The sequence below is a fragment of the Lacerta agilis genome, chromosome 5 (genome assembly GCF_009819535.1).
Source record: "Lacerta agilis isolate rLacAgi1 chromosome 5, rLacAgi1.pri, whole genome shotgun sequence".
Classification (NCBI taxonomy): Eukaryota; Metazoa; Chordata; class Lepidosauria; order Squamata; family Lacertidae; genus Lacerta; species Lacerta agilis.
Genome location: NC_046316.1, coordinates 78,846,166 through 78,990,344, shown reverse-complemented (window position 1 = coordinate 78,990,344; position 144,179 = coordinate 78,846,166). Strand labels below are relative to the sequence as shown.

Genomic DNA, 144,179 nt, shown 5'->3' with positions numbered 1-144,179 from the left:
TGAATCGCTAAGGATGGAGGTTCTTTCACAGGCAGCTCAGCAGCTGGGAAACTGCTGTTAGGTGCCACATTCCTTCTGTATCTGCCTAGATGCAGGCAAAGTCAAAAGGACTTAAATGTGCATAAGCACAGAATGGAAGCCATGAGGTTGGTGTGTACAGGACTTCATGGACCAGCCTTCCTGGTGACTTCGGTAGTGATGGGTTCTGACAGCTACTACAGCCAAACATGAAGAACCACCTCCCAGCCTTTTCCGTGTCACTTTGACTTGCATCTTGCTCTTTCTTGCTACAAGAAGATGGGAAATGCTGCCCGAGGCAGCTGACAGCACTGAAGGAGGGCTGGGAGAAGGCTCTTAGCATGAGAATGTGGCAGCTCTTAGAACCCCAGCTCTTTCCTTCACCTCTTGACTTCATGGCGGCACATTCCCAGACTTCTCTTTAAAGAGACCCATAGATTAAACATTTAATCTATGAATACCTTGCATAGTCTGAACCTACTATTTCTTGCAGTATTAACAATGGATAGGGTGAATAATCCCGTTCAGTCTCCAATTTCAAATGCTTTTATTAAACAATGGAAACTGTTTCATTGTCATCCAAAGAAGAATGGCAAATCAAGTTGATGGACTATGTAGAAATGGCAAAGTTAACTGGGAAGCTCTGGAACCAAGAAAACAAGAAATTTAAAAAAGAATGGGAAATGTTTATGATGTATATACAAAATCATTGCAAACAGGTCAAAACATTAGCGGGATTCTAAATACAGTTGTAATGTAAAAGTACAGATAATTTAGGAAGATGAAAAATTGGAGAAGTATTGATATGCAGTTGGAAATATAATTAAGAGGACCCATAGGTGGGATGGGGGGGGGGGGAAGTCAGGAGATTCAGAACAATCTCGATATGTGGAATTTGTATGATATTTTGATGTAACTTTATTCTTCTTCTCTTTTGTTCTTTTTCTTTCTTTTCTTTTGAGTGTGTGTGTGTGTGTTTGTGTGTGTGTGAAACTGTTTCATTGGTGCCACCCTGGAAAATTGGTTAAGAATCTGTTCTCATCTCAATTTCTCCAACCCCAGCCAGAATGTTAACAGCCATTCCTTGTACGAACTCTCCACCCTATATATTGTTAGAAGTTTGTGGCTGCCAGACATTTCTAATCCAGGAATCCACCAAATCTTAGCATTTAATCAAGCCAGGCTAGCTTCCTCAACCCCTGGATCCAGCAAGTGTTAAAATATAAGCCAGGCTTGTTTTTGATGAGGTGATCACCTGGGTGATGGGCTATTAAGGGGCTCAGGGCAAGACAGCAAATGGGCTGGCACCTACTCCCTCAACAGAAAAACCCCCCAGAGTTTACAGTAGAGAGTTTAGGAAGGAGTGGTGTGACTTGGAAGAAAAGCAGCGAGCAGGGAGAGAGCACCTTGCCTGATCTCTGCTTGAATCCAAGGCTGTGGCTATGGGAGAAGTAAGACTCTTCTGGAGTTTTAATGCTGTGAACCCCTCCATTTTAGGCTCGGGTTGTATATATGTGTAAATAAACCATATATCATAAAGACACCACAGTCTCTGCTGTGCCTCATTTCCCCAAGGAAACACAAACCCTGAGTAAGCGGCTGGAATCTCAAACTACTCAGAGATTGGGATGGCATGCAACAATATTTTATCTCCTTTCTCTCTCTCCTTTATGCCATTATCTTGTTGCTTTCAATATTATTCTTAGGCGAAGGGTCATAGCTCAGTCATAGAACATCTGTCTTGCAAGCAGAAGGTCCTGGATAAAATCCCTGGCATCTTCAGGTAGGGCTGGGAACATATCCTAACTTAAGCCCTGGAGAGCCATTGCTCGTTAGTATAGACCAGGGTTTCCCAAACTTGAGTCTCCAGCTGTTTTTTGGACTACAACTACCATCATCCCTAGCTAGCAGACCAGTGGTCAGGGATGATGGGAATTGTAGTCCAAAAACAGCTGGAGACGTAAGTTTGGGAAACCCTGGTTAACTAAGTTAAATGGACCAATGGGTCTTACTCAGTATAAGGCAGGTTCCTATGTTTATGTAGACCTGGAAATTGTCCCCTAGTGACCCTCTGACAATCTGTAGAGATAATCCTGAGCTAGCTGGACCAATGGTCTGTTTGATTCTGTATAAGACAGATTTCTATGTTCACATAGGCATGGGAATGCACCCTGCCTGAAACCCTGCAAAGTTGTCAGTGTAAACAATACTGAACTGGATTGACCAAGAGGTCCTACTCAGAATAAGGTAGCTTCCGTTGTTGTTGTTGTTGTTGTTCTTCTTCTTCTTCTTCTTCTTCTTCTTCTTCTTCTTCTTCTTCTTCTTCTTCTTCTTCTTCTTCTTCAGCACACAATGAATGCAACTCTACAATACTGGCATTCATAAAGTCTGGATAAGATATTAGGCAAAAGATTACCAATCCGCTGAGAAGATGCTGCGAAAGGCTATGTACAAAGGCAAGTAAACAAACATGGCTTCATTACACAGTTCACTACACCTTGCAAGCAATAGGCAGTCTTTTGTCCCTCGCCACATACAATATTTCATCCGCACCGCAACCCAGAAAAGCCAATAAAACATGAATGAGCGTTGCCAAGGCAAAGTTTTAAGACTTATGATTTTGAATTTTCTATTAGGGATAAGGTTAAATTTATGGATGATATACTGATTTAGAAATGTGTTTAGACAGGAACGTGGCATTTCCTATCCCACCCGCACCCCCTTCCCCTTCAGGCTGGAATCAGAAAGCTTGGTGGAAAGAAGATTGTTAAAGGTTCGGCAGTACATAAAATAAATTCAGCTTATACTTTCAGAGAGCCCTCTGGCTGTATAAAAAGATGATGACAGTGACAGTGGGGGGGGAAATTGCTTATATCTACAATTCTCCATTATTTTCTCATTAGCCTGAGTTTTAAAGGGAATCATATTAGTGCCTCCAGAGGACGAACTATATAAACAAGAACTACAGATTTATCTGTGCATTAAAAGAAATGCTATGGTAACAGGTTTGATTGCCTCCACTGCAGTTTAGAATCCTAAAGGATGAATTATCCTGAGATAATCTCACCCCTGTACCCTTTTCTATATTCTATTTCATACCTTTAATCCTCCAAGGCTATGGCTATCTAATAATACCCCTTCTGCCTTTCTTCCTGCTTTCCATGCGGCAGCTAAAAGTATTTCCTTACCATTTAACTAAAACACATCAGTTAAGTTGATTTTCCTTTGATTGCCGGGAATGCGATGAGTTTATGGAGATTAATTTGCAGTGTTAGATGAGGAAATGCTGTTCCACTGACACCCTTAGTCAAAAGTATTCTTCAAAGTAGGCTGTTGCAGGGCACTGTGGGTCTTTGCTGTGAGGAATGATCATTCTCTTGGTTATAAGTGTTTCTGAAACAAAAGAAGAAAGAATAGTGATATGATGTACAGAAGCTGATGGCTAATAGAGGAAGTTCTAAACAAATTCATGGGGTTTTGGATATTGAGGACCTCTAGTCTTAAGGGTCAGTAAAAGCAGAAGGTTTAAATTAGTTGTTAGCATGAAGTGGGAAACAGAAGGAAGTCATGTGTAATTTGAACTTCCACATGTCACTAGCTATTTAGGCAAAGCAATTTAGGCAACAATCACTTCGTGGCTTAACCCTTTTAGCGACTTACTTTGGATCAAGTGCTTCTGAATTCTCTTACACCACCCTTTCATCGTAGGGGAAACCAAAATGCAGCAGAAATTTAAAACAACAACAATCACCTCACTTTAATATGTTTGGCTCTGGCAAGGGAGAGGATGGGGACAAAAGTTACAAGTTTAGAGATAAGAATCCTTTTTTAAAAAGCATCTGCAGTGGAACCTTGGTTCTCAAACAGCTTAGTTGACGAACAAATGGGCTCCCGAACACTGAAAACCCAGAAGTAAGTGTTCTGTTTTTTGGAAGCTGAACTTCCGACGTGGCTATCGGCTATTGTTTCCAGGGCACCTGTGCCAATCGGAAGCTGTGCCTTGGCTTTCAAACGTTTCAGGAGTCAAATGGACTTCCGGAACAGATTAAGTTCAAAAACCAAGGGACCACTGTATTTTGTCTTCCTGTATCAGGTCCTAACCCTATATTTAAAGCACTCTTATGCTACTTTCTCAGTGATTGTTGTTCTTGTTGTTTAGTCATTTAGTTGTGTTCGACTCTTCATGACCCCATGGACCAGAGCACGGCAGGCACTCCTGTCTTCCACTGCCTCCCGCAGTTGATAGTTTCTCCCAAAGAATCCTGGGAACAGTTGTTTGTTAAGAGTGCTGATAACTGTTAGGGGACACTTCACAACACTACTCTTCCTAATAACTTTAACAAACTACAGTTCCCATAATATTTTTTTTTGGGGGGGGAGTAATGACTGTTGAATAGGAGTGCTTCAAATGTATGATTTGAATGTGACCTTGGTTACCTTTTCTCGAACCACAAGGAGATAGACTATTTCTTTGTTTTTTTATTTGCATCCCAACTTCTCTTCAAGAAATTTATCTCACCTCTCCATTCTATTGCCATAACAGCCCTGTAAGGCAGGTTAAGAGATAGGGACTGACTGAAAGTTACTCAGCGAACTTCATGACTGAATGGGGATCTGAACCTGGGTCTCTCCAGTCTTAGTTCAGTAGTTTAACCTTTATGCCACTGTGGCTTGCCACAAAAAAAGAGAGCATATCCACCTGGCCTCAGGAAATCTGCTTAAAAGGTGCCATGTCTAGTAGAAGTGGAAGGAATTCTCTTCAAGTTGGGGGATATGTTTCAGCCTTGTCCTTTTGATTCTTGGATCTTCCAATTGCAAACCAGTGTGACGTAATTGTTAGAGTGCTAGAAGAAGACCTAGGAGAGTAATGTTATGTTCGCTACTCAACCAAGACTCTCACTGGGTGACCTGGCCCTATTCACAGTCTCTCAGCCTAACCTGCCTCACAGGGTTGTTGTGTGGATAAAATGGACAGGGGAGAACTACATGTATACCACCTTGAACTCCTTGGAGGAAAGGTGGGATAGAAGAGGAGGAGGAGGAGGAGGAGTTTGGACTTGATATCCCACCTTTCACTCACCTGAAGGAGTCTCAAAGTGGCTAACAATCTTCTTTCCCTTCCTCCCCCACAACAAACACTCTGTGAGGTGAGTGAGGCTGAGAGACTTCAGAGAAGTGTGACTAGCCCAAGGTCACCCAGCAGCTGCATGTGGAGGAGCAGGGAAGCGAACCCGGTTCACCAGATTACGAGTCCACTGCTCTCAATATCTGCAAAAGCACTGTCCTAAAAGGTGTGACCCAGGTCATATGACTGTACATTAATCTTTCATTTTTGATGCCAACTCAAAACCCATCACCACCTACTCAGAGCTCATGGATCAAATTATTCCCCCTCGGGCTTCTTTTCTCCATGGGGCCAAGACAGAGGTTGCCAGTTCTTTCGTCTGGGGAACGCGAATAACGAATTGAAAAAATGTTTAAGAAAACTTTTGTTTTTAAAAAGAGGCCTTTTATTAGGAATAACAGGTGAAGACTTACCAAGAAATGTTAAAAGGCTATTTATGTATGCAACCAGAGCAGCAAGGATGCTATTTGCTCAAAATGGAAGGAAAATAAAGTTCCACCAAAGGAAGAATGGATAACAAAGATGATAGACTATGCTGAAATGTCAAAGATGACCAGGAAGATCTGCAACCAAGATGAAGAAAAGTTTGTACAAGGACTTCCGGCGAGGACGCCATCGCGGGCGGTCGTGGGTTGCCTCGGCAGCGAGGCGACCCAGTCCAGCCCGGGGGTTGGAGCCCCGCTACCGCTAAGCGGGGCTCCGGTGAGGCGCGGGAAGGGCGTCCCACGCCTCGGGCTCCCCGGCAGGCCCGCTAGGCTCCGTACCCTTCCCTCGTTCCCCCTGTAAAGGGGGAGTGGGGGTGAAGGGACTGCGGAGCTGGGCCATTAGGGGACATGCCCCAACCGGGCGGAGAAGCAGCGGCCGCCGCCCGCGATGAGCAACATCGTTCTCCCTTTAAAAGATGAAAGGAAAAGAAGCCCGGTGGCTGTGAGTACTTGACTGGATTAACTTGTGGAATTTAACGATCCGGGAGGCTCCAGGGAAAGGAATCCTGCCTATCTCCCTTCGGTGGCAAGAAAATAACGGTTCTTGATAGACTGCTGTTACAATGATGATACAACGTTTTGATCTTTTGACAAGTGAGACTATGCAGATCTCCCTTTGGGGAGGAAGATAATGGAGAATATCTCTTTTTAAAGTTATGGTCTTTGCACCCTGGTTTCAGGGAAAATGGCTGCGAAAGTCTGAGTTGGAGTGGAAAACTACTGGCATTAAGATGGAAAAACACTGAAATAGAAACTGAAATTTGACACCTATGCCCGCTTCTACCATGTTGGGCTTTGTTTTTGAGCTTGTTTTGAACTCTGGATTAACTGATGAACAAAGGATTACCTTTTTGAGACTGGAACTGCTTAACCAGAAACTGATGGTCTTGAACTGGGACATGAAGAAAAATGTGCTTCCCACAGAGGAGACCTTTCAGGTTATTGATACAATGGAAGAGAGCCTTGGCAGAGAGCTGAAGGGGATGATTGAAGAACAGAGTGAAATGGCTTGGCGACTCCGGCAAAAAGAAACGTCCTTTGGGGGTGGCAGACCCGGGACGGTGAAGATTATTATATCCAACCCTCGAGGTGAGAGCTCGGGAGTGATGGGCAAAGAATTAAGATGCTTACAAACAAAAGAAGAATGCAACATTGAACCGGAGAAGCTGGAAGAAGAAGATGAACTGTGTACCCTGATGCTCGATGCAAGGACTGTTGTGAACTTTGGCTGGATCTGTGGACTTATAAGAAAAGAGGACAATTTGAGGAGCGGTTCCAGAGTAAGGTGGAGAAGGACAATGGCTAGAGGGGGGATAGGGTGAATTGTATTAAGGGTAAAATATAAATGGTTTGTTATGGTACCCTGAAATCGGTGTGTCAAGATATTAAGTCTTTTTAAACAAGAAAAGGGATATTTCGATTTTTTTTTCGTTATTAGCAGCAGTTTAAGGGAAAGAAGAGGGTTGTTTTGACTTGATATAAGAATAATATGTTAAGAAATGAAGTTTTGTTATCAATTATTATGAAGTTACAATATGATTTGATTCTATCCAAGATAAAAGTGAGATATTATTGTAAACTAAAAAATAAGAATTTAGGAAGATTGCTTAGATTTGAATTTTTTAAATGAATTTAATTTTTAGAGAGGTGAAGTTATTAAAGTAGAATTTGGATTTGAAACCGAAGGAGAGAAGGCAGGGGAAGTCAACCGTAAAGATTCGGAACAAGAATTTTTTTTTGTGTGTGTGTATTTAAATAAGAAAAAGAATCTTTGGTATGTTTGTATTTGTTTTGTCATAACTGTGGGTGGGTAATTGTCTGGGTTAATGTTGGTGTAGGTGTAGGATTATTCTTTGTTTTGGAAAAAACCAATAAATTCTTTATTAAAAAAAAAAGAAAAGTTTGTACAAGACTGGATTTTTTTAATAGAATACCTTAAAGTTCATTGTAAAGAGTTAAAAACATTAGCGGGATTGATATAGCATCTATGAAGTCCCATGTCTTAAGGTTATTAATGGATTTGAGATTGAATGGAAAAGATAAGATGTTTAAGGAAACAAAGGGGAGATATTGGAAACCAGGGTGGGTGGGTGGAAGTTCAGAAGGCGTATGTAATTAATTATTTTTAATTTGTGTTATGTTGAAAATTTCAAATAAAAAATATTTAAAAAGAAAAAAAGAAAAATTAGTTTCCTATTAGTAAGTGTAGCAATATTCTTCAGCAATTGAAATGTTCGGCATTTTTTTTCCAGAGAGCCAAGTGATTTTATGATAGAAATGACACAATTCAGAAATAAAAGAGTAACTGAATGGATTATAAACTGAGGCAGAGAAGCCCTATTAAGGGGCAATGGCCTCTGTGTGGTTCAGGCAAATCCTAGTGCAGTATAAGCCTCATCAAGACCTGCCACATTCGGGAAAGGGTCTATTTTTGTCTGTTTCTCTGGGTCTAAATTGGCTGTGTGCACACCCCCACCTGTCAGTAATGAGCAGCTATTTCCAGGTGTCACAAACTCCCATCTCTGGAGGACGAGCCCTGAATGGATCGCTGTAATTATCTCCCCAACCAACACAGAACATAACAATTGAAACTTATCAGCGACAATGGGAAGCAATTGTAGGTAGGCAAAGGGATTTCCAGCTGGTGCATATGCACAAATGACCATTTTCATATTGAAAATGGCAGGTTCCAGACAGGCACAAACAGACACATAGACACACACATGGTTATTACAGGGATGGTAACGAGAATCTTTTTGAAACTCCATTTCCAAGTGTCTCTGAAAACGCAGCACAGTGGAATTCTAGGCTTGTTTCATATAAATTGTCTGCAGTTGAACCTGGAATTTAAGTTACAGGTAGGTAGCCGTGTTGGTCTGCCATAGTCAAAACAAAATAAAAAATATTTTTTTGTTTGTTTGTTCTTAGTTGATCTCTAAGGTGCTACCTGAAGGAATTTTTTAAATTTTTTTTATTTTGTTCTGGAATTTAAGGGCAGAGCCAAAGATCATGAATTGTAGCTGTTTGTCCTGCTCAGACTACACCCATTGAAATTAACAAACATGGCTAACTAAGGCCCATTGATTTTGATGCATTGATTTTAATGGGAACAGTATCCTTCATCAATCTGTAACTTTGCGCACTGCTGTATGTCCTGACAGCATTACACTGCATGATGATGATGATAATAATAATAATAATAATAATAATAATAATAATAATAATAATAATACAGTGGTACCTTGATTCTCAAACTTAATCCATTCCAGACTTTTAAAAACAACCCCTAAAACAGCAATTTAACATGAATGTTACTATCTAACGAGACCATTGATCCATAAAATGAAAGTAATAATCAATGTACTGTACTATAAAATAAATAAGACATTATTTTGTTATTCTTACCTGCACTGATGATAGTCATTGTTTGGATGGGGGGCTTTTATCCATTTCCGCAGTCACACAACCAATCAATCAGTAGCTGACTGGGTTCCACACAGCCACAAAAACAAATTAACCGAAAAAGCCTCAAAAACAAAAACGCAAAATAAATAGCAAAAACAAAAGCGCCAAACTTAAACCGTTCCAGAAGTCCATTTGACTTCCAAAATGTTCAAAAACCAAGGTGCAGCTTCTGATTGGTGCAGGCGCCCCAGAAACAATAGCCGACAGCCACATTGGACATTTGCCTTCCGAAAAACATTTGAAAACTGGAACACTTACTTCTGGGTTTTTGGCATTTGGGAAGCAAGGGATTTGAGTACCAAGGTACCACTGTAATAATAATAATGATAACAAACAACAACAACAACAACAACAACAACAACAACAACAACAATTATAATAATACCTCAGCCACTCTGGGTGGCTTCCAAAATATATAAAAACATAATTAAACACTAAAAAAAACTTCCCTATACAGGGCTGACTTCAGATGGCTCAGGGGTTGGATAACTCCATACTGTCCAACATTTCTCCAATGAAAACAGGAGCATCCCAAGGAAAAGCGGGACATTCCGGGATCAAATCAGAAACCGGGACACCTTCTGTAAATCCGGAACTGCCCCTCCCTGGAAAATAGGGACACTTGGAGGATCTGAATTAGATACAGTATATTTATCTATGATTAAGAGTAAGAATCATGCTTGCTTGCCTGCTTTTTATTAACAACTATTAAAGAGGGTGCTTACATAAAGTATTAATGCCATGCTATGGATAGAAGTATTCCTGCATACAACTAACATGGTATGGCAGTTCCTATAGCAACTAAATGTTTCAGAGTGGACACCACAGTAAATGCCAATCTGTGAATATCTGGAATATGTTGCAGTACATTTGTGGCCTCATTTATTTATTTATTTTAAAATCTTTTGTCATCAGGTTGACTTTAAAGTGCTGTTGTTGAATTATTCAAATTATTCCATTTGAATCATATTAGAAAAAAGATGAAATTATGTCCATTTGAAATCTAAACAGGACTTAAATAATAATTTGCCTCTCTGTGGGAGTAAAATCTCAAGAATAGCTTGCCATCTGCTCCCACTATTTCTGTTTATCCAAGATTGAATGAATGAATTTATTTTTACGGTCACAGACCAACTCACTAAATCAACAATACAAAAGTGATACATTAAAATTTGCACAGCAAATACCATACACGTATATGCACGTATACAGCAGCATCTAAAATATATAGATTAGAATCGGGGCATTTAAAATATTGCCTAAAAATTGCCATTTAGGGTTCTGTTCATAGCGATAACACCGCTCGTTCTCTGAGCCTCATGGCTGCTACGCAGTATTTCACTACTTTCAGGGTAATCTCAGGGTCCCTGTCCTCCACAAGGCATTTAAGGCATAGGAATTCATTTAAAGGATTTTGCATGACTGGGGAAATAAAAACACGGCGTATGTCATTGTAAAAGCGGCAACGTAATAAAACATGAGTAACAGATTCTACCTCCGGCAGGCCACAGGGGCAGAGTCGTTCCGCATATGGTTTACCTGCAAATCTTCCCTGCAGTAAGGCAGATGGTAATACATTAAATCTAGCAAGGGTAAACGCCCGTCTATATTTGGGTATTTGTAATTTTGCCAAATACCTCGCTGGAGAAAATCCTCTCCCATTGTCCCCTATAGCTAGATGTTTGCTCATCTCACTCGTATGACGTTGGAGTTCCACATCCCAGACTCGTTGGCGAATGGTTGCTCTTGCTTTCTCGTATCCCGCAGCCAACAAGACCTGAGGCGAGAATCCCAAGTCTCTTAGCTTTCCATACAGAGTGACTTTCCATTTGGATTGGAAAGCATCCAAAAGAGTTAAGGGTGCCAATCCAACAGGAAAGAAAATAAGTTTCAGCCAGTAATGAATCTTCAGAATCCATATGCGGGCGCTGACAGGAATTTGCCCTACCTCCAAGCGAACCGCTATATTGGACACACAAGAAGGGATCCCTAGCAAACAGCGGTAGAACTTAGTTTGAAATGATTCCAGGGGATCATAGTTTGAAAAGCTGCAAATCTGTGAGCCAAAGGTCAGTTGTGCTAATATTTTTGCAGCAAACACCTGAGAGGCTGCTGGAATATATTGTCCTCCTCTCCCATAGAAAAATCTTATGGTAGCTTTAGTAGATCTTTGGACATTTGCAATGGTGTTTTTAACATGATAAATCCATGACCCCCTTTCCTGGAAGGTTATACCCAGGTATTTGAAAGTTCCTACTTGTTCAATAGGGTGATTGTCAATTCTCCATCTGTGTCTCTTTCTTTTCTTAGAGAACACCATAATTTTAGACTTAGTGTAATTAACTGTTAGTTGTTCAGCTTTACAGTAGGCAGTAAGTGCTCTCAAGAGTTTCTTTAGGCCTACCCCGGAGAAGGAAATTAAAACAGCATCGTCTGCGTATAGAAGAACTGGAAGAGGTCTATCAGCCAACTTTGGGGGATGGGCGTTTTCTCTTTCCATCTTTTCTACTAGGGAGTTGATATAATAGTTAAATAAAATGGGCGCAAGGACACATCCTTGTTTAACACCATGGTGGATTTGAATTTCCCTGGATAGGTGACCCTGCCGGTCGCACCTTACTCGGGCACGGGTATTTTCATATAATCTATGGATGAGGCACAGCAGGCGCCTGTCTATATTAGAGGCGCCAAGTTTTTCCCAAAGCCTATCTCGTGATATTAGGTCAAATGCTGATTTAAAATCTATAAAGGCTGCATAAAGAGATCCTCCTTTTCTTGACGAATATTTTTCAACAAGGTGCTGAAGCACTAGACCTTGGTCTAAAATTGACCGTTTCGCTCTAAAACCTGCTTGTGCCTCCGAGAGAACATGCTCACGCTCCAGCCAGCTCTCGAATTTATTACGTAAGTGGGCAGCGTATAGTTTGCTGATGATACTTAAAAGGCTGATTGGTCTGTAGTTAGCAGGGTCTGATCTGCTCCCTTTCTTGTGTATTGGAATAATAATAGCCAGACCCCAGTCCTCTGGGATGATGGCCGATTTGTCTATGCTGGTAAACAAGGCTGCAAGGACTGGGGCCCACCACTCCACATTGGCTTTGAGTATCTCGGGAGATATGTTATCGACTCCAGGAGCTTTGCCATATTTAAGAGATTGAATGAGCCTGTGGACCTCTTCAGTAGACACTGGCGGCCACTCATCCCCAACATCACTCATTGTTGAGGGCAAGGCCTGTCGCTGTTGATTGGTTAAATACAGAGATTGGAAATATGTCTCCCATACCCCAGCAGAGATGTTATATTCCACTTCAAGGGGGGAGTCTTGCCATCCTTTAGCGACTATCTTCCAGAAGGTGGCTGAGTCCCTCCTTCGAGAGGCCTCAATTAGACATTGCCACTCTTCCCTCTGGGTCTGAAGTTTCTTCTTTCTAATCAGAGCTTTATAGCTTTTTTTAGCTTCGAACCAATCTGGGGGGAGTGAAGGTAAATTGTCCAATTTGTACTTTCTGTATTTCCCAAGCAGAGAGCGCTTCATAGCAAGGCACTCCTGGTCGAACCAGGTCTTAGATTTATTTGAATACCATGGCCGACACTTTTCTTTTTGAGGGGTCAGGGTAGTTTGTAAAAGTAGAATCAGGTCTTGAAACAGATTTATTCTGGTACTGGGGCATGGGGAATTTAAAAGGCTATCCCTCTTTTTAAGAAATGTATCTGAGCATAACCTCCCTGAAACTTCCTTATCCCGACCGGCTGTCCATCTTATACGAGAGAATCTCAGCTCCACATCAGTGGGCCTGGAAGATTCAAGTTTATCAAGGCAGAGTGGGGCCTCTCTCACATCAAGAAGAAGGTAGAGCGGTAAATGATCACTGTCCATACGCTCCTCTACCTTACATTCAATGGCTCTATTCATTAGATTGTAAGACACCATGATATAATCGATTGTAGAGGCTCCAACGCTGGATATAAACGTAAATTCCCCAACACTCTCCCCTTTAGAGCGGCCATTTAATATGATCAGATCCAACTTGTTTGATAGATGCATCAGGCACAGCCCAGGGAAATTGCAGCCTTTGTCCTTTGAATACCTAGTTGGAATGAAGTGGGATTCATCTAGGACAGGCGGCAATTCATGGAAGTGGGCATATAGGGCATCATCAGAGTGGCCGATTCTGGCATTTAGATCACCGGCCACTATTACCGAGGCCGCAGGAAATTGGGTCATCAGTTTGTCGATATATAGTTCCAAGCATGCCCAGGTGTTTTTGATCATCTGTTTTCCTTTTTGAGGGGGGAGATATACATTTATCAATAATAAACTGGAGGATCTACATCTCATCAGCAGAGCCAGAGCCAGGTGGTTCAATGGCTCCAGCTTTGTTAAGGTGACCCTCAACCTGGTTGAAACTAGGATACCGAGGCCACCTTTAATTCTCCCACCTTTGCTGCTTGGTGTTCCTGGAAGGGAAAACGAGGAGAAACCATTGGCAGCTATTTCACTAGAACTCCAAGTTTCCTGTAGGAGAACAATATCGTAGCCTTGTATAAATTTTACAAAAGATGGATCACATGTCTTTTTGGGCCAGCCTGCAATGTTCCATGTTACAAAGGAGAGCTTCTCCAACGTGGTGAGTTCAGGTGGAGTGGGTGAAGTATGGTAAGGAGAAGAAACATCACCTAAAGGAAGGACTGGATTGAGGTGCCTACTTTGTCCATCACAACCTCCACCCATTGAATCTGTCCATCAGACTTCCTCTTGGATAGCCTCTAGGGTGCCGAATTTGTCTACAAAAATTGCGCCATTTCCAGACATTGGAAGTGCAATTTCAGCTTTATGCGTTATCAGTTTAGGTGTTAACGGGGGTGCTGGCGGGCCCATTTCTTCTGGTGTCAAATATTGGCATGCAATCCATTCTTCGTTGGTTAGAGGTTTTATTTTACAGTTGGCATAATTGTATTCCATAGGGGCAGGTGGAAATGCAAGTAATATGCATTTCCTTATAGCCGAGAGTTTATCAATTAATGCGTCTTGAGATTTCTGAATTAACTCTAAGTTGGCCATCAGGCACTGCCCGTTTTTAAATGTGGTGTCATTTTCTGCCTTTTCTGGAGGTATTTGAATTTCCGGGTATTGGTTTCCCTGAGTACAGGTTTTGGCAGTGTCCAGCTGGGTTGGCTTGGGGATTTCTGCCTCACTGTGCTTTGTGAATCTAAATTTGCATCTGTCCGTCTTGCATTTCTCTAGAAGTGGAGGGGGGGTTCCAATGTTTTCAAAGAGGCGAAATGTCCGTAGCCCAGTTCTCCACAGTTTGTCTTTATTTGCCAGTACTTGCTTTACTGCCCTCCAGTCCTTAAAGGTCACCACCACCCTGTTGTATATCTTGTCATATGGGAGAAATGTTATATTGCTGATGTTTTCTGCTCGTACGAGGTCTCAAATAGCGTGGTCAATTTTCATCCGAATATTGCCTTCCCTTTGTCTCTGCCTTGAATGGTATCCGTAATTATCAAAGGTTATAAAAACCAGTTTGTATTTATTTAAAGTTAGATTCCATCCATTCTGCAGAGATTTAGCGGGCGTCTTTTTGGATTGTATAGAATATTCACTAAATCCCACAGCCCTCTTGTGTAAAGTTGACCGCTTGGGCACCAAGAGATCCTTTCGCTTTTCCGGGGCTTTGCTTGGCGTTAACGTACATTCTGTCATATTTTGGAGCACTGAGGGAGTCTTTAGCTTTTCCGCGGCTTCATTTGGAGGCAGTATGAGTTCTGCTGTATTTTGGGACACAGCCGCAGATTGATTTATTGGGGTACTTGGTTTTTGGATTTTTTCCTTTATTATTGTGGAAGAATTCTTTGTCATGGAGTCCTCCAGCAATTTGAAGAGTTTTGAGAAGTTCATTTTCCTGCACTGAGAGTACAGATTGCCAGAGCGGCGGCCCATTTTAATGTTTTTGGTCTTTTTCTTTTTTTGTGTTTGACGTTTCCTCCTTAAGAATGATTTCCTGGCTACGTGGGTACTTTTCGTCTGACCTGTTATGGGGAGATTTAATTCCCTAAATTCAGTGTCTGGTTGTAACTTATCGCTGTTAGGGGCATTGCTGCTTGTTTCATGAGGTAGAAACATTTCTTGACTCTTAATTAGTTCGACTAAGGTGGAGAGGATGCCCAGGCTCTCTGACAGAAAGTCTTTGACTGACTCAAGGTCTTTGCTTATCTGTGCAGAGTAGTTGCTGAGCAAATCTTCAAACATCCCAACTATGATATAACGAAGATTGTCCATAAATTGTAACCCGGTGCTGCCTTGTCGTTCTTCTGAATCAGACGAATGAAAACCCCTTAAGTTCTCTCCAGAAGGGGGGGGGGGTATAATGGCTGTGTTTGACTCATTTTCGGAGCTCCCAAGTGGCAATCCCTGCTCCTGGGCTGGATCTTGATCTGAGCAGGCAGCTTGATCCTCGTACCCCTTGTTAGCCAGCTCCGCTTGTTGCAACTCAGTTGCCAGGTCTATTGCAGCCCCTCTATCATCTATTTTGTCCTCTCTCCTATCCCAGAGGTGGTCTACAGACCATTCGTGTGGGTGGGGGAGGGGATTTTCTAAATTTCCACATCCTTTTTTTTCCAACTGGAAAAAAGAGGGGATCTTGGTCTGCTTTTTATTTGGAGGGATATCCTTGTCACATAAGGGTAATATGCCCAGTTCTTTATAGCATTGCCTTGTCAGAACCATGACTAATTTCAAGGTGGTCAGAGCGACTTTAACGAGTTCACGGTTAATCTGACGGGCTGCAAGGAGGGGGAAAGATTTAAAGTTCCTTCTAACAGCGTCCTCCTAGCAACTCCCGGAATTTTTGCTGATAAGACTGCTGGTTTGTAGTTATTATTTCTGAATTGAGACTCTTCTCAGTCTCTTTATCAGCGTATTATTGTTATAAACGCTCTTACTCACGCAGACAAAGCGGAGGGATAGCTTGCCTTGACGCCATTATCCCGGAAGCAACAACCTTTATCCAAGATTTTCCCAGCATCTATCTCTGGTGCATATCTGTCCCTGTTTTGCCTTTGAGAGATGCCTTCTTCAAATTATGTTAATGTGATCTGCTAGCATTTTCATTCCTAAGGGTTCAGCTACCTTCCCTGGGCCTTACGGGTGAGATCCTTTACAGGTAAACCTCTGTTGTTGTTGTTGCTGCTGCTGCTGCTGCTTCTGCTGCTGCTACTTCTACCCATCCTTCACCGACAAGTCCCAGGGAGAGTTTCAAAAGTTTCAAAATCCGGAACTAAAAACAGATAAAGCAGATTACAGTCAGAGGGATAGAGTAGGCCCTGAAAACACACACCTCAGGTGTCAAAGAGTAAGAGAAAGAGGTACATCTTCAGCATTTGTGGAAAGTTGCGTAATGAAGGTGCCAAACACATTTTCTGTAGACAGGGAGTTGCACAATTGAGAGGCTACCACAGATAATGTACTCTCCAGGGCACCACCACTTGAACTTCTGAGGGAGATAGAACAACCAAGAGGGCTGCCTCTGCAGATCTTAATACCTTAGGGCTTTAAACAGTAGCATGAATGCCTTAAATTTGGCACAGAAACTAACTGGAAACCAATGCAGCTGTTTCTGTGACTGAGTGTTGGTAATATACTTTGGGAAATATCTGACATTACTTTACCCAGATGAGGTTTGTATGAGTTCATGGGTGTAAAAACATGACATCCTTACCAAATGTGACATGCACGTATAAAATCCAATGTGTGTTTGCAAAAAATCACACAGTCAATTTTGACTATAAAAGTTAGAAATCAAACATGCTCCATTTTACACTTATTAGATTCCATATTCCTCTTCAAACCTAATAGTCCCAGGTTGATGCCCAGGGATTTCTGAGGCAGGTCTGGTGCACTCCTTGGGCAGGGAGGGCAAGTGCACCTGGAACATATCATGTTTCATGCACCTGGAACATATCAGATGTTGCATTGACTCATCTAGCCCAAGGATTTGCCAATGGGGTTTCTTACAGGTTATCAAATTTCTTCCATTTTCAAAGGCTAGTGAGAGTTGCAAGAGAGGGACTGATTCAATGAGCTTCTAAGATAACTTGTACAAAACAGTTGGGGGGGGGGATAAATATGATAGTGTTCTTAACTACCAGACTTACATTCCTTCTCAACCCTTTCATAGACTAAGGTTGCAATACTAACTCCAGTCACCTGGGAGTAAGCCCCACTGAATGCACCAAGACTTATTTCTGAACAGACATGGTTAGGATAGCACTGTAACTTCCATTCCTGACTTGAAATGGTTCTTTTGCTGTTCACATAGCAGATCAGCATTAAATGCTACCATTAAAGCATTATGAATGTTACCTTAATTAGAGGCTTCACAACAAATCAATGACTCTTTAAGTACTCAAAACAAGCTACACTTGCATCATTAACATATCATTGTTGTTTCCAGGAATTGTAATGTGCATCTACAAGGCAAGCAGATGCAGAGACAGAAAAACATGCTGGAGACTATTTGCGTATGATACCAATATGGAAAGTGATCTGCCCTTTCGCTCTCCCTTCATGTTACAGGGGGCAAAGAGGGCACCCCCAATGATACCTGAGGTGCAATTTAGCTCATCCATAATGGTTGCTGATTAATATCTCTTGGTTGTTGTTTTTTATTCTGGTACAGAGAGCATCTGTTTAGGGGGACTTGTTGTGTACACTGCCATTTCAGAAGTGTGCCATGAGAGTTTATCTTGCCGTCAGTACCCAGATTACAAATGTCATCTACAAAACAGATGACATTTTTGTGGGGAGGGGGGGTATCCTTTCTTTCCTTTTTTCCCCCTTTTTGCTATCTGCACATTACGCCATACCTTTCCCTTCTTAACTCAGACTGCAAAAGGAACTACAAGGTTTTAATCTGGCAGTTTATAGCTCTGTGGATAGTGCCCTGTTTGATGGGCCACCAGGACTTCATGCTGAAGCATCTCTCTAGCCAGATCAGTAAAGCAGTAGTAGCCAACAGGGACGCAGGGGGCGCTGTAGTCTAAACCACTGAGCCCCTTGGGCTTACCGATCAGAAGGTCGGCAGTTTGAATCCCTGCGACGGCGTGAGCTCCCATTGCTCTGTCCCAGCTCCTGCCAACCTAGCAGTTTGAAAGCATGCCAGTGCAAGTAGATAAACAGGTACCCCTGTGGTGGGAAGGTAAACGACGTTTCTGTGCGCTCTGGTTTCCATCACGGTGTTCCGTTGCGCCAGAAGCGGTTTAGTCATGCTGGCCACATGACCCAGAAAGCTGTCTGTGGACAAACGCGGGCTCCCTCGGCCTGAAGCGAAATGAGCGACACACCCCACAGTCGTCTTTGACTGGAACTAACCATCCAGGGGTAACCGTCCAGGCTACCTTTTTACCTTAGTAGCCAACAATGTGCTCTACAGATGATTTGGATTTCAACTCTAACCCCCCCTCCTGCCAAACTCAAACCAATATATTTTTCATCCCCACTCCAGAGATTCTGCGTATCTGAATAACTCTTGACTTTGCACTCATTTGCATTGCTCCTTCCTCTCTCTCCCTTCTTTTTCTATTTGCAATATTTCTTCATTTGCATGCTCTCCTCCACCTGCCCCAATTTCCCACATGACCAGAATGGCTGCCTTCCCTACACTGTGTCCCCACCTTATTACTTTCCCCATCTTCTTCTCTGTCTCTCATGCGCATGCACACAAAGATAAAAATGACTTCATTTGTATTCTGGTGATTGGCAACCCAATTTATCCTGCCTTGCCAGTTCATTTATAGTCTCTACATATGAAGTCATATAAGACAGCTGACTCCCTTAAAAGAGCATATTTAAATGCAGCCTGGCAAACATTCCTGCGGACCGGCAGCATCCACAAGTTCCTAAGTGACCTTTCCCTGCGTTTCCTATGCAACCGTACCAGAAGCAAAATCTTTGTTTTCCCCCACCAGATGTCTTAATTAAAAGGACACCGTAACAGCTATCTCCCAGAAATGAATGGAAGGCATCATTTAAAGGCTGCACATTCATTTTTCAACTGCTTGGCCAGCAAGAAAATATGTAACAAGCAAGCAACAATTGTGGAAGTTGCTACAACAGTTTCACTGCCTACCAGTCAATTTCCAGACACAATTCAAAGTGTTGGTTTGTGGCCTATAAAGCCCTCTATTCAGCTTAGGTACAAGGTATCTGAAATACCATATTCCCTCATATGGACCTGCCCAGATTCTGAGATCTTTGAAGAAGGCCCTTCTCTCAGTCCAACAACCCATCTCACAGGCACACTTGGTGCAGTGAATGGCCTTCTTGGTGGTTACTGCTACCAGGATGGATCTACGCTAATGGTTTTTAACGTTAAGGAAGGGTTAAGGAATGGTTTTGATAACATAAATCAGGGGTCAGCAAACTTTTTCAGCAGGGAGCTGGTCCACTGTCCCCCAAACCTTGTGGAGGGCTGGACTATATTTTTTTTGGGGGGGGAATAAAAATGAATGAATTACTATGCCCCACAAATAACCCAGAGATGCATTTTAAATAAAAGGACACATTCTACTCATGTAAAAACACACTGATTCCCGGGCCGTCCGTGGGCCGGATTTAGAAGGCGATTGGGCCAGATCCGGCCCCCCGGCCTTAGTTTGCCTACCCATGACATAGAAGGACACATGACGTCCTACTTTTTGCATTCACAATGCGTTATTACCTTGTCTTTTTTATCACTTATTTTTTATCATTCTATCTTGCTATATCAGTGAAACACGGCTCATATGTCCCTATGTAGCGTTCCCCTTCCCCTGCTATTTTTACTGCATTCAAACTCTGCCCCCCTTCCAATGGTATTGGAGGGACAATGGTCAGTTCAAGTAATAAGGACACAGAGGGAGGGAGGGGAATTTAAAACGTGACACCCAGAGGATGGAACAGAGCAACCAGTGACCACCACCAGCAGGGAAAGAAACAGCGTTTTGGGAAATGGTGTGGCCGGGTATTACTTACATTTGACCCCAAAAAAACAAGGTAAAAAAACTTTTTGATTAACAAGTATGCCCTGTGATGTTTCGGAATGACATATCTAATATCGTTCTAATAGGGGGAAATAACATTAAACAGATCAGTGTAGATCCAGCCTCTGACATCTTTGGTACTTCCTGCCAAGAGAAATTATACTTGGCTTCCTCCTTGCTGTCCTTCTGAAAGCAGTTGAAAACCTTCTTATTCCTGCAGGCCTCTAGGAAAAGGATGGTGCTGCAATGTTTCTTTATTGTTACTATTATTTGTATTTTAAATACAGTGGTGCCTCGCTAGACGAAAATAATTCGTTCTGCGAGTATTTTCGTCTAGCGATTTTTTCGTCTAGCAAAGCACCAATGCAAATCGCGGTTTTCACTAGATGAAAAAAAATTGTCTTGCGAGGCAGCCCCATTGATGAATTCGTCTTGCGGGGCAGCCTTCCGCTAGATGAATGCCTTCGTCTTGCGAGTTTTTCGTCTAGTGAGGCATTCGTCTAGCGGGGCACCACTGTATATCTTTATTATACATTGTTTTAATTCTGTTAGTGTTTAATTACTTTTTAATGTTTATTTATTCTATGTTTTTAGCCTTTTCTGTTTTTTTTCTTGTCTGTTTTTATTTTTTTTATTTTTTCCAGCCACTTTTAATCATCACCATCACCATCATTTATTATTCATAAAAATTTTGCCTCTGACTCCACACACCACTGTCGAAACAAAATAGAAAATTCTTTTCAGTAGCACCTTAGAGACCAACTGAGTTTGTTCTTGGTATGAGCTTTCGTGTGCATGCACACTTCTTCAGATACCACACACCCGAAAAGGCTGATCAGAAGAGAGTGCAGCCCTCAAGCTAAAAAACGCCCCAGTTTCTCTTAATATAAAAGTTTCTAGGAATGTGAAATGGATAGATATTTAGGTTATTTCATCTGCTTCTCGATAAGTGCTTGGAAGACCATTGGCAACGAAGTGTAGCCTTGTAAAAAGAAGCTCTCAGGTGAGATCTGGGCAAATTCACTCTTCTGAGTGTGGAATGAAGATATATAGAGCTTGGCATTATGACAACGTGTTATGGAATTAAAATTTGGACACAACTTTATTAAACTTTCAAATCTAGGAGAACCTTGGCTTAGGCATTGGGAGTGTAGCCGGGGGAACTGGGGCTCCTCAGGGTAAATGGGATATGGGGGTGATCTGCAAGATGTATGTATACGCAGGTAGCCCACTCCGTATCCGCACACACAGGGTAGTTCACTGACAACCTTTCAGTGTATGGCCCTTTAAGAGGGGACCCTGGAATCACCGCTGTGGAGGGGAGTCACCACTTCATGCCCCCCCCAATAGGGAAGAAAAGACAAATGATTCTGCCCAAGGCCTAAAACCGCCAAAGTTGTGACGAATTGCTACGGGGAAGACAAAACCTGCCAATACAGTCAAAAGACTGCAGCAGCGCCCGCTAAACAGGAATAAAAAGTTAACCTGCAAACAAGAAACATTAAACAAAGAGAGGGTGGGTGAAGCTCCTGAGCTGACTGCCTGGCTGCTGCCGGCTCCACCCCATATTTATACGACTGGCCCCACCTCCCAGCAGTGTAACTGAGGCTGGGCATGAGCCTCCAAATAATAACACTGAGAGGCAGGCCAGCCCATACAAACTGGTAAGTTCCCTGAGGTCCAAAGCACCGCGAGCGATCCCACAAAGGGCCCCCACAGTGTGAGTGCTCATTCTAAATCTGCTCTAAAGGAGAGCTTCCTCCATAGAGACCAATATATTTGAGTTCCGTAGTTTGCTGGCTGTAGCCCCTTTTCTATCTTGTTTCCCATGGTGTCATCTTATCTAATCACAGCTTAGTAAATGCTAACGCCATAAGAAGCCTTCAGCAGAAATGAGAGTTCATGCATCTGTCTCTTGCTGAGAATGCTTATGAATAATGGCATATGGCTGTTCTAGTCAGTTAGGAAGAGGTGAGCATCTCTTCCAGTGTCATTTGAATGGAGGGGGACTGCAATGGCTGTAGACTTTTATAATGGTGGTGGAAAGATTGACCTTAAAAATTACTGAGAGGACACAAGAGCCGGAGCTTCTGTTTTCTGCCCCAGTAGATGAAGACCATTCCCAACACATGATGCAGCTACCTTGCTGAATCCAAGAATGGGCAAACCAGTAACATTTTCACATGCATTCAGCCACGTGTCCATTCTGTTTCATCTCTACACTGACATCAACCATGTTCAGCTTGTGACAGGAGCAACATCACAGTCCTAGACCATGGAGACCATGGAGGAGAAAGTATGTAGAAAATTGTGTGTTGATTAATACTTCACAATTAACCTTTGTAGGAACCTTATGGTGAGAAGAGATTTTGACCTTATCAAAGGAGGAAGGGACTCACTTAATGGCATAGCATGAGGGGGTCACAGGGTTGGTTACCCGGGCGCAAAATCATTAGGGGTGCCAAATTTCAACACCCGGTACTGCCTCAGTGCAGCTGTGGGCTTCCCATGCTGGGCTCCATTGAAAACAGCTTCTCCATGTGAACCAGGAAGTGACTTCCCCAGACAATGGTAAGCCATGCTATGCCACTGGACTCACCAAGCTGCCTCTACAAATGTGATTAGATATGGCAGTCTGAAGGAATACACTGCTGCATCTTTCAAGGGCCGTCTTATTCTTATTCTTAGATTTAGGGGTGCCAACTTGAATAAAATATGGTGGAGCAGGTAAGCTCCATTCCACATAACACAGTGCACAAACACTTTTTGAATGGCAATGTCCATCACTTTTGGGGAAGGCAGGCCCCCCTCAAATATTTCATGGGGGGGGGGCTAAAGACCCCCTCAGGCCCTAGAAATTGGCTCCTGTGATTTGATTTATATCCTGCCTTTCCTCCCGAAGAGGCCCAGACAAAGACACTACCACTGTTGCTTGGGTGGACCCAAGCCTCGGGAGATGCACAGGTGAAACAGCCCAGGTATCAGTGCCAAGGGGCCGTGTGAGAGCATTGGTCTCCCAGCAGCTGCCCAAGGATATCAGGTGGTGTCATTGGCTCTATTTCAGTAAGAAGTTACACCTTTAGGTTGTACGGTGGGGGGGGGGGCTGAGCTTAAGCATGGAGATGAGACATTTGTTTCTTTTTCTCATGCTCATTCATCTTTAATACTTTTGTCCCCAATCATGTTTCCACTGAACACCATATCACAGATTCAGAGATGACATTTGTCTAAAGCAGAATTTCAGTCGCAATTAGAAGACTCCTTCATGAGCGAAACATCCAAAGGACTATAATGGCAGACAAGGGGGAGATGTTTATTTTTCTAGGTAGGACATTGCACACATCCCAACCGGGGACCCACAGAAAACAGGCTAAAAGTTGTTAGCCACTCCACGCCATCAGCATCTCTCCAGCTCTGGATTCTGGGACTGTGGAAGATGCATCTGAGAGATTCCAAGGGGTGAATAAAGGAGCTGTTAGAGGAGATTTTAGAAGAGTCCCAAACATTCCTAATTAATCTGACTGCTTTAGGCTTTGGCATTGTTCATTATTATTTTTAAAGAACAGGGAAAACATCTGTAATAATTTCATTGATAAGATTTCAAGTTATTAAAATATTGTGCTAGATCTTTAATTCCCAGCCAACCAAGTAAAATAAAAAAACCCAACCTTTTCTCTCTTTTTTCCAAAGTGACAATTCCTAGGACAGAATCAATAATTGATCACCTTTCTGACTTTTTTTAAAGTGTCGTTTTACCTGAAATTAAAGCCAAGCAATTTCACAAGTTCCACTGAGTGATTTCTATCAATATCATATAAGAGTTAAGAATCCAACCCAGTAATTTAATACTGTACCTTGTCTACTGCCTATTTAAGCTATTTTGCCTCCTTGTGTATTTTCACCCGCTTCACAGTCCTCTTCACAACTCTGTTTTTGTTTTTTTTTTTTTTTTTTTTTTTACAATATGGTTATACACAAACAATCTTATAAATGGAAATGTTTCTTGATGCAAAGAAGTGTCCCCCCCCTTGTTTTCATAATTCATGCCCTGCTTCATTCATCATGCTCCACGCTAGGGGTGGGTGAACTACAAGCTTGCAGAATCTACTTTGTGTTTCTTTTTAATAGAACCCCAAGGTCAACCAGCTGGTGCCAAGTGCAAAATAATGGCTTCTAAAGAGGGCTGGCATACTCTTAGAATTAAAGAACAGGGCACCACTGAGTGCATCTTAGCCCAGGAATTTGTTTTTCAGTCTCAGAAGTGAGCTCATGGACCTTCCATACAAAAATCCATTCTTGGTTTCTTTCAATAAAGCAATTGGAAGTCAGATCCTGGATGTTCTACTGCAAATCACCCACAAACCAGCAGATCCTGATCAAGCTTCTCTTGATTCCTACTCTACACTGTTGGTTGTGGGCAGCCTTCAGACATGTGGAATCTACTTCATTTTTAAAAAGTTACAGGTAGGTAGCCATGTTGGTCTGCCATAGTAAAAAAAAAAAAATCCTTCCAGTAGCACCTTAGAGACCAACTAAGTTTGTTCTTGGTATGAGCTTTCGTGTGCATGCACACTTCTTCATGCACACGAAAGCTCATACCAAGAACAAACCTAGTTGGTCTCTAAGGTGCTACTGGAAGGGCTGTCACATGGAGGAGGGAGCATGCTTGTTTTCTCCTGCTCTCTGGAGGGTAGAACTCGAACCAATGGCTTCAAGTTGCAAGAAAGGAGATTCCAACTAAACATCCAGAAAAACTTTTTGACAGTAAGAGCTGCTCAGCAGTGGAACAGACACCCACTAGAGGTGGTGGACTCTCCTTCCTTGGAGGTTTTTAAACAGAGGTTGGCTGGCCATTTGTCATGGATGCTTTAGCTGAGATTCCTGCACTGCAGGGGGTTGGACTAGATGACTCTTGGGGTCCCTTCCAACTCTAAGATTCTGTGACCTGAACCACACAAAGCCGGTTGAGAGAGGGGCAGAATGGGGATGTGAAGTAGTTCTGCCACAGCAGCTGAGCACAAGAAACACCACTGCATGAACCTCATGTCATCGGTGCAGTCCTGCTGGCTGCAGGAGTCTACTTCATTGGCATGTTTCCCTGCAGATAATGCATTAGTGAAGCAGCAAGCAGCTGGATTGAACCCTCTTGCTGTCTGCAGTTTGATCTGGAAGAAAGGATAGGAAGATGCATCATTTCCTTCCTCTGCCACTATTTGGACTGCATATGCTAAAAAAAATCTATAAATAAACATTAGCCCCACCCATTCTGGGCTGGCACCTGATCAGCTGATCCCTAGGTCAGGGTGGGGCCCTGGGTCAAGATGATGGTGGCTGTGCACACTCCTAAACTAACACTATCCATTTAAAAATCTTAGGATTCTTTGGTTTTTTAGGATTCTTAAAATTCCTGGGCAACTCCAGGCACTTTCAGTTAGTCATGTATAAACTGGGCATCATTTTTGCTTAGCTCACAAAGTAAAAGCAGAAATTGACTCATGTGTTCATGTTGCATCTCCTATTGGTCTTTAACCAGCTTCAAGAATCACTTTAAAAGGCGGGTTGCCATGACCATAAATTTCCTCTGCTGGACCTATGTGACTTAGAAGGCATCTCACAGAGAAACGTAAACAATGAAATGGAAACCCAAGCGATACATGTGTGTGCGTAAGAAAGGACACCTTATGTTCAGCACAAAATGAAAGCAGCAAGACCTTCTAAATACCCTGCCTGAGGCAATTCATTACTTTAACAGGTTTGCTCTTGGAACGCCACTTTGAGGCTCATTTTCTTATCAGTTTGCAAATGTCATAATTATTGAATAGGCATTTAGCGAGTGGGAAGTGTGATGGAACCGAACCTCAAGTGCCACCTCATAAATTAGTGCATATTGTGCGAAGTGATTTCAGAGCCATTCTTTCTCCTTGATGAACTTTGGAAGCTACAGCAAATGGTACTTTGCAGACAATAATGCATTTGCTGTGACAACAAATGTTTCCCTTTCTCGGTGTTGAAGAACACAAGAAGAGGCTTCACTGGATCAGACCAAAGGCCTATGTAGACCAGTGTCCTGCTCAGGGGTGTAGCAAGGGGGGGGCGGTCCGCCCCGGGTTCCATAATGGAGGGGGTGACAAATTATCAAGGAACAATTTGGGGGGGGGGGAATTGAAATTTTGTTTGAAGTTTTTTTGAATTTTTTTTTTTTTAAATGCCTGCTCCGAAGGTCTTATCTTACTATGCTAGGGATTATATAGCTATATATGAAATTTCATGCATATCGGTTAATATCTTGACCCTCCTCCACCAAAATAGCTGTTCACTTGGCTGTTTTCCTATGTCATGAAGGCTGAAATTTCAATTTGATTTTGAGATGTTTTTAGGAGGTAATTTAATTATTGTTTGATTTTATACCAATGTTATGTATCTGATGTTAGCCACCCTGAGCCCAACTTCAGCCGGGGAGGGTGGGATATAAATAAAAGTTTTTTATTATTATTACTTGTTATTATTCCTTTGTAAGAAAATATGAAATAACGTAAAACCATTTTTTTGGGGGGAAATCAATTGGGGTGGGGTGACAAGAAATTTTCCGCACCAGGTATCACCTGACCTTCCCATGCCTTGGGGGGGGGTGTGTGACAATTTTTTTTTATTTTTTTTGCCCCCGGGTACCAATTTACCTTGCTACACCCCTGGTCCTGCTCCCACAGTGGCCAGTCAGACACCCATGGGAAGCTGCAAGCAGGGTATGAGTGGGGTTGGGGGGGCATGTTTGCATCTATTTGTGAGTGGAGTAGGAATTTTGTTGTAGTGAAGCTAATAGGTGATGCAATTAATAACAAGACTTTTAAAAACTAGGGGAGACAAGAAATATTATTTAGTAGTCAGTCAGTGGGAGAAAACTCCAATGGGATAAAAGAATTCCAGTTTTGGAAAGAAAAAAAAAACCATACTCAGTTCCAGCCCTTGTAATGGCTGCCATTAGCCTGCCTGTACAAGTCCATACAATGTAAGTGCTTATAATGGGGAAGAGTCAAAGAAAAGCATATACTGAGCTTTTTATTTCTCTGTTGTGTTGCCTGCATTTTTAATAGTTGCATACAAACAGATGTTTGACAGATATCACCTTTCTTGGTATAAATATGTTATGGCAGGGGCATTCTAGTCCTCGCCTGTTGTGCAGTGTTTAATCCAACTATGGAAAACATGGAGTTAAGTGCCATAGCCTGGAATAATTTGTGTTTGGGATCTTAAACCAAGTATGCCCACCGAGTCATCCATCTAGGTGGGTTGGAAAGGATTTGTGGATGAGGACACAATTGTTGGGTGCTGAAAATTGCATACCTGTGCCTGCACAATTTTCAAATGTGTTTGGATAATTACTTGAGTTTGGTGCAAGCTGTATTGCACACATGGCTTACAACAAGCCATGAAACTAGATGATTACCATTTCTAAAACTCCTTGAAAATGGATACTTAGATTACGTACTTAGACAGTTAATGAGTGGGTTTGCCAGCTTCAACCGTTACAAAAGCTGCATTTAACATGCGCCTGAGATGGTTTAGAAGTGGTAGGTAAGTGTTGTAGAATTAAGGTGGGGGGGGGACAGAAATAACATGAAATGGAGAATAAAAATATGATTTATGCAGATCATCCATGGTACTTGCAAGCCCAGGCTGCATACACCCCCATCATCTGCTCAGATAAAATACCAGTAAAGACACAACACAGTTGAATGGGATCTAATCAGGCCTAAACTTTATTGACTACAGATGAAGAGGTTTGGCATAGGCAATGGGTAACCATTTATTTCTGGCCTAGCTGCCTGAAATGACACCAGTGGCAACCCGGCAGAGGGGAATCCTATGACTTACATCAAATGGGGGGGTCCCTGCAGGGATCACCGCCACTAGTAGCGGTGAGGCCCAAGCTCCCATATGGAAAGATGGACAGAAGCAACTCCTTCGTGGATCCCTTTAATGGGATATCCTGTTTCTGGAGGGGAAAGCGAGGGTACAACCCCCCCTCCAACCAAGACTAAGGTTACCCAATGCCTAAATTACCAAAGTTGTGATGATTCCTGTGAGGTACGCAAAACCCCCAATTCATAGCCAATTTAAAAATTCCTATCTGGCCCCTAAAATATGGCAACCACCACAGCCATAGAAAGACCATTGCAAAATTAAAGGAGTGGGTGGGTTGATCTGATGAAGAAGAGCTGGGTGCCGGGGGCTGACACAAGCTCTTTAAATTCCCCAGGAGTGGACCTGAGGGGAGACTGATTGTTCCCTCAAGCACACCCCCAAAGAGCCTTGCCCTCTGCACCAGCCTGCCATTGGCCAATTGGTGTAACCACCTCCCTAGCTGGCTTACTGCTTCTATTTTTATTTTATTTATTTTTTAAAGATTGCTCATCTTAGTATTTTTGCATGCTTGCTTGCTTGCTTTGCGTGGTCTCCTCATCTGGAAATTGTTTCTGAAGGAAGTCTTCTTGCCTCTAGTTTCCTTGGTTCTGCATGTTAACCATGCCAGCAACCTCTTGGCCTTGGTGGTACCTTCCCTGAACTGCTGCTTACAGTCTGTCTGAGCTTCTATTATTATGATTCTGAGCAACCCACAAGCATTCTGGAGAGCTTTGACCCTGTTCACTCCCCCCCTCACTTTTATCCCCCACCAAAAAACAACCCCCTCAGTGAAGTCTTGTCAGAAACAGTCCAGGCATCAGTTTGGGAGAAGGGCCACGGCTCAGTGGCAGAGCATCTCCTTTGATACCCAAGAATGCCCAGAGCCTAAAGTTCAGGTTGATATATCTACAGCATGCGTCAGAGGCTGCAGGGGGCAATGGAGAGAGATTCTTCCACAATCCACTGATTAAATAGCTATGGCCTGAGAGGGAAAGGGCTGTGTGCATGAGAATTTGCCAGCCGAAACCTTGTCTGCAGGCTCAAGTCTGTTTTACAGCACATTAGCAATGGCCAAATAATCCTGAGGTGCTGAATGAAGTGCCTGCACGGATCAATTATTTGCACCACTAAAGATGTGGGAATAGCTTGAAAATGCTTTCCTATCAGGTGGTATTACCATATTTTTCCATGCATAAGACTAGGTTTTTTTCACTTTAAAAAAATTGGGGGCATCTTATGCATGGATAGATCTTCCCCCATTTTCTTAAATCGGCGTCCCCCCCAAATAGGAGGCATCTTATACATGGGGGCATCTTATAGACGGAAAAATACGGTATGTTTATATTGCATATGCCACCCTGAATGTACAGGGTTGCATTGAATGTAGTGCCAAAGAGATTGTCCCTCCAGTGCAACCCTTTCTGCTTGCCTGATTGTCGGGGTTCGGGTGCTGGAGCTCCTCGTGCACAAACTTAAGCTGCCCATGCACCAGGTACCAGTAGCGGGGGAAAGCGGCCAGCGTTCCACGTCGTTACGAGCACGGGCGCCGGCCAAGTCTCACAATCTGAAGGAAGCTGAGTAAGACGGAAAATGACTCCGAAGGTGTGTGAGTTCTTGAATGCCTTCTAACTAAAATAATGCCTCGAAAACTAATGGATGCCTCGAAAACCAAAGGACGCCCTGAATCTGAACCATGTAAAGCAAACCAAGGACATTGCGTTGAAATTAAAATTCTTAAAACCTTTACCCCCTTTTCCCCAAATGACGACAGACACTGGATCTTTCTTTTTTGGCTTTGGCAAAACCCGCATAGGCTCGTCTTCTGGCCCTAAGCTAAGTTTCCCTGAGCTCTAAGTCCCTGCGCGCCAATTCTTCCGCAATACTAAATTAATCTAAATCTAAACCGAATATCTTCCGCAATTCTAACCCTAGACTAAACCTAAAAGTCTAACTAAAGCTAAACCGAATATCTTCTGCGAACTAAACCTAACTAAAAGCAAAAACCCATCCAACCCAACCAGCCCGCTCCCAAAATCCCTTAAACTAAACTTGACCTGAACTGAAAGAACTAAAGAAGAACGTGCCCAAGCGGGGAGCCTCAGCCTTTTATTTGGGAACAAATGTGACATCACGATTGACACTCCAACCAATAAAACCACTGTTGCTGCCCTCCAAAAAGGCGGGAAGCAGGTTTAACGTTCATTGACAACTTCAAACATTGCCGGAACTACAAAGAAAAGGCGGATTAATCTTATTGGTAAACCAACTATTCATTCTCACTTTCACTTTTGCTTTCACGCGTAAAGATACTAAAAGTAGTTCTCAAAAACCCATTATAGCAAATGAAACAACCGCGGATCTTTTGACGGATCCACGATCTGGCCCTGCCACCTTCACTGGGTTTTTTTTGGGGGGGAGGGGTTCCCCTGACCCTCAGGAACAGATTTAGGGAGGTCACAGGAGTGCACAAGGGAAGGAGAGTGGGGAAGTCCCATTGCAGTAGTGGGCATCACTGCACTGGTTTCTGCTAGTGCAACAGGTTTATTCGAATACAAAATAATAATAATAATAATAATAATAATAATAATAATAATAATAATAATAAAATTTATACCCCGCCCAACTGGCTGGATTTTCCCAGCCACTCTGGGTGGCTTCCAGCAAAAAAATAAAATATAATAATATATCAAATATTAAAAGCTTCCCTAAAAGGGCTGCCTTCAGATGTCTTCTAAAAGTCAATTAGTTGTTTATTTCCTTGACATCTGGTGGGAGGGCATTCCACATGGAGAGAGTCTGCCTGGTTCCCTGTAACTTCGCTTCTCGCAGTGAGGGAACTGCCAGAAGGCCCTCGGCGCTGGACCTCAGTGTCCAGGCAGAACGATAGGGGTGGAGACTCTCCTTCAGGTATACTGGGCTGAGGCCGTTTAGGGCTTTAAAGGTCAGCACCAACACTTTGAATTGTGCCCGGAAACGTACCAGGAGCCAATGTAGGTCTTTCAGGACCAGGGTTATATGGTCTTGGTGGCCGCTCCCAGTCACCAGTCTAGCTGCCACATTCTGGATTAGTTGTAGTTTCTGGCTCACCTTCAAAGGTAGCCCCATGTAGAGTGCATTTACACAACAGTAAATATAAATTGTATGAGAGTTTCACATGTAGTATAAGCTTGAAAACAGGACAAAGTATTGTCTGAGCTGATATTAACAGCTCCCAGGAACTTGGTGAGATCTGAACAGTTGAAAGAGACTCCGTAAGTCACCTTGTCCAAACTTTATTGAAAGTATAACCAAACTAGCAGAGAAGGGAACCTTGTCCCTGACTTTTCCTTGGAGATTTACACCAGGGGTAGGGAAGTTCAAGAAGTTGTTGGACTGCTACTTCCATCAGGGCTCATCCACGCTTTGCTTTTCCTGCACCTACAGACCCTCCAAGTGTCCCTATTTTCCAGGGACAGTCCTGGTTTTACAGAAGCCAACCCAGTTTCTGATTTGTTCTCAGAACATCCCACTTTTCCGTAGGATGCCCCTAGTTTCATTGCAAAAATGTTGCAGGGTATGTTGCAGTCGCGGACAACTCTGGGGTTGCGGTGCTCATCTCGCTTTACTCGCCGAGGGAGCCAGCCTACAGCTTCCGGGTCATGTGCCAGCATGACTAAGCCGCTTCTAGCATACCAGAGCAGCTCACGGAAATGCCGTTTACCTTCCCGCTGGAGCGGCACCTATTTATCTACTTGCACTTTGATGTGCTTTCGAACTGCTAGGTGGGAAGGAGCTGGGACCGAGCAAAAGGAGCTCACCCCATCGCAGGGATTCGAACTGCTGACCTTCTGATCAGCAAGCCCTAGACGCTGTGGGAGCTCACCCCGTTGCGGGGATTCGAACCGCCAACCTTCTGGATAAATGCGAGGGTATGGAGCTATGCGACCCCTGAGTCAAGGTGATAAGTATCTATACAACCTTTAGAAGACATCTGAAGCTAGCCCTGTATACCAATTTTTTATGTTGAATGTTTTATTATGTTTTAATATAAGTTGGAGTCTGCCCAGAAAGCTGGGACAGCCCAGTCAGATGGGTGGGGTATAAATAGTAAAATAAAAACTACTACTACTACTACTACTACTACTACTACTAGATTGGAGGTCCCTATTTTTATCAGAGAGATGTTGGAGGGTATGCACCTAGGAAGAATGGGCCTGAGCAATTTTCCACTTGTGCCATTCTTTCTAGGCACGGGTCTGAGTGGTTTTTCCATTTCCCCCACTACTTTCCCCAGGAAAACCTGCTCTTTACTGCTGAATCAGAGCAAACATCAAAAGCCACAGGAAACCTGATTGACATTTGCTCTGATTCAGCGGTAAAGAGCAGGTTTACTCAGGGAGAAGTGGTGGGAGAAGCAGAAGTGTGAACAAGGTACAACAGGAGCAGCACTTCAGCAGAATCTTGAGGGTCACAGGTCCCCCCTCCACGCCTGATTTATGCATTCCTTAATAGTCTGTTCTATTGAAAAACTAACTAGGCAATGACAGTGCTATTTCTTAATGCAGTTCCTAAAGAAGGAAGGGCATTTGAGGAGGCTCTGCCCCAGTAGAAATGTTTCCCCAAACACAATCTTTCTTCCCTCTCACCTGTGGTATAGCTATAAAACTGTTAGCACATTTGCAAAGCTAAGCAGGATCCCATAGGGTTTCAAATTGGAAGGGGCACCATGTGTTGAGATTCCTGCATTGCAGGGGGTTGGACTAGATGGCTCATGGGGTCCCTCCCAACTCTACAGTTCTACGATTCTGTGCTGTATACTGTATTTCACACAGCTCCTCTCCTGCCTGTACTAGCAAAATGTTCTTGCAGAGGTGGGGGACAATATTATGTAAGGCTAGGAAAAGCTCCTGGAATCAGATGTGGATGAGCGGAAGAAAACTGCAATAACCTTCTCTCGTTGGGGTGCAGGCCAAACCACTAGTTGTTCCATTGGCTGCAATCCTCTTTTCAAAAGTGAGAAAAAATGTGAGTCATTCTGAGCGGCTGCTGTCACTGCCACTTTGGTGGGAACAGCCTTCTTTGATCCTCAAAAGCATGAATTCCTCTGCTCGCTGTAACCTTTTCCTGGTTGCCGGCCAATCTCTTCACTGAGAGAATAGGACATGAAAGCGCCATCTGGGGGAACCTGCAGGCCTCTGCAGAAAATGAAACCAAGGCCAGTTATTATGACAGAATATGAAATTCATCAGCTTCTTCAGTGGGTGGGAAGCTTGAGTTCTCAGTTTAGATTAAAATCAACCCATGCAAAGCAGATTTTGTAGCATGCATGGTGTAACTGAGTGCATTCAGGAGCTCTGTACCTCATCACAGATCTCTGCTGGAGGCCCTCACAAAGATGTTTAATTGGTAAATATTTGGGAAACAAAGATTTTTGCATTGAGGAGCAAATTTCAGCTGAGCTAAATTAGTGTGCCTTGAATGTTATGAAATCACACTTCTTTCCTCCCCATGTTCTGAACTTATCAGTTCTTCTCTGTGGGGGTCTGCACAAAAATGTAAACGTTACCACTTGTTACCACAGTCTCAGCATCTTATATATATATATATATATATATATATATATATATATATATATATATATATATATATATATATATCTCCTCATGAATATTGATTGATATTTTAGCATGGGTTTCCCAAATATTCCTTTTTTTTTGTTTGGAAAGGCAACCTTCCCTAACGGTGTGCAATTTTCCTATGCTGGTTTCACAAAAATAATATGCATTTTATGCATAAGGACTTTGTATATGCATTTTTATACACATTACTTGATTTGAGAAATGCTTTACATTTTGGAGAAGTGTGATTTTTTTTAAAAGGATGTTTGTGTGTCAGTTTCTGTATTGTATTGGAAAGAGTGAACTTGGTAGTTTTGCCTTTAAATGTGACCTGAATAACAACAACAACAACAACAACAACAACAACAACAACAACAACAACCTCTTCCATCCCCAGTGGTGGCTGCCATTTTGTTTTTCCCATTTTTTGTTTCCTGTGTGTGTGTGTGTGTGTGTGTGTGTGTGAAGTACAACATTGCTCTGAGACTTTATTTTGATGGAAGAAGTGGTGGCCACCTCAAAGATGATGCTCACCTGTGGGGTGCAATATTTTTCTTGGGTGTAATTCTTTTCCCCAAATGCCCTGGAATGACAATACATTGGGGCATTCTGGGGGGAAATAAATGTCGGCTGCCAGGAGTGACTGCTCTACTAGTTCCCTTTTGCATCCATTGCTTCTTTAGTGGGTCATAAATTAGAGGGGAATGAACCAAATGAGCCCCACTTCATTCTGCTATTCATTGCAAAACAAATGTACATCCCTATATCTCTACTTACACGAAGCTTTACCTTAAATGCATATAACAAACACAACCTGGGACATCTTTCATCAAACTGCGTGTTCATAATTGCCTGCTGAAATCATGGAAGTATTCATACCACAAATGTTCTGGAGTGGTGTGGTGCTTCACGTTTGTTGTGCTATTGGGCAAAAGTGCCGTTCCAGAGAGAGTGACATTGCTGATCAACTAATGCAGCAGAATGGTGGGTGCTTGGTCCAGTATAAACCCACGACTAATGCACGGTGGCGCTGTGGTCTAAACCACTTAGCCTCTTGAGCTTCCTGATCGGAAGGTTGGCAGTTTGAATCCGCTCAATGGGGTGAGCTCCTGTTGATCTATCCCAGCTCCTGCCAACCTACCAGTTTGAAAGCGCGCCAGTGCAAGTAGATAAATAGGTACCACTGCGGCGGGAAGGTAAACAGTGTTTCCCATGCACTCTGGTTTCCATCAAGGTGTTCCGTTGTGCCAGAAGTGGTTTAGTCATGCTGGCCACATGACCCAGATAGCTGTCTGTGGACAAATGCCGGCTCCCTCAGCCTGAAAGCGAGATGAGTGCCGCAATCCCATAGTCGCCTTTGACTGGACTTAAACATCCAGGGGTCCTTTACCTTTTTTACCTTTTACCTGTGCCAATGACATGTTGCAGAATACACTTGCAAAAAACAAAACAAAACAAAAAACACACACACAACAACAACAACAACAACCCACCAATCTGGAAAGACCCTCTCAAATATGAAGTAACAAAGTCAAGTAAAGCATGCTTGTTGGATTTGCTATATAAAGAAACCTGAACAAGTGCAAACTCTATCTATATGTTCTATCTATAAGCCCTATCAGTTTTATCAGAGTTAAATTCATGAGCTGTATCTGTCTACATGGGCACGTAACTGTAGGATGAGAGGATTCCCTTGTCAAACTCAATTTTTAGAGAGAACAGAACAGATATGTTCAAGGTTGCTGTGTTCTAAGGCAGCCTTCCCCCCCCCAACACGGTGCCCTTGAAAACTACATGTCCCACCAGCTTGCACACAATGCACAGGGTGTCAGGCAATATGAGAGTTGTAGTCCAAAATAATCGGGAGAGCACCACATTGAGGAAAGCTATTCTAGGGCAAAGGAATTCTGGTCAAGGTGATCAATCAAAGAGGATTTATTGATGGGCCAATGGCCGTAATAATAAATATCTATCTATCTAAAGAGGATTTAAGATAAGAGCAGAAAGGTTGATAGGTCCTTTGGAGGTCATCCAGGCCTAAAAGAAGATCATTAATTTTTGTTTTCCTCCCAGTTGGCCCTTGGTATTATCTAAATCTAGAGTTTAACATGAGTTTTAAGATTGTATTAATCCATGATAAATGTTTATCTGAATGAACTCTTAGGAAAAGAAGGATCGCTGGCAATGACTCTATAGTTCTCTCCCCTCCCCCTAATTGTTTTAGAAACCCTCAGCTTTGAGATGACAGGGAGAAGGCAGATAATTTGCCAACAATTCTGTTTCTGTGACGGCAAATCCATCATTCCAAATCAACTTAGTATGTTTGAGATATTTGAAGTTTGCGGTTGTATTGTTACAAATCTGCTTCGATTAGGTTTACCATGATATGACTTTGTGGTTTTCTCCCTGTATTTCAATGAAAAGTCTCCTGGATTAATGTGCCCTCAAAGCTCTGTAAGCTTCTTTCCCTAAATGTGCTTTATAGGGATAATTCGTAAAACTGCATGAGATAAAACATTAATTATTGCTATGAAAACAGGACTGCATTGTTTTGTGCCGATCTGTTTTGATGCGCTCCTCCACTTCTTTACACGCATCCAAACAATCTGGGTGAAACTGAAAAGAAACTCAAAACATCACAAGGCTGTTTTTAACTGCAAATGAAAACCAGGAAATAAAACAATCCTTTGTTCGTTTTATCAAGCACACTCCAGCGTGCTTGATTCTGCACTGCCTTCCAACTTGCTTAAAACGTGTACAAAATGGGTGCTCCAATTTCAATCGGATAATACTTTAAACCTCCTTTGTGCGAAACTCACGGAGCAGGCTCAGAAAGAGTTTGTCAGTTCATCGCCTAATACACTTTGGGCAAGCCAGCATATGCTAATGGTTCACTGGTAAAGGTTGAATATTCGGTTTTGTGCCACAGAAAGCCTCAGACCCTTTTTCGGAATGAGGGCCACATTTCCTCGCAGGCCACTTTCCAGGGGCCACATCGCAAATGGTGGGTGGGGCCAGACAAAAATGGGCAGAACAAGGGGTGTAACTCTTATCTTGGTACAGCAAGCAATATTCCAGCCACACAGAAGTTGGAGGTTTCTACACACACACACTTCTCCACCCTAGCAAACACAAAACATTGCAGCCAGGTAAAAGCATTCAAGGAGGGCATGGGCAAAGGATTGGGGTGGCCTGTGGAGAGGTTCAAGGGCTGGACAAAGACACTTGGAGGACCAAATTCAGTCCTCAGGTGCTACACAATGTGCACATCCACATATAAAAGGGGGGAAAAAACCAATTTCCCCACTCCAACTGCTTTCAAACAAACTGCACAGGGATGGGGATGGGGCAGCTGCAGGTCTCTAGAATTTGTTGGACTACAACTCCCATCATCCTTGTCTACTGGCCATGCTGGTCACAGATTCTCCCATCTGTCATTTGGGTGCATATACAATTGATGCTGCATGTTTTTTTTTTGTTTTTTTTTAAACAGAATTTATTAGCATTTTCATAATATAACACAAACCCAACCCCACACCTACAAATACAAAAACAAATACAAATACACATAATGTCAGGATTCTTCTTCTTATTTGTATATCTTACAAAAAAAAATTTCTACTTCTGAATCTTGACGTTTGACTTCCCCCGCCTTTTCACCTTCGGTTTTAAATCAATATGCTATTTCCTTGACAACTTTTCTCTATAAAAAAATTTAACTTTACTTAAAAATAACACAATTATCTTGATCTTTTTATTATAACCTAAATCTTAACCAAATATTCTTATAACTAAACTTATTTCTTCTATCCTTTATCATGCTGCTTTTGACTTAAGATTCAATATCTCCTTACTTATTTAAAATAAACTTATGATTAACAGACTTCACACTCCGATTTCGGATACCATGACAGACCATTTGGATTATACATTTAATACTTCAACCCACTCCCCCTCTGTCCATTGTCTTTTTCTGTCTTTCACCAGAACCGGATCTCCAATTGTCTTCTTCTGAGTGTCCACAGATCCAGGCATTCACAACAAACCTTGCATCGAGCTTCAGGGTGTTCATCACTTCCTTTCTGGGCTCCTCCGTACCTTTGTACCATACTTCTTCTTCTTGTAGAAATCTTAATTCCATGTCCCTTGCCCCCGAGCTGCCACCTCGGAGTCTGGATATTATAAATTTTCCCGTTCCAGGGCTGCCACCCCCAGAAATCGGTTCCTTTTCCCGGAGTTGCCCAGCCATTTCGAACCATCCTTCAAGCACCCCTCCCAGCTCTTTGCCAAGGTTTGATTCCATTGTATAAAACTTTTGAAAAGCCTCCTCTGTGGAAAGTGAGTCCTTTTTATTTATAATTCCACTCAAAACTTGCAGTTTCCGATTAAGCAGTTCCAGCTTCAAGACAGTGAGCATTTCCTCATCCTTTAAACCAGAGTTCAATACCAGTGCAAACACAAAGTCCAGCATTTTAGAAGGGAGGGTGAGTGTCAAATTTCAGTTCCTGTCTCTTCCTTCCTTTGTTTCAATTTTTTCCCACGACAGTCCAAGTCGTCGCCATTTCTCCGAAGCCGGAGTATAAAGGCCAAAACTTCAAATGGAGATATTTTTTTCCCCAGTTAACCCCCGAAGGGAAATCTCAGCAATCTCAGTTTTCAAATTCCAGACACTTTCTATCGATTATTGTAGCAGCAGTCACTTAAACGGTTAATTTCTTTCATCTCCCGAAGGGAGGGAGGCGGGCTGCCTTTCTTCTTTCCCCCATATCGTTCCAAGAATACAAAGAGTCAATCAGATACTCACAGCCACTGGGTTCTTATCAGCTCGTTAAAGACAGGTAGAACTTAGACGCTCATCACAGGCTTTGTCGCCGCATTTACATCCCGGTTGGGGCATGTCCCCTATAGCCCGGCTCCGTCGTCCCTTCACCCCCACTCCCCCTTTACAGGGGGAGCGGGGGAAGGGTTCGGAGCCACAACGGGCACAGCCGGGGAGCCCAGGGTGCGGGACGCTCTTCCCGCACCCCAACCGGAGCCCCGCTTTGCGGTAGCAGGGCTCCTAACCCCCGGGATGGACTGGGTGCTTCGCAGCCGAAGCAGCCCACGACCACCCGCAATGGCGTCGCCGCCGGAACAATGCTGCATGTTCTGCCCTGGGACAGACCACCAGATTTTGCCAAGGGGCACATATTTTTTTTTATTTCATTTATATTCCACACCCTAGCAACGATGCAGCACTAGCTAAGATAATACACTTCGGGAAAAAGGAACAGGACACCTTATCTTAGCTCAAGGATTTGATTTGCATTTCAGAACCGAGCTCACCGTCCTTTCACATGAAAATACATTTGGGGTTCCCATCCACCCAGCTTTCTTTAAGCAACAGATACCAATCTGCCCACCATGACCCAAAGCCACCCATCTCCTTCATTACATGTTGTGGTGTAGTGGTTGGGGTGTTAAACTAGGACCTGGGAGACCAGAGTTCGAATCCCCACACAACCATGAAGCTCATTGGGTGATCTCAAGCAGTCACTGTCTCTCAGCCAGATCTACCTCACAGGGTTGTTGTAAGGATATAAGTTGAGCTTGTGGGAAAAAGTGGGATATAAGTCACAAATGAATGAAGGCTGTGGTTTTCAGACTCAAAACCAGGAGGAGAGAGCAAGTCAGTCACTCACGTAGCTTCTCCATCTGCACACTTCCTTTGTTTCTGATCATAAAATCAGCACTACTCTTTTAGAAGTTCTAATATTTAATACATCACAAGTGTTTGTGAAATGTGGAGATTATTAAAAAATTTATAATATGCCGCTGTGTTTATATATTAATATATTGGAACTCTTTAGCAACAACTGTTGTTAAGTAAGCTGTTAAGATGTCTAATATTGTGGTGTGAAGAGGTATGCTTGGACTGGTTCCAGTTTCTCTTATGGATCATTATTATTTGAATGACATTAGTGTGTTTACTGAAAGACTGATTAATGACTAGCTTTGACTGACCTCTGTGGAAATGCTCGCTTTGTTAAAGAGAAATTAGAGGAGTGTGTTTATTTCAATCCCTAATGTAGAGAGAATAATTGTTGAGGGTGAATAAACACGGGGCCTAATTGATTACTTAGACAGCAAGAAACCCAATTAGGGGAAATGAAAAGAAGAAGGGATTCAGGACAGTTTGATTAATTTATTGGGGATCAATCTCTCTTAAAGAATGAATATTGCTTTGCAATGATCAGCACTCTTTCGCACATGGAAATGTATACATAGGTGGCCCTGACACAAAATGGGCTGCTTCGGGTGATAGTTTCTGGGGAACAATATATTTTGCATTTGTTTGTATTTTAAAAAAAACCAATAAGTTATTGAAAGAAAGTTGTGAAGAAGCTACATATATTTGATAGCATGGTGTGAGTATCTCTTCCTTATCCCCTGTGGAGTGGGGGCAGGGACTAGTCTAGTGGTGGACTGTGGGGTCTCAGATTTCACCGCCGCCCTATGTGTTGCCAAAATTCAGCACTCCCTTGACTCTCACACTCCTTCTTAAATCATAGTTGTGGCATCTCCACAGCGTCCCCAGGCTCCACACCCATTGTGACCAAACCAGTTGCACTCCTCTAAATCTGCCTCTGACTAGTCCAAGATTCATTGGGCATTGTTGGAGTTATAATGCTCTTTTTGTTTTCTGCCTAAAAATACATTTTGTCCTTTTGCAGTTCTTTGCACTCCCCCTCCCAAAACAAACAAACAAACAAACAAACAAAACCCCTGATGATACCTCCCTCTTGTGTGTGGCTGGGAGCTGCTATGATTGTGTAGGATTAAGTACTGGAAGTGAGGGCTGCTGAATTTGACGTGAATCCTGAGCAAACCTCCAGGTTGCTCTTTGGTTGGGGTTTAGAACTTGTTGTTGTTGTTGTTCAGTCGTTCAGTCGTGTCCGACTCTTCGTGACCCCATGGACCAGAGCACGCCAGGCACGCCTATCCTTCACTGCCTCTCGCAGTTTGGCCAAACTCATGTTAGTAGCTTCAAGAACACTGTCCAACCATCTCATCCTCTGTCGTCCCCTTCTCCTTGTGCCCTCCATCTTTCCCAACATCAGGGTCTTTTCTAGGGATTCTTCTCTTCTCATGAGGTGGCCAAAGTACTGGAGCCTCAACATCAGGATCTGTCCTTCTAGTGAGTACTCAGGGCTGATTTCTTTGAGAATGGATAGGTTTGATCTTCTTGCAGTCCACGGGACTCTCAAGAGTCTCCTCCAGCACCATAATTCAAAAGCATCAATTCTTCGGCGATCAGCCTTCTTGATGGTCCAGCTCTCACTTCCGTACATTACTACTGGGAAAACCATAGCTTTAACTATACGGACTTTTGTCGGCAAGGTGATGTCTTTGCTTTTTAAGATGCTGTCTAGGTTTGTCATTGCTTTTCTCCCAAGAAGCAGGCGTCTTCTGATTTCGTGACTGCTGTCACCATCTGCAGTGATCATGGAACCCAAGAAAGTGAAATCTCTCACTGCCTCCATTTCTTCCCCTTCTATTTGCCAGGAGGTGATGGGACCAGTGGCCATGATCTTAGTTTTTTTGATGTTGAGCTTCAGACCATATTTTGCGCTCTCTTCTTTCACCCTCATTAAAAGGTTCTTCAATTCTTCCTCACTTTCTGCCATCAAGGTAGTATCATCAGCATATCTGAGGTTGTTGATATTTTTTCCGGCAATCTTAATTCCGGTTGGGGATTCATCCAGTCCAGCCTTTCGCATGATGTATTCTGCATATAAGTTAAATAAGCAGGGAGACAATATACAGCCTTGTCGTACTCCTTTCCCAATTTTGAACCAATCAGTTGTTCCATATCCAGTTCTAACTGTAGCTTCTTGTCCCACATAGAGATTTCTCAGGAGGCAAATGAGGTGATCCGGCACTCCCATTTCTTTAAGAACTTGCCATAGTTTGCTGTGGTCGACACAGTCAAATGCTTTTGCATAATCAATGAAGCAGAAGTAGATGTTTTTCTGGAACTCTCTGGCTTTCTCCATAATCCAGCGCATGTTTGCAATTTGGTCTCTGGTTCCTCTGCCCCTTCGAAATCCAGCTTGCACTTCTGGGAGTTCTCGGTCCACATACTGCTTAAGCCTGCCTTGTAGAATTTTAAGCATAACCTTGCTAGCGTGTGAAATGAGTGCAATTGTGCGGTAGTTGGAGCATTCTTTGGCACTGCCCTTCTTTGGGATTGGGATGTAGACTGATCTTCTCCAATCCTCTGGCCACTGCTGAGTTTTCCAAACTTGCTGGCATATTGAGTGCAGCACCTTAACAGCATCCTCTTTTAAAATTTTAAATAGTTCAGCTGGAATATCATCACTTCCACTGGCCTTGTTGTTAGCAAGGCTTTCTAAGGCCCATTTGACTTCACTCTCCAGGATGTCTGGCTCAAGGTCAGCAACCACATTTCCTGGGTTGTATGAGACCTCCATATCTTTCTGGTATAATTCCTCTGTGTATTCTTGCCACCTCTTCTTGATGTCTTCTGCTTCTGTTAGGTCCTTTCCACTTTTGTCCTTAATTGTGGTAATCTTTGTACGAAATGTTCCTTTCATATCTCCAATTTTCTTGAATAAATCTCTGGTTTTTCCCATTCTGTTGTTTTCCTCTATTTCTTTGCATTGCTCGTTTAGAAAGGCCCTCTTGTCTCTCCTTGCTATTCTTTGGAAATCTGCATTCAATTTCCTGTATCTTTCACGATCTCCTTCGCATTTTGCTTGTCTTCTCTCCCCCGCTATTTGTAAGGCCTCATTGGTCAGCCACTTTGCTTTCTTGCATTTCTTTTTCATTGGGATGGTTTTCGTTGCTGTCTCCTGTATAATGTTACGAGCCTCCATCCACAGTTCTTCAGGTACTCTATCCACCAAATCTAAATCCTTGAACCTGTTCTTCACTTCAACTGTGTATTCATAAGGAATTTGATTTAGATTGAATCTTACTGGCCCAGTGGTTTTTCCTACTTTCTTCAGTTTAAGCTGGAATTTTGCTATAAGAAGCTGATGATCTGAGCCACAGTCAGCTCCAGGTCTTGTTTTTGCTGAGTGTATAGAGCTTCTCCATCTTTGGCTGCAGAGAATATAATCAATCTGATTTCGATGTTGCCCATCTGGTGATGTCCATGTGTAGAGTCGTCTCTTGTGTTGTTGGAAAAGAGTGTTTGTGATGACCAGCTTGTTCTCTTGACAGAACTCTATTAGCCTTTGCCCTGCTTCATTTTGATCTCCAAGGCCAAACTTGCCAGTTGTTCCTTTTATCTCTTGACTTCCTACTTTAGCATTCCAATCCCCTATAATGAGAAGAACATCCTTCTTTGGTGTCATTTCTATAAGGTGTTGTAAGTCTTCATAGAATTGATCAATTTCGGTTTCTTCAGCACTGGTAGTTGGTGCATAAACTTGGATTACTGTGATGTTAAAAGGACTGCCTTGGATTCGTATCGAGATCATTCTATCATTTTTGAAGTTGCATCCCAGTACAGCTTTCGCCACTCTTTTGTTGACTATGAGGGCCACTCCATTTCTTTTACGGGATTCCTGCCCACAGTAGTAGATATGATAGTCATCCGAACTGAATTCGCCCATTCCTGTCCATTTTAGTTCACTGATGCCTAGGATGTCAATGTTTATTCTTGCCATCTCATTTTTTACCACATCCAGCTTACCAAGGTTCATGGTTCTTACATTCCAGGTTCCTATGCAATACTTTTCTTTACAGCATTGGACTTTCCTTTCGCTTCCAGGCATATCCGCAACTGAGCGTCCTTTCGGCTTTGGCCCAGCCGCTTCATCAGCTCTGGATCTACTTGTACTTGTCCTCCGCTCTTCCCCAGTAGCAAGTTGGACGCCTTCCGACCTGAGGGGCTCATCTTCCAGCGTCATATCTTTTATATGCCTGTTGTCTTTGTCCATGGAGTTTTCTTGGCAGGGATACTGGAGCGGCTTGCCAGTTCCTTCTCCAGGTGGATCACGTTTGGTCCAAACTCTCCGCTATGACCTGTCCATCTTGACCTGTCCATAGCTTGCCTGAGTAATTCAAGCCCCTTCGCCACGACAAGGCAGTGATCCATGAAGGGGGTTTAGAACTTACCTTATCCAAATTCCCTATCTTTTGAATTGTTCACTTTTGGTAAGTTTCTGTTTGAGGTCCGCCAGGCAATTAACTTTCACTGTTGGGTATGGGAAGATTTCCAGCAGTAATTCAAGTGAAGGGACAGCCAAAGGAAGTGTGTGTGTGTGTGTGTGTGTGTGTTTTCTAAACCAGCTCCAACAATACAGGTAGTTTTATATGTGGTTGTATTTTTTTCATAATCTGTTTTTTTAAGTGACTTTTCCAGAGATCATTTTCTCACCCAGCAAATTGTGAAATTTGTGCCTTTAGTTCTCGCAGAAAAGGATGCCCACTTCACACAGAGGCCTGCACAACGGGTGTGTGGGAGCAGAGGGGTGTGTGTGTGTGTGTGTTAGTGGTGGGCGATTCACCGCCCTTCAGCTACCTTGGTGGCTGGGAGTACAACAGTATTACATCAAAATGATATGTGTGCTTCCAATCAATCATAAAATCATTAAAGGGCATTAAAAGGAATAACTCATTTGGCTGCAGAGAGCTCATGTGTGTGCCCTTGAATTCAAAAAGAGGGCACAGCCATGAGCCCACTGAGGCCAAACTCGTTACCTCTTTTAACACCCTTTAATGAAAGCAGTTAGAGCATGGATTTTAGTCACACTGAAACAACAGAGACAGTGGGTGGGGGGGAGCAAAGGGGAAAGGGTTTAGCTGGGCTCAGGAGCTTCCCATGCTATATGGGGCGGGGGGACTCCTTAAAGGCATTAACAAGGGGTTGTATCTTTGAGGCCAATGCTGAACACTGCAAGCCAGCTTCAGTAATGTCTGTGAAGGATAACAGCAACGGGAGACTAAAATTGTGCCCTGTAACAGAGGAAGTTGATAATTTCTGCAGCTCTGATGGGAAGATGCCTGATCATTCCCTGAGGGAATTATTTCTGCCTTTGATCCACACACAAAACTCATTTTCCCATCAAAAAGAGTTGTGCCTGTATAGCCATGGCAATGCATCACCCTAATAAAGGTCAATGAGATGTTCAAACAAGAACCAAATGCAGGATATACTTGAACACTATGAATAAAGAACTGTGATTGCCCAGGGTGGACAGAAGTGTTATAATCTGGTACTTAAGCTGTCCCAATGGAAAAGAATGAAAATGTAGGCTGGTTGCCTGTAGCAAGAGTGCAGAGTATGGTAGCTCTACATCAAACCACATTCAGTACCCAAGGCTGGCTTGACTTTCTTTACTTATGCCTTCCTCTTCCTTATCCTAACTTCCTTTCATGATGGAAATCATGGGATTTCTAGGCAGGCTTCAATCCACACAATGACCAGACCTAGACCTGCTTAGGTTCAACGTAGTTGTTCCAATAATCAGGGGCGTAGCAAGGGGGGCGTACGGGGCGCACCGCCCCAGGTTCCATAATGGAGGGGGTGACAAATTATCAAGGAACAATTACTGCCCTACTAGGGCGGTTCATAAAAAACTTTTTTATAAAATGCCTGCTCCAAAGGTCTTATCTTACTATACTAGGGATTATATAGCTATATATGAAATTTCATGCATATCAGTTAATATCTTGACCCTCCTCCACCAAAATAGCTGTTTACTTGGCTGTTTTCCTATGTCGTGAAGGCTGAAATTTCAGTTCAGTGGAGCACTTACTGTTCCCAACCCTAACCCTGTGGAAAGCGATCTAATTAGACTTTAATTTGATTTTGAGATGTTTTTAGGGGGTAATTTAATTATTGTTTGATTTGATGCCAATGTTATGTATCTGATGTTAGCCACCCTGAGCCCGACTTCGGCCGGGGAGGGCGGGATATAAATAAAAGTTGTTTATTATTATTATTATTATTCATTTGTAAGAAAATATGAAATAACATAAAACCATTTTTGCAGGGGAGTAATCAATGGGGGTTGGAGGAGACTCTTGAGAGTCCCATGGACTGCAAAAAGATCAAACATATCCATCCTTAAAGAAATCAGGCCTGAGTGCTCACTGGAAGGGCAGATCCTGAAGTTGAGGCTCCAATACTTTGGCCACCTCATGAGAAGTGAAGACTCCCTGGAAAAGACCCTGATGTTGGGAAAGATGGAGGGCACAAGAAGAAGGGGACGACAGAGGATGAGATGGTTGGACAGTGTTCTCGAAGCGATTGGCATGAGTTTGGCCAAACTGCAGGAGGCAGTGGAGGATGGGGTGACTGGCGTGCTCTGGTCCATGGGGTCACGAAGAGTCGGACACGACTGAACGACTGAACAACAACAAATCAATTGGGGGGGGGGGGGTTGACAAGAAATTTTCCGCACCGGCTCTGCCAATAATTTTGGAGGTGGGAGCCTGGTGGCTTAAGGGTGGTACTCGGTGGTTTCAGCTAGGAGCCTGCCAGGATAAGGGCAGAGACTATCAGAAGGTTGGTGAGGGCCAAGGATGGCAACAAGCAGGCCAGTGAAGAAGCTACTTACCCTGTGTTATAAACACTTATATGGGCCTATGAACTAAGCATGCATGCCAATGTCACAGTTTCCTTTTCTTCCAAAAATCACAGGGGCAAGAAGAGATCCTGTGGCGATAACATTTCTATTGAAATTGTGGCATTTTAAAACAGAGTAACCACAGTAAAAAAAAAAATTCTAAAATACAGCGTTTATCTTACAGCTTTGGAAATCTCCTATATCAGTACTTTGAGGTTGGCTGAGTCTTGTTCCCTCCACCCCACCCTCCAAAACTTGTTGTATCCACACGTTTGCTTTAGCTGTTGTTTTTTTTATGCCCAAGAAGCTTTGCTGCCTGAGGCAGAATAGCAAATGGAGGTCCCTCTCCCCCAAAACAAGGTGTTTTGTACACAAAGATACTTACTCCGCCAAAGCTTTATTAGGCATTACGAATATAGGCCATCATAAAACATCCATATATAAAACTTTAACATTTATACAAAAACAGCCATGTAAAATATGTAATAATGAGGATTTTCATTGGAGTTTCTTCCCACTAAATAGTGCCATTCACCACTCCAAGAGATACTATTGACAAAAACTCAGCCACCCTTGCAGTTACTTTGAGTTAGTGTCAGGCAAACAGAATTGGTGCCGTGATGCTAGACAACCCCCCCCCCCAAAAAAAAAATAGGATAGCACGCATTTGCATAGCTGTCTTTGTACACAAAAATGTCTGAATTGTTTTGGCACCTAAGAAAGAAAATCCCACAAGTAAATAATAATACTATGGTAATAATAAATGAAACAACAACAATTTGCTACCCCTATCAGGTGACCCAAAATCAGCTCCCTCCTTCTGCCTAATGTTTGGGCCCTTCCTTCTGGTACCACCCCAGGGGCCAGGTAGCTGTTCCATGCTTTGCTTGAAATCTCCCATTTTTTCTCCATATGCCCAAATGTTGTCCACTTACTTTTGTTTGTGTTGAATTGGTGGCAATGAAGCCATCTTTGCTGCTTTCTGAGCTGGGTCTGTTTCAGCTGGAGCACAGTGAGTCAGATTCTGAGAGAATGTTACTCGTGGGAGCATTTTGGATAAATTTAAAACCTGCTCCATGTGATAAATGAGCTAATGGAAGAAAAAGAAGTGTGGGGGGGGAGAGAGACACCCAACCAACAGATTTATGTTTGTAACAGATTTTTTTCCTCAGGACTGAGACAATATGTAGAACAATGGAATTGGGTCTCCTTGAAGCAAATGGGCACAGATGTATCCAAGTAAGTAATGATAGGGGTAGCGTTGCAGTGAAAATTTCAATCCATAAACATAACATGACAGAAGAGGGACCCAGGGTCAAATTAATCCTTATGTCAAGTATTACATAAGGCATAAGACCAGACATAAGATACTGGTCACTGTGTTTGCCGTTGGCAAGTCAGAAATCGTTTTTTGAAGCAGGCAAATGTCAATACTGTTGCCATCTGAGAAGCCAGTTCAAACATTCCTTGAGTCAGCTGTTCAGAAATAACTGATTCATGTGAATAGACTCATTGCATGAGCATGAGGGTCATGACAGAGAAAGCATTATCGGAACGGAACAGCAGCTTCTTCCATGAAAATCAACACTGTGTTCCCAACACACCCTTCTCACAGAAGAATTAGCTCCTTTGAGAGTTTCTCCTTCAGCATTCTTCGTCCGCACTTACTGACTGACCCAAATAACACACCCTCAAAATGCTTTCTAAAGCTCTATGTTGTGTGTGTGTGTGTGTGTGGTTCTCGCGTTGAGGAAAACTCAACTAAAGTTCCCATCTGGACAACTTCTGACGGCCACATCTGGGCAGAGCCAGAGGCAAAAAGTGGGCAAAGCAATGAATGTCAATTTTGTATACAAAACTAGTTTCCACACACACTCACACACACACCTCTCTATCCTTTGTCCAGGCAACCAAGAGGTATTACCAGAGTTCAAGAACACATTTCAATCTGGGGAAAAGCAGTGTGCAAAGCTGGGCTGGTGAAAGGTGTGGCATGAGAGGTGTGGCTAAGGAGCGCCTGGGGCCTGAGTACAGTCCAAGAGGCCAGATAGGGGGACCTGGGGGCTACATTTGGGCCCCATGCCTGAGACCCCCTCTCTTTGACTGTTTTTCTTTATATATTTCCAAAACAGGCAAATCAGTATCTGTGTAAGCAATTGTTTAGAACAGTGGTTCCCAATTGGTGGTCCGCAGACCCCAGGGAGTCTGTGTAACCCACCCAGTGGGTCCATGGCACCATTCACATAACAAAACCAGCAAAACCAAACTTTGGTTTACCTTAGCACAGTAAGGGAGTAAAAAAGACCAGGGAGAAGCAAAGCAGCTGTGAGCTTTTCTCTTTGAAGCCAGACTTTTATGCATTTCCAGTAAGATGTAGTGTGACTGGGGTGATTTAGTAATTTTAGAGGATGAACATCATTTTTTTTTGCAAATGTATTCAAGGAAGGGTCTTAAAAAGACATTTTTGGGTATAAGGCATTCAAATCCGCTATTATTATTTTAGTGACTAAACAACAATTAGGTTGGTAAGTCTATGTTTCATTGAAAAGCACATAAAGTGCTCTTGGAAAACCAACGAATTTAAATTTACCTTCTGAATATGTCAGATCATTCTTAATAATAATAGTAAGCACTTGGCAATCATTTTAACATGATTTCTATGCAATTTTACACATGTTTTACTTACCAAGCAAAACTAAATTATATTAATTTAACCAATATATATTTTGAATTCCCAAGTCACATTACAACTTTTTAGCACCCCTCATTTTTGAAATTTGAAAGATTCAGCATTCAACGTGCCCTATACAGTATGCAGTATGGTGGAGTGGAGGAAGCCTGGTTGTCTGAACGCATCATGAGAAGACAAGACAGAATGCAAAAGACCTGGTGAAGGGATAGTGACTCATCACCTGCTCAGTTCTGTGCTACATCATGCCATGTTGCATCACTGTTTCCTCTTGATTCTGACCAGGAGTGGAAGGAACTGGAGGAGGAGGAGGAAGAGGAAGAGGAGGAGGAGGAGAAGAAGGAGGAGGAGGAAGAAGAAAAGGAAGGATATTATGAAGCCGAGCCCTTTTGGTGAAGCCCCATCACTTCAGTTTCCCCAGCAGGAGACCCTGAGGATGCTTCTTCTCCCAGAGGTTGATCAAGAGAGGAAGGAGGATCCAGTGTTGTCTTCCAGGGAGAGGTGGGACATCAAAAGATTTAATCCGCTAGACAGAGCACCCACCTGCAGGCCAGGAATTCCCACTGGGACAGAGGTTCTCGCAAATAACTAGAAATTCTCTGCCTCTGCTTAAAAGTTGGGTGGGTAAGCATTGTTGGAACAACATCACAGCTCCTGAGCAGTCTTGGAACCTGAGCAGACTTGGAACCTGGGCCAGACTTCACACCCTTGAACCTGGGCCAGACTTTCATAAGACCTCCAGGACTAGATTTTGCTCTTTGCTTGCCACTGAGCTTGTACCATTAGATTGCTATAATACCCCCTTTTTTTTTCTTTGAGTAAAAATGGCACCTATCAGTGGTTTGGATCAGGAGACAAGATACATTGCTTCTTGGCTGACCCACAGGGTCAAGGCAACCACCACAGACCATGACATTGCACTGTGGCCAGCCAAAATGCTCTAGGCCTCACCAACATTGGGTTTTCTATTGAGAATCAGATTGACATTTACAGATCCTCTGATCTTTGCATATGTGACAACTCACAATGGGCATCACCGATGGACACAATATTGGTTATCCTATATCTGCAGTCCAAGATGCTGCGTTAACCTAGGATTGTACTAGGCTATGTGCTGTCTCTTGCTTAAGGCTCCTTCTCTCAGACTGGAAGCAGGAGACCCAGCCGTGCAGATTCACCCTGTTGTGCCAGCACTGCAGCTTGAAGGATCAGGCCAGGAGAGAATGACCTGGACAAAAAAGAAATGCCTTCAGGATAATGTCTAGGTGAGCATTTGTGGAGCATTAAGAGATGATCACCTGTCAGGCAAAGGGATTGACCCAGATCGGGTGAAGAGTGTGGAAGAGAATTTTAATGAATTCCTGCGGCGTTAAGACGATGCGGAGCAGAAAAAGAGCTTTGAGTTATGCATGGTGGCACAATAAAGCACACTGCAGGGAAGTCCAGCGCAAGGCCTCAGTGAGGTGAAGCTTGATTAAAAGATAGAGGGAAATGAGGATAAAGCTGGCAGAAACAGCCCCTCTTCAGAACGGTGACGTTCAAAGCAATGGTTTCACATGTGATGCTAAGAGCACAATTTTCAAGCAATGTGTAAGTTCGCCAACTCCATTCCCTGTGGGCACATAAGGAACTAGGCCAGTTCACACCTTACTGCTGGACCAGAGCTGCTCTTGAAAAGCTGCTTCCATTTGGCCGGGAGGTACCCTGGGGACAGAGGTTGACTGACTTCCATTGTTGGGATAGGGACAAAATTACCTTCCAGATCTGATTGGCTGTTTACCCAGATTCTATTTATGCTGTGGTTCCTTTCTGTGCTTTGTGAACCAAAGAGCTGGCAGTATGGGGATGGATGGACTTTGGGGTCCCTTGCCAATCCTTGTGACCCTCACAAACCATGACTAATAGCATCTTTGAAACCATTGCTTCCCTAAAGTAAGAATGAGAAATAGATTGAAAGACACACTACGCTGATTTTAAACTTATTTTTCAAATAAAGTAGCAATAATGAAGATGGTGATGATGAGTTGTATATTCTGTAGAAAATACGAATGGCTCAGTAGACTGGTAATTAGATTTGAAGCCTTTCACCTCTTACTCAGTGGTTTGAAGCTAGCTCAGGTCACTACTGACTCCAAGGCATTATCACATGATTAAATGCCCTATGAAAACCACTGGAGGTTTTCAACTAGTGACTGCTTCTGTCCCCATTTAACTCCTGGAGAGCTTTGCCATTATGTGGTACTACCTCTAAGTTGGGACACGGGTGGCGCTGTGGTCTAAACCACTGAGCCTAGGGCTTGCTGATTGGAAGGTCAGCGGTTCAAATCCCTGTGACGGGCTGAGCTCCCGTTGCTCTGTCCCTGCTCCTGCCAACCTAGTAGTTCGGAAGCACGTCAAGTAAATAAATAGGTACTGCTCTGGCGGGAAGGTAAACAGCATTTCCGTGTGCTGCTCTGGTTCGCCAGAAGTGGCTTAGTCATGCTGGCCACATGAACTGGAAGCTGTCTGTGGACAAACACCGGCTCCCTCGGCCAGTAAAGTGAGATGAGCGCCGCAATCCCAGAGTCATTCACGACTGGACCTAACTGTTAGGGGTCCCTTTACCTTTACCTTTTTACCTCTAAGTTATGCCTTTAAATGACAATCTGCTTCCCTCTGCACAGTGAACTTTCTTCCGCCCTGCTCCCTAAGCATATATTCAACTGCCTGTGAACCTCAGAAGTGGGCCTCACTCATTCATCTGGCAAAACCTTCTCTTATTCTTTTGATTATTCAAAATGCACATTTCTGAAATACAAAGCTTGAGAACTCTGCTATTCTGATTGTTTTGCTGCCACATGCATTATTCGAAAGTTGGAATGTCAATGTTCCCTCAACATTTGCATTGGTAATCCTGTATGCTGGATATATATATATATATATATATATATATATATATATATATATATATATATATATATGCATGCTGTAAAACACCCAGAGTGGCTGGGGGAACCCAGCCAAATGGGCGGGTTATAAATAATAAAATTATTATAGTTATCATCATCATCATTGCCATTATCATCATCATCACTGTTAGATTAGAAGCTAAGAAGAGCCCTGTTGGGTCAGAACCTGAATAGCGGTTACACACTGATACAGGATGGTTCAGCACCCCAAAATTCCCCCCAAAGCCAACTTGTAACAAGATTTTCATTTGAACAATGGGTTGTAGGGATTGTTTTCAGAGGAACAAAGCCTCAGATTGAGGATGCAGTCACTTTTTCAAACAGCTCGATGAAAATCTGGAATAAAACCGGAATCTGCTAACCACCTTGGAAATGATGCTTTCCACACTGCATAAGGGAATTTGTGTGACCTCCATACCTGTTGGGTCAACAGAGCGCTCAAGGCCCCAGGGAGCAAGTTGCCTCTGGCAGCTCCCCCAAATTCTTTGTACTTCGCCAGATGAATCAGCTTCACGATTCTCTCATCTTTCACCCTCCCACTTGGAACTGCCACATGCTCCCCTGCTCGGATGAATCTCATCTCACCACTGAACGGAACCCACTCTGTTCTCTCCACACAGAACGTGCCTGCGAAGCTACATACTCATGCTTGTTCTGTGGATATTATTAGAAATGCAAATAGACCTTGAAATGCTGCATTGGGTGCATGAAGCTTGCCTCTTCCCAAACAGAGACTTTTCTGGCTCTTTCTGAGCTCACCTTTCGACACAATGAAATGATCTGACAACATAGTTGTACCTCACTATGTTTTCTCTTCACTTTTGATTAGAGATAGTACTGGAATGGGTAAGAGGGTCTGCCCTGGAATCATTTTTGAATGCAAAGATCTCCTCTCTAACATCTGCAGTAATACGATGATGACTAGAGAGGTCTGGCCACGTGCAGAGTTCCAGTTCCTCTCTAATAAAGAATTACAAGCTGCCTCTATATATCTGGTGTCAGAGGACAGGGCATCTAGGTTAGAGGCTAATAATGTGTTCTTTTGCAAATTAGAGAGTCAGGACCAAATTAGTTGAGTTGGTGAATGGGTGATGGCCTTTGTGGCAGTATCAAGTTTTGTACTCCTATGTCTTAAACACCTAGAAGAACTTGCCTCATGTCATGCCATCATGATAGCCCACCATTTCCCAATGGTGTAGAGCATTTTTCTTCAACTTGAGGTCCACAGACCTTGATGGACTACAACTCCCATCACTCCTTGCTACTGGCTAAGCTGGCTGGTGATGAGAGGATTCTAATTCAACAATATTCAGGAGGGCCAAGGTTAAAGAAGTCTTAAGGCAGGAGAAAATCAAGACAGAGAAATATCATGGAGGAGAATAGGGCTGTTAATTGCCACTAGACAAACTGGATGCATGAAAACTCAGCATGAGATGTTGTATACCTTTGAATATCAATTGCTGGAAATCACAAGAAGGAAAGTACTATTGTACTTGTGGTCTGCTTGTAGTCTTCTCATAGGCATCTGCCAGGCCACCATGGGAGACAAATTGCTGGACTACACTGGCTTTTGATCTAGTTCAACAGAACTTTTCTTATGTTCTTTAACTTTCCTTCTAGACAAGCTATGGGGACCTGTGATAAATATTGTTGAGAAACATTGGTTTGTCTGAATTCACAGTCACAGTTGGCACCTGGTTGGCTGCTGTGATATATGGGATGCTGGAAACCTTTTGGGGAAAGTGTATTTCTGAGGTTTGATGGCTCATAGCACCTGATGCGCTCTCTAAACACTCATGCTCATTGGCTACATTCAAATGAAGGAAAGCTACTGCATATCAACCTAAGCAAGTTGTGCTTCCCTCTTCTGGTTATTTGGCTATAACTTTTTATAGAATACAGATAACTGAACAAACTTTGTTGCATTACATTCTTCATTAAATTATTTTTCCATTGATATATAATGTTATGGTATTACTATAAAAAGTGGTGTTATTAAGCCATCAAACCTCAGAAATACACTTTTCCCAAAAGGTTTCCACAATTTTGGCCGCCACTGTAGATGGCCCTGAACCCACAGGACTCTTCTTAAGTTTTCAGGATCCATGGTTGAATGACATAAACCAGCACTGATTCATCTAAACATTTGCCCTGTAGAAGCCATGAGAATGCTGGTTTGGGAGAAGCTGGTGGACCCGGGGCTAGGCTGGTAGAGAAAGCCATTATAATTCAATACGTTTTAAAGAATGATTATCACGGAGGAAGGATCTATCAATGGTTACCAGTCATTAACAACCAAGTTCATTGGTAGTATTCCACTCAGCACCAGTTGTAGAGGATAAACAGTAGGAGAAGCCTATTGCTTTCATGCTTCATGGGCTTCCTGGAGGCCTCAGGTTGGCTGGTGGGAAGAAGGATGCTAAACTCAATAAACCTTTGATCTGATCCAGTAGCATTGTGCAGTGGCTAGAGTGCTGGACTAGGACCTAAAGATCACAATTACAATCTTTACCCAGCCATGAAGCTCACCAGGTGACCTTGGTCAATTACTGCCTCTCAGCCTCATGTACCTCACAAGTAGGGGATTAAATGAGAACCATGGACACCACACCTTGAGAACCTTGGAGAAAAAGGTGGGGGCGTAAATGCAAATAAATAAGAAACTTTAAGAAGTGGGCCATGCACCTTGCAAACTATATTGTGTTGCCACTGAGCTTCTTGTGAGGCCTGCCTGCATTAATAGCAACAGCACCGGTGAGGCAGTGTTCTGCCGGCAGATCTCTGGGTGCTTGCAAATGCCCTGACCTTGTCACTCACTAGATCCATCCCTGTCATAGCTCTTTCTTCCCTTCAGCTGCTTTATCTTCTCCACTGCTTGGTGGTGAGCTTCCCACTCCTCTCTCCCTCTCTTCTGGCGATCTTCCCCAAAGAAGTGTCAGGGGAGGACCTGTTAGGAAAGCCAACGAGTTGCTTTTACAGAGCAGATTGAATGGAGCATTAAACGACTGCATTAAGGAGGACTGCAGTGAGGCTAATGGTGGCCTCCGGTGGAAATGCAATGCTCTAAAAATGTTCTCAAAAAAAGGGGCACTTCCCAGACCAGATCCCTTATCTGGTTCATGCAAAAGGGTGCCCAAAGGTGCTCCTTTTAGAAGGCTGGGCAGGGTCACCTGAACACCATAATTAAGAGGGGAAGTTGCCAAAAGAGGGTTACTATTTCCAGCTGCAACTCAGGGAGATCTGCTGATAATTATGGTTCTCTGCTAATCTAATTTTTACCATGTCAGTATTCTTTTATTTTCTGGAAAGCCAAGGCATTTATTCAGATTCATAACCTGCCCTCTCTCTGCTGAGGCTCGTGGCAACCAATAGCAATATAAAAATAGTGGCCATAAAGCAATCGATAGTTTTTAAACATCAGCAACAGATAGATGGATGGATGAACAGGCTGGAAAGGCAGCACAGCATAGATTAGTTTAAAGAATAAGCAGCGGCAGTCATGATTCTATGTTAGCAGCACCAACATCAATAATAATAAATATATATTTCAAGGTCAGTAGGACCCTAAAGGTCAGTAGGACCTTATCCTGGACAGCTCAGTTGGTTAGACCATGGTGCTGATAACACCAAGGTTGCAGGTTCAATCCTTGTATGGGACAACTGCACATTCCTGCATTTCAGGGGGTTGGATTAGATAATCCTCAGAGTCCCTTCCAACTCTACAGTTCTATCTATCTATCATCTATCTATCATCTATCATCTCTCAATAAAATTGCAAGTTAGGCCAAGCTGAGCAACAGCAACTTGTCCAAGGTCAATCCATTGAGCTTCAGGGCTGAGTAGGGATTTGAACCCAAGTTTCCACAATCCTAACCCACCACAATGACCACTGCACTACAAACAGCCCATGCTGTTCTAAGCTAGTGAGTATGACCAATATCTTCAGACCTAGCTCAATTCAAAAGATGGCTCCTGTTAACAAAACAAAACAACAATCATGTTACTAACCAGGACCAAATATCTACCCTGCGCTAAGCATTCTGGAATAACAACCTCTGTATTAGCTTCAGACTGTGCCATTTCGTGGCTGCAATGCATAACAAATGGGAATTCCATTGCCTCCAAAGGAATATGATTCAAAGGGTGGGAGGAAACACACTGTTCTGGTGCTTCCAGAGATACACCTGTTTCTTTCTTTCAGGTATTAGGTATCAGGCGTGCTGGTTCAGCAGAACAGGGATCAGAACTGGTGGCATAGTTGCAAAAGAGGAACACACACACACACACACAATCATTTCCAGCTTCACCTCAGTACTATCTCAGAAAGCTGATATCTGGACACTGCCCAAGGTAGAGTACAGCCCAAAAATGTGGATACTGTTCAGCCAAGAACTGAATGCACATGAACTTGAACTTGGATCAAGGTGAAAGATTCTGTTGAGCATTATGTTATTGTTACTATTATCACCACACCACACCACACCACACCACACCACCCACACCATTTATTTCGATTCATCACCCAAGCTTCATCATGAATTCCCAAGATAGGTTGCAACAATTCTAAAGTAAAAATACTTAAATTACAGTCAGGAGAATGGGGTGGGTTCTAAAATAATGGGGGAAGCCAATAATTCATTCTATGCTTTTGAAGAGAGGAATCAGAGCCAGGTTCATTCTGCCAACAAGGATGGGCTGCACCTCAGATGGAGTGCACATGCCTTGCATGCCAAGGATGGACAGCACATGACTAGCATGCAGAAGGTCCCAGGTTCAATCCCTGGCGTCTCCAAGTCTGGCTGGGAAAGGGCCCTGTCTCAAACCCTGAGGAGCTGCACCACTGTAATTTAGTTGGACTGATGAGGCATCTCCTGATGTTCGCTAAGGAAGAAGAAATGTTTCAAGCAGAGGTGTTTCAGGGGCTATGAAAGCCTGTGCAGTAGGGGATCTCTAGTTCACAGATGAGGAACCTAGGACTTTCTAAATTTTGTTGGACTCCCAACTCTCACTAGCCCTGGGCCACCCTCAGGGATGATTGGCGCTGGAGTCCATCAACAGAGGACCTCCCATTTCCCTCAAGTTGGGGTGGGTGGCAAGGAAATCCAAGTTGCTAAACATCCTGGAGGAGGAAGTCACATCTCTCTGCCTTAAGCCAGGTATCACTGCCCCCCCCAAATTGGGACCTGCAGAAGATCCCAGGTTTATCTCAGCAGGGTGGAGGAGGGGAAAGCTTTGCTTGAAAAGTGGAGAGCTGCTGGTGGTCAGGGTAGACAACAGAGAGCAAGAGCAGAGTGAGTTGGTGCAAGGCACACCCTATGCAACACAGATTAATGAAGGTTCCCATTTTCTCATCGTCACCAGGGTGTGCATTTTTCATTCCTGATCATCATCAAGTGGCACTTGTGGTGTGATGCAGGTGACTCCTTTTGGACGCCTCTGAGCTTCACCCCCCCCCCCCGTTCCTGGAAGCCTTTTCCATCCTCCCATTCCCAGACCACCATAGCCCTGAAGCTGTTTTACCTGAAAAAACAGCCCACCTCCCCAACTCTGGTCCCTGAGGAACTCTGACTTTTCCATACAACTGAACTGCAGCAGATCTCCAAAAACTGCGGACTTCCATATTTTTATATAAAAGTCCGCAGTTTTTGGAGATATGCTGCGGACTTCCTTTAGTTTCCCCACCCCGCCCCGGTACCCTCTCCAAAACCAGCTTTTTAAAAGAGATGCGCTCTCTCCCTCTCCCCTTCCTCCTTCAAGCTATGTTGTTTTCTGCCTGAGGCTGGGATGAGGAGCTGACCTGCTCTATCCTGTGCGCCTCGCACAAGAGATCCACCCACTAGTACCATCTCTCTCTCTCTCTCTCTCTCTCTCTCAGACAAGAAGAGAAGGATACAGGCGAGGAAATCAAGGAGCTGAAGGCTGATGTCCCACCTCCAGAGGACTCCAGGAGGCTCCGGGCAGAGTATCCCCTCCTCGCCGACAGATGAGAGAGGTGGAGGAAGCCAGGCGCCCAGATGCGTGATCCAGAGATCCGGTACCCGGGATCCGACTCGCCCAACCCTCCTTTCCCGCGTCTCAGAGGGGGCCACGCGATTGCTCTGGGAAGTTTAAGGCGGCGGCGGCAGCAGCAGCAGCAGCAGCAGCAGCAGCAGCGCCCTGCTGGAGCGAGGCGGTGCGCTTTCGCCTCAGAGGCGCCATGCTCGGCTCGGGCGCCGCGCACCCGGCGCTCTTTCCTCTGATGAGCCTTCGCTTTTCCTGGCTCTCTCCTCGCCGTCGATCCCCGACGCTTCTCTCTTCCTGGGCAAAACTTGGGTGGGGGAGAGAAAACCGCCTCGACGAAAAAGGATTACACCAGCGAAGCAGACAGCCGCGTTGGGCTGGGGAGGGGCGCGTGAGGGTGTCTCCGTGCGCGCTCGAGGGCGCGCGCGCGCCTAGGGGCGCGCCTCGCCGCTGAAATGCAGGCGGCGGGTCGGCGAGGCTGACATGGAACCGGGGCACGCTCCGCGGCCCGCGATGGGGGTCAGCGAGCCGCAGCCGCTCCGGAAAGGAGAGGAAGAAGCCCGGCAAGAGTTCCTCCTCCGTCGGCCCTCAAAGCCACGCCGCCCGGGGAGACCCGGGGAGCTCCGCCTCGCAGCCAGCCCGGCGCCCGGATCTCCTTAGGTATTCGCTGTCCTTCCTGGGTTTTTGCGCCTTTGCCTCTTGATCTGGCGGAGGGATGAGGCGCGATTGCGGGGTTTGGCCACTGTGTGTGTGTGTGTGTGTGTGTGAGAGAGAGAGAGAGAGAGAGAGAGAGAGAGAGAGAGATGCGACGTTTTTGTTGCCATTGTTGCTCGCTTGCATTTGCAAAGGAAGACGCACCCCCCCCCCCCAAGGATCTGGAAGGAAGACCCCTTAAAATAATAATGAAGCCAATGTTCTTCCAATGTATACATTGTCACCAGCTTCTTTTCCTTTATTTTATTTTACTGTCTTCCTTTCATCTCCGCCCCCGCCCCCCCAACAACTCCATAAACATTTCACGGATCCTCATCCCCCCCCCCCCACCATACACACGCGCGTTTTAAAACGCAGGATTCTCGTGCTTTGTAATGATAATAGCAGCTATGCAGCTTCGTAATCGACAGCGATCGCCACTTCTACGTTGCAACAGGACTTGGTTCTGAAAAGGAGCAGCGCTGGCGAGGAGAGCGATTTGAAGGTGGCGGTGGGGAGCAGAGATTTGGCTGCTCCCTTGTTGGGTCCTAAGAGAACCCGCGTTGGGGCAAAGAGGCACGGAAAGGGGTATGTGGGGGTGAGCTTGCTGTCCCATCGGATTTCCAGCTTGTCAGCTCTCCACTCTTTGTAGCAGAGTCCCCGAAGAGATGTTGGCCTGCACAAGGGTGGTGGGAAGTGGGGACAGAGGCTTCTGCATTCCTCCCAGGCGAAAGCGGAGCCTCTTCTGTCTCCGAGGGATGTCTCTAGCTGCCACCTGCCAGCCCCACCTCCCCTCCTTTCCTCAAGGGGGAGATCAGGACGCGGCCACCCAAACCCAACTCTTCCGGGGGGGGGGGTCCTGCCCTCCCTCTCCCTGCCCTAAGCGAAGTAAATTTGCAAAAGGCATTATTAAAATATAATTCTGGGGGCATTCCTTTCGCAAGTAGCTGGCTTCTGACAAGCGAGGAGCGTGTGGGAAAGAGTGGGTCTATGAAAGCAATAGAATGATGGGCCCAACCAACGCACCACCTTCAAGGGAACTTGGGCAAACGGGTGCCAACTTAATCTAGGGGAAGCTGACTAAGCATGGGAGCTTATTGTGTTAGGGAATCTTTCCTGCACTCTAGTAACCAGGCATCTTTGTTCTCTCTATGTTCCCTCCAGCTCCAGATATGCTCCTTTTGGTTGCCTTCTTGCTTTCTACAGAAAGAGAGAGCTGTTCAATTTACCTTTGGAGATTGGCGGCCGGGGGGGGGTGTCCCCTCCCTTGGATCTAGGCAGAAATCGAGGCATAAGTTCTCCTTCTCTGGGGTCAGACAGCAAGTCCAAGCCAACACAATTGGGGAGGGAGAGAGAAACGAAAAGGATGGAAAGGAGGCGAGGCAGGTAAAATAAGGAGAGGGAGGCAGCAAGGGAGCGGTTAAATTCTCCTCCTCCGCTGCCGCCGCCCCCCTTCCCTCTGGAAGGAAAAGATGCAAAATGGTCCATTGTCACCCAAGTGGCTTCAACACTTGGCTAGGAGCTTTGGAAAAGGAGGAAGGGGGGAGGAGAGAGAGAGAAAAATATCTGGGAAGAAATAAGAGCCTGTTGGATGTTGTGGGGTGGACTGAAGCCTTTTCAGCTGCGGGGGCGGGGGGTGAGTAGAAAGACGAGGAAAGCAAGAAGGAAGAGAGGGGAAGGTCTCTCCTCCAAGTTCCCCCGGCACTGCCCTTTCCTTTACCTCTGCTGGGACAGGTTTAGGTTTGATGGAGAACTGCAGGCGAGGGCGGGAGAGAGAGCGAGAGAGAGCGCGAGCGAGCTCAACTGAGCCTACTACTTTGGAAGCAAGCGGAGAGAGAGTTCTTGGCTCTGTGGAGAGGGGCGGGTATCTCCTCTCCCCTTAATGGCTGCAGCTCTCAAGGATTTGCTGGAATATGCACACTTGGTGGCCCAGGGGACATTCCGCTATTATGATCCCAGGCTTTTCCCCCCCTTCCAGAGGGGGGCGGACGTAGGAGACCACCACCCAGACACCACCGGGATTGTTCCTCTCCTTCTGGCTGCTTCTTCTTCTTTCTCCATCATCTGGGGTTCCCCCGCTCCTGATCTCCCAAATAACTCTTCTTCCCCCACCTCTTCCTCCTGGCGGGGAATGGGGTGGGGGTGGGGGTGGAAAGCAAGCCCAGTACAGTCAGGGCTTCCCAGACGTGCACCCCCCCCCCCAACCTGGTGTCAAGTGCGTCCTCCTACATTTGTTCCCCTTTTCTTCAAGCTCAGATTCATGACGTGGTGGTGGGGGAAGCCTGATCCAGGGGCAACAATGCTCTCTCTCTCTCTCTCTCTCTCTCTCTCTCACACACACACACACACACACACACACAAAAGGGAAGAAGGAGCGAAAGGATGAGAAGCCCCAGCCTGAGCCTCCTGCCATAGACCTTCCCTCCCTCCTTTCTCAAAGATGAGCTGGTGGTACCCAGAGAAAGCAGCGGCGGCGGCGGCAGCGGCAGATCTAGGAGGCTGCAGCAGCCCCCTTTGCCTCCCTCCTCCATTGACTGTGCCAAGCAGCATCTCTGCATCCTAAGGAACCTCATTGCATTCCTAGCACGTCTCATCTTTGCTTGCTTCCCCCCCCCCCTTCTCCTTTTGCTTCAGCCCTCAGCAGGAGTATAGAACCAGAACAGAGAGAAAGAGAGAAAACAGCAATCATTATTTTATTTTATTTTTAAGCCGTTGAAAATTCCGTACGTAGATATCTATTTTTCCAAGTGGGTTTGGCTATTTTTCCCCCTCTCTCCTTTCCCGGCTCTCTCCAAATGTGCTAAAAAATTGTCTCCTTCGGACCGGTAAGTACAAGCTCTTTCTGGATCTCTCGGTCTCTCTTTCTCTCTCCCTCCCCCCCTTTTTTGCTGGGATACAGCATCTCTTTCTACCCCCTTTTTTAATGCAGAAGAGGAAAATAACTTAAGTAGCTTATCTCTCTGTCCGTCCATCTCTCTCTATTTATTTATCTATCCATCTTTCTACTGATTTATCTATCTCTTCGAAACAGCCAGACAAAGAGCAAAAAATGAGACCTCTCTCCTTCCTCTTTCCTCATTCAGATCGTGCCTGGTAATTTTCCTTCCAACGGGTCCCCCAGTTCCCTTCATTTGCAAATAGATTCTCTGCTTCGATTCATTACATTTTTCTGTAATGAAATGCTCTTATTCCACCACCCCACCCCCCACCTGCGCCTCCCATTTCTTTCCCTAACTAGGTCCTTTTTTGCTATTAAGGGCTATCTTTTTCATAACGGGGAGGGAGGAATTCCCTTCGCCTGCATGGGTGTGTTGGGGTGGGGGTGGTGGAGTGGAGAGTGCACCGATAATCCATATCTGTAAAGCTCCTTTGCTATGAAGAGAACAGAAATAAATACCAGGACTCTGGCAAACCCGTTTGAAATGGGCAGCAGCAGCAGCAGCAGCAAGTAGGGGTTGTGAAGCCATCCTTGTCAGGAGTCATAGTCTTTAACAGTGATTTATTCTTCTGTGTTGGAATGATTTGGGCAAAAGGAGTCAAGGATAAAAAGAGATGCCCTCCCTCTGCCTCTCCAAGCAGAGGAGGCTGTAGGTCACGGGGGTCCAGTTGTCCCCTCCAAGAGGATTCTTTTGTGAGCTTTTGCTGTAAAGAAAGGGTTATTTCTCCTGTGCTTAGTGTAAAGGTATTTCCCCCCCCCCTCTTACTTTTCCTTCCCGGCACCCTTCTCCTCTTTTGTCCTGCTGGATCATCCCCAGATGGTTCTACAGGCACAAAACACCCACATCCAGAGCCACCCACCCCCCATCCCTATTGCCCCCTTTCATTCCACCATCTCTTTCCGTCTTCTGCCGCTTCCCCCCCCCCCCTTGGGTATGTGGATGGCAGAGGCATGTGCCTCCCGAAGATTAATCATCTCTAAATGATTTAATCAGCTGAAATGACTAATATGGAGTGTGCATTTATCTGATACTATACCAGTTGCGTTAATCCATTTTGTGTGCTCAGGAGAGAAGGGTCTCTCTCTCTCTTTCTCTCTCTCTCTCCCCATCTCCATCTCCCTCTCCCCCAACCCCCCCCCCCAATTGAAGCAAGCATTGCTACTAACTCTTGTATACTGATAAAATCCCAGTTACGGATATTCCCATAGGGATCGGGGCTCTGGGAACTTGTTTGTCCCCATTTCCTTAAATAATGGCTGTATCATAGCATTAGCTGGGCATTCCCCCACTGAAATAATAAAAAAACCCCAAAAAACTTCCAAGTTAAGCGTATGTGTGTTCATGACGATGCAATGTATAGACTGCATGTTGTGTGTGTGTGTGTGTGTGTGTGTGTGTGTGTGCCAGATAAAAATCTCTTCCTGCACCTCATCTCTCCTTACTCTTGTGATTGATGCAGGTGTCGAGGTAAGACTGAGATGATCTCCCATATGCTTCCTCCTAAACACTCCTTGTCTTTGTGTTGGCGGGTGGGGGGGAAATGTTTCACAACATAGGCCCTATAGGTTCATTTGCTGTTTTTCATGAGGGTGTCATTCACCAAGTAGCCTGGGAGAGGGGAGGGCAGGATGGGGAAACAAGAAGGCCGTTGCATGATGAGATGTTTCAGTATCACTTAAGTCAAAACCAGGAGAGGTTCTAAAGAGCAATGCTACAGTTTGCTTTTTCTTTTCTTTTTTTGTAATGAACTTCCAAGTAAACTCACGAAACCCTGTTAGATGCTCTAGATGCGTGGTTCAATATAAAAATAGCCCCAAAAAATGCTGATTGACCGTAATCCATTTGTGTTTTCATTTTTGTTTCAGTTTTGTAATCCGTCGCAACCATGAAGTCTCCGACAGCCGACCCTCCCCGTAAGAGAAGGATGTTGTGGATTATTCTTCTAAGCACAATTGCTGTAGCGTGGACTACCCCCATCCCCTTGATAGAGGACTCGGAGGAGATTGAGGAGTCTTGCTTCGATCCTTGTTACTGTGAAGTCAAAGAAAGCCTTTTTCACATACACTGCGACAACAAGGGATTTATAAATATTAGCCAGATAACGGAGTCCTGGTCGAGACCTTTCAAACTTTACCTGCAGAGGAACTCCATGAGGAGATTATATACTAACAGTTTTCTCCACCTGAACAACGCCGTTTCGATCAACCTGGGGAACAACGCACTACAAGACATTCAGACAGGAGCCTTTAACGGCCTCAGAATCCTGAAGAGGTTGTACCTGCATGAGAACAAATTGGACATCTTCAGAAACGACACTTTCCTGGGCTTGGAGAGTCTGGAATATCTGCAGGCAGATTACAATGTCATTAAGCGGATCGAGAGCGGGGCATTTCGAAACCTGAGCAAGCTCCGGGTCCTGATCTTGAACGACAACCTTATCCCCATTCTCCCCACCAATTTGTTTAAGTCGGTGTCTTTAACCCACTTGGACTTGCGTGGAAACAGGTTGAAAGTGCTCTCCTACCGAGGGATGCTGGATCACATTGGCAGGAGCCTGATGGAGATCCAGCTGGAGGAGAACCCTTGGAACTGTACCTGTGATATTGTCCAGCTGAAGAGCTGGCTGGAGCGCATCCCTTACACTGCCCTTGTGGGAGACATAACCTGTGAGACCCCTTTCCACTTCCATGGGAAGGACCTGAGGGAAATTAAGAGGAATAAACTCTGCCCAATGCTTTCTGACTCAGAGCTGGTCAGCATCGGTGCCCCTCAGTTGCCCTCGAGCAAGGAGAATGCGTGGCCTACTAAGCCTTCTTCCATGCTGTCCTCTTTCCATTTCACCGCTTCCTCTGTCGAATACAAAACTTCCATTAAGCAGCCCAGGCCCACCAAACAGCCCAGGGCACACAAGCCACCCCCTACACCTCGAGGCCTATACCCTGCGCCCAACCAGCCCCCAATAGCTGGTTACCAGACGAGGCCACCCATCCCCATCATCTGCCCTACTGGCTGTTCATGCAGTTTGCACATCAATGACTTGGGCCTGACAGTCAACTGCAAGGAAAGAGGGTTCCACAATATTTCTGAGCTCCTGCCCAGGCCTGTCAATGCCAAGAAGCTGGTCCTGAGTGGTAATTTGATACAGAAAATTTACCGTTCCGATTTCTGGAATTTTTCTTCCCTGGATCTCCTGCATTTGGGGAACAACCGGATCTCCTACGTTCAGGATGGGGCCTTCGTCAACCTGCCCAACCTGAAGAGCCTGTACCTGAACGGCAATGACATTGAGAAGCTGACCCCAGGCATGTTCAGGGGTCTGCAGAGCCTGCACTATCTGTATTTTGAGTACAACCAGATCAGGGAGATCCAGCCCGCTGCCTTCAGTCTCATGCCCAACCTGAAGCTCCTCTTCCTCAACGACAACCTCCTGAGGAACCTGCCTACAGATGCCTTTGCAGGCACCTCTCTGACCAGGCTCAACCTGAGGAACAACAAATTCCTGTACTTGCCCGTGGCCGGCGTGCTGGAGCACCTCAACGCCATTGTGCAGATTGACCTGAAGCTCAACCCGTGGGATTGCACGTGTGACCTGGTGCCTCTCAAGCAGTGGATCGAGGCCATCAGCTCTGTCATCATGGTGGGGGAAGTCCTTTGCTCCAGCCCAGACAACCTTACCCACAGAGACATCCGCTCTGTGGAGCTGGAGGTGCTCTGCCCCGAGATGTTGCATGCTGCTGCTGCCTCGCCAGCCCCTCCAGCGTGGGGCCACCCTAGCCCCACCAGCCCGTCACCCTATGAGCTCCCCCCAGCTGGGGGAGGCCCGGTGCCCCTCTCCGTGCTCATCCTCAGCCTCCTTGTACTGTTCTTCTCGTCGGTCTTCATCGCTGCAGGCCTTTTCGCCTTCGTCCTGCGCAGGCGTCACAAGAAGCTACCCTTCCGGAACAAGCAGCGGCAGGAGACCCTCGACTTGACGGGCATCCAGATGCAGTGCCACCACCTCTTTGAGGAGGGGGGCGGCGGAGGCGGTGGGGGAATCAGCGCCTCCCCGGAAAAGGCACCCCCGGTGGGGCACGTCTACGACTACATCCCGCATCCAGTGACCCAGATGTGCAACAACCCCATCTACAAGCCCCGCGAGGAGGACGAAGTGGTGGCAGGGGAGCCCGGGCAACCTGGGGACATGCTTTTGGGAGGTGGTGGTGGCGGTGGTAGTGGTGGTGGTGGAGGAGGAGGAGGAGGAGGAGTTGGCTGTGCAGGGGAACAGTTTGCCGACCCCACAAAGGACGGTGGGAGCAGCAGCTGCTACAGGACCTTGCTGGAGAAGGAGAAGGAGTGGAGCCTGGCCGTGTCCAGCTCGCAGCTCAACACCATAGTGACCACCAACCATCACCCGCACCCGCACCCTCCCGGCGTGGGGATTGGAGGGGGGCTGCCTCTCCTGGGGGAGCTAGCGCTGGTGCCACCTGTCTTCCACCACGAAAAGAACGGTGGGGTGGTGCTCTTCCCCCCTAGTGGTGCCATTCTAGACAGCAGGGACAGGCCGCCTTTGGCGCCACCGTGCACGGTGGGCTTTGTGGACTGCCTCTACGGCACGGTGCCCAAATTAAAGGAACTGCACGTGCACCCCCCTGGCATACAATATCCAGACCTGCAGCAGGACGCCAGGCTGAAAGAGACCCTCCTCTTCTCGGCTGGTAAGGGCTTCCCAGACCACCACCAAACCCCCCAAAGCGAATACCTCGAGTTAAGGGCCAAACTCCAAACCAAGCCGGATTACCTCGAAGTCCTGGAGAAGACCACTTATAGGTTTTGAAACAAAACAAAACAAAAGTCTAGCTTTTACAGCCAAATCCCAGACCCGCCCCACAGCCCCACGGCCCCCCGAGTCCCCACTCCTCGGCTCCCCGCCCTTCCTGCCCCCAAACCACCGCATGCTGATACTAGAGGATACTGCTCTGTGCTTTCCCCCTGCCAGATGATGGTTTGGAGGAAAGGCCCTTCTCAGATGATCATGAATCGATAAAGTGCCTTTCGCAGACTTTTGCCAGCAGATGTTAATCAATCATTATTTTTTTATACTGGAAAAAAATGGAGACTTTGACTGTGCCATGTTGTCTAAGGTATATGAATATTATTATAATTAGTATCATGGGGGTATTTGCCTCGGTCCTGATTACAGTAAATTCTATGTGTGTTACGCTACTCTCTCTATCTCCTCTCTCTCTCTCTCTCTTGCAGGCTTTTGATTTTTTCTGTTGTAGTTTTTTTAAAACAAACAAACAAACAAAACAAAACAGAAACCTTTCCGTTCTTTTTTTTTTTTAATGCTATGGAGAGGGAGGCGGATTTTATTTTATTTTTTAAAGACAACATCGGTTGTGGCTTTGGTTATTCTTTCTCTCATCATGTCATAGAACCTGTACATTACTTTAAAGGGGTGGCGGCTGTCTGGGGTGGGGAAGAGAACCACAAGAACAGTAACAAAAAATTGCAGTTTTCTGCGTGTCTTGGAACTGCAGGCAGCAGCGGGGGGGGGGAGGGGTCTTCCCCAAATATTCTCACTCTCTTGGCTTCTCCTCCTCCTCCTCCTCCTCCACCTCCTCCTCCTCCTCCTCCTTCTTTCTTTCTTTCTTTCTTTCTTTCTTTCTTTCTGTCTTTCTGTCTTTCTGTCTTTCTGTCTTTCTGTCTTTCTGTCTTTCTCTCTCACACATACAAACACAGGTCCAAACGCTTGTTATGCTCCACTCCGGATCCTAAACCCCCTCCAATCAGCCTCCTAGCCATCCCAATTTGCTTGTACCCTGTTCTATTTCTGCATCTCTCCCCCATCGCTAGGATGGGGGTACCATAGTCGTTTCCAGAGGGGAGGTCACAGGCTTGCTTCTCCAGCAAAGGAGCTGTCTATTCGTTCCCTTCCGTGGCTGCCCTACAGGGAAGGAAAGGTCATTGCCATTTGATTGAGTTCCTTTCTGGAGGACAGCTGCACCTCTAATTAAAAAGAGAACCGGACGTAACAAATGCCTTGGAAAGGGGACGTTTGCTTGGTAAGCTGCCACCGGTGTCTCTGTAAAAGGAAGCCCTTTCAGGTTGCAGTCCTGTGCCCCCTCACCTGGAACTAAGTCCCATGGAAATGAGTGGGGCTTCCTTCTGAGTAGAGGTGCAAAGGACTGGCTGCACTGCTAATGTTCTCTCTCCCCCCCCCCCCGCTCACAAACGCAGACAACACACAAACACACACAAATACAATTGTGCATATATTTATTCTGTACTTTCAAGTGAATATAAATTGTAAAGGTAATGTTTAATCATTGTACAGTAATGCGTCTGGTATAGCTTTCCTAATAAAATGTTTTGGAAAAAATATATATAGATATAGGTATATAGATATATATTAGAAGTTAAAAGAAAAAGCTTGAATCTTAAAACTTCAGCTTTTCACACCTTTTCACACCAATGCCCCCCCTTTTAAGGCCACATGTTATTTTATTAACAACAATCCACTGTGATGTTAGCAAGGTATAGAAAAACAAATAACTCTTGGTGCAATTTTTCTATATATAAAAAAGATGGTTCTGGACTTTAGAATTAAGATTTCCAATCTCTTCCCCCCCCCCCTCTCTCTCTTTCTCTCTTTCCCCTCCCTCCATTTCAATTTGTTATGCATCTCTCTTGGTGAGTTTCCTCCCACCTCTCCTAGATGAAAATATGCAATAGATTAATTTTAATTCCTTTTAATTGCTAGGATTATTATGTTCCGCTGCAAGGATATGAGGAAAAGAAATAATAATATGAGATACTTTTTTCCAGTTGAGATTGGATAAAATATTTAAAAGTACATGGAAGGAAATGCATTTATAGGGTGTGTGTGTGTGTGTGTGTGTGTGTAGGATGGCAAGCATACATTGCTGCATTTTGGGCAACAGCAGTTGTTGGGTATGTTTGCATTCCGCCCCCTCCTTTTGATAAAAACTAAAACAATCAGGAAAATTAGGCCTAATAGCATGAGTTCAAGTCTCTGCCTCTCTGATCTCGCACTTGTTTTCTCTGAAACCGTAGCTGGAGATGTGAGACAATGAAGTGTTGTGTGTGGAATTTTCTTATTTAAGACATTTCTTCTTTTAACTTTTCAGTCGCTATGACATTGCCAAATTGGTTTTTTGTGGAGCATGTTATTCTTAAGCCCTTTTAGGTTAGAATAAAACCAAAGAGGGGACGAGAGAGAGGTGGGGGGGGGGAAGGGGGAGAAAGTGGGAAAGATGGTTTGTTTATTTCGTTTCTTTCCAAGGTATCTAGCTGGTATCTTGTTTCTTGTAGAACTGGGTTGACACATGAATAAAGCCGAAGGAAAAAGCTTTGTTTGGTGGCGGAAAAAAAACAAATCAAAAAGCCTCACACCTTCCAGTATGGCCAGTAGATGGCGACAGAGCTCCAGCAATTGCCGCACAGAGACCCAAGGTTACTTTTGAATTGTGCACAGCCCATCAACGGTGCTTTCCACTTGGACTCTTGAATCTGCCCTTAATAGAAAAATCATCGCATTGAATGTAATTCAGCAGACGTCACTAATGCCTTACATCGAGATAGAGATATAATTAAAGGGAAAGTGTGGATATTAGCTCCTTTGGTGTGTACAGATGTGAAACGGGGAAATCCTCTATTTTGAAGAATTTTACACACACACACACACACACACACACATTGCACACCGATGCAGAAAAAGTGGGAAATGTATATAGAAATGAAATATTGCAAAATATATATTTTATTTGTCTTACAAAAAAAATGTTATCCAGGGAAAATGAAATGTTTCTGCTGCAAAGGAGAAAAACACTTAAAAGCTGCTTCCAATGCTCACTGGCGTTTCTTACAAATCTCGTTAAGGAATCATAGCATAAATCATAGCAATTTAGGCCAGGGTCAGACTTTTTTTTTTAACCCATGCTACAATGTCATATACGTGCTCATTTTATTTTAAATATTTGGAAAATACTATTTTAAAAAAGAAAACAGAAAACTGGTATATATAATATTATGTACATGCGGTAGAACCACCCAACAAACAACCATGTACAAATCAGTTTTTTTTAAAAAATGAGAGCTTTAGAATGTAAAATGATTTAACCCTGCTGGAATTATGGGCCTTTTTAATTTTAAATTTTTTTAAAAAAGTTTATAGCCAAAGAACCCAGCATCACTCATTGGGGGATTGTGGCAGAATTTAGGCTTCAGTATGCAAGACTATGGATTGAGACAGGCCCATGTGCACAATTTAGGCTCTCTTGCCTTTGGGCTTTTTATATTATGTATTGATTAAATGGCCTACAGGTAGCAAATGTGCGGTTGGAGGTTTTGTGCTTGCTGCAGATAATCTTGCTGCCCCAAGAAAAGCTTGCGCACAAGGCTGACACCTTCTCTGCAAAAAAAAAAAAAAAAAAGGAACAACAGTGTGCTTGTTGGGTTATGGCTGTGACCAGGGCTGGATTAACCATTACATTAAGTCTGCTACAAGATAGGGAGGCTGCCATGTTAGATGCTTAGCTTCTGAGAATTCCTCGGTGCAGGGGATGGGCCTAGATGAGGGAAGAGGAAGCTGTCAGGTCACATCTCGCTGCGTATTTTATCTTCTGACCCACAGCAATTCTGCAGGCTGCCTGAAATCCATGAAAGGGAGACACGCAAAGGGGTTGAGCCTTGGTGCTTTCTGTGTGCAAAGGATGGGCTCTGATATTTATGACCATTTCCCTAAAAGGATGAAAAAGCAAACCTGGATTTGAACTTAGGGACCTTCCAACTGTGGGGTGAATGTGATAACCTCTACACTGCAGAAAGCTTACCTACGCCGACAACGGGGTTATATTGATCGCGTTAAATTTCTGTGTACTGTATCTGAAAATATGGCTGTGATCCTTTTTCCGCGTAGCAGGGAATCAGCATTCCAAAGACCCATATGGAGGAAGAGAGCTGTCTCTAGGGAGGTTGGCTAGCAGGAGACTCAGAATATGTCCTGGTTGACATTTCTATTGGGGCACAGATGGGATGAGCATTATGGACACCTAGAAGCAAAAGTTCTCTACGTGTCTTGAATTCATAGGTCAAGGAGATACAAAGAGCCCTCCTATAGGCTCATTGGGTGCGTGATCCATTGGGAGTGAACCTATCGGGGTTCCTGATGTTATTCTTGGTCCTTAAGGCTTCAGTACTAACTAGGTTTACCCAGACACTAATGCTAATTAATTCAATGGGGCTTACTCCCAGGTAAGTGGGGTTAGAATTGCAGCCTACCGTAAATCTTTGATATTGGAAGCTCTTCGAAAATTCTGTGATATCCAATTGTGGTGTCTCTTTTGCTCAATAGACTTCCTTTTCCTCTCCCTCTGGAGCCCTCATGCACCCCCCAAAATCTACTGTGGAAGGTTGGGGGATCCCCTGAGACAGACGGGGGGAGGGGCTGCAGAAGAAAGGGGAGAATGGGAATCCCATTTGTTGAGGGATGTTGTGTCCTACCCATCTTTCAGTCTTTCCCACCTTATTGAGTTATAACACACAGCTGTCTTTACAATATAGATTTTCTTGCTATCGCATTAAGCACTCCCCCCCCTCTATCTCTCTCTCAAAAAAGTTGTTGGTACAGATAAGCATGCATGCGTTAAACAAAATTATAAACCAGGAAAAGCAGATCCAGATACTCTGAAAGGCAGTCATTATGCAGCCATTGATAAAAACAAACGCATGAACACCATTCAGTATTGTACAGAGCAGGTTAAACTGCAGATCTTACCATGACAAGGTGCTGAACACATTTTAAATACAGTATTGCACACATCAAAGTACAGCGGGAATAAATGGTTATAAATAATGTTTATATTTTATTTATACTCGCATTTCAACTCCAATATAGGGTGCAATTTTCACCAGAAAATGGTGAAGCGATCTTATTTATTCAGTGGAAATAAATTTATGAGAATGAAATTTTGTATTAAAAGAGATACTTTTTTTGGCTAAAATCGAGTTATATTTTTTTGTTCCCTTGTGCAGGCAATTTCTCTCGTGTGTTAAAAAAAAATTACACTAATACCCGCTGTGCATAAGGGGTATGAATATATAGCTATACCATTTCTCCATGTAATAGACGGATTTTATTGGTTCATAATGCTTTTGGGATTGAGTTGCTAATGAACGAATCTGTTGTTTCGGGTTTCTCAGAAGTGGGTCATTGTATCTCAGTGGCTATTTTCATTCACTAATCTGAGTGATGGGTAATTCATGTAGATGATTTATCACTATCAGCATCATTATTAGAATATTGGAAGGAATGGGAGAAAATGAGATTAACTAAATCCACAGGAAAAATGCTTCCCCCCCCCCCCCCCGAGAAAATGCATCAATGTAAGGAAACACTTTTATTTAGTATGATTTTTTTTTTTAGAGTGCTTCTGAAACAAATGGATGCAATGGTTGGTCAGTGCTTGTGCTAAACCACATTGTAGAGCTCAGTTTCTCCAAAACAATATTTTGAATCCTGACCCTCTTTGGGATGTGTGATCATCCTAAGCAAGTGAGGAGGATGAGGTGTAGTCTCGTGAACAGATGGGGGCGGTGGAGAAATGTCGGTTGCCTAGCAACCCTGGAACTCCTGCATCACTTCAGCATAGGCACAGAAGAGATGAGCACAGACATCACAGGACCTAAGTAAATCCCATCTTGCTTAGGACTATTAGCCTGGAAAAGACGAGACTGAGAGGAGATATGATAGCCATCTTCAAATCCCTAATGGGGTGTCACGTAGCAGGCAGAGCAAGCTTGTTATCTCCTCGAACCAATGGATTCAAGTTACAAGAAAGGAGATGCTGGTTAAACATCAGGAATAACTCGGATGGTCAGAGCTGTTGAGATACTTGAAGGTGGCAATCATATCTTCTCTCAGTCTCCTGTTTTCATGGTTGAACACAAAAGGGTTAAACAGTCATAGCAAAACAGTTTAATGATTGGTATAATTTACTAATTAACCTTCTGCTAAACGAATGGAACAAAAGGTTTTATCGTTTCCAAGGTGTCAAAGACATATAAGAATAATATTAATTCTGCTACACATACGTTACAAAAGTATGATTAGTGAAAACTGCAATGGTGTTAGCAGGGATGAAGGATTTTCTCAACTGGTGATAGAATTGTGTCTTTTGTGGAGATTCAGATTGCTGCTGATGCAATATGGAAAGTGAAATGCTAAATGGTTACCTACTGTGTATTGACAGAAGTTCAGTTTTATGTCTTATGCTGAATACGAGAGCTATTTGCATTGAATGGGAAAAACTAGTCATTGAGCATGAGGGAGGGTGAGAGTATTCCATATTCTCCAGCACTGGGGGGCGTGGTGTTGTGCGAAGCAGTGGATAAGATGCCACCAAGTTTGTGTGCGTGTGTTTATTGAGCTATTTTTTAAATTTATTTTAGATTTATATACCACATTCCTGCGCTTGAAGCAGTTCAATTTAAAGCAGTAGCTTAAAATGCAATGGGCTCAGTACAAAAGGAAAAGAGGGGGGGGGGGGAGAGAGAGAGACCAAAAGAAAGAAAGAAAAGCAAACACAAGTATTGTGATAATTGCTTGAGAAAATTACGGGAGAGAAAAGAGACAAATGGCAATAAGTCAGCTGAACGAGGGGACCTTGCTGTCCCTCCTCTCTCTGCCCCCCCCCCCCAAAAAAAATATTTATTGATTTTTTAAAAAAAACACACAAACAAACAACACGTACAACAAAAAAAGATTACAAAATACACAACAACAAAAATTAATTAAAACAATTAATTAAATCTAACTAACCCTCTTTTATAACATTGTATAATGACTTCCTCACGCCCTCTCCGTCTGCTTTCCTTGTAAATCATCTTTAGTAATTTCTTTACCTTTTTATAATCTAATGTTAATATAAAAAACAACTTTCTCTTAATTTTTAACGCCTTAACATTACTTCATTTATCACTACGTCTTGTCTAACTTCCATATCTGTTTCTTCCTGATGGTTCTAAATAGAAATCTTAGCATAATTCTTTAAATAAATTTATTCCAGTCTTTCTCCACCATTTCATCCCTCTGGTCACAGAGTTTCCCGGTCAGTTCAGCAAGCTCCATATAGTCCATCATTTTCATCTGCCACTCTTCAATCATCTTCCAGTTTTTCGCTAATAAGATTCTTGCTGCTGTTGTGGCATACATAAAGACTGTTCTATCTTCTCTTGGGATTTCGTGGTTTAAAATACCCAGTAAAAAGGCTTCTGGTTCTTTTTTATTAAATGTGTTTTTTCAGCACCTTTTTCAATTCATTATATAACTTCTCCCAGAAGTCTTTTACTTTCGGGCATCTCCCTCCTCCCTCTGGAGTTGCTTAGTTGATTTATTGGTTTTGAAATGTCTGCTCAGTCACAGATGGTGTGCTGGGGCTGTGCCACTCACGTGACCTGGCTGAGTCACTGCTGCATTCCAGGATGGAGAGGGTGAGGGATGGGGCATAAGTGAGGCTGGCATGGTGCAAATGCACATGCAGAGCCAATATGTTGGCACGTTTACACCGTGCTGCCCCTGCTGCCGCCCCACCCCTCGCCCTCTTCATGTCACCACACTGTCCACTGCTGTTTGTGCCCCATACCTGCAACATGTTTGTGTTACTCAGAGCCCACAGCAGTTGGAATACCACCATGATAAGAAACCTTGTTGTTGTTGTTGTTCTTCAGTCGTACAGTCATGTCCGACTCTTCGTGACCCCATGGACCAGAGCACGCCATGCACGCCTATCCTTCACTGCCTCTCGCAGTTTGGCCAAACTCATGTTAGTAGCTTCGAGAACACTGTCCATCCATCTCATCCTCTGTCGTCCCCTTCTCCTTGCGCCCTCCATCTTTCCCAACATCAGGGTCTTTTCTAGGGAGTCTTCTCTTCTCATGAGGTGGCCAAAGTACTGGAGCCTCAACTTCAGGATCTGTCCTTCTAGTGAGCACTCAGGGTTGATTTCTTTGAGAATGGATAGGTTTGATCTTCTTGCAGTCCATGGGACTCTCAAGAGTCTCCTCCAGCACCATAATTCAAAAGCATCAATTCTTCGGCGATCAGCCTTCTTTATGGTCCAGCTCTCACTTCCGTACATTACTACTGGGAAAACCATAGCTTTAACTATACGGACCTTTGTCGGCAAGGTGATGTCTTTGCTTTTTAAGATGCTGTCTAGGTTTGTCATTGCTTTTCTCCCAAGAAGCAGGCGTCTTCTAATTTCGTGACTGCTGTCACCATCTGCAGTGATCATGGAACCCAAGAAAGTGAAATCTCTCACTGCCTCCATTTCTTCCCCTTCTATTTGTCAGGAGGTGATGGCAAACCTAAGCAATGTAAAACTGAGCTCAATAGATTTAAAAAAGGATTTGCTATTTCAAACCTGAAGCGCAAAGCATCGGGAAAGCTTGCTGGAACAGGAGCACTTCCCCCCAACAAACACGAAGCAGCAAGGCATGGCATTGAGCAAGGCATGGAATAATAACAGAGTGTCTAGAAAAAGCAGCTGGGCAATTGGGCTTTCTAAGTCTTTGACCAGACAATTTAAATAATCCTATATTAGCCAGAATCTTCAAAGCATACTAAAGCACGCTAAAAAAGAGAGAGAGGACAGGTGCAAAAATATTTCCGATAGCGTTGAAAGTGAGATCTCAAAGCCGAGCAAATGTTGCCACAAATTGCCTGAAATCCCCCAAGAGCTAAGCCAGGAGTTAGCTCATCTAAGACCCAATCTGTGCTATCTATTTAAGGCAGTATTATACTATTTTGGCTTCCTCCATTGAATCCTGAGAACCGTAGTTTGTTAAGGGTGTCTGGTGTGGCAGTCCCTTCAAACTTTACAAACTGCTTAAAGTGGTATGATATAGTGCAAATAGTGGTATGATATAGTGGTATGATATAGTGCAAATAGGACCTAAGATCCTTCAAATCCCCCACAAAATAAAATCTCCTGAAATAACTCTGCATGTTGCCTGAAAATGTATGACTTTCTGAGGATACATGTTGTTGTTGTTGTTGTTCAGTCGTTCAGTCGTGTCCGACTCTTCGTGACCCCATGGACCAGAGCACACCAGGCACGCCTATCCTTCACTGCCTCTCGTAGTTTGGCCAACCTGTTTGGATACAGATTATTACTGTATTATATGACTCAGGGATTTTATAAATCAATATGTTTGATGTAAAACCAACTGATCACCGTAAGCGAGATGACCAGCAAAAATCTCAGGTGTACAAAGTGTGCTGAGAATCTGAAGTAGTTACTGTGATTATCAGTTTCGAGGTCAAAGTTCAACCACTTGGCAAGCTTGTGAAACCTTGGATGATCCTAATTACTGTTTGCACCAGCAGAGTTCTGTTAATTGTCAACTTTCTCTTGTTATGTAGGGAAAGCAAGGTTTTTGTTGGGGGTAATTATGTTAAAATATGATTTTGCCCATTTCTCCAGAATTCAAGTTTTTTTATGGGAAGGATCTGGGCTTAGTTTGTCATACACAAATGTGACTAATTTTTTATTAATTTTAATGGACCCACCACTATTATTTTTTTTTAGAAGAAAATGGTATTTTGTTCATTCCTATAAGCATGGGATTTACTTGATTTAACATTCGCTTTATTCACCCTTTTATTTATGTTGGAAAACAATTCTTTATATTAAGAGAGCACTAGGCCCATCAGCTCTTTTCCAGAAAATCTGAAGTTGAATGGAAAATACTTCTAGTTTCAAAAAAATAAAAATAAAATAAAAATAATGCAATCCTATGCACAATCACCTGGGATTATTCCCAGTTTACCGTAACTTATAGAATCATAGAGTTTGAACAGACCACAAGGGCCATCCAGTCCAACCCCCTGCCAAGCAGGAAACACCACCAAAACATTCCTGACAGATCGAAGCTTACTTTAGTGTAGACATGCACAGCATTACACTGTTAATGATCCAAATGATTTTTGTTTTTCTCAAATTTCATCACTAATTGCTCACCTAGAAAGCCTTGCAGAGATCTGGCATTGTCAGTTGGCATAAAAAAAAATGGCAAAGAAGCAGAAAAAATCACTGCGGAAATCTGTGAATTGGCTCTAGCCTAGATGATTATATGAATTTTTGCCTAACAGGTCATTACAGTAGATATATAGATTGAGTGTTCGGCTGAAGCACAACAGAACACATTGAAAGGAGAGCCTATTGCATGGTGTGGTAGACCATATGTTCTGTCTCCATACGACTCTAGGTTTAATTCCAACTATCTCTTGTAAAAGATGCTCATCCTGGGAAATGTTTTGTCAGAGATCTTAGAAAGCCAATTTAGCATATTTGCTAAAGCTAAGCAGGGTACAGTATGGTTTCAAATTGGATGGGAGACCACGTGCTGAGATTCCTGCATTGTAGGGAGTTGAACTAGATGACCCTGTGTGGTTCTATGATTAGGACTATGATAATATTAAGCAAAATAACGGAGAAGCAGCCATGCACAGGCTATACCACTTGAAAACACAGGTTTTGCTTACTCCCCTTCTCAAAAACTCCCTGATAACTTGACTGGGGTGAAGATGTGTCTTCTTTCTTTCTAAGTTGCTAAAAAAATTATATAGGGATTGATTTTCTCTCTTTTATTTCCTTTTTACTGGGGTGTGGTTGGCAATCTGAACATAAGCTCCAACTGCAGTCTGAAGTGGTAGAGTCCCAAAAAAAGGCTGTGAACAGAATGATATTTCTCAACGCGTGTGGTTCGGCTCTCAGCAATATACAGCTATGATGCAGAAACTCAGTATAAGGTCACACTTCAAATGTTCCTATGCGCCTGAAGGAAACCAATGAGTTTTTTTGTGTTTGTGTGTGTGCTTACAGCCTGTGAAGAAATGAGCAGAAACTGATTCTCTTTGGAGATGAGTAAAAGAATCTCTCTTTAGAGGCTCCTACCATGGGAACAAAATATATTAATGCTGGTTTATGGATGCATCATACAATTGCCAATAGAGGGACACAGGAGTGATGGGAGGAAACTTGGTTTGGCAGGCCTTTTAATGGGAACTTCCTGAAACAATGCTGAACTGAAACACAGCTATCCTCCAAAATTCACACTTCTCCAAATGTTGTGATGCAGTTCTCCAGGGTTTTTTTTTTGGGGGGGGTAATACAAAAATGTGTATATTAGGGGTATTTTTTGCATAAAATGCATATTTTCATAGAAATTAGAAACCAAGTGCATTATATTAGGGGAATCTGCTTGCAAAATGTATCTATCAAGCGATGCCAAAAATTGTTTATTGAGAGAAATGCACACGAAAAGACCCATGAATTTTCACGAGGACTTCTTTTAAAAATTGCAAACTGATGAGGAAATGTGGTGAAATGAACCGAAAGCTAAATAAGAAAAAAGGAGAAAGTGAAAGCGGTTTGCCCGTCCCTAGGCCAAGGCAATGTGTTTGCACCATGAAGTTCAAATATGCTGTTTGAATCCATACGAGGTTCTATGGTATTAATTTGTTTCTTATTTTCGATACTATTTTCTGGATTGATGCAAAGTGTGATTGGCATTTTAAATAGAGAATATATATGTTATTTTAAATGAGCTAAATTGTCTTTCTGTGGCATGCTCTTCATGGCAAAACATTCACTTGGAATTTAATTTTATGTGGTCCATATGCTTCCTCCGACAGGTTTTGTATTAAGTTCAGGAGGCAACTAATATCCAACCAGCATAGTAGCTCCCAGTTCACCTTTCATTGTTCATTAGCTGTCCAATGTGAGAACCTGGCTGTAGCAACTTCTCACTATCAGGATATAGAGAGAAAAAAGCACCTGTGTGTGCAGGAGGGAGGAAGAAGGGGACCCCTGGGTGCATGGTTGGGAGCTGGGCAGTACAGCAGAAACTCAAGGTCCCCGCTCAGCAGATTGGGCAGGTGGAGTCCAAACGCAGCAGGGCTGTCTTAGGGCGTTATGGTGTTAGTGAGATTTTTTATTATTATTATGGCTTAACTGCACCACTGAAGCTGGGGCCATGTGGAGAAGACACCACAATACAAGGTTTAAGGAGTGCCCAATCACACCCAGTACACTACTATAATCTTTTTGCATCACCACCCTATGGGAAGCAGAAAGGTGCCTTATACGCAGTCTTATTGGTCAATCTGGCTCAGTATTCGTTAGATTCATTCATTTATTTTATTACATTTATATACCACCTTTATCTTACAAGGATCTCAAGGTGGTGTCCATGGTTCTTCCCCCCCCCCATTTCATCCCCAAAACAACCCTGTGAGGTCTGTTAGGCGGAGGGTGACCGAGACTGGCACAAGGACACCCAGAATGCTTCATTGGCCAAGTAGGGATTCAAACCCTGCTCTCCCAGCTCCTAGTCCAGCACTCTAACCATTACGCCACAATGGCAGGGTTTCAGGCAGGGGTCTTTCCCAGCCCTACCTGGAGATGCCAGGGAGGGAACCTGGGACCTTCTGCATGCAAAGCAGATGTTCTTCTGCTCAGCTACAATCTTTCTCCAACGTGACTCCAGTCTGTTTTCTTTCCTTTGTCCCAGTTGCAGGGAACCTTTGACCTCCCAGATGAAACTGACCACAACTCTCATCTTGCCTGGCCACTGGCAATGTTTGCTGGGGCTGATGGGAACTGTAGTTCAGCAACATCTGAAGGGCCAAAGGTTCCCCACCCCTGCTCTATCCAGTGGTGCTCTCTGGAAGCCACATATCTCCTCAATGCATCACATTAGCCTCCTCCACTTTTCCTGTTGAAATAATATAATGCCAGATGGTAGTTTCCATAGCAATTGCAGCTTCAATACCGATGCCAAGAAAATCTTCATTGTCTAAGAGAAGCTCGCTATGACTAAGAAACCACAAATAAAAGGCTAGGGATACTCATCTACACCTCAAAGGCTTGGTGTTGCCTGCAGATCTTATGCCTGTGTACTGTTTGGTCAATGGCCCAAATCTCTTCGTAGCAGGGCTTTCCTTTTTTTTGAACAGGAACTCGCTGGAACTCAGTTCTGGCATCTCTCAGGTGGGTGCCATTGCCATTCTAAGAGAACAAGGGAGGTGTTCATGGTCAGTTCCAGCACCTCTTTTTTCTTGAAAAATAGCACTTTTCAGTTTGGCTGATCATGCCCTTGTGCTGTGTTGCCTAGATCAGGGATGGCTAACTTCTTGCCCTGTAGCCAAGTCTGCCAGAGCAACCCCCTCACTTGGGCAGCAGCAACCACTGCAGAATTGAGTACATACAGCACCACCAAGGCCCTGATGGGGATGGATACAGGAATAGGGGAAATAATTTCGGTTCACCTTTTCAGGTGAGCCTACATAATGCAGACTTTACCATACAATATGCAAACCAAAACATAGCCATCCCTCAAAACTCATGCTTCCCTTAATGTTTACAAAAGTGCATATGTTGTGCATATGCTGGGGAAATAACAAAAAGAAATGCATTGTATTAGGGAAAATTGCTTTGCAAAAAAAATGCCCTTTGGCAAAATACCTGTATACTGGAAAAAAAAGATAAACGAAGAGAAACCAAAGCTGATAGATTTGCCTTGCGTGCAAATTACCCCCTCCCAAGTCATCAGATAATTTGATGGGTGACATGCTAATCTGCATGGATATCTCTCGTGTGCATGTGCATGTGTGTGCATGAGAGAGAAAGCGTGCAAGGGTGTGGGATGGCCATGTCCACTTTTGACCACATTTACTCCTGCCATGTGTCTTGCTGTGCAAACTGTAGCCAGACCTCCTTTCTTAGCCTCGCCTATCTCACAGGGTTGCTGTGAGTTTAGAATGCACATGACCAACCATAGAGGTCACCTTGAGATCATTGGGTGAAGGGTCTGATTAAAAACACTGGATCAATCAATAAACTGCCTCCCCTCCACCTCCCCCCAGTTCATAATTTGACCCAAATAATCTTGAATGTTTCAATGCCAAAACCTTTGGTGCGCTGACTGTACAAAGATGGAGAATGCAGTTTAAAAGCAACCAAATGTTCATTCATTTTCATAATTCTTGGATTCCCACAAACTTGTGCTTAAAAGGAAGCTGCAGTGTTCCAATAATCTACTCCCAGTTGTAGATTCTATACATTTATCTCCTATCTGATAAAGGGGTGTAGAGCTGAATGCCAGTTCTGGGGAATTGCAAGTGAGGAGAGTGATGTTGTGCTTTGGTCCTTCCTGTAGGCATCTGATTTGACAGTATGATATGATTTGACAGTATGACAGTATGATCTCATCCTGCACCTCATCCAGGGTGCAGGATGAGATCCTTTGGTCTGTGTATAAGGAGCTTTTAGGGCTTATTGAAGTAAGGAAGGGTATATAAGCATTTTAGTTTGAAGTGAGGACATGATTATGTAGCTGTGGAGACTATTAATGAAAAATTTGCAAGTCTGGAGACCTGCTGCCCATCTGCACAAACAATATCAAGCTAGGTGGAACAATAGTCTGACTTGGTATATGGTAATTCTGTGAACTGTTCCTATGATTCTAGGATGTGATGACAATGATGATGATTGTGCTATTAGTGTACATGGTGCTGTACAAGAAAATGGGTCCTAACTATGTAGGAGAGCATTTCCCACGTTGGAGAGTAACACTAGGCATATTCACATGTTACGCTGAATGCAGGTGCAAGCTGTCTTTATACAAGGGCTTGCATGACTTGTTTTGCTCAACTATTACATACATAATGTTGTGCACACACATTGGTGGACTCCATACTTGCTGAATATTGCATGTGCTAGCTATTAGGCACACAGATTGTACAGTTGTTGAGCATAATGTGTAAATGGACAAGGAACATGTATAAGGAAAGATGAAGAGTCTTGAGCATACCGAGTCTGATGACCAAAATGCAAATAGTTCTTTGGAGAGAGGGTGACAGTACTTTGAGAACTACATTCCTTGGTATTGGAGGTAGGAGACAGTTCAAGGGTAGAGAGGAAGAGGTGGGTGTCATCTGTGTATAAGTGGTACTGAAGCCATGGGGTTTGATCAGGTCAGTTACAGAGAAGAGGGCCAACAACAGATCCAGGAGGAACCACCACAGAGAGGGAGAAACATGAGAGGATGAGCTCCCTCACAGGCATAAAGAGAGCTAAGCAAAAGATAACAGTGTATATGGTTGAAAGTAGAGACATCTTATAAACAATGACAGCATCTTCAATAGAATTGACTTTTTATGTTGACTTACGTTAATGTCATCCATATTTTGGTTATAGAATACAAAGGATACTAAGTTCCCAGTACTTTGTTGATCAGTTCCTTCCTATTGCTGAGGACCAGGGCCATGATAGATGATCCCATTGTTGCTTATTCCACCTTCTAGGAAATGAAATTGTCAGTGAGGCAAGTGAGGAATTATATTCTTGGCAGAGTTTGAGTTGCAACAGATGTTGGGGTACTTGAAGTCTCCCATGACTGCTATATCTCTCCTTTTTGAATGTTTGGTAATCTAAATTCGCTTTGACCATGCAGTAAACAGTATAATGTCACAATGCTATGTAGCCAATAAGTCTTGAATATGTGATGTTGACACTGAGGGCTAATGAGTTCACTACGTAAATCAGGGATGGCTACCTGTGGACCTCCAGATGTTTTTTGACATCAGTTCCTACCAGGTCTGGGCAGCAAGGCTAACCGTTAGGCATGATCAGGGTGAACACTCAGTAACACCTGGAGGACCAAAGGTCAGTGTAAATGAATAAGTCAACTAGAGTTGGGGGGGGGAAATCACTGAAAAATTGAGACATCTTACAGCACTATCAAAAATGTTCACCAGAAATCATGAATCATTTTAGCTTAGCTCAGTTTGTCATGTTTATAAAGGTACAACGCAAGTAATATAACTGGTTGGTGTTGGTTCGCATGCCTATGGATTGGAAGTGGATTGCATAACAAAACTCCATAGCTTACCAATTCTTCTCATCAAAAAGAAATGCCTATCTAGGTCAAGTCATATATTTCATCCTCACCACCTCCAATTCTGATCACTGGTAGTAGCTTGGAAGGACCTCTTGCCCAAGACCTGGGGAATCTTTTTCATCCTGGGGGCCATCTTCCCTCCTGGGCAGACTTCCAGGGTCCATATACAAGTGGTTGACAGAACCAGAGGCAAAAGTGAGTCTAGTCAGAGGCAAAAGTGGGCAGGGCATTGAATGCAAATGTTACCTTTGCACTTTAGGCTAGTTTCTACACACACTTGCACACCTTACTCCAGGCAAGCAGGAAACATGATCATACTTCAAGGCACATTCCAGCCAAGTAAGAAGAGGAGGGATGATGAGGCAAAGCAAAGATAGAAAGGGGTGTGGCCTTGGGATGGGTGTGTGATGGGGAGGTGGTGTGCCCTAAGGGCCAGACAGAGAGGTCTGGAGGGCCACAATCATGATTAGGGTCTGAGGTTCCCCATCTCTGGCTTCAGACCTTGGAGAAGTACAGCCAGGCAAAATTAACAGCTGTGCAATGACATGGTATACTGCAAACTCAAACTGGCCATAGGCAAGCCCTCTAGGAGTGTTCTCCCTACAGGAGTGGCTCAATCGTTTTCTGGAGGAAAACTAGGAGGAAAATTCCAGAGCCAGTCCTAGTGCTCAGGAAGGAATGGAGAAGTCAGCGAGGACAGACAGAGGCTGCTGGATCAATAATTCTTTCCAAATTCACATTCTGATCCAAGTGGAACAAGTAGTTTGTAATTTTGAAAGCTCACATTTCCAATAGCCAGATTCCAATTCTGGACTTTGATGACTTTACCAGTATCTCTAATTCCTATGTAAGAGAGCAGCTCTCGTTTAAGCCGACCTGCCTCATTCAACATAGCAAGCATGCTAGCATGTTTAAGGACTTCTTATGATTTGTAGAAAACAGCAAAAAAGTGTGTGTATTTGGGGGGGGGGAATCATCATCACAGGAAGATACATTGCCCCACACTTGTGTTAACAGCAGTCAGGATGGAGTTATTGAGGGACATGCATACATCCTGGCCAACCCTAAAAATCTATTTGCAACCAGCTAAAACTAGGGCAAGTTCACCTTAGTTCAGGAGAGGGTGGCGGGGAGGGAATTTTGACAGAAAACCAGCGTTCTGTACTGCTTTCCAAATGTCAAATGCAGGGAGCCTTGATGTAATCTGGATGTTGCTCTTGCACCAGAGCTGTGCGTAAACAGCTTCTCAAAATTCTCCACCCTGTTTGTGGGCAGAGGGACTGGTTCATTTTATTTCTCCAGGGAGAGAGGATGAGTGGAAATGATGAGACATTACATCTTGCATCATAGAAAGGTACATAGCCCCGTGGCGGGGTATGATCCAACTTCAAATGTCTAGTTCAGATGGAGCCAGTGTTTGCTTGGATGGTAAATGGTCCCAGGTTCCATTTCTGGAATTATCACACTGGGCTGCAAAAGGTTCTTGGCCAAAACCAGATAGAGCAGCTATCTCCAACCCGGTCCCCTCCAGATGTTATTGGACTGCAACTGCCACCATCCTTTACCATTGTCCATGCTGGCTGTGTTTGATGGGCATTGGATTCCAAACACCTGGAAGGCACCAGGTTGGAGGAGACTACAAAAAATAATACTGGGATAGCTGGACAAATATTTGAATTTATTTTTACGGTCACAGACCAACTCACTAAATCAACAATACAAAAGTAATACATTAAAATTTGCACAACAAATACCATACACGTATATACACGTATACAGCAGCATTTAAAATATATAGATTAGAATCGGGGCATTTAAAATATTGCCTAAAAATTGCCATTTAGGGTTCTGTTTCAACCTTTAAGGCAGCTTCCTATAATCCCATAACCAAATAATGTAGACATTCCAGTGAGAAATCTAGATGAGTATTATGTATGGGTTGTGGTGAAACAGCTCCTAAACACTGTGATATCTTAATCAAGCAATTAATCTGGGGCAGTTGTGCTTCTCCAGATGTTTTTGGGCTACAACATCCATCATATCTAATGGCTAATGGTCAGGGCTGATAGAAGTTGTAGTCCAACAACATCTGGGACAGAGCTAGCCAACATGGACGTCCCCTCTTTGTTGCTGTACTACAACTCAGTGATGGCAGGACTTGTGGTCCAGAAACATCTGGCAGGCATAAAATTGGCTCTTATCTGGAGGGTCACAAGTTAGCCACCCTGGAATGACAGAAAAGAAAGGTGTTTAAAGCAAAGGTATGCCACTGATACCCCACAAAATACTATGGATCCAATGAGCGCTGTGGGACAGCTCAGAGGAAGGAATGAGGATTTTAGAATAAGCAATGGTTCAAAGGAAACGACTGCAGACTTGTATCTTCTGTAAGCGGCTCCCTAAGCTGCATACTTGAAATTATTCCTGATCGCTAAATTTCCACATGCTTTGTGTCAGATTAAAAGTAGGTCATTTCAATGTGGATCAGGTACCTAAGCTCGTCTCCCCCCTGAACTGAGAATCAGTGTCATAATCTGACCACATGCTGTAGCATGAAAACGTTTTCTCTAGGCAGGTGCCACCAGGACAAAAATAAGCTCTTCCACGATTCTTTAAAAAATAAAGTAAAGCAGGCCTTCATTTCATGGTTGCCAGAGCATCATGAAACTGTCATGCTGGAGCCAATCTATCATCATTTGCAAACTCTAATGTTATTAAGGAGAGACAGGGAGGGAAATTACAGAAGGAGAAGAGGATTATATTCTCCCCCAAAATTTTACAGGCTTCCAGATGAAGAACAAATAATCAATTGGAATGAATCAGTGAGATGAGAAATATTTACACAGGATTAAAAAAGAAAAAGTTATTAAACCATCACTTTCTTTCTTGATTTTGCACTCCTACCTTGCCTTATAAGAAGCAGATCACAATTTATTTCTGAGCCTAACGAGACTGGGCCCTTCATTTTTGCATTGCGTTTGCCGAAATATCATTTGTATTAAGAGTTTGAGGACATGGCACTTCTTTCTGGGATTTGGACCATTCGATCAATTGGCAGTTTAACTCTCCCCCCCCCCCCGGAAAAGAAGTAATACAGCACCGAGAGAAAAAAGGGGGGCATTGTTTGCATAAAATTTGCATTTCTATGTAGATGCGCAAATTTAAAATAGTGACTACATTTATTTCTTTCAAAAAATGTACACACCACTTGATTGTTTAAAAAGGCACTCTCAAAGTGGTTTACAAAACTGCTCACTATCTACTGGTGGTTGTATCAAACTAAGTCCTACTCAGAGTAGACCCATTGAATTGATGGGCCCAAGATAATCACATCACTTCATTGTGTCTATTCTGAGTAGGACTAGTATTGGATACCTTATATAGTTTGAAAAGATCACTATGCATTTTTACATCTCTTAAGATATTGTCACCATATTTTCCCTGATGGCTCCCAAGGAGTATGTTTGGATACTAATGGATGCCATTTTGAATCAAGAAACTTTCAAAACTGTGATGCTTTCAACCACTAGTATCTCAAAACTGCACGGGTGTGTTTTTGTTTGTTTGTTTGTTTTGGTTTTGGTTTCTTGGAGTTTCTGAGCAATGCTGGGTACAAAGCTGGCCGTGATTTAAATAGAACTGAAATACATATCACCATAGTGGGAAATAGAGTTACCAGCTCAGTCTGTTTACCTGCTCTGTCTGCTGTCCAGCTGCAAATTGCAGATGGGCAACTTCACAGATCCTGCTTCATTTTGTGGGATATATCACCTTTCTCGTGGTTTTATTTTGAAACTAGACTTGGACTAGGCACCCCTTAGCCTTCAAATAGAGGGCTGTGTTTCCTAAAGTAGGACACACGGCCACTCTAAACCAATCCCATCTCTACATCCCTGGGAGCTTCAAGCATGTACAGAACCTTCATGGCCCATACAGGTAACAAGTGTTGACTTGGCTCAAGCCTCTTGGTCCATCAGCTCCAGTTAATTAAGTCTACACATCAGACCTAAGATCGGGATAAGAAAGCGTATCCACACCAAATGATTCTACACTCAGCATTCACTCTCTTTAACAGACTCATAAGCGAAATGGGAGCCTGTCATCTATTGCTGTGGTTAGGACAGGGACAATTTGGCAGTGTGAGGACACCTCATGGCATCAGATGCTGAGTGGCAAATAGTGGGCAGAGCTCCCTGTGCCCTGCTTCCTCTAAGCTAGCCTGCTGCCCTCAAGTGTAGCCAAGGATGCTGTTCCATCACAAACGATGAAGTAGGAGTGAGGAGGAGGAGGAGTTTGGATTTGATATCCCGCTTTATCACTACCTGAAGGAGTCTCAAAGCGGCTAACATTCTCCTTTCCCTTCCTCCCCCACAACGAACACTCTGTGAGGTGAGTGAGGCTGAGAGACTTCAGAGAAGTGTGACTAGCCCAAGGTTACCCAGCAGCTGCATGTGGAGGAGTGGAGACACGAACATGGTTCCCCAGATTACAAGTCTACCACTCTTAACCACTACACCACACTGGCTTGTGTACATGGAATGGGCAAGTCAATCTCTTACCCATCACCCAAGGCAGCAAAATGTATTGGGCCATCCCTTTTTGGGGAGCCCACCCTGACCAGCTTTTTTCACCCAAGAAGAAGAAGAAGAAGAAGAAGAAGAGTAATTTTATTATTTATATGCCACCCATCAAACTGGGTTGCCCCAGCCACCCTGGGTAGCTTCCAGAAAAATGTTACCAGCTGTATATAGGGACCATCACTCATTCATATAATCAGAAATACCCTGACCATCTTTATCCATGTCCTGGCGAGCTCCAGATTAGCCTACTGCACAATCCTGCATGTGGACTGCTTTTGAAAATTGTTCTAACATTGCTACTTGTCGGATAACCACCTTTGCCCCCGTACAAAATTCTTGTGAAAGATGATACCTCATCATGTATCCTTCCTCACGAGGACATTCTCAGTCCCATTTCAGAGCTCCCCTAAGTAGTGAAATCTTGTTTAAAAAGTGTAAATTCCCATGCAGCCCTTTGGACCATCACAGAGAAGAATCCACCAAGAAGGTAGATCTTGGGCAGCTCACATTATTTCAGGTGCTGCAGAACAAGCACATTCGCTCCAGAATGTGGGCCTCACCCCTATCCCAGATCTTCCTTTGGGTGCCCTCAGCAGATGAAGTGAAGAAGATAGAGACAGCAGAAAAGGTCTTCTCATTTTTGACACTCTGACTACAGAATGCTCTCCCTAGGGAGACTTGTCTATGCCTACTTCAATATCTTTCTGGAAACAGGACTTTTTTAATTCTCCCAGCATTTTAATGTTTAGTGCATTATTTCATGCTGCTTTAAAGTTTTATTACTGATGTGTGTTGTGTTTTTATTTACAAGGCAATACTGTATAGAAATATGCATGCTGAGAAAAGGTGGACGGAGCCCTTTTCTGTTTCAGTCATAAGGCTGCTCCATCTCATTTTGGGTGGATTTTTCCCCCCAAAGAACAGATGGGAAATCTGCCTTTAAACCATATGCATTTTGCATGTTCTTCTTTATGAAAAATAGGCACTTTCCGACGTTTTTCAGTTCATTGCATCCATAAAACATGCATTTTGTATGCATCTCTTACATCAAACGGGTATTTTGCATGTACCAAAAAAACAGCATTAAAAAATCTTCAGAAGTGCTCAATCCAACTGGGAGCTGTCTTCTGACCTGCAAGCAAGTTCAGGAGTGTTGGATCAGCTTGGCCTGCTGTGAAAAGTGGACAAAAAATAAAATAAATCCTCCCATTTCCCTAGCTGAAGTGATAGCATATAATTCTTAAATCAAATATCCTGAGTGGGGAAACACAGGAGAGTTCTTCAACTGAAGGTGTAGTGGTTAGGAGCGGTGGATTCGTAATCTGATGAACTGGGTTCGCGTCTCCGCTCCTCCACATGCAGCTGCTGAGTGACCTTGGGCTAGTCACACTTCTCTGAAGTCTCTCAGCCCCACTCACCTCACAGAGTGTTTGTTGTGGGGGAGGAAGGGGAAATGAGATTGTGAGCCGCTTTGAGACTCCTTCAGGTGGCGATAAAGCGGGATATCAAATCCAAACTCTTCAGGTTCTGCTGAGGACTCGAACTACAAACCTCCTCTCTGTGAACCAGTGGCCCTTATGATGGTCTCCATCCTTCTGCTAGGCTCCAACAAGGCCCCTAGGACAGTGGCAGACATTGGGCTCTCAAATTTCTTTTAAAAGAAATATTGTTAAAATATATAAACAAGCATTTACAAATATACATTTGCACACATTCTCTCATACATTAACTTAAAAAAGCTTTCATATACAACCATAATCGCTCTCCTGTGTATTTTCTTACCCCTCCACCACCTTTCACCTCCATCACCCCTTCACCACCACCCCACCTCACCCAGTGCTCTGCTTCCAGTCCTCTCAGCTATAATATCTTCTGTTTTCCATCGTTCCTTTTTGTATACTATTTTTCCTAATATTCATAGTCTAATTTTTTCATTCCTTCTTTTCTCCTTCTTACTTATATCTATCACGGTACTTGTTTCATTCTGATAGAAGTTCAGGCTTTAGTATGTAACTTTGTACATATCCCTTGAAGGCCTTCCATTCCTTTTCTACCTTATCTTTTGTCACCCCTCCAATATTCCCCATTGTCTCGGTCACATTTTGATATTCTATTAGTTTGGTAAGCCATTCTGTTTTTGTCGGTTTTTAGCAACGAGCAGCCAAGCAGCCACTGTTGCATATAAGTAAAGCACCTTATCCTCTTCTTTTAAATTTTCAGGCGCAATACCTAGCAGAAAACCCTCTGGTGTGTTTTTTTGAACGAATAACTAAACATTTTTTTCATTTCGTCATATACTATTTCCCAAAATTGTTTAATCTCTGCGCAATTCCACCAAATGTGGAATAGAGTGCCTGCTGTCTCAAATTTCAGTGGTGCCCTGTGTGATGCTAAAATTGGATACCCAACCACACACTCTACAGCATTGCTTTGGTGCCCCCTGCAGAACGGCACTCAGTGCAGCTGTACTAAAACCGCCCTAAAACTGACTTTGCGTTAGAGGCACACTGGTTCCTTCTAATCTATCATGGCTAAAAATGGTCACAGCCTATGCAACAGCCAGTCTCTGCTCTTGCCAATGTAGCTCCACCCACCACTAAGAGAAGCATTGTCAGGCTTCTCCAAACTATTCATTCATGGGATTTAGCTCTCCAGCTTCTTTACTGAAGCTGCAAATGTCTTTCTTCATAATTCCTTAAAAAAAAAAAAAATTCTATTGCCAGAGCACTCATATCAGCCTTCCCAAACTGGGTTCTGTTTTGGACTACAACTCACATCATCCTTGACTATTGGCTATGTTGCCTTGAGTTGATCAGCATTGACTCTCTTGAGCTGTCTTGATACAGACCAGCAACCTCGGTTTTACATGAGCGGCTACAGTGGTCCATTTCCATTTTTAACCAAATGTACTCTTTGTATTCGTCCTTTTTGTGGCATCCAAAAATGACCTTTTAGGGATATATGAAGCTCCCTTATTCTGAATTGATCCAGCTAGCTCAGTCTTGTCTACACTGACTAGCAGTGACTCTCCATGATTTCAAACTGGGAACTTTCCCAGCCTTACCTGGAGATGCCCAGAGTTGAAACAGAGACCTTCTGTATGCAAAGCATGCGTTGTACTACCAGGCTGCAGCCCATTGGATGGTCATCTGTCATGGATGCTTTAGTTGAGATTCCTGCATTGCAGGGGGGTTGGACTAGATGACCCTTGGGTTCCTTCCAACTTTACATTTCTGTGATTCTATGATTTGTTGAACAAGAGACGAGCAACAAATCCCATTTTGTGACATTTTCTCGGGGCAGTATCTTAGGCTTCGGATTCACTTAGATAAACTGAATCTCCCCCCTTCTCTCCTTGTAAATTATAAATGGCAAGTGTAAAGCAAGTATCAAACTGTGAAAGGGGTTGAGGGTTGAATGAGCAAAAAAGACTTCAGTGTTAACAGAAGCACATAAGGTCTCTTCCGATTTCTCCGTTCACAAACAGCTGCCTTTTGCTTTGTGCTTAAATGTGATATTTAGCACATGTGGTATTTTCAAGAAAAATATAGGCCATTTTCCTATAAATGTCAGACTTCTTATGTGGAGAATATGCTGAAAGCAGATAGCACACACAGTGCCAAACAAACCTTTCACTGAGTTTTAGGTTTATTTTTTATAACACGCCCACACATACACACATGCACACAAACACAATTAATCTGGGAAATATTGTACTTATCCAGTATCTCATATTTTCAGTACATTATTAAGGCATTTTATTATCAGGTACATCATGATTATGTAAGGTGAGTAGATAAAGCTCAGTGAGGGATGGAAAACATTTTCAACGTGTTTTTTATTTTATTTAAAGAAATGAAATGAAAATGAAAACAGCTAAATTAAAATGCCATCATAACTTTATTTTTAATAAAGGCTATGGGAATAAAGCACAGGTGTACCTTCCAGGGCGATTTCCCTGAGCACAAAAATTTTGAGGGGCACACCTCTGCAGCTGCCACCCCAATCAGAGGTGCTCTCCATCCCTCACCTGAGCAACATGTTAAACAGGAGCAGGGAGGGGATGGGCTCCTGTATCCCTCAGCAGCACAGCATCCCCCGATGGCAGGGCAGGTGGCGGTAGTGGTGCCCTAACCTGAGGAGGCGCACATGTATGTCCTGCAGCCCCTAACCTGAGGAGGTGCACATGTATGTCCTGCTGCAGCAGCGCCACATGGAGGTGCTGGATAGGGAGCGCAACACTTGCCTTAACGGGTGCAATACTTACGTTGCCCTGGGCTCTGGCAACCCACGCTATGCCATTGGGCTAAAGCAAAGCCAACACTTCCCTCTTCAGACAGAATCCATGTTCCATTGGAACACAGGAAACTGCTTTTTACAGAGTAAAACCACTGGTCCATCTAGCTGAATATTGTCGATACCAGAGGTGGATATTTCAGTTCTCCAACCCCCACCAGCCCTAGCTAGTATAGTCAATTATCAGTGGTGATGGGAACTGTAGTCTAGTACCCTGTCTACATTCAATAGCAATGCCTTTCTGGAATTTCAGAGAATTGCCTCCCCCTCACCCTGGAAATACCATGGACTGAGCCTGGGATCTCTTGGGTACATAGCTACGGAGCCATAGCCCTTCCCCAAAAGGCGGTGGTGGGGTGGGGAGGAGGTTATGAAGCTAACTGTCATCCAGTTTTGTTTTCTCCAGAATATGCTATTCAAAAATATACTGCCTCAGAAATATGGGCGCTCAGTTCATTTATTGTGGCCAGAAATAGACCTGTCTGCAATTAATTTGTCCATTCCTTTTTAAAGAAGCCATTTAGGCTAATGGCCATCACTAGCGAATTCCGTACATTAATATTCCCTTGTGAAAAGAAGGATTTTATATTGTCAGAAAAGGAAAGAAATTAACTGCTAGCTTGACAACCGTTACAATTAGAGGCCAGATTCTAGCAGGTTATTCACCCAACCAACTCTGTTTTTCATACTGCGTGTGAACACATTTCTATGCCCAATTTTTATAGATAATAAATTTAAAATGGAATGGAACTTATGCTCTTGAAATACAATGCTTTTGCGGACATCAGTTTAGGCTACAATCCTATATATGCATACCTGGGAATAAGGCTACATACACACCATGCCTTTAAATCACATTTAAAGCATGCACACGCACACACACACACACACACAGAGGCTCCTGGGAAATGGAGTTTCTTAAGGGTGCTGTAGCTATGAAAGAGGTAAACTGCAGTTCCCACGATTCTTTGGGACTTACTTTTGAGAGGATATCCATAGGAATGACTGCTAATCTTGAATATATCCATTAAGAGGTATTGGGACCCTGCTACCTTCTCAGCTATTAAGAAACCAACTGCTAAAGAGGGCTTGACAACTCAATACACACAACTGAATGGCTTGATTTATTTACATGCTCATTGGAAAATGGAAATTGTAGCCATTGTGTAAACAATACATTTGTTCATCCACAGCTGGGCAATATCTTGAACAGGATCAAACAATATGTTGCAAAGGTTTTGGATGTCCACATCCAGCACAACCACATGATCTATCATGCCAGCTTCCATTGTGTTTCCATTGTGATGCAGATAAATTGCCTCTACCTCATTGGGTGAACAATTGCCCCACCTCTCCCTTTGGAGTATTTACTCCTGTGTGCAGATCAATAACCCTCCAGCATCACCGACTCATTAAAGCAGTAAAGAAACAAAACAAAACAAAACCCTACAAAAATATTGCATGCCTCTGAAAACTATAATGTTACAAAGTGGAAACTTCCCTTGTTTTGCATGTAGAACTGTCTGCCTACACAAAATGCATAGCAGAATATTTATGAAAAAAGAACGGATGTTTGTAGTAGACAGAAATGGGCAATTTGCTGGGCTAATGTCACATGGCCCCTGGTCCAATTTGAAAAGCCAGTTCTCAGCTCTGGTGAGAGTGATTTGTTCCTCTCCTAGCAGCCCAGTGGGAGAGGAGAAAGAGCGGAAAGAGAGGTCTTAGAAAGGAGATAAATGCGGTAGCCCCACCCACTTTTGTATCTGGCCCCACCTACTGCTAGCATGTGGACCCTGACAGATTTCTTCCAAGGGAATGAAGGCCTTAACAGGGGGGGGGGGAGGGATTACCTGCACCTGGTCTAAGAAAAAAGGAGCACATCTTTTGCTTGAATTATTAAGACCACTCCACAAACATTCCCAGTGCCAATAGCCCTATTGCTTTATATGCATGCTGGTAACATTTAAACATAACATTTAATATTTAACAGCTTCTTAGAAGCCATTTCTACAAATCCTTTCCCACTGCTGGCCACATTTCTTGTAATTTGTTCTCTCCTCAATGCATCACTCGATTTGGAGGGGGATTGAAATTCATGTACCTAATGAGCTCAAGTTGTAGTTTATCTTGAGAATAATCCAATAGAGGAGCAAATTCAATAGTGGTGTTGACATTATTCCAGTTGGATTATTCACTCAGAAACCATCTGCTGATTATGCTTAAACCTGTTGGCAACAAGGGAGCAAATCGTATTCTTCACCTTCCTCACTTTTGGGCAGGGAATCGTGCCAAAGGAGCAAGAAAGGAAGAAAAGTGATTATTTTTTAGGGTGCTGTCACACAGCCAGGAACAATCCATATCAACATGGCCCACGTTATCTTATGATACGAGGACTCTGTAACTGCATGTTGATGGACAGGTCTGTATTTTAAGATGTCACAGCACTAACTCTGAGCTGGCTGACCTGAATTTTGAAAAGTGAATCATGGGGGGGATGAGCAGACTGAAGGCCAACCGGTATGAATCCAATAGAATCATAGAGTTGGAAGAGACCACAAGGGCCATCCAGTCCAACCCCCTGCCAAGCAGGAAACACCATCAAAGCATTCCTGACAGATGGCTGTCAAGCCTCCGCTTAAAGACCTCCAAAGAAGGCGACTCCACCACACTCCTTGGCAGCAAATTCCACTGTCGAACAGCTCTTATTGTCAGGAAGTTCTTCCTAATGTTTAGGTGGAATCTTCTTTCTTGTAGTTTGAATCCATTGCTCCGTGTCCGCTTCTCTGAAGCAGCAGAAAACAGCCTTTCTCCCTCCTCTATATGACATTTATATATTTGAACATGGCTATCATATCACCCCCTAACCTTCTCTTCTCCAGGCTAAACATACCCAAAATAGATGGACAGCACACCCTGTAATGTGGACACCACCTTTACAGTGTACAACTGCTGGTTGTTTGGAAGCACTGCCATCATTCCCATAATCAACACATTTCTGTGCTGTGGGCTGCAATTTCTCACAAGATAACTTTCCGAAGACATTTCTTTAAAAGCTCTTTCTCGTCCTCCACACTTACAAAACCAAATATTAAAAACAAGTGTAAAAACAAGAGTTAATAACATCTGAAACCACTTACTGAAAATATGCATAAAAGACAGGTCCACAGCCCACTAAAATCCCACCCCACTAAAAGATAACCAGAAAATTAAGGTCCAAAGGCCTGATGAAGAAAAATGATATTGATTGTTGCCTAAAAACAAATAGTGATAGGGCCAGGTATGCGTCCCTGGGGACAACATTCCATGAAACACTTGTTTTCATGCCGCCGCCGCCCAACCACCCCCTGAGGAGAGACATGGAGAAGGACCCAGGTTGGTTCATGTGGTAAGGCAGTCCTTGAGGCATTGAATATTCACTGAATATTCTCCACCGTTGTTTCTGGGGGCTGACACTGCTACCTGCCCTATCATTCACAAAATGGCTGAGAATTGGTGTAGGTCTTGGGCATGGCCTGGGGTATCAAAGAAAGAAGGAAAGAAATAAGTTAGTGATAAGGCCAGGCATGCCTCTGCTAATGATGAGATTCACCCCTGAGAATCTGCTGGAGAATTTCTCTCCTGTCCTCTACACTGGAGAAACTCAGTGGAAAAGTTGTTTCCAATTTCTTTGCCCACAAACAGGGTGGAGAAGTTTGAGAGGCCATTTCTGCACACCTGTATTAGGGCCATCAAAAGGACAAGAAGCAAAAAGGCAGTGTGTGTGTGTGTGTGTGTGTGTGAGAGAGAGAGAGAGAGAGAGAGAGAGAGATGATGTGCAATTTTGGTTTCTGTTGTGTGGAAATAACTTTACAGTAAAATCCTACACTACAATCTACTCAGAAGCAAGTTAAGTAAGCATAGGATTGTCAGTTTTAAGTTCTCTCAGTTTCTCAATCTTAAACAAGCTTTGTCGCATTTCCACATCAATTTGCATTTTTTCCTTTAAAAACAGCATGAAATATTGCACACATTTTTCCTAATATATGCAATTTTGTTTGCAATTTAATGTACACCGTTTTTGCAAGCAATTTTCTCTGATATAATGTTTTATATGCTATTTTCACTAATATATGTGTTTTTGTGCACACTTCGGGGTTAGAAAAGTGCATCACAAAATTTGGAGAAGTGCGAATTTTGAAGGAGAATTGTGTTTTGGTTGGCTTATTGGTTCAGGAATTGCAAATTGGGTAGGTTCACATTCCAATGCCAAGCAAACCAATTTCTTCCCTGTCTCCACCCTGCACCCTCCAGAATTCTAAAGAAATTCTAAAGAACCCTGAGAAAGAGGCAGAAAAATGGAAACTTCTTTTCCAGGAGACAAATACCTCCAAAAAGTTGGAGGACAGATGTTGGTACAACACTGGTATTTATAGCCCTTCTTGTGGAGAACAGTCAATGGCCAGCCTGGGAGAGACAATTCACCCTAGTATCTAAAAATATTTTACTGCCAAGGGCAGGGGTCACCAACCTTTTTTTGAGCCAGTGGGCACATGTGGAACTTTCTCAGAATACCATGACTGCCAGCCACAGCATGCCTGCTGTGGGGGCATGGCACAACACCAAATGGGTACCAAGGAAGGTTGGCATGTCAGAAAATGGCTTCTGTGATATAATCTGTGTGGCATAATGGCTGACGCAAATAAAAGAGAAGTTGTTGTTGTTGTTCAGTCGTTCAGTCGTGTCCGACTCTTCATGACCCCATGGACCAGAGCACGCCAGGCACCCCTATCTTTCACCGCCTACCGCAGTTTGGCCAAACTCATGCCAGTCGCTTCGAGAACACTGTCCAACCATCTCATCCTCTGTCGTCCCCTTCTCCTTGTGCCCTCCATCTTCCCCAACATCAGGGTCTTTTCCAGGGAGTCTACTCTTCTCATGAGGTGGCCAAAGTACTGGAGCCTCAGTTTCAGGATCTGCCCTTCCAGTGAGCACTCAGGGCTGATTTCTTTAAGGATGGATAAGTTTGATCTTTTTGCAGTCCATGGGACTCTCAAGAGTCTCCTCCAGCACCATAATTCAAAAGCATCAATTCTTCGGCGATCAGCCTTCTTTATGGTCCAGCTCTCACTTCCATACATTACTACTGGGAAAACCATAGCTTTAACTATAGGGGCCTTTGTCGGCAAGGTGATGTCTCTTCTTTTTAAGATGCTGTATAGGTTTGTCATTGCTTTCCTCCCAAGAAGCAGGCGTCTTTTAATTTTGTGACTGCTGTCACCATCTGCAGTGATCATGGAGCCCAAGAAAGTAAAATCTCTCACTGCCTCCATTTCTTCCCCTTCTATTTGCCAGGAGGTGATGGGATAATGGCTGACACAAATAAAAGAGAAGAAATAGATACAATAGCACAGAATAGTTTGAGAATGCCCTCTCTCCATAAACCATCTCATAAATATGGGGAAAATGGACCTACATTAACCATCCCTGCACTCACTTACAGAGAGGCCCTCTTGGTATCTCTCTTCTGTTCAAAACAGATGGGAAGGTAGGTGTCCATTCCTGGCATCCAGTGACATGTGGGTGTGTTTATGGTGCCATGTTGTCATGGAATGGCTAGATGCAGAGGAACGGTGGGAGGAACCAGCTGGAGAACCACCAAGGGAAGAATCTTCAGAGCCCGGGGAGTGGTGGTGGGACAATGGTGAATGGTCAGAGGGAGAAGAGGAGACCAGGAAGAGGAGGTGTCAGAAGCTGAAGAAGCAACAGGGCTTAGTGAGCTGGGAGAACAAGTGGCAGAGAGAAGTCTAGAATCAGAGGCAGAAGCTAAAGCAGGAGAGTGGGATGAGGGAGCCCAAGAGGCAGAGATGAGTCAGGCTGGTGAAGAGTCACAGGTGTTTCCCTCTTCTGCTGCGACAAGCTCCCCTCCACCCTTGTCTCCCAAAACCAGAAGAGGCATGAAGAGAGTGGAGGAGAGGTTGGCTACATGCAGGCACAGTCTCTGACTGCTTGGAAAAAGCCCTGGAGAGGAGGGAACTTAGATGGCTGTGAGAAGGTGGAGACTTTCAGTCACAGAAACTGATTTTCATGGAGTAAGACCACCAAGAGTGAGGTGCTCTGCTCATTAGGCCTGGCACTCCACCAAGTCTGTGCAGATTGTGTTTTTGCTAATAGAGTCAACTAACTCCAACTTTGGACTATGTGATTATTGATCAGCACGCACCTGTGATATGTGTTCAGTGTAAGAGATGCTGAGCTGGTGCAAACTAGAAGAGTAAGCAGTTCCTCATATATTGTATAATTTTGAGGGGATATTTACTGAGACCTTTTGCAAACACCTTAGGAGTCACTGGCAGGTGGGTCCCATGCCAGTGACCCCTGGTCTAGGGATCTGCTCCAACATTTTGCCTTCTTGGCTCAGCACCTGAGGCATAGCCATGAATTCCTGATTCCAGTCCCAGCAGTTGCATTACATCTATGCATAGTTGGCGATGAACTTTAGGAGCGGGGTGCACCCACAGGGTAAATGTTGCCTATCACTGCTGTAAAGCAATAATAATTCCTGTTTTTACAGATAATGCACCTGAGGTTGAGAGACAGCAACTTGTCCAAGGATACCCCATGACCTTTTGGCTGAAGACGGATTTGAATCTGACGCAAGCTTTCTATGCACTGGACCAGACTGCCTGTCAGTTCAAGCATTAATATGTACTCGTTCACATGTAGTATGTGTGTGGCTTTCCTACAAAATGTAGTCAAAGCAACTTTCAGTTAAAAATGATGACGATGTTAAATTTGCATAGGCCAACATCCCAGCAATGGCGTCAATTGTTTAAGGAAGAGCACCAAAATGAATCTTGCAGACCACAGAATTAATGTTGCATTTCATTGCTATGAATCTAAACAACTCAGAACAGAGCCGGAAGGGGGGAAAGTCTGAAGGATGGTACTCAGATGGCGAAAAGAAATGACATCCTAACTGACCCTATGTGGAGATTAAGGGCCGATCCATACCTCAGCTTAATATAAGGTTACCAGATTTTTTTTCAATGAATCCGGGGACATTTTTCAACTTCAATTGATTTTGTATGGGGACTGATTTGCAAATCTAGGGACTGTCCCCGGGAAACAGGGACGTCTGGTAACCTTAGCTTATTATGGGTTGTGAACCCCTTCTGTCTCCTTAAATTCCCCTCATCCATGTGTTCTTCTCTTCCAATTATTGCTGTTCCACAATTTCTCCTCCCTACATCCAGAGATTTGCATGCTTTGAAAATACAAATTGGAGAGCTGTATCAATAGCACAGGGAACCCCTTAATTTAGGAGGAGAAAGTGTGGGGTAGCAGTAGTTGAAGAAACCCATGCGGACAAAAAGGCACAAGCATTCACCATCCACATTAAGCCAAATTGTGGAGAGGCCCTAGGGAAGACAGATTCCTTGAGAACTGAAGATAGCTTGATTCCAGGTTATTTTCTTAATTTAGCGGACGTATTCAAGGTCTCAGTATAAGTGGATGCAATCACTGCATCATTCGGAAGCACTAAGGCCTGGGAGGGGTGCTGAGCTGACTTCTAGAATTGTAATTTCATCCTTTAAAAAAAAAACACCCAAAAAGTTTGGTTATTTATTATTATTCATTTAACTATTTCCCCTCTCTCTTCAGCCAGAAAAAGCTGCCCAAAGCAGTTTACAGATCAATCAAGGCAAGGCAGAAGATAAGGAATGAATCAAGGAGATAATTCTGGGACCTACCATTTCATCATGAAGATGGGAATCTTCATTTCAGAGGTGGATGCACTATCCTGCAGCGAAATACCTGCTCCCATCAGTGGAGCAACAATACCAAGAAGAATTCTGGCTCTACAATGATTCCCGATGGTGAATCAACCCAACAGGGAAGCAATCCAACAGAACAGTTGCAGAAGTTCCATGGCAATGAATGGCAGCTGCAGAAACTCATGGTTTGCTCAGGTTATGCTCCCTGTGGACTGTGCCTATTATTATTATTATTATTATTATTATTATTATTATTATTATTATTATTATTATTATTTTATTTAAGCTTCAAAAGCACAGGGGATTTGTCTTCTGAAGATCTTGATTTTTGTTTCCAGGTTGCAGCTACTACCAGGACCATTATCAACATGGCACATTTAATTTCCAGATTTTTTTTAAAAAAAGATTGCTGTTGCATTCTCCTGAGTAACAGCTGGATTTTGTATTTTCATATATGGGGCCCAAACCACTGTATTTTCATGGGAAGCTGCCCTCTCCTGAGTCAGACCATTGGCCCAACTAATTCAGTATGTTCTACTCTGTTGGGCAGTAGCTCTTCAGGACTTCCCCAGAGCTCCTGGGGATTGAACCTGCGACCTTCTGCATGAAAAGCAGATGCTCCACCACGGAGCTATGGCTCTCAGAAGCAGTTTTGTCTTCCTAGCAGCTCTAGGTGCAACCCAAAACCTGCAGAGCACCTAAAGAACCCCGTTTTCATGTCTGCTACCTCCTCTCTCATTCCATCTTAAAGGTGTGACCACATGCACATTTCACTGTTTCACTTTTTTGTGCCCCCCTCTCCATTGCCAGCCTTGCCCCATTTATCATGTAGCCTGATGAAGAGTTCTGCAGAACTCAAAAGTTTGCACACATTTTTGGTTGGCCTAATAAAGGTCTTACAATAATATGGATTTTGGTGTTTTCCTTATTAGCCAACATGGCTTCCTTTACTCTTTGCATTCTTCTACCCATAATCCAATGGCCGTAAAGCAGCTCAGGTGAGCAAAAGAGACAAATCTGGTAAATGATTAAAATTGAGAATGGTATTAGAACTGAAATGGCACCCTATGCAGAGATTAAGGAAAACAAACTTCCTAACAGTTGGTTTCTTACCTGAGTTGAAGAATTCTAGGTTTGTGCATGAGTGGATGGAATCACTTCAATGTTTTCAAGCACAAAAGGGGTTTCAGTGCAACCTGGTTTTAATTTCACCGTATTTTCTAGTTCTTTTCCGAGCACAGTTCAAAGTGTTGGTGGTGACCTTTAAAGCCCTAAACAGCCTCAGCCCAGTATACCTAAAGGAGAGTCTCCACCCCCATCATTCAGCCCGGACACTAAGGTCCACCTTTGAGGAACTTCTGGTGGTTCCCTCACTGCAAGAAGTGAAGTTACAGGGAACCAGGAGCAGGGCCTTCTTGGCAGTGGCACCCACCCTGTGAACCACCCTCCTATCAGATGTCAAGGAGATAAAAGACTACACAATTTAAGAAGACACCTGGAGGCAGTTTTTAATGTATGGCAGTTTGTTATATTTTTAAATGTGCTGGAAGCTGCCCAAAGTGGCTGGGGAGACCTAGCCAAATTGGCAGGGTATAAATAATAAAATTATTATTATCATTATTATTTTTGTGAGAGTGTATAAGGATTGGATAGGACGACGGTGGCACTGTGGTCTAAACCACAGAGCCTAGGACTTGCCAATCAGAAGGTTGGCGGTTTGAATCCCCGAGACAGGGTGAGCTCCTGTTGCTCAGTCCCTGCTCCTGCCAAACTAGCAGTTCAAAAGCAAGTCAAAGTGCAAGTAGATAAATAGGTACCGCTCTGGTGGGAAGGTAAACAGTGTTTCCGTGCTCTGCTCTGGTTCACCAGAAGCAGATTAGGCATGCTGGCCACATGACCCAGAAGCTGTCGGTGGACAAACACCAGCTCCCTCAGCCAGTAAAGCGAGATGAGCGCCACAACCCTAGAGTTGTCCGCGACTGGACTTAACACTCTGGGGTTCCTTTTACCTTTATAAGCATTGGATAAACTCTGAAACCGCAGCCACTTGGTTGTACCCAACAAAGTTATTGCTGGCTGAGCATAGCTGAGCCAGGAATCAGTTAGCTGAGCCAAGGATCAGCTGCATCCTAATCTGCTCATCCCAGCAGATCTTGCCTTAGCAGATTCCCCTAATTCTATTAGATCCCATTCTTCCATTGTTACCTAAAAAAATGTATGCCTCACCGGAAAGTGATGCCACATATTCAGGATCATGGATATGCACATGCCGTAAAGTTAAGATTTCCTAAATTATTAATCTGCTGGTTCCGTGCAACCACCCCATTTAGTACTTACCGTAGATTCCATTTAAAGCCACAGATCTGTGGGGCATTTGCATAAATCCATTTTAAGTAATGCACATCATAGTTCTCCTTACTACTGCTGACCAATTTACTAATCCACACAGTGCCAAGCAACTACTCATCATAGTGTCACTTGCAATTGCTGATAAACTGCAATAAACTACTAGAATGCGCACAAGGAAGTAGAAATTGGTCTAATCCTTCTGAGGGGTGCTGCTATGCTGCTCGACTGTACTGACACTTGCCTTTAGATGCTATGGGGATGGAGAGGAGGAGGAGAATATGTAAAGCAGACTTCAATAAGCACTACTTTGATTATTTCCTGTGAATTATTCAACATAAATAGAACAAAAAATAATCCTAAATAATTTGCTTAAATGGGGACTAAATTGATGAACCCCTATTGGCCTCTTAACGCTATCGCTGGCATAATAGCCTGAACAACTTTTCCAACGAGGCAATATTTATTTTTTGCTTCCGCAAGGTTTGTGGCCTGAATGACACTATAATTACTGCAAAATGCACAAGTCATTTAAATTACCATAGCAATTAAAGCAGGCTAAGGCACTGCAATTAGTTTCTTGCAAGATAAACAATAAGTGTTTCAGGATCCCTTATTCTTTGCCGAAACAAAAGCTTTGCTTTGTTGCATCAGGGTTTCAAACTTAGATCAGAACAATCATGGTACACAGTAGATGGTATTCAATTTAGTTTTACTGAGAGTAGACCAATTGAAATTAATGAACATCTCTATTTAGTTCAATACTATCCAGTTGGTCTGCACCTTGGTACATGCATACAAGTGTCCATACACTACAAAATGAGTGTCAATATATGTTACCCAGAAGAGGACAGGGATATCTACCCAAACACCTGATCCAAATAGGCTCAAGCAAGGCCAACAAGATATAGCAATTAGTGCCAGCTGGACAATGAGTCATTGAGATAGCTGGTTATAATGACAGGGCTGTTACAGTTGTCCAGCTTGCACTAACTGCTATATTTCTATAGGTAAACATTAGGATTCCAAGGCATTCTGTAGCACCCTTGTGCAGTATTCCCTCGGTTCTCCAATACTCTTGCACAGAATTACACAACCTTAAATCTGGGCCTGTATTATTTTTTCATTAAATTATTATGTTTTCAATAGATCTTCCACACCTTCTCGAATGTCAAAAAACACACGTTCAAAATGGTAATAACGATCTTAGCAATTTCCTCACTACAGAAGATGTCTCTCTTTTGAAAACAAGAGAAGTATTTCAGTCGTTTTTGTTTTACCGTTCTTTCTCGGCATCAAAGAGAACATTATCCGCAGCACTAAATTATTGTATGCTGACAATACCCAGATCATACTTTGATTTGGTTGTCAGGAGGAGAATGTGAAATTCTTTCTTGTCCCGTCAGCAGATTTGAGAGTGTCTTGAGTGACAGCGTAAGGCTGGATCACTGCCAGATGTAACATTTACAGCAGGCATAGGCAAACCCCGGCCCTCCAGATGTTTGGGACTACAATTCCCAACATCCCTGACCACTCGTCCTATTAGCTAAGGATGATGGGAATTGTAGTCCCAAACATCTGGAGGGCCAGAGTTTGCCTATGCCTGATTTACAGTGATAAATATAATAAAACAAGTGGTCTTGGTATATTTCTCTCTGCATGGTAATACCAAACTTACCAAGGGCTTTAGGGTCATTACAACCCATGGGTGGGGGGAATAGCTACTCTTTGCTTGTTCATTGGATTGGAAAGGCAGAAGCCTATCTATGGGATCTTTAGATCAGATGTTATCTAAAAGAGGTTATAATACAATAACGAATTAGCATGTAATCAAGTTGGCTTGGAGCTGGGGGGAAATGGTTGAAGGAGACATCCATTTTCTTTATGTAACATGCACCCTCTTGTTCCTCTTTAACATTTACCTTTTTTGAAATGAAGGGCTAAACTTATTAATTTAAAAGCGAGTATACAGAACACTTAATTTAAAACAACCATTCTGCATATCCTGTGTGGAATCCTGGCCAAACAATGCATGCTTTTTTAAAATTAAAGTAGTCCATCATAAACCAAACTTGGAGCAAAGGGTAATGTTCTCCTTTAATTTCTTTGAGGTTATTACAGTCTCAATAGCCTATCAAAACGCTGAAAACTACTGCCGGTCATCAATGTATGGCAGAGCATTCTCCAATGAACAGTAGAATGTTTGGCAACTGAGAGAACTCACCCAAGTTGGCTTTTGGAGACGTATCATCAAAGGAGTCTCAACATTAGTGCAAGACAGCATTTAGCAGAATATAATTAAACACCCATATTAAAATATATTAAAACCACCAACCTGCCCAGCAATTAACTCTGACACAATATAAAATTAAACAGATGAGGTCATTAGAACATAAGGTAAAGGTAAAGGGGCCCCTGACCATTAGGTCCAGTCGTATCCGACTCTGGGGTTGTGGCGCTCATCTCATTCTATAGGCCAAGGGAGCCGGCGTTTGTCTGCAGACAACTTCCGGGTCATGTGGCCAGCATGACAAAGCCGTTTCTGGCGAACCAGAGCAGTGCACGGAAACGCCGTTTGCCTTCCCACCAGAGCGGTCCCTATTTATCTACTTGCACTTTGATGTGCTTTCGAACTGCTAGGTGGGCAGGAGCTGGGACCGAGCAACTGGAGCTCACCCCGTGGCAGGGATTCGAACCGCCGACCTTCTGATCGGCAAGCCCTAGACTCTGTGGTTTAACCCACAGCGCCACCTTGGTCCCCATTAAAACATATGTACGCACAAAAAATGTGCTCCCAGGTAGGTGAGGAATCAACTGTTCAACTATATGTTATAATATAAAAGGCTTCATGTTTCTTTTACCTGCTTATGTTTTTCTTAACTGGAAAGGAAACTCAGAGGCTGTTACCAGGAGCTGAACAATGATGGGGCTGTGAATGAGTTGTATAATCACTTCTCTTCCTTCTATATGTTCAAAATCACTTGTCCAAAACTGCTTTCCCACACTTGGGGAGAGAGATGCAGGTGGAACAGCAGCTTTGAATAGGGGCATCCAGCAAGCATCATGGCTCAGTACAGATTTGAATGTTCCATTTTGCTATAATCCATCCACTAAGCTACATTAACTTATACTTCTTCTCCTTCTGTCATTTCACCATATTTGTATCTCAATTTTCTTTAAAACCCTGGACCCAAGGTGGTTTACCAAATTAGGTAGTAAAGCATTATGAGCTTAGAATCATAGAATTGTTGATTTGGAAGGGACCTCCTAGTTGTCTAGTCCAACCCCCTGCATTGCACAAATCTCAAATAGATCATCCATGACAGGAGGCCATCCAAACTCTGCTTAAAATCTGGAAGGAAGGAGAGTCCAAAATTTCATTTCCTTCCTATCAATATGCCAGCCATCGCTCAGATATTACCAGTTGGTATCACAGAATGAACACATTGACAAATTTTGAACACTTGCTTCACATTTGAAATTCCTGTTCAAAAGCGGTGGTCTTGCATTCCATAACACAGCATGAGTGAGGTCCTCCCTGTGGAATGCTGACCTCTACAGATCTTGACTCACCCAAGCCTCTCCTGTTTGCACTTAGTTATCTCCTGTCTCTCAGGTACTTGCTAGCTTGTTAATACTCACCAGACATGGTAACCAAAAAAGATTTGATTCAGTGGAGACAAAACAGAAGGTAAAAAGATCAGTTAATGCTAATTCTAAAAGGAAAGAAGCTTGGACCTCTTGCATAATACAGTGATCATCCAATGCTATAGCTGCTAAGATGTCTTGTGGACCTTGCCTTTGCTGAGGATACCATAATAACAATTATATGATTAGTCAACACAAGCGAGCTATACTGGTATAGGACCTATGTCATTAGATACCTCTGTATTAGTCCTTGGCTCATATTTACTGAGCCAAGATGGGTTCCCTTCCTTCCCTGGGAACTGTGTCATCAGATCCTTAATTGCTTGGAAAAACAGGATGCCACAACACATTCTATTTTTTCCACCTTTTGATCCTGCAGCTATTTAGCCTCTGGAACGGATCCATAACCTTGGATTGAAAGGCAGTGATCTTGGAGTTTATACATAGTGTAGCCACTTGAAGCAGTTTTAAGGTCAAAGCAGCTGTGACACTAAACTAAGCTTGAAGTGTCATGGTTAGGTAAAGACATGTGGGCCATTGAATGGGAGCCCCTGTGCCAGAAGAGGGTGTCTTAGTGTACTTTGCTATACTGTTCGTTCCGTCATTGTATGTGTGACAAACTTTGGAGATTTATCCTGTTTTCTCCTAGGGCTTGAAAATGAATTATTTGGAGACAAAATCTGATACCTTCATATATTGAGTTATACCCACTTTAAAGATTTAATTAATGAGCTAAAACTAAGAGGAAAATCCCTCAAGGAAGCAATACCCATAAGATATTTTTCATTTGAAAATGGTACTCAAGTGTTGCAGTCCATCTCCCACAAGAATTCTCTGCACTCTGTTTCCCCAAATCTGTACACACAGCCTGAGCATCAGCCTTCCTCCTCTTCAAATGAAATGGCAAGCACACTTTTTTAAAAAATATAATAATATCCAGACACACAGTATTTCATTCCCACCATCAATGCCCCCGTTGAAATGACTCCTTCTCTGAGAGTATAATAGCAATTTAAATTCCACCATCAGGGATAATCCAAGCGAATTTAAACAACCCACACTCAGAAACTAGGTGATACAGGCAATAATCCCTCAGGAGGGAAGCCTGATTCCACCCCCACTCCCCGATTCTCAATTAAATTTCAAGAATGAACTTGATGTATTGCTAGGAATTGATCAAATTTGAAGTGTAAATGAGTTCCTACAGAGGCGCATGAGGAGATTCCCCACAGGGGATTCAAATGGCCTCCCTGGAATTTCAGGCCTCTGTTAGAGAGTCAGTGAATTTCTTAAAAGACTCACTTCTTGATAGTAGAGGATGCTGCTTCAACACATGACAAGAAGAAGAAAAAGCTGGTCCATATCTATGTCAGCTTGCACTGTGTATTCATTTGGCAAAGCATAACAGAAAGGCCTGCATTCCAAATTTGACTGTACAAGCACCGAGGAGTCTGTATTTTGGTGATAAGAAAGAAAGAAAGAAAGAAAGAAAGAAAGAAAGAAAGAAAGAAAGAAGCTGGGATGGTTCCCAGCTATTCCTCCTGAACCTACCAACCTCTCCATTCTGTTAGAAGACAGAGTACTGCATGACACACAGCACTACCATGATCCTGAATGAGGCAACTGCCCTAGGTAGCTAATTCTGGGAGGCAGCAGTGGCAGGCAGCCCTACCCTCCTCTGCCTTTTCTCCTTAGCCACCCTTGAATAGCAGAGTTGTGTGGGTCATGCCCTCCACCCTGAAGTAGCCTATTGCCCTCAGGTGCATTGGAGGAAACCATCATATTGCTGGTGTCAAACCAAGAGTCAACAGTCCAATCATCTTCTACATATAGAATATGGTGGGTGTGGACGCCATCTTGCCCTTTCCATCAGGCAGCAAAATGCCTTGGGCTTGCCATTATGCACTGAATCTCATAAACTAACCTGCTTTTCTTGAGCGTAGTGGGGAACTCTGTCAGTGTTGAAGTAAAGTCCAAAGGCCAGTACATTTAGCTTCTGTACATGGATTTGGGGTATGGTGGGGCTGGAAGGAGTATCCAAAGCTGCGTTTTGCTTCATGTATTGTACTGTGAAGTGCAAATTAGGTAGGTTCCCATTAAAATAAGAACTGAACCAAATGTGCTCCTACCCACAAGTTCTGTCTGCTTTTGGCGGCAGGTGACTGGTAAGCGAGGTTTTCCTTGCTGCAATTGGATGCAAGAAGGTGAACTAATGGGGGCAAACGGCTGAGAAGTATGTGACACCTTGACATCTGCACTGGCTGCCAATAGGTTACTGGATCAGGTTCAAGGTTCTTCTGTTGATATACAAAGCCTTGAACAAAGCCTGGGAACAGGATACCTTAAATCCTTATATCCTAGATGGATTTGTGAACTCATCCATCTCCAAGACGGAGGCAATATATTTCCCTTGCAATTGCATATTGATGAGAGAAGTTTTAATGCTCTACAGAGTGCTTCTCCTTATCAGCTTGTTATCTGAGCTCCGGACAACATTGTATGCCTTGACCGATGGAGAGTATTCAGTCCTTGTGATACGGAAATGAGATCTGATTTTCCAGGGACTAAGCAACAACTTGAATAAACATAGTCTTCCACAAGGCAGTCTTCTCTTGATATGGTTACTTATAATGCTTACAAAGGACAATGGTTGTTCTTTATCACATTTTGCTCTGATAATGACTGTTGTCTGCTGATTTATTTGGGAGCCTATCAACAGTTTGGAAATGCTTGAATTTCAGTGGTGTGGTAGATAGGAGCTGCCTAGTTCATCGGCTAGGCTTTGAAAGTTTCCTTGCAGAACGAAACTAGGCATGACATCTGTCACGAAGGTTGCCCTTGCATAGTTGACATTTTTTTAACCAGTAAAGAAAAGTGTGTGTGTGGGGGGGGGTAGCTAACCTGCATCATGGAGGGCCAAAGGGAAACCTGAATCATAGTTCCACGATTCCAATCAAAATTGCCTCCACACTTGCTGTTTGCAATGGGAGGGTTATTTGCATATTCAAGCAAAATATGCTTCTGAGTAATTAAAACAAACTGGGTTTGAAAGCCATAGCTGCAATCTGCAGGAGCCAGGAAGATGATGTCCCCTAAGAAGCAGGGCTCCGGGATTCACAAGAATGGAGGAACTTGATAGACCACAGATAAACAAGCTTCTACCTCATTTTTCCTGGTTTGCTATGAATTTGGAGCTGTGTCTGTTGAAGCTTTTCAAAGTTCTATTTCTAACACACCTTTGAGATCAACTGTGGCCAAGATTGTCAGTGAAGGCATTAAATGCAAAGTAATCATTAAAGCATGTTAATGCAATATTGGGGTAGAAATGCACAACTTTAAATGCCACATAGGCAAAATGTGATCAAAAATAAAGTCAATTACAACATTAACCTTGCTGGCTGATCTTCTCCGTTTGCCTCTCAGGCCCCAGTCTTTGTAAGGCAGTAGCAGGGAACCTGTTGCCCTCCAAACACTGTTGGACCACAACTCCCATCATCCTTGATCATTGGCCAATGCTGGCTGGAACTCAAAGGAGGTACAGTCCAGCAACATCAGGAGAGCCTCAGATTCCCCAAGGGGGGGAGGGTCTAAAGGGGTGGAAACAAAGTTCTCCCTTCATGTGTGGGAAGCATGGAGAGTGTTACTCCTGTGACATAGCGGGTTCTCCACTTAGGGAGAGCACGGGTTGTGGAAGGGTTAACAGGACAACTCCCTTTTTGCTGTGCAGGTTAGTTTGGATGGCCACAGTTGGGATTGGGCTCATCAGGCTGCTGGGGAGATGAGAATGTTGCAAGTTAATGATTGACAGGCATAGTTGTTTAAATTCTTGCACGCAACTTTTAGGTTTCACTTTTGCTGCGTGCAACGGATCTCCCGCCCACCCTCCCTGCTTTCAGGGCCTTTTCTCTTCTTGCATTTGACCTTGCTATGCCTGTCATGGGGTCGTCCTCTTTGGAGCGGGGGCCTGGTAGGAATTTGGTCCATTTGGCTGACTGGCTGGTGCCATTTGGTTTTTGCCAAATCGTCAAATCGTCACAACTTGTAAGGTTGCGGTTAGGCATTGGTTGAACTTGGTTGGTGTAGGGGTAAGGAATTGGCTGGGCCTGCCCCTGCAAAATGCTGCTGCAAGGGTATTCCATTAAAGGAATCCAGGGGCTCATCTTGCTTTTATCTGTATCCCCCAAGAAGGGGCTAGGTCCGTGCAAGAGCCCCTGGGAGCATTTGGGGGAGAACTGAGGGTCTGGCACCCAGCTCCTGATCTCACCCCTATAGGTGTTTACCCTTACTGACTTCGCTGGCAAGCGGATGTCAGTTCTGTCCCAGGGCGGGGGACAGATAGTCGGAACCAATGCCTAAGCAACCACTCACATTGATTGTATTTAAATAAAGTTGTGGCCAAAATTATGCCAAAAACCTTAAAACTTAAATGACTGTGTGACGTCTGAATTTATTGGGGGTGGGGAGCTGTCCTGGAACCTCGACACGCAACAGGTACAAAGTTTCCAGAAGCAAATATTACTTGGTATCTGAAGACAAACTGAAAGCAAAACCACAGTGTGTAGAGAGTGGACTAGTTAAAACATCCAGAAGAATATAAATTGGGCATTTATATCTGCAACCTTTACAAGCCTTCAGAGATTGGACTACAATTCCCATCATCCTTTACAAGCTGGTTGTGGCTGATGGGAATGGGAGTCCAGCAACATCTGGAGGACAATGGCAGGTTTCCCTCTGGTTATATAAATGAACCATAGAAAAAGAGGGATTGAAACCCTGGACACAAAGTTGAGGTTGCCCTCCTCGGTCAATTAGCTGTCCAGGCTCTGCATGCACTGAGCACAGCACCTCTCTGAGAAAGAGGAAAATAAATGTAAAGTGCGGGTTGAATAATTTGCAATTTACTCTGACATATTGATATCCTGACATTTCGTTTTTTTTTTTTTTTTTTTTTAAGATTTTATTATTTTCCAATAGAAAAAAGAGAACAAAATACAACAACAACACATAGCATAAACATCAATAAAAAATACAATAAACATTGAACATAATCAACAATAAACAATAAACATAATCAACATTAAAAACTATAACAACAATAAAAACATAAAAATAACATATACAAACCTTAACCAATATCTTTCTTTGAATATTTCTTGTTTCTAACTTCTCTATTTGGGGACTTCCCCCGTTCCCTCCACTGTCTTCAGAAAACATATACTTCTTCAAGGTAGCTTTATATATTATTCAATTCACTTTTACCCAAATTTTAATATACTTAGCTTTCACTTAGTCAAATATCTCAATCACTATGTATCTTATCTTAGCAGCCTATCTTAACATATTTTGACACATACATCTTTCACATAACAACAATTCCTCTTACCATTCATATCTAACACATATCTACCAAAGCCGATGTTCTGTTTAATTCTGCTCAAATATTCAGTTTAACTGATTTAACCAAATAGTCTTTGAATTTTTTCCACTCCTGCGACGCCTTCCCCTCCCTCTGGTCTCGGATTCTGACGGTCAGTTCTGCGAGTTCCATATATTCCATCATCTTCATCTGCCATTCCTCCACCGTTGGTATCTCTTCACCTTTCCATGTTCTTGCCAATAAAATTCTAGCTGCTGTTGTGGCATACATAAAAAACACTCTATCCTGACTGGGTATCTCTTCATTGGTTATGCTCAGGAGAAATGCCTCTGGTTTCTTACAAAAGGTAACTTTCATTACCTTCTTAAGCTCATTATAAATCTTGTCCCAGAAGGCACTTACCACTGGGCACAACCACCACATATGAAAAAAGGTACCTTTCGCATGTTTACATTTCCAACATACATCTGACATTTTGGTGTTCATCTTAGCAATCTTAACTGGTGTCAAGTACCATCTATAAACCATTTTCATTATATTTTCTCTTAAACCATGACAAGCAGTAAATTTAATACCTTTTTGCCACAATCTCTCCCAGTCATCCATCATAATATTATGTCCGACATCTTTTGCCCAATCTATCATTGAAGATTTAACCAGTTCATCTTTTGTATGCCACTCTAGCAAAAGATTATACATTTTGGAAAGGTTTTTAAAGTTCGATTCTATCAGTTCTGTTTCCAGTTTTGATTTTTCTACTTGAAAACCAATTTTTTTGTCCATTTTAAATGTTTCGTAAACCTGATAATAGTGCAGCCAGTCGGGGACCTGACTTTTTACTTGATCGTAGCTTTTTAGCTTAAAGGAGTCCCCTTCCTGCTGCAATATGTCCATATATCTTAACCAGTTTGCAGACATATTCGGTCTCTTATATGCCTTGGCCTCCACTGGAGAGATCCATCTAGGAGTCTTTCTCTCAAACAGGTCTTTGTATCTAGTCCAAACCTGATATAGGGATTTTCTCACAATATGAGACTTAAAAGTTCTGTGGATTTTAGCCTTGTCATACCAAAGGTATGCATGCCAACCAAACATATTATCGTGTCCCTCCAAGTCCAACACATCAACGTTCTCTAGTTTAAACCAATCCTTTAACCAGCAAAAGGCCGCAGCTTCAAAATAAAGCCTTAAGTCCGGCAGGGCAAAGCCTCCTCTGTCTTTAGAGTCTGTTAAAATCTTAAATTTTATTCTTGGCTTTTTGCCCTGCCATATAAATTTCGATAGGTCCTTTTGCCATTTTTTGAAACAGTCTAATTTGTCCAAAATTGGTATGGCTTGGAATAAAAACAGCATCCTTGGTAGGACATTCATTTTGACCACTGCTATTCTTCCCATTAACGACAGTTTAAGTCTTGTCCAAATCTCCATGTCTTTTTTTATCTCCATCCACAGTTTTTCATAATTGTCCTTATACAGGTTCAAGTTCTTACTTGTGAGATTGATACCTAGATATTTTACAGATTTAACAAAATTGAGGCCTGTGGCTTCTTGTATTCTTTGGATCTGTTCTGCACTCATATTTTTACCTAAAACTTTGGTTTTCTGCTTATTTAGTTTAAAGCCAGCTACAAGTCCAAATTGTTCAATTAATTCCAAGGCTCTGGGGACACTGCCTTCTGGTTCTTGCAGGGATAGCATCAGATCGTCCGCGAAGGCACGTAGTTTGTATTCCTTCTCTCCCACTTTAATTCCTTTTGTCTGTTTATCTTTCCGAATCATATTCAGAAGGACTTCCAGGACCGTAATAAAGAGTAAAGGGGAGATAGGGCACCCTTGTCTTGTTCCTTTCTCTACTTCAATCTCCTCCGATATCACACTGTTTACAATAACTTTTGCTCTTTGTTCTGTGTAAATGGCCTTTATGCCATTTAAAAATTTTTCTCCAACTCCCATCTTTTCCAAATTCTTTTTCATAAATGTCCAGGATACTTTATCAAAAGCTTTCTCTGCATCAACAAACAATAGTGCTGCATCTATGTTTATGTCTCTCTCCAGTTTTTCTAAAATGTCCACAATGATCCTCGTATTATTACTTATTTGCCTTCCTGGCAAGAAACCTGCTTGGTCTCTATGTATATGATCTTTCAACACTCTTTTCAACCTTGTAGCCAAAACATTTGCAAAGATTTTATAATCCACATTCAAAAGGGATATTGGACGATAGTTTTTCATTAGAGTCTTATCAGTATCTGGTTTTAAGATCAGTGTGATAAAGGCTTCTTTCCACGTCTCTGGTGCCCTATCTCCTTCTAGTATTTTATTGCAAGTTTCTCTTAACGGCTGTGATAGCCAGTCTTTCAATGTCTTGTAATATTTTGCTGTTAATCCATCCGGTCCTGGAGCCTTCCCCAGTTGCATGTTGTTTATTGCATCTTCTATTTCTTGTGTCGTTATTGGGTGGTTGAGAGTTGTTAGTTTTTCCTCTGGGACCTTTTGCAATCCGTTCTTCTCCAGAAATCGGTCTATCTCTACTTCATCTATCTTCTCCTCCTTGTACAGTTGTTTATAGAATCTCTGGAAACACCATCTGATTTCCTCCGGTTTCTCTACATTTTTTCCATTTACTACCAATTTACTGATGACATTTGCCTTTTGTCTTTTCTTTAATTGCCAAGCTAGTAGTTTTCCACATTTATTTGCAGATTCAAATGTTCTTTGTTTCATCATTTTCACTTTCCATTCGATGTCTTGATTCATGATATTAGCGTATTGGGATTGCAAGTATTTGATTTCTTTTTGAATTTTGACACATCTGGGATGTCCTCTTAGTTCTTTTTCCTTTTCTTTGATTAATTTCAGCAGTCTCTCCATCTCTGCACTTTGTTGTTTCTTCTTTTTTGCCTTTTCACTAATGAGGAATCCTCTCATTACCGCCTTACTTGCATCCCAAGCAATCCTTTTCTCCCCATCTGAATTCCAATTGATTTGAAAATATTCTTTCATCTTTTTCGCCGCTCTTTCTACTAGCTTGGTATCTCTCATCAATGCATCATCCATTCTCCACCTGAAAGAATCCTTGGAAATCATTTTTAGGTTTGCCTGTACCGGATTATGGTCTGAAAGCGTTTTAGGACCGATTTCTGCTTTTTGTAATTTTGGAGCCAATTCATTCGAGATCCAGATATAATCTATCCTCGACCATGACTGCTGAGATTCGCTGAAGTACGTTGCCTCTGTTTCTGTGGGGTTTTTCAATCTCCAAGAATCTACCAAATTCAAATTGTCCACCATTTCAAAAAAAGTCTTTGGGAGTTTCCCATCGTTTGTTAATTTTGTTCTTTGAGATCTGTCCATTAATGTGGAAACTGCCCCATTAAAGTCTCCAAGGCAAACTACCTTATAGTCCAAATAATCCAACAGCAAGTCATGGATTTTTTTGTAAAAAATCGACTTTCCATCATTTGGTGCATAGAGTCCCAGAATTAAAAATTTTTCGCCTTGTACATTAATTTCAATTGCGATGTATCTCCCTTCTTCATCTTTAAATAGCTGTCTTGGGCTATATTTCTCCTTTGCATAAATCACTACTCCTCTCTTCTTGACCTTGTCCGATGATATGAATTCTTGGCCTAATTTTTTGTTCTGTAACAATCTTCTGTGACGCCGAACTATGTGGGTTTCCTGTAGACATATTATATCCAAATTCTTCTTTTCTATGCTATAAAACACTCTGCGTCTCTTTGGTCTCTGGTTTAATCCCCGAACATTCCAAGTCATTAACTTGAGCGCCATTTCTTTGTTTATTCCTCTCCTCCAGTTGCCTGTCCTTTCTTATCTTGTTCTGGATCTTGGCTTGGTCCTGGTGGTCCCGGCGGTGGTGGGAATACTTCTGGAAACTTGTAGAGCTGTGCTGGATCCAATGGAGTTCCTTTAAAATGTTCCAGATGCTTGTCCAAAAACTTTTGCTTATCCGCCAAGGACCTTATTCTTATCTTTTTCCCTTCAAACGTAAATGCCAGGCCTTCTGGAAATTCCCAACTGAAGGAGATTTTTCTTCTTCTTAGCTCCGTCACCAGGTCGTTATAAGGAGCTCTTTTATCTAAAAAGAATCTGGGGATGTCCTTGTAAAAAATTACTTTATTCTGCTGTACCACCAGGTTGTTTCTATAGTGTAAATCCAGAAAATAGTCTCTGTCGTGCCTATCGTGTAGCACAATCAAACAGTCACTGACTGTTTTAGTGCTTTTCTTTCCTCTGGAACCTCTTGGTCCAAATCTGAAGGCCTTCACTATGCGTGCTGAGACGTTTACCTCTTCTAGCTCCCAAAAAGTCGAAAATAGTTTCACAATATAGGCTTTCAGGTCTTCCCCCTCCAATTCTGGAAGACCCCTTATTCTTAGGTTTCCTTCTCTCTGATGTAGTTGCAAAAAAGCAAGAGACTCTTCCACAGTCCTCTGTCGTGTTCCAATATTTTCGATCTGCTCCAAATCTAAGTTGTCCAATTTTTCCTCCACCTTTTTTATTTTTTCTCTGACCACTTTAATTTCCTCCGAGTCCTTTTTTAACGTGGTCACCTCCTGCCCAATTTTATTAATTTCGTCTCTGTTCTTTCTTACGTTTTCCTCAATTTGGCCAATCGATTTTTCTAACGTTTGGGTGGAGGCTTTAATATCGGCCTTAATATCCACTTGGAGCTTTTCTATTGCAGAATTAACTGTTGTATTCACTGATGCACCAATAGCATTAACCGATTCTTGTGTTTGCTTCAACCCTTCGGTGACACTTTTTAGGCCTTCTGCAATTTCTGCAACACTTGCAGCCAATTTCTCCATTTGTTCCTGAAGAGTTAAGGAAACAGAGCCTTTCCTTTTTTCAGAGCCAGTTCCTTTAGATCTAAGTTCCATTCCTTGTGGGCTCTGTAACTGTAATCTCAAGGTCACTCCAGTTGCTATAGTAACAATCTCAGACATTCACAGCAGAAGACCAACAGTCCCAAAAGTAAACACCAGGTGGCCTGCAGCTAGCCTTCTGAGAACAAAGAGGCTGCTGAGCCAGGAGTCCACAATAGTCCATTAATCCAACTTTTAGGCAAAGAGTTCAGATTTTTCAAAATTGTAAATTCCTTAAAGCCAAGAAGAGTCTATTTTAAATAGCCCAAGCCAGTAGCTGTTTTCTCACTTGCAGTGTAACCACCAAGTCTTTAAAGTAACTTGTATCTGGCTATAAAAGAGTCAAAGTATCTCCACTGGTAAACAGTCACTGTAACACTGGAACACCAACAAAGAAAAAATGGCAACAATATAACCCAGCCCGCTACTGACCCGGAATCCTAATCCAGAGGGTGAGGGGCTTCTTCTTTTGCCATATCAACTGTTTTTTGAACTTTAAACAAGCTTTAAACAACTTTTAAATCACTTTTAAAAAGTTTGGCAGAGTTCGCAAAACTTTCCCGTTAGCCGCGGCTTTGATCCTTTAGCGCTACCAAGCTCGCGCAAACAGTTCAAAGGGAACAGGCTTCCTTTTAGAGTTTCCTCTGCAAGCAGTGCTCTTTAAACTTGTGAAATAATCCAAATTTTTGACTTACAGAGTTTCTTTGGAAGTTTCTATGTAGGAAGTGCCGGGTGCTCAGGTCTGGCGGGATCGCTGCTTTGATCCTCCGCAGGCAGCCGCTTCTTCAGTCCCGTGCTGGGGCTCCGCTCGCCCGATTCTCCCCCTTACGAGGGTAAATCAGGAGCGGAGACAGCACGTCTGGGACCCACGAAGCTGTCGGTCCACGGGACGCTCTTCCCGTGGCTTTAAGGGACCCGTGGCGCAGGCACGGAGCTCCCTATCGCCTAACGGAGGACGGAGCCGTCGGACTCCCGTCCGCCATTGACTCGGCACCTAACCGGAAGCCGATATCCTGACATTTCGCACCCACTCTCATACTTTCAGACTTCAAAATTTCAAAACGACACGGTGTTATTGAGAAGGGAACCTTAATAAATTGTATGTCTGTCAAAGTCATATAGGCATGTTTGCTTGGAGGTACCTACGGGCATTCAGCTTAATGTGTACCAGCTGTCTCTTCCACCAAATGCATGGACAGTAGATCCAATTGGACAGCAATACAGCAGGTAGGGTCAATGGACATTGCTCTGCACTTCCCTCTCTGAATTCATAGATGCCTGAAGAGGAATTGTGGACGGGGCTAATGTATTCTTAGATGTGGATACAGTACAGAAAAATGACTGGCCCAAATTAATACTTGCAAGATAAACAGGAATCATCTCTCCTGGAGGCTTCCCAGCTGTCCCTTTTGTAACAGGATCCTTGACCCTTGGTCTCATTCATCATAATGTCAACTGATAGATAGATGTAATGAAACAAACAGTTCTAGTAAAAACAGATGTTTTATTAAGGGCACTAGATGTAGAGATGGTTCCAGCAGCAACCTGGGTGGGTGGTTGTGTTTTTTTTGCCACATTTCAAAGAGTGAAAACCAGGACCCTCTCCCCCACAAAGTTGTTGAGGTTTTTTTTTTTTTTTTTTTTTTAAAGGATACCTTCAGAAATTTGAAATCCTGGTAATGTCTGCAGTCCCCCTCCCCTGCAACTACTTGAGAAGCTCAGTGTGTGAAGAGGTTTCAGGTGGTTGTTCCAGCTCAGCTGCATGACTCTCACCAGCCAGCCATTATTAAGTTTCATTACCAATAATCTAGGAACTTTTGCCACTTCGTAACTAAACTAAGTTTTACTGTTTGTGCAAGTTTTGTGACTGAAGTATGGAAAAGCACATGAATCCGACATTTGGAGAGTTTGTAAGTAAATCATTTTTTTTTTTAACTTACCAAACGTGTGGTCTTTTTCCTATGCTGGCAGAAGAAGGAAACTTTGGAAAGGAACTTTTTAAAGGAAAAAATTGGAACTCATTTGCAGGGGAACATTCTAAAGGGGCTACAAGCGTGTATTTCCATGCTTTCCTTTGCTGCAGGTTTGGTGATTTTAAATCTCTGTCTGGGTTCTTTCACCAAATAGTATTTGTCCCTAATTGGATCTTGCCATCCAGGAATTCTCCTTTCTTTCACACTCTCTCTCTCTATGTATATTGCACCAACAAAATACCCTGTCAGCTTGGCATATGACAGGCACACATGGCAAGCAGTGAATGCATGCAGCCCTGGTGGAGTCTAATCTGGTTCCTAAAGCAATTTTATCAGGCACTAACAAATCTCTCTGTGTGTTGAAAGATCTGCCCATTCTTTCACTTGTAAGTAAAATAGAGAGAAATAGATGTTTACAAATTTGTAAGAAGAAGAAAAACACAACAATTAAATTGCCCTGGAGAGCCAGTGTGGTGTAGTGGTTAAGAGCGGTAGACTCGTAATCTGGGGAACCGGGTTCGCTCCTCCGCTCCTCCACATGCAGCTGCTGGGTGACCTTGGGCTAGTCACACTTCTTTGAAGTCTCTCAGCCCCACTCACCTCACAGAGTGTTTGTTGTGGGGGAGGAAGGGAAAGGAGAATGTTAGCCGCTTTGAGACTCCTTCGGGTAGTGATAAAGCGGGATATCAAATCCAAACTCTTCTTCCTCCTCCTCCTCTTCTTCTTCTTCTTCTTCTTCTTCTTCTTCTTCCAGAAATCTTAAATTTCAAAGATTTCTGGAACAATTTAATTGCTGTAGTTATTTTTCTTCTTACAATTATTTATTTATTTGTTTATTTATACCCTGCCCATCTGGCTGGGTTTCCCCAGCCACTGTGGGTGGCCCCCAACAGAATAATAATAATAATAATAATAATAATAATAATGTGAAAAAACATCAAACATCAAAAACTTCCCTAAACAGATTGAGTGTTGCTTCCTTACGTACAGCAGGCAATAAGAATCTTTCAAAATTCCAAGTTTAAAGGTAAATGCTAAAAATTGGCTTTGGGCATGGGCACAATCCTAATCCTAGATCCAATTGCATGAGCAAGTTGTTGTTATTATTATTATAGTTAGGATGGGGTGGATCTGTGGCTCAGCTGAATGGTTTCTAACTCAACTGTTTGGCACTATCATAAGTCCCTAACTCCAGCTCAGCTGGAGATAACACCAGTGTAGCTTCCCACCCCCACCCCCTGCCATCCTGGCTCAAGTGGGGCTGAGCCAAGCCTGGTGGAACTTACTCTGGCAGAAGCCCAGTAAAGAAGCGTTCCAGGATAGCGATGGGGCTCAGACTAAGAAGTGGGAGCCTATGCTAGATCCTACCTCCATTCAGCTCATTCACTTTATTTGGCAACCTGGAGGAACTTAGCGCAAGCAAAGAAGGGTGGTCTAACTCAAACTCTCTTTTAAAGGCAGGGGTCAGCAAACGTTTTCAGCAGGGGGCTGGTCCACTGTCCCTCAGACCTTGTGGGGGGCCAGACTATATTTTGGGGGGGGAAATGAATGAATTCCTATGCCCCACAAATAACCCAGAGATGCATTTTAAATAAAAGCACACATTCTACTCATGTAAAAACACACTGATTCTCGGACCGTCCGTGGGCCAGATTTAGAAGGCGATTGGGCCGGATCTGGCCCTCAGGTCTTAGTTTGCCTACCCATGTTTAAAGGCTTGTTTTCCCTCTGCCAGGCTTAGGCCAGCTCAGTAGGCAAGAGTCCTGCTGCTGAACTGAGTTTGGATCTGGTGTTTTTTGCACCAGCTTAAGTTAAACCAGTGTAACTTAAGGTTCCTATATTTACAATCGCTCCCTAAGAGAGCAAAAGAAAATCTTGAAAAACAGGAAGAAAATTCACTAGTCCTAAGCTACAAACACTTCAGACTGTGAACATTTTAAGAGAATATTTTTAGAAAACAATATCATTTTATGGGGTTCCCCCCCTTCAAAATTAGCACAATAAAACACTGGCTATTTTAGTTCTTGAAAAAGGATCAAGCCTCTTCACATTGTGGCATGAGCAGCCACTGCTGAAGGCCTCCAATATTTATTGCCGCAATTATCAGCCAAATCATTGCTCTTTTGTGTGTCCCCCTCCTGAAGAAAGTCTAGGCTTTTATGAGATTTAAATTACTATAGATGTCCTAAAAGGTTATGTACGACACAGTGCTGGTCTTTTTTTGATGGAAAAAGAGGAATTGTACTTCAGAGGCAAGATGAGTAACTGTTATTGTGCAAAGCTTTAAAAACTATTACCAAACAGCTGGCAAAAAGGGGGGGGGGAGAGAGAGACTGTGGTAGTGTCATTCAGACTTCGACAAGTATATCCTTCAGAAAGAATTTCCATGGCCTGGTTGGGGTCCACTTCTGGAAAGAAATGGGGGAATTGCAGGCATTTTAATAAGTCCATTGATTGGTAGTCTTTGCTGAGCAGTAACTGAAAAAGAAAGGAATTTGCTTCTGCATAGATGCAGGGGTGGTGCCAGTGGTGGAGGAAGCCTGTCAGGCACCTGGGGCAGTGTGCCCAGAGATTGGATGAACCACTCATAAGGATGGAGCACACTGCACTGCACCCATAGGGGCTAGGGGCGGGACGGGGCACACAGCACCCATAGTGATGGGCAGAGGCAGAGCTAGCGGTGTTGACGCGTGTCCCAGGGGGTGCGCCGACTGGCTTTGGGGTGCATCCTGGGGGGCCCACCCGTAGCGATGTCACCCCCCCCCCCGGGATAACACCCTGTGCGGACCAAACCCATCACACCCACCTTGCTCCGCCTCTGGGCGGTGCATTCCATATTGCTGCTTGAGGCGGAACAGGAAGTGCTGTTTTGCTGTGCCACTTCCACCACTGCTGCCATCATCTACCTGCTCCGCTGCCCCTGCACACTCTGCCCCATCTGTCGCTGGCAGAGAAGCAGCATCACCATCAATTGTGTGGGATATTTACAATGCAGTCAAACCAGTAACTCCAGGTTTCCTAGATAGGCACCTGATATGAGCTGAAGCTCACAGAGTTTTCCTGTAAATTTGCTAGAGAGAACTATGTCAGAGACACTCACACTGTGCCCAAACAGGGGGAGGGCATATCTATCTATCTATCTATCTATCTATCTATCTATCTATCTATCTATCTATCTTCTCCTACCTGTCTGGGCACATCCTCTTTCTTCTCTTCATCTCACCACCAAGCCAGAGATGGGAAGAACATCTGCTGTGTCTCAGCTCCAATGCCTCCAATTTTACCTTTTACACGACTGTTTGCGTGATTATTGTATTAAGGGAGAGAAAAGAGGGAAGACTGGATAATCCAGTTTGTCTTAAAGCGAACTGGATTGCTTAAACTAAAAGGCTAAAACTAGCCTAAGCTTCCCCTTTAAGCTACAAAGGGATGGCACTCTGCTGAACTCACAAACACGAGCAAGGAAAGATAAATATATTTTCTCCTGTCATCTATTCACATCCCTACAGATTTTGGCAGATCTTGGTGTTGATTTGGGGCAAGATGGCAGCGGCACTTCTCTGTCACTGGCAGTGCCAGCAGGGCAGGTGGGGCACCCATGGGCATGTCTCCTGGGGGGGGGCTTGTCCTGACTGAGGCAGAAGCAGCACCTTGCCTAATGCTGGGCCGGCTCTGGGTACTTGACTTCCTTCAATAAATGGCCAAATGAGAGGAGGAGAAATGGCAGGTGCCAAGTTTGTGTAAAGCAACTGTAGACACGGTGACACCATCTCCAGATTAATTGACAGGGGCCAGATACCTGTTGAACTTTTCTATTGTACTCAGCACTGTAGAATTCCCTTCCCTCCGCCATATGTGAACCATCATCCGCCAGTCGCTTCAGATGTCATGTAACTGCATTCTGCTTTGCTCGGGCTTTTCCTAACTACTAGACTTGGAGAGGGGGGTTATCTCTGTTTTTTATTATACTGCTTATTCTTGTATTGTTGTACATCACTTAGAGATTTTAAATTGTAAGCCGTGTAGAAATGCTTTCAGACAAACAAATAATAACCAATCAATAAATGGCACTAATAGCCCAGAGTACTTACAACTTAACAGGCCTTTCCCCCCATTCTTTTGGGGCAGGAGTGAAGTAAAGATAAAATCAGGGATGGGAACATGTGGCCCTCCCAATATTTGTGGACTCCCCTCATCCTTAACCATTGGCCATGCTGACAGGAGCTGGTGGGAGTTTGAGTCCGACAATATCACGAGGGCCAGTGGTTTCTCCCCCCTGTTTTAAGTCCCTGTTCTTATTCATTATATGTAAGAACTGTTAAAGTAGTGATGTGATTGTTGTTTCAGATTCATTAATGCTGAGTAAAAATGGAGGGGAAATGTAGTTTTCTGTCTGTGACCCAACCTATTCCAGGGCTTGATGCAGTAAATTCCTTAGAAATTCTGCTCCGATGTTCTATATCCCAAGGATGCAAATAGTCAGAGGGTCTAAAAATGAAGACTTTTCTGGAGTCCCTAAGAAGCACCAAGAGCTCTAACTTCTGCAATTTTGAAGCCATGCTCAATTCTGTTATATTAGTCTCTCTCTCTCTGAAATGACCTTATAGAACTACATATAAATGCAAGGTCAGATCACCCTGAAGACCCGTTCTTCTTAGAATACATTAGCTTTAATGGATAGACATTACAAACAAAACCTCTTAAATTTCTTTATAGAAGGTCCTAAAGCTGTTGAAACATACCATAAAAGTTACCACACAAAATACCTTAATTCCGTTTGTTGTCATTTCTCTTCCTCCTTTAACAAAAGTTAAATCTTTGAACAAACTACAAAAGGATGCCAGCCTGAAATAAATATTCAAAGAGTGTAGATTTCACTGGGTAATTATGAATATTTCAAATTGTTAAACATTTTCGTCTCTTCAGTTGCAACTGCCATGAAATGGTAATGTGACTTTCTTTAGAGCAGTAAGTCTGTTGATTTCAGAGAGTCTGCCCTGAGCATAACTAATATTGAATATCACCCATATATCCATGTGTGAGAGTCCTGGGCCGTCTTAGGCACATCGGCCGCAGTGGTGCGGCGATCCCTCCAGCGCCCCCGTGCCCTGGGGAGTAGTGGTGGTGGTGGGCTGGTGGGGGGGAGGGTGGCATCCTGGGCATCCTGGGGAGAGCGCGAGGTGCGGGGCAGGGAGGTTCGATGTGCCACCTTTGCGCCTCTGCACCTCTAGGGCTGCCTCCCTCACGCTCTGGCCACCCCTTGGGAGGGGGGTGGGCGAGCGGGGGATGAGGGGTGCAGCGCTGGAGCGGCGCGGGACTCTGCACGCCCTTCCAGCACTCCAGTTGGGGCTCCCCAGGATGGGAGGCAATGGTGGCCGTCTCGCAGCCCGACCGGGAGCAGCACGGGCAGCAGTGCAAGCACCTGGCCACCTGTGGGGCAGGTCGAAGAGGGTTGGGGTGCATGCCAATCAGGGCAGGGTGGTGGCAGCGGTGGAGCCGTGGGGCTTGGTGGTTCATTGTGTCCCACCAGCCATCTGGCTGCATGCAGAGAGGGGGAGGCCGCTGGCGGAGCTGCGCAGCTCCCCCACATGCTGCGCTCACGGGGGCACCAATGGGGGGGCGGCACCCAGGCGCCCCGCTCCTGTAGGACCAATAGATAAGATGGGTCTGTGTGAGACAGAGATGAATGACAGAAGGATCCACCAATGTTTTTCTTAAATAACTAGAGGGTCTGTTTACATTTCAGGTGTCCCATGGGGATCCTCCCCTCATTTGCCTGTAATATTTGTAGCAGCCTTCTCAAAACTGATAACCTCAAGTCGTTCTGAATCATCAAGGTTGAGGGGAATTGGATTTCAAAACATTTGGTAGGGCATGTTGGAAATTGGCCATAGATCAGTGGCATAAGATCTGTCATCTATGCAGAAGGCCCCAGGATTAATCCTCAGCATTGCCAGACTCCTAGAAAGATAGGTTACCATATCCTGAAATCCAAAGAAGAGGATGGGTAAGGAGTCCTGGCGGGGAGGGGGGAAGTCTAATGGAGCACCCACCCTGCCTCTGGCAAGGCTGGGGAGGTGCAGGCTCCGTCACACTTCTCCATTGAGGGGTGTGCAGCAACATGCTCCTCAACAGAGAAGTTTAAAGGAGCCTTCACCACACCTCTGGCAGACTCCATTAGCCTCCCCGCCCCTGGAGACAGCAGTGACTGGGGCAGGCCAGCATGCTTGCCTCATCCAAGACCACCCAGATATTTGCTTAAAATTGTAAGAATCCTCCCAGGACTAGTAAAAAAAGGACATGTCTGGGACTTCCTGCAAGTATGGCAAACCTACTGGAAATCCACTGCTGATCAGTGTAGGCAATACTAAGCAAGAGGAACCAATGGCTGCCTCCTATGAAGGGTGTTATATAAATACAAACAAATAAGTAGGTTTCCTTAATATGTCAAGTCACTGCTTTTAGGGGAAATGCTTGGGTGGTACATCATAAAAGAAGCTCCCCAACCCATTAATAGAATGGATATATTTCTGATTCTGTTGTGCTCAGAATAACTGGTGATATATTACTTTACCCCTCTATAACTGAAAGGTATGTGTAAGTCGCACAGAAGTACACTCTGACCCAGTTTGATTATCTTATCATGCTTCAAACTTTTGTCTAATATAACATTCCTAACTTCAGGGTATTCTGCAGCATTAGATTGTTCCAGGTTTGCTGTTCATTTTTGTGTGTGTGTGTGTTTTCCAGCAAAGAGGAGAACAGAAGTTGAGCCAGTTCAGATGCAGGAGTAAAACAATGCCTCAAAAAACCACAGGGACTAGCTTCCTGAGAGTCTGCCACTCTGATGCTTTTGAATTGGCTTTAAGAGCCAGCTGCACACAGTGTTATTTTTGCCACAGTACCTGCAGAGAAATTTGAGACTTTCCGTTCCCATTTCCTTCACCACTGAAGGGAACGTTCTAACACAGAAGTGTCAAAATAAAATGTTATCTCACAGTTCCACTAGTATTTCTATGGCAGATTTTACTGTTGGATCAGCTGTGGGGAATCTCAGGCCTAGGGGTTGAATGAGACCTCTAAGTCTCTCTATCTGGTGCTTGGGACTCTCTCCACAGCACCCCAATCCCCTCCCCAACCAATCCCCTCTCTGGCCCTGCACCCCACCTTCTTTGGGTCTCCTTCCCTGGCTGCTATTTGTCCTTGAACTCTTACAATGTCTCTTGCTTGCCTGGATGGAAGTCAGAGAGCAATGTACTGAGAAATTAGCCTACCATAAAAGGGGAACATTTACATCAGCTGCTGCACCCACTTTTTCCTCTAGCATGGTCCACAACTTGCACGCAGCCCCCAGAAGGTACTGTGGCCCTTGAGCTGAACATTGTCCCCAGCCCCTACATTGCAAGGGGTTGGACTGGATGACCCTTAGGGTCCCTTCCAGCTCTACAATTCTATGATTCATGGAGTTTGTGCTTATTGGTGCAAGAGAAAGGGCCAGTCGTAGACAATTGCAACAGAAATGGGTCTCAAAACATGGGTCTGCTGCAATCTGAGGGTGGACTTCCATGCGCAAATGGGTTGGGAAATTTTTGAAGCCAGGGATGGTTATAGAGGAGCACGACTGGTTTAGCTGCAGGGGGGAACCACAGCCATGCTGTAGAATGGAGAGCGAGAGGTGAGGGGCGCCAAATTTTAGCATCACACAGGGCACCAATGAAATTTGAGAGCCCAAAGTCTTCCACAGCCGAAGCTCACGCCCGACACCACCACCATCCCTGCACCATTCTGGCTCTCCACCATACTGGCTTGTCTCAAGTTGAAAGACAAGGGTCTGCTTCTATGGTGAAGTTTCACCCTGATAACCATGTCGATGGTTGTTTATCCGCTTCATTGTAGTCAGTAATAGGACTTTGCGATAAAGCTATCTATGCTGTACTTTTGCCATACCACTAAACACGCAAGCAAAAAAAAAAAAAAAGGAAGATAGTTGGCTGGTTTTGTATTGATTGCTTTGCTGCAATGGTTGGCTTTGGAACTCAAAGGACCCCATTAGCATTGTCCCTCCCAAGACTTTCTGAGTATTCAATAAGTGAACTTTAAAAGAATTAGCTTGTAACACTTAGATAAACTGAATGCTGCTGTTTTTCTATCAGAGTGAGGAAACATGATAAGGTATGAACTAGCTGCTCTTGCTCAACATGCAAAATAAACTAGGAGGTTAAACACACTGCTTTTCCACGGATCTGATTGCCACAGAACCCTTTTCTAGCACACACACCCCATTTCAACATAGAGTAATTCCCTTCCTGTTAGCAGTGCAACCGCCAAGGGAGACAATCTTACTTGACCCTTTCAGAGATTTGCAGTAGCTTTGTTTTTATAGAAACTTTATGGGGTTAGGATAACCTGATAGCTTGGCTGGTTAGAACATGGTGGTAAGAATGCCAAGCTTGGAGGTTCATTCACCATATGGGACAGCTGCATATTCCTGCATTGCAGGGGGTTGGAACCAGATGACCAAGATATCTTCCAACTCTGCTGTGATGCTATGATTCTATTATCATGGCCTAAGAATGGAGCATTTAGTCGTAACTGCTTCAGAGTCATTGCTGACGAACCTGGAACCAGTCCCGTTCCATGCCCAGGTTATGTGGGATAGTACATATCTACAAGAAAGTACCTATCTAAAGGTGAAGAGTGACAGCTATGTGACTACACTGTAGTTCTGCAGAAGCAGAGATTTTGCTTTTGGGAGTTTCTGGTTTCATTTCTGAAAAGGGAAAGTCCCTAGTTCTTATGGCAGATTTTGTGTGACAGTGCCATGCAGTCACATGGTGGTTTGTTCCATTTCCCCAAAATTTCTCTAACTGTTGATTTCTGCATTATATTTGAGCTTTCATGTGATATGAATGCCACTTCTGGAAACCGGATGGAAGTTTAGCTCCCACTTCCATGTTATTTGATTCGGGGGGGGGGGGGGAATCTGACTTAGAAAAAAACATGAGAATAAAGTGGTGAAATTTGGGGTGGTATACCAGCATATAGTTCTTTCCTGGCGTTTTCATGGGGGAACAGAAGCACCCATGCAATGAAAGAGAAGCTGAACAGCTATGTGGTCCAGTAACGTTGTGCCACACCATGCCCACTGGTATAATAATAATAATAATAATAATAATAATAATAATAATTTATTTGTATCCCACCCATCTGGCTGGGCTTCCCCAGCCACCCTGGGCGGCTTCCAACAAAGATTAAAAATACATAAAAATGTCACACATTAAAAACTTCCATAAATGAATGAATGAAATTTAGCACAACATGCTGGTGTATTGGTCAAAAAGCCACAGCAGTTCCTTAACATGACAGGTACTGCGGTGTGAAAGCAACACTGGAAAATGGGGCAGAAGCAACAGCATTATAATCAGGAAAACTAATGCAGTACAGTCACACCTTGGATCCCGAATGCCTTGGTACTTGGACATTTTGGCTCCCAAACGCCGCAAACCCAAAAGTGAGTGTTCCAGTTTGTGAGCATTCTTTGGAACCCGAATGTCCGATGGGGCTTCCGCGGCTTCCGATTGGCTGCAGGAGTTTCCTGCAGCCAATCAGAAGATGTGCTTTGGTTTCCAAACGTTTTGGAAGTCAAATGGACTTTCGGAACGGATTCCGTTCGACTTCCAAGGTACGAGTGTACTCCCCATGTGTCCATGTACCCAGTGTTGGAGTAATGCTTGCTGAAATCTCAGAAACGAAAGTGGCGTGAGAATAAGATTTTCCTGTGGCTGGGATAGTAATTATGCATGACTCCTTGCTAGAGGAGCCAAAGTGCCTATTCAAAACAGTAAAAATTGCAGAATAAATTATGCAAAATAATAAGTAATGGGGTCATGGCCAATGGCCAAATAAAACCAATTGTGAATCCTGAAATGAGGGAGGAATTTGCTTGAATTCATATGATTTGGATCAGTTGTAGAGTTCAGCTTTTATATCAGAAGTTAAGATTCCAGCACACAATTTGGATTGCCCTGTTGCAAAATGTCAGTCCCTGTGTGCCAATCGGAGTGCGGATTCACTTCCACCTGGAGCTGGATTGGGTGGCTCCTGCGGACCAATCAGACTGCTGCAATCTCAATCCTATTGTTCTGGGACCAGTCAGACTGCTGCAATCTCAATCCTATTGTTCTAGGACCAATCAGACTGCTGCAGTTTGGATCCTATTCAACTCAGTACATAACAGTAGAAAATCCCCATTTTGTGGATCCCATTCTATGAATATTCTGCCACAAATCAGGGCTGAGATGTCTGTGCTGCTGATTGAACATTCCTTACTGAAGTGGACTGCTGTCTAGTAACCCAGATTTATTTGCTGATGAGTGCTAGTCCCCCCCCCCCCCGGCATCATTTTTATTGTGCATTCATGACAACTGGTGCACATGTCTCACATAAAAAGCCTAAGAAGAACATGTATTAGAAAGAAAGAAAGAAAGAAAGAAAGAAAGAAAGAAAGAAAGAAAGAAATCAAAGTTTTTGCAGTTGAAGTGCTATAGCGCTGAAAGAAGTTGAGGTGCCTTTCATGTCCTTATAGAGAGAAGGGAGATCTTCTTGCAAAACAATGCAGCTGTTTATAGAACAGAAACATTCAGATAAGAAAGGAGCCCTATTCTTTTCTTCTCCTTTGTCAGCAACATTAGCAGTGGATTATCCAAAGCTACCTAAAGGTTGCAAGCAGCTCCATGCTGCGTTTCCCTCATCAAATGCAGAAGTAACAAGATAGCAAAGTGCCAAGAGGAAAGGAAAATAATTTTCAGAACGAGAGGCATCAGATTAAAACTTAAAATGCACTGGAAACCACCAAGGGTTCCTGTCCGTGTGCGGAAGTTTCTGTAGTTAATTAGTTTCCAAGAGTTGGTGAATAAAACTTCATCATGTTAGAATCATAGAGTTGGAAGAGACCACAAGGGCCATCCAGTCCAACCCCCTGCCAAGCAGGAAACACCATCAAAGCATTCCTGACAGATGGCTGTTAAGCCTCCGCTTAAAGACCTCCAAAGAAGGAGACTCCACCACACTCCTTGGCAGCAAATTCCACTGTCAAACAGCTCTTACTGTCAGGAAGTTCTTCCTAATGTTTAGGTGGAATCTTCTTTCTTGTAGTTTGAATCCATTGCCCCGTGTCCGCTTCTCTGGAGCAGCAGAAAACAACCTTTCTCCCTCCTCTATATGACATCCCTTTGTATATTTGAACATGGCTATCATATCCCCCCTTAACCTTCTCTTCTCCAGGCTAAACATATCCAGCTCCCTAAGCCGTTCCTCATAAGGCATCGTTTCCAGGCCTTTCACCATTTTGGTTGTCCTCCTCTGTACTTGTTCCAGCTTGTCAGTATCCTTCTTGAACTGTGGTGCCCAGAACTGGACACAGTATTCGAAGTGAGGTCTGACCAGAGCGGAATACAGTGGTACTATTACTTCCCTTGATATAGATGCTATACTCCTATTGATGCAGCCCAGAATTGCATTGGCTTTTTTTAGCTGCTGCATCACACTGTTGACTCATGTCAAGTTTATGGTCTACCAAGACTCCTAGATCCTTTTCACATGTACTGCTCTCAAGCCAGGTGTCACCCATCCTGTATTTGTGCCTTAGGAAGACGGGTTCGTGTTTTGGGTTTGTGTGTGTGTGTGTGTGTGTTTTGTGTTTGTGTGTGTGTGTGTGTGTTTTTTTGTGTGTGTGTGTTTTGTCTGGTGTCTTGGCTATAGAAAGGAAGGCAGCTTTTCCTGGCTATTTTACGGTATTTTTAAAACATGCCCTTTGCTTATGATTTCAGGGTGTATTTCAGCCTTTGATTACTCCATTTGGAGTTCTGGGCACCAGAATTTAAAAAGGATATTGACAAAGTGGAATGTGTGCAGAAGAGGGCAACCAAGGGGATCAAAGGTCTGGAAACCAAGCCTCACGAGGAACGGTTGAAGGAGCTGGGTATGTTTAGCCTGGAGAAAAGAAGACTGAGAAGTGGTAGAATAGCCATCTTCACATATCTGAAGGACTGTCACATGGAAAATGGAGCAAGCTTGTTAGTAATTATTTTATTGCTATTTAAATTTTCCTGGAGACTCCCCAAAACACATTATGAAAACCTGCATTCCTGTTACATCCACCACAATTTACAGCAGTATACATCTGTAAAACTGGTTCCTATGAAGTGAGCCACAAGTTAGCATCAACTTTTGGAAATGGTCTTTAGTTTTTTTTCCTGGAGAATTGGTAAACAAAATAAGCCCCCCCCCCATTCTTTGTGCTTTGTTCCTCTTCCCAGCTTGTTTTCTGCTGCTCCAAGGAGTAGGACCAAACTAATGGATTCAAATTAGAGGAAAGAAGATTCCGTCTAAGCATCTTTCTGATGGTAAGAGCTGTTTGACAGTGGAACGGACTCCCTCAGAAGGTAGTGGGCTCTCCCTCATTGGAGGTTTTTAAACAAAGGTTAGATTGTCATCTGGCAATAAGTCTTTAGCTGTGATTCCTGCATTGCAAAGGGTTGGACTACATGAGTCTTGGGGTCCCTTCAAATTCTACAATTCTATGGTTTTATGATTCTGTTTAATGTTTAGTCTCACTCCATCAGTTCCCCTTGTTTGTCCTGGTAAATGCAGAATGTTAAATGCTTCCCAACTGTGCTGTTTCATGCATGTGGCGGCTGAATAAGAAACATTTACTACACATTGTATAATTCATTTCTCCTCTTCCATTACCATGGTAACCCACCGTGTGGCTATATCTTATGTAATTTCCATCCTAATATATATATATAAAATAGAATTGGTTGATGAAAAGCAGACTTTTCAAGAAGCAAAAATAAAATAGAATAGAATTGCAGGCATTGGCGCACATTAATGTTACGCACAAAATTGGTTTCCCTCAAATCCAACACATTTAATCGTAGCGAGGAAATACCTTTTTGCTATCTGATGATACTGCCTCTCCTTTTTAGCATGGGCAGCTGTTTCTCGCAGTAACTAAGTTTTCTCAGTTGTGGAGAAATTTAGCACCTGCTCTCATTTTCAGTCTCCAAGGAAGGCATCCCAGTGGGGATAACTCCTTCTAAAATGACATAGTTGATTCTGAAAACTCTACATGCTTTCGGGCTGCTTTTAGTTGTCGCTATTTTCATTGGAGAAATGTTGGAGGGTATGGAGTTATCCGACCCTCAAGCCGTCTGAAGGCAATCCTTTATAGGGAAGTTTTTTATGTTTATTGTTTTATTATGTTTTTATAGATGTTGGAAGACACCCAGAGTGGCTAGGGCAACCCAGTAAAATGTGCAGGATATAAATAGTGATATTATCATTAGGGGATTGGATGTTGCTTTTTATCAGAGAAATGTTGGAGGGTATGTGCAATGTGTGCAAGACCGACACAAGATTGAGGAGCCCCGGCCCTTAAAATGAATATTGAGGAAAGCAAGGGGACTTGTTAGCAACCCTTCCTAAGCCCTCAGTGTGGTGTAGTGGTTAAGAGCGGTAGACTCGTAATTTGGGGAACCAGGTTCGTGTCTCCACTCCTCCACATGCAGCTGCTGGGTGACCTTGGGCTAGTCACACTTCTCTGAAGTCTCTCAACCCCACTCACCTCACAGAGTGTTTGTTGTGGGGGAGGAAGGGAAAGGAGAATGTTAGCCGCTTTGAGACTCCTTTGGGTAGTGAAAAGCGGGATATCAAATCCAAACTCTTCTTCTTCTTCTTCTCATAGAAAATCTTTTCACCCAGCCAAAAGAGCAATCTGTACAGCCCTGAACTCACCCAGTGCCTGTCAGGGACTGGCAAGACACTGACAAATGTGCTCCGGGGGAAGAGGGGCTGGAGTCTGGCTCAGGAGAGGGAACTGTACCGGCCAGAAGGCAGGGGAAGCTTCAGAGCTAGATGGTGGAGCATAGGATAGGTCAGAGGAAGAGGAAGGTCAGGCAAATGAAGGGCCAGATGCTTCCCCACTGTTATACGAATTTTAAGGTTTCAAATATAGAATAAATATTCATAAATACACACGTATCTAAATACATGAACCATGTGTCTGAAATAGTAGGGAGAGCAATCCTGAAGCCATTTTGACTCTCCCGATGGCCTCTAATATTCCTCTGCATTAAGGGAGGCAAATGGGGAAATCCTTCCCATTGTCTTTTTGCTTGCAAATCTTGTCTTAAGGGTGCATTTGTGTATGAATAGGGTGAGCCTGTGACCTGGATTCAGGAACTAAAGTATTAACCATCACAAAGGAATGGCCAGACTGCCCAAGTAGGGCAATCAGTGAGAATTAACAGGTTTCCTGGCAGACAGGATTTCTGCTGTAGACCCACCTCCTTCTGTGATGTATGTATGTTTTTTGGGGTGCTCTTGAGCTACAGGGCGGGCAATTTCAAAAGTCTATGTAAGGGCTTGTGCACCATTGTTCAGGGTTCTCCTCCCTGTGTGTGGTGAGTGGGAACCCTGTTGCAACAGTTCCTTGAATAAAGATCAGGCTTACTAGCCGCTTTGCTTTTAAATTTACTCTGGTTGGCCTCTGTTTTTTTCTCCTACCAAAAGGGAACCCCCTCAAGGACTCTATACAGTTTCTGGAATACCCCATAAGGGGAAAGGAGCAGTCCCCCCCCCCCATAACACCACTCTCCTGCACCACTGTCTCTCGGAACCAGGAGCGGAGTGAAAAATGTTGAGAGGAGGCAGTTTGAATAAAGAGTTGACTATCTTCCGTGTGCATTCCCTTTGGCTGGGAAGTGCCTTTGGCAGTGCCCTAGTCTGCCCCCATCTTGCTAAGCAGTAATGGCACCCATATTGGAAGCGTAGCAATGTAGCACTACTGCACCCCTGGCAGAGGAAGGGGGTGTGGGGGTGCGGTTCACCCTGGTTGACACCCTGAGGGGGGTGATATCACCGCCCGGCCCCTAGGATGCTCACCGTGGTGCCCCCCTGGGATACTCACTGCTCGCCACAACACCCCATGGGCCTCTGCCTCTGACTACACCTGCCCTTGGCCTCATGAAGTTAACCGTATCTGGGGAGAAATGTATATTTTTCATTTCCCATGAAGGACATATTGCAGATCATGCCACATGAGGGCAACAGGAAAGGGGAGGGAAATGATCAGGTGTGAAAGTCGACATGCAATCACTTTTCCACATCGGAAATGTTCGCAGCTTGCCCCTTCCTTATCTTCCCGCTTGCAATTATTGGTTATGAAAATGTTTACATGCCTTAGTAAACTGCTTCTGCATAAACATAGCAAGACAATATGATCATCTGCATCCCCAACAGAATAGCAAGGGTCAAGCATGGGGGGGGGAATGTCAACAGCAACGACAAGCAGCCAATGAATGTTGAATTATTTTTAATCAGCAGCTTATGTTTGGCATACCTGAATTTACACCATCAATTCTCTATAGACTCTCATTTAACAGGTCGTTGTGATCAGAACACTGAAAACATAATATGGGTTGCCTCTTCTGTGTACATTTGGAATGCAGCCAAGAAAAATTTCAAAGGTTTCTTTTCGGGGGGAGGGGGAGAATTATTAGAAATCAAATTTGCCAATAGCAATAAATAATGAAAAATAATATTTACAGGCAGTGCAGTCTTTCTGATTTCTTCGCTGCCTTGTTTTGCCAGTAATGGAAGCTGAAAGCAAAGTCTGAGGTCTGGATTTGCCTACAGTGGGGTGTTTAAGGCAAAGTCTGACCTTGGTGAAATTCTGCAGTTTCATCAGTGCCTAGACTGAAAACCACCCGAGAATCCCATGGACTATGCATCAAATTCCATGATGAAAGAAAGGTGGGATATGAAGGTCCTGAATAAATACCGGTAAGCTTAAAATGGGAGGTTTGAGCCTGTCCCTGCTCCAACCTCTCAGTGTTTTTAGCCAATGAATGAAGTCATAGCAATTACTGACAAAAAGGAAAGCAGATCTAGCCAATCAGACAAATAAATGGTTAGCCTGATGTACCCATTGTCTAGACTCTAGATTAGAAACTTATTGGCTCTATTTTAAAGCCTTTTGGTCCTTCTTGGTGAAGAAATGATTGCTACCCCATGGTAAACCATTCTGGCATACATGATTTAGTGAATTTACTAACTGAATGGGCAATAGTGCACCAACTTCAAACAAAAGGTAGTAGCAAAGACGTGAGTTCGTGATCTTTTTAACTTGAATCTTATTCCATCCAGAATTACCCAGCCATTGCATATGAAGTCCATTATTATTAAACCCATATTGCAAAATGTGGGACTGTGGTTGAGGGAGTGTGGATTATGCCTATGAAGTAATACAGTGTGGTTAAGTTCATTTCGCTTTGGGTAGGGTGGGGGAGATATAGGCTAGAGTTGCATGTCACAGCCCTGTCACAGCCCTGAACTATACCGTATGTGTGTACAGCAGGTTAACCCGCCAAGAAACAACTTCCCAGAATCCTCTACAAGAAGCAGAAGGTGCCAGGACCCCACAACAGACAAATCCATGCAAAAATATCTCCAAAGCTAGGCATTTTGTAAAGCGCAGGCAAAATCATGTGATTTATGGCAATATATGAATTTTAAGGGGAATGCTTCAACAATTGACTTTACCGTTATGCATAATAAAAATTAGAATAGTTTATGGAATGTTGACATCCTGGCAGGGGGTTGGACTGGATGGCCCTTGTGGTCTCTTCCAACTCTATGATTCTATGATTCTATGATCTCTGATGTCAATGGATGATGTGATGTTTTAAGGAGCAATCCTTAAAAATACTGTAGTGTTGCTATATCTATAAGGGTCTCTTAGACCTGTGAGGGTGAGATACATAGCCATGTACTGTTTGTTCTTCTTATAATGTACAGTGGTACCTCGGGTTACGAACCGTCCTACTTACGAACGTTTCGGGTTACGAACTCCGCAGACCCGGAAGTAGGTGCTCCGAGTTACGAACTTTGCCCCGGGATATGCTTCCGGGGCCGCAGAGAGTCCTATGTAGGGAATGGGCGCCTCGGATTAAGAACGCTTCGGGTTAAGAACAGACTTCCGGAATGAATTAAATTCGTAACCTGACGTACAACCTTTGGTCTCCAAATAAAGTTAGTTGAGACTTTATGGTGGAAATGCTGTGAAGCCTATGTTTAGCAGATTCCAAATGAGCTGAGCCTTGAGCTTTTCAATTGGTTCCTTTCATGTTTTCAAAGAGTTTAACCTTCTCACGTGGGACTTCATAACTTTTAGTTCACACAACTGCTTTTCTACAAAAAATGAAACAATTCAAACAAGGTTAACAGGGATGTCAGAATTAACAAACTTGTCTAATCGCATGCCTTTCCTCATCAGGATGCCTTTCTGAATAAATGGTATACATGCTACATGTTTAATGAATATAATTAATTGTGTTAGACTACTGTAGAGTTAAACACTATTAATTAACCAAGCCTCTGCAGCTGTAGTTAATGAATCCATGCAAATTTTCTGATTGCTGAGTGTTCTTCAGTCTCATTCATTAAAAGCATTTTTTTTATCAATTTAATCCCATTATGGTAAATTGAAAGGGAAATTGAATTGTGGGGTTTCCACCCTGACCAACACAGTTTCACTAACAGGTATGTCTTAATCTTCCTGTGGGGAAAATTGAAAAAGATCTGAGATTTTTTCTTCTCTTTAACCCCCCACCCCAACCTAAAAGATGCAGACACAGTGATATCAAATGTCAGTCATGCATAGACTAGACCAATTGAAACTAATAGACTTAAGCCCATTATTTCAATGAGTCTGCTCTGAGAATGACTAACACTAGATATCGCCTGTTCAATTCAGAGGCCTTAAAACGGTAGGTATTTGCTGAATTTCATTTTCCATTTATTATAGCTATAACCCACCATGGAACTCTATGGCACTGAAGAACCTCGTGGTGAATGCATGCCTTAAACTTCTATGTAGTATCTGAATTCAGCTATGTAGATCACAGGTGCAACTGGAGACTTGCACGAAACCAATTTCACAACCCCATCCTCGTTGCTTGCTTTATCACCTGGATTTCTGTCCTCTCTACAGAAACCAACATCAGGCTTTTTCGTTTCACCTCCACCACCTCCCATCGTGATCATGGAGTGCTTGATGCAGTCATTGCCATTTTGAAGATCTTTTGCTCCAAAGCTTGAAATGTAGTTAGCCTTGTGTAGGGATGGATGAATTGCCGGTTTTGGTTTCTCTTAGTTCCTCATATTTCAAGTCTTCGGTTTGCCCCATTTCCACATCGGTTTGCATTAATTAAAAAAAAAAAAAATCGCACCATTTTGTGGGCACTCATTAAACCCATTTTGTATGCTATCTTGCCTAATATATACATTTCGCAAGCAACTTGTCATTTTGTGCTGTGCAGCTGTGAACAAAGAAGAGGCAGCTTTTCTATTTTATCCTTGGCTCCCTCCTCACTCTATGTTTAACCAGACATTACCTTTCCTCCTCCATTGATTCAGGTCTTGATCAAGGTCAGGTGGCATGTTCCCTAGATTAGATCAGGTTGGGGTCGATTTGGGCCCCTGAACCTTCTCTCTCTGTGTGTGTTCATTCAGACATTATATGTAAATCTGGGTGTGACCTTTTCTCCTGGATTCATCTCAGAGAATAACTATGAAAGTTATGAAAGTGAAGGAAAAATATTGGCTATTTCTTGCCGGCTGCTACAATGATATCACAAAATTACACCAGTTGCTTTCCGGTCTGCTTCATAGGACCTGAAATGTGTAACAACTGTCTTTTGATCCATGGGTAATAAAATGTGTAACAACATCTGTTTCCCTGGAGTAACTTCACAAAAGTTCATGGAGATGCAGTGACTCCAAACAAATTTCTAGATTCATATCAAGCAGCAGCCTTTCCAGTGACCTGAAGACAGCTGCCGTTTATATCCATCTCAAGAACTGTCAGTGACAAGTCCACTTACACTGTAACATGGCAGGCTAATATTAGACCCGAATCTGTGCCAGACAATCCTTACTTAATGAATCAGTCAAGAAAGGCACCTGGACAAATAATTATTTATTTTGCTTTTGAGAAACCATTTCCCTGTTTTCAGTGGCGTAGCAAGGTCAGTTGGTACCCGGTGTGGAAAATTTCTTGTCACCCCCCCACACACCTATTGAAATCTAGTTGGACTCCCAAGAGACTGTGATCTACTCGCAGTATAAAAATACTGGCTGTGATCTACCCATTGTCATTGCCAGGAATTGTTCAGCTTTTTATAGAGAAGGATTGACCAAAGTTGTTGAGCTTTATTGGGGGGAGGGTTGGCCAAAGTTGTTGAGCTTTTGGGGGGTTATAGGGTTTGGGTCCTGAGTTGAGGGAGCTTCTGCTTCTCTCCTTCCCTCCCTCCTCCACTTGTTTGCTCACCTGTCTCCTTCCCGTCCTCTCGCTGCCTGCATGCATGCCTCTTCCAACAGCCCGGGAGCGCGGGGCTGTCAAAACGAAGGGGGAAGGGGGGACGGCCGCCAGCAAAGCAGTGGGTGGGCGGCGCGCCAAATGTTACCCCCCCCCCGAGAAGGTACCCGGGGTGGACTGCCCCCACCTTGCTCCACCCTTGCCTGTTTTTCAGCTGTGTGGTACACCACTTTCCATTTAATACTAGTTCTTAATGCAGTCCCTGTATGAATTTCTTACCTGATATAACAGTTACTGGAAATTGGAAGGGGGGGAGAGACCTTCCCCTGCCCCACGAGCCTTGCCTCTCCACCCTCCAAGGCAAATGTATCTATGTACAGTGGAACAAATGTATCTATGTACAGTGGAACCTCGGTTGCCGAACGTAATCCGTTCCGAAAGACCGTTTGACTTCTAAAATGCTCGGCAACTGAGGCTCAATGGACGGTCGGCAAATTCCATTGAGAAAATGGAGAAACGCGCCTCAGAAGCTGTTCGACTTCTGAGGAGCGTTCAAAAATGGAAGCAATTACTTCCAGGTTTCCGACGTCCGAAATGTTCGGCTTCCAAGACGCTCGAAAACCAAGGTTCCACTGTACTGGCTCAATGGGAAAAAAATTAGAAATCCATATAAAATCACTCCAGTGACGAATTTACACCATTCCAACATTGTTCTGCTCAAAAGGAAAATGGCTAGCAGGGGAGGAGCTTGGGACATGGGTTGGGGCAGCCATAATCCCTGAAGTGTGAGAACACATACTCAGCATCCCCACTGTCTGGATGATAATCGTTGTTTCACCTAAAAGGTCACCTGAAAGGTGGGAGGTGGAGGTCAGGTGAGGGTGGGGGCAAGCCTGGTTCTCATATTCCTGCCAGAATACCCCTCCCAATTTATGACATAGTTATGACAAATATATGATGTTTTACTAAGGGTGTTAATGAGTAATTTGGGAAACTTATAAAAAGAGGAGCCATCCTTTGTTCGGGGCTTCTTTCTGCTTCTTCCATGTGGTAGTTTGAAGTCTTGTTGCAATAATAAAAATCAGGCCTGCTGTCTGCTGTTTTGCTCCTATAATCTTGGCTGGAGTCTTTGTTTGACAGTCCAAGTGAGCTGGGGAATCTTTTTTCTAACACAAACTATTCAGTTTGGAAGCTTCCTAGCTCATGTGGTTCATTAGCAACAGATGTTGCTGGACTCTAATGCTGATCACCCTTGACCATTGGCCATGTTGGCTGTGGCAAATGTGGGTGGGGGATCTCCAGCAACATTTGGAAGATCCAGATTCCCCATTCTTGGATTACAAAACTTTGCAGGAGGAGCTGTGGCCTGGATGCTGTGGACATTTTACAGATGAATTACTGGAGGTGGGGGCAACTGATTCATGCCTGTTTTCCCCTCCCTTTTCAATCCAGGACTGAGCCTCAAGACTCTGCACCATCTGCTAGAATCCAGGGGCGCAAGTGACCAAGGGCTCCATATTTTCTGTGGTTCCCAGCACACTTGTTGCATTCAGATTGCCCTGCATTAATTCTTAAGTAAAATTGGGTGGGTACATTCATCCCTAACTGGAAGCAAAATGATGAATCACTTGAGCGAGGTTACGATTTAAGCCAAATAATACATATTTATGTAAGTACCCCTGTTGAACTTCCAGTCATGTGATCCAGTCCTAAACCTTCTGGCAGCAACCTTCTATGTAACTGTGAGGGGTGGGATCTTTTAACAAAAGCATTTATACAAATAAGCTGTGCCTGTTCAAGGATACAACTTTAGTGTTTTCGAACAGAAAATGCTACCTCATTCCTGAACTTTTGCTCTGATTATCAGATAGAGAGACAGAGACATTCCATTTCCATGCATTCAGTGATCACTCCTTCAACAAGTGGGTTTTGAAAGAGGACTCTGCTGAGTTAAGAATGGCTAGTAGCTACTGATCTCTTCCATGTTTCCCCCCCCCCTCCAATCCTCTTTTAAGGCATCCCTGTATCGGGAAGTTTTTAATGTTTGATATTTTACTATGTTTTATATATGCTGTAAGTGGCCCAGAGTGGCTAGGGAAACCCAGCCAGATGGGTGGGGTATAAATAATAAAACAAATAAAATTATTATTATTTCAATCCATCCAAGTTCTTGACCACCACTTCCTCTGGTGGGAGTAAATTCCATCGCCTAACTATATGCTGTGCAAAGTACTTTTTTTTTTTTTGGTCTGCTTTGGATGTTCCAACACTCAGCTTCCCCTGAGTTGTAGTAGAGGATATGCATTTTTATCCAAATTCTACAAACCACGCATCACTATCATGTACCCCTTTGTCTTTTTTTATACAGTAAAGAGCACATAAGTAGAACAGTTCACATAATTTGCCAATCTGCGTGCCCTTGCTCACAGGGCACGTTTGTCCAGTGTGGTGGTTTGTTGAGGAGCGAGCATCCATCTTCACACTTCTCATGGTGCCCTCATGAGGCATTCCAAGGGCTCGATCAGCCAAGGACATAGAAGTCTCAACTGCATGACAGTCAGGGCCATTTTTGCCTCACAACCTTCCCACCCCTTGGTGTTATTGTGCCACTAGGGCCTTGGGGTGTGACTGGCTGAGAGGGCTGGCCCCAAAATTCACCATATGAAATTACAACAGGAAACTCCTGTGATTTTCTTGAGTTAATGGGGTTGCAAACAGATCCCCCCCCCCATGGAAACAACCAACATGGAAATGAGCACAAAACTCCCGTAAGATTCCACTTGATTTCCAAAAGTGGATTTCATGTGCGAAAGTTCATATAAAATGAAGAAATTATCAGGTAAGGTGGAAACATCAGAGAAATGGAATACAATGTAATTTCAATGTCGCCTCAATTGCTAGATGGCCAATCAAAATATAGGTTACAATTGCTACCCAGAGAAAGATGTCTAATCCAGTTATTTCCCCTCCCCTCCCTTATACAGAGCAACAGATAAGATTGGGGGAGGGGAGCAGTTCTGAGAAGCTGTAATTAAAATGTCTAGCAAAATAATTCTTTTTAAAAGTGTCCTTCATCAAAAATGATTAAACTGGAACTACACTATTTTCCGAACAACTGACGTGTACATTGTAAACTATTCTATGCTCACCTTGTGAGTCTCTCCCATCAACAGAGATGCTGTCTTTTGCCTAAGATTGGGGGTCCAGTGTGTGTGTGTGATGTCATGTGGCCAGCATGCAACATGTGCTTGATGCCGCAGCATTGGGTGGAGGCCAAGAGTGGAGTGCGGCACTCATGCTTGGCCATTGAACCGCGTCACCCTTGGCCTCCTCCACCCCCTCAACATCGAGGGGGCCCACACCCCTTCCAGCAAATATTGAGGGGGCTGAAGACCCCTCCATTTGGTGGGCCTGCTCATCAGTCACAGGCAGCATGGGCAAGGGAATTGTATCACAACATTTAGAAGGCACCAGATTGTGAAAGACTTTTCATATACCTTGGAAGTTGTAATAATGCTATGTGTTATCCCTTGTGTGAATATTCTGAATTGTTGCCTGCAAAGGTTCTAGGAAATGAACAACTATCTCATCTTTAGAAGACATCTGAAGGCAGCCCTGTTTAGGGAATTTTATAATGTTTGAGGCTTTATCGTGTTTTTAATATTCTGTTGGGAACCACCCAGAGTGGCTGGAGAAACACAGCCAGATGGGTGGGGTACAAATTTATTATTATTATTATTATTATCATCATCATCATCATCATCATCATCATCATCATCATCATCATTATATTAAGATATATACCATCTAGAAAGAAAAGGTTGTATCAGTGCAAATATAAAAGTAACACTTCACTAACCACCCACTCTTTTTAATAGTTATTTAAAAATATACAGGTCTGGTCAATGGTGCTTATTTGCAAAGGGAAACCGAGAAGAATGTAGACTGAAATATGAGGTAAGTTTGATCTCTAAGCTTGTGATTTGCAAGGGGGAAAAAACACACCAACTGTTCATCTTGGCTGAAATCCCTAGGGAGACAGAATGCTTAGTGAAGTTAGGACTGATGCCTGCCTTTGACAAACTGGGAGTGTTGAAGTGTTAAGGCTCCACAGCCAACTGCTCAATCTTGAGTGAAGAACAACATGGTACCATTAATGTTTAACTGTAACTAGCAATAAAACACATTAAATCTAATCTCTAGCATTCAGATCGATAAACCAGCAACGAGCATTACATTTGTCATTTGGGTAGAAGGCGCTTTGCATCTGATTGTGCCAGCTGAAGTACAGCAAAATATATTTGCTTCAAATGAAAGAAGAACTATAAAAGATTATAGAATCATTGAATCATATAATTGTAAAGTTGGAAGGAACCTCAATGGTCATCTAGTCCAACCTCCTGCAATGCAGGAATCTCAACTAAAGCATCCAAGACAGATGGACACCCTACCTCTGACTAAAAACCTCCAAGATGACCATTCCATTGTTGAACGGCTCTTACTGTCAGAAAGTTCTTCCTGATGTTGAATCGGAATCTCCTTTCTTAAAAACTTGGATCCATTGGCTTCCTCTAATTTTCTCATAACTGGAATCCTTTGGAACAGATGAAAACAAGCTTGCTCCATCTTCCATGTTTGTACATTTCTGTGGGGGGGGGCAGGTAGCAATGCAGGTATATGGGGCTGTCCCATACGGGGATCAAACCTGCAACCTTGGAGTTATCATTGCCATGCTCTAACCAACTGAGCTGTAGTTCACCAAAGTAAAAAGTAAAAAATAGCAAGTATCCTCTCTTCACACCACAAACATACCTTTACAAACTTCTACTTTACACACAGACACAATTTATTCCCCAAGCTCTGTGTTTAAGGCATGGGGGTCAGGCAGCCAAAAATACCACTGAGTTGTCTTCAATCCAGATTTTAGTTTGGAAAAATCCTCTATTTTTCATTCCCCCCTTCCCTCTTTTCTTTCTTTTCCATATCCATATTTCTTTTAATCTTCCTCTGAGGCAGCCCCCACCCCACCCACCCCGCTTCCCTTTGAAAGGATGCATCTAGTCTTCACTTCAAATGAAAATACCTCCTCCAGTCTAGACTCTCCAGTCTCCATTCCAGACTCTCAGCACTCTAGTATCCCTCAGTCATTTTTTTTAATTATTTTTTGCCCTCACCTTCTAAGACTTGCTTGAGAAGAACAAAATCCAGGTGGCAGAGGTAGCTCCTGTTGCTCCTCCTCACAAGCTCTGTTTGCTTCTGCAATCCTGAAGCTTACACCAGATGCACTCATAACCCCCTCATCCTCTTGAGCTCAGTCTAGTTCTTTTTCTTCCTCTGTGCTCCTTCCCACCACTGAGCCGTGGAGATGGAGGTTCATTGGGAGAGATAAGGTGGGAGGTGAGGAATGCAGACCCCCTCCCCCAGAAAACCTATGCAATAATTTGTTGTTGAAGAAAGTCCTGAAGCTTACACCAGATGCACTCATAATTTTCTCATCCCCTTGAGCCAGCCTAGTTCTTTTTCTTCCTCCTTGCTTCATCCCATCACTGAGGCATGGAGATGGAGGTTCATTGGGAGAATTAAGGTGGGAAGGGAGGAATGCAGACCCCTCTCCCCCAGAGAACCTAGACAATAATTTGTTGTTGAAGAAAAGTGCTATAGCCCTCCTGGAAAATCAAGTCCTCCACCTGCCACCTGGAGATCTGCCAATTGTAATCAAATTAGAGTTTTTTGTTGTTTTTTAAAAAATTCATTTTAAGTGTGAAATATCAATAGAGTGTAGCAAGTGCACAAAATTAAACAGATGTGCTGCACAACCCTACAAAGTTATTCACAAGTAAGTCAATGTGCTTACTCCCCACTAAATGTTTTAAGGAGTGCAGCCTAAAAATGAAGTTTCAATATACTTCCCCCTTCCCCCTCCTCAGCTGTTCTACATTGATGTATTTTTAGGATTACCAGACAAATACAGGTCATTCTGACAAACCATTTGGATTCCAGCGATCTGAGTCTCATTGGCATCATTTGGTCATTAAACGGTAATAATAAAGGTAAAACAATAAACTACATTAGTGTCTGAATTAGAAAAAGAAGATTTCGAAAAAGAAAGTTGCATAATGCAACAGAACACAGGGTACGTTTCAACATATATTTCCAGTGAAGAAATTTAAAATTAACAGACACAGATGCTGGTTTAAAGTACACAATATTATTCATATTTTACATCTATTTATTGTATACATGTATCCTCTCTCACACTCCGGAGAGACTGTGTTAAGATGTGGAAAGGCTTGAAGTTTTGTTTTTCTGAAGACCAAGCAGTTCATGATACAAGGGAGAGAGAAAATTGTGGGACGAACTTTCTAAAACTAACCAGCTTCCAGACACAGCTTTCAAGGGGCTCCGACATACCCATCAGTACCTCCCTATGGTCTCAATAAATATATCCTCAAAAAATCTAAAATTCACAAGGAATTGATTGTTCATCCTGCTTGCTCTGTTTCTGGGCTTCCTGTGAGCGTCGGGTTGCCCAGTGTGAGAAAAGGATGATGAACCAGATTATATTATTTGCTCCTGTTTTAATTGGTTTGGCCCTTCCTGCACTAAACACATTTCCTTAAACCTGCCCACATTTCCTTGGATGCCAGGACTGGACAACCACCCTCCCATCTATTCCGAACAAAAAAGAGGTGCAAAAAAAAAGCACACTACTAGCTGCCTTTTCGTTGCTGATTCTGAGGGCATATCCATTCCATTTTGTGATCCTGACTTTTTTTCTTCTCTTTCATTATATTAAATTTATATCCCATACAGTCCTCCAAAGGAGCCCAAGGCAACCATTTTCTATTATTCCGTGTACCACAGCAGCCATTTTGTGTGATTCAGCGCCCCAGTGGCAGCCATTTTGTGACTGGGATCACCAACACTTTCTTAGAATTCAAAATGTATCACCTGGTTCCAAAAGGACCTGTGCAAACCACCACTCAACCTGTTGACATATTGCTAAAGTTCTTAAGTTGCTCTGGTGTAATTTCATTGGTGCACTGCTTTAATCCTAACTATTCTTCTAACTTCCAGACCTTTATTACTTCTGTTCCTCTAGTTGTGTTTTCACTGTTTCCATCCTTGTTGAGCCTTCCTTATATGTTTCCAGTGTGTGTGTATTCCCCTCTTACTATAATTACTCTCTCACTCTCTCTTTCTCTCACTCACTCACTCACTCACTCACTCTCTCACACACAGAGAATCTTGATTGTGGGTTACATATGGTAATCCCACCCATGATATATTAGAGTTTAGAACAGCGCTTATCAACCTGGTGCCCTCCAAAGGTTTTGAACTACAAATCACATCAGCCTTGGAGAGCATGACCAACAATAAGGAATGATGGGAATTTTAATCCAAAACTTCTGAAGGAACCACAGTAAAGAAGACTGGAGCAGAATAACTATTGGAATTCAAAGCCAGCTGGAGAGATGACATTTTGAATGATTGGACCTTA

General features: G+C 43.4%; 1 protein-coding gene across 5 annotated transcripts; it reads left to right on the top strand.

The window, feature by feature from the left end:
• The first annotated feature begins 57,980 nt into the window (after nucleotides 1-57,980).
• On the top strand, nucleotides 57,981-99,290 carry SLITRK3 (SLIT and NTRK like family member 3). Of its 5 annotated transcripts, none has more exons than XM_033150582.1 (4): nucleotides 57,981-58,495; nucleotides 63,333-66,161; nucleotides 97,861-97,974; nucleotides 98,952-99,290. In XM_033150582.1, exons 2-4 carry the CDS (start codon nucleotides 63,353-63,355, stop codon nucleotides 99,005-99,007), a joined length of 2,979 nt encoding a protein of 992 aa, XP_033006473.1. In that variant the 5' UTR covers nucleotides 57,981-58,495; nucleotides 63,333-63,352; the 3' UTR covers nucleotides 99,008-99,290. The 5 variants fall into 5 exon arrangements, 3 of the variants coding, with proteins under 3 accessions (XP_033006473.1, XP_033006475.1, XP_033006474.1); XM_033150583.1 differs by lacking the exon at nucleotides 57,981-58,495 and adding an exon at nucleotides 60,899-61,353; XR_004426682.1 differs by lacking the exon at nucleotides 98,952-99,290 and having other exon boundaries at nucleotides 57,982-58,495; nucleotides 63,333-66,587; nucleotides 97,861-97,946.
• The last annotated feature ends 44,889 nt before the right edge of the window (nucleotides 99,291-144,179 follow it).

Excerpts from the sequence above, each read along its gene's own strand:
- SLITRK3 (XM_033150582.1), top strand. The coding sequence starts at position 63,353 with ATGAAGTCTCCGACAGCCGACCCTCCCCGTAAGAGAAGGATGTTGTGG. Across the intron at positions 66,162-97,860 it reads GACCCTCCTCTTCTCGGCTG|ATAATGCACCTGAGGTTGAG; the intron begins GTAAGGGCTTCC and ends CTGTTTTTACAG. Across the intron at positions 97,975-98,951 it reads TGCACTGGACCAGACTGCCT|CCAGAAAAAGCTGCCCAAAG; the intron begins GTCAGTTCAAGC and ends CTCTCTCTTCAG.